This window comes from Rhipicephalus sanguineus, chromosome 6 (assembly GCF_013339695.2).
Source record: "Rhipicephalus sanguineus isolate Rsan-2018 chromosome 6, BIME_Rsan_1.4, whole genome shotgun sequence".
NCBI lineage: Eukaryota > Metazoa > Arthropoda > Arachnida > Ixodida > Ixodidae > Rhipicephalus > Rhipicephalus sanguineus.
In genome coordinates this window covers 86,153,313-86,297,491 of record NC_051181.1, presented here as the reverse complement: position 1 = coordinate 86,297,491, position 144,179 = coordinate 86,153,313, and the positions used below count along the sequence as shown (strand labels likewise).

At 47.7% G+C, this 144,179-nt stretch overlaps 1 protein-coding gene across 2 annotated transcripts; it reads left to right on the top strand.

The window, feature by feature from the left end:
• The first annotated feature begins 67,866 nt into the window (after positions 1 to 67,866).
• On the top strand, positions 67,867 to 126,834 carry LOC119395979 (uncharacterized). 2 transcript variants are annotated; one of them, XM_037663010.2, is made up of 5 exons: positions 67,867 to 68,024; positions 90,189 to 90,358; positions 99,204 to 99,283; positions 115,399 to 115,485; positions 126,645 to 126,834. In XM_037663010.2, exons 1-5 carry the CDS (start codon positions 67,983 to 67,985, stop codon positions 126,815 to 126,817), a joined length of 552 nt encoding a protein of 183 aa, XP_037518938.1. In that variant the 5' UTR covers positions 67,867 to 67,982; the 3' UTR covers positions 126,818 to 126,834. The 2 variants fall into 2 exon arrangements, with proteins under 2 accessions (XP_037518938.1, XP_037518937.2); XM_037663009.2 differs by lacking the exon at positions 67,867 to 68,024 and adding an exon at positions 68,816 to 68,920.
• The last annotated feature ends 17,345 nt before the right edge of the window (positions 126,835 to 144,179 follow it).

Genomic DNA, 144,179 nt, shown 5'->3' with positions numbered 1-144,179 from the left:
ACGTGGAGCGCGCTGCTGAAGCAGAAAGAATGCACGGCACGAACGTACATACACAGTATGAGCGCGAACTAACAACATTAACAGCTGGACACTTAAAGCGCGCTTCTCAAGCACAAGACAAATATACATATAATCAGCGTGAACTGTCACAGTTGTCACTTATTCGTGTGTTAGCATCGCGCTCCTCTCCCAAAACCGGCCGCTGCAGTGAGCGAAGTGACTATCGCGCTCTCTGTAACTTCAACGCAAACTTGCAGTGAGAGCACAAGACGTACAAACCACAGCCATGACGAGACAAAGGTACGAACACAGTGGCGGCGCGGTACTCTCCTGCGCGCCGCTCACTGCTCGCTCAACGCCGCTTTTCTCTTCTCCCGCAGAGCGTCGAAGTTTTCCTCCCGCGGACACAATCGCTCCGAGACCTATATTCGCTGCTGCCGCCGGCTGCTGAGCAAGCAAATCACCAATCAGCGCCTGCTTTTACTCCTCTTCCTTCTCATACGGTCTGTCGTCATAGCAACCAGATATTCTCCTCACCCGCGTCACCCCTCTCTGTGTTTCGGAGAGCAATCGCGAGCCGGCAGCGAGCCGGCGGGCGCGCGCAAATCGATATGTCCACTCTTGTCTCGGGACTCGCGCTGGCAATGTGGACCGCGTGCCGTTGTTTACAGTGCGGAAGCGGAATGCTTTCCGCCAGTGTGTACGTACCTTAAGCACACGCGCACGAGCGACCACGCCCTGTAGAGCCGCGTGCTCATCGCAACGCGTGGGGCGACGACCTTTAAAGCGCACCCTTCGAGCTCTTCGCGCCATCTGGCTAGTGATAACGAAAACACGCTGAAGTGCCACCGATCTCTGAATGCTGCCACCACCAAATGGTGTATATTAGCCCCGAGAACGAACACTGGCGGCGCGGCAGTCGCGGCGATGTGACGTCACGGAAAGGACTCGCTTGCTCCGCGGCCGAGGATCGCCTTTTTCCGCGCCCGCCGCGTACCCGCTCTTTCACGATACGGTGGTGATTACCGCTCAATCTTGCGATGGAAATCTCCCAAGGGAGAAGGATGAAGTTTACGCTACTAGCGAAAGTTTAGTAAGCTGTAGAAAGTTTGGATAATATGGCTTATAATGGGCGAATGCCCGTCCGAACGGAAGCTTCGCCGTGACAATGGTGACGCACGAGAGCAAGACATTTGTTGTTTTCACCGTTTACTACACGACATCGTTGCTAAAAAATTACGCTAATGGTTCTAACTTCATTACAGCTTGTCGTAGGCTCCACGGTTAGAACACACGTCCCGCAGATCACAAATTAAACTAGGAAGTTTTCAATTCACTTAATAGATTGTACAAGTTAACGTCTGCCTTTGCAGATTATCTAGGTGATATGACAGAATTGCGCCTTCTAGTACAGAAGACTTCAGATTAATCTGTCTATTGTAACGAATCACTTAAAGGAGCACTGACACAAAAATTTTGCACCTTGTTTTTTTTTGTTGCAATAGATAGCTTATGATCCACTTATCACGGCTGCAAACCTCGTTTGCGCGAGTGCGCGACGGTTATTTATTTAGAGACGTTTTTAGAGCGCCCAGTCGCAGTTTCGGTTTCAAAGCACCGAGCTCGGCAGCACTACTTCCGGAGGACGGGTAGCCACCGCTGGCCACGTGAACACGCAAAATTGTAACGTAGGCTATGAGCGAGCGTGAGTGCGGTGGGCGCCGAACCAGGTGAAGTGGCGCCAGCTATGGAGGATTAGAAACAACTAACAAACGCGTAATCTATGTCCTCCGAGCATTCGGAAGCGCCCATCTCGACTCGCTAAGCTTACAGCATCTATTATTTGACTATGGCTCTCAAAAACGGCGCCGAATCGGGACGAATACATTGCTGTCGAAGCTTAAGGACATGAATCTAAAGCAAATGGAAGCATCAGTTCGGAACTTACACGTTACAGAGCGCACGGCGGCCACTTGATAGATTCGAAGTGGACGACAACCGCTTTTGGCAGTGCTGCCATGTTTTTCGGAGGCGCGAATGCCTCGCCGGCGAAGCTTGCCGTGCAAGTTGGACAGCTCTTGCGCGTGCGGCGACGGCCGACGTTCTGCGGCACCGTGCCGTTGCGGCAGGCTTGCCGCTAGCGTGAGCGGGCCATAACATCTGCCAACGGGCACGACGAGCGAACAGCGGAAGAGAACACAACTAGAACACGCCAAGCCGCAGGCACGGAGGAAGAAATGGCAGGTAGCACGGCACAAGCGCAAGGGCACAACCAGCCACCAGCCAACACAAACTCGTGACGTAGGTTTGTTTACACACCCCCCGCGTTGATGTCGGCGTCGCGAAGCGCTCGCATCTCGCTCAGTCGCGTGGCATGCACTTTAAAATTGATTGTAAATATCTTCTGGGCTATATTGGCCCTTGATATTTCGTAGACGTTCTGTACGACTCCGCATACATCTATTTAACTCATTATCTCGCCTTCGAAATTTTGTGTCAGTGCTCCTTTAATACATCCGGGAAATTAAACAAAATAATACTGCCACGCACACAATGGTTTCGGGAAATTCTGAGGTGTTAGTATACTTGGATTATGTAAACATTTCTTCTCAACTCTCGTCTGGGATTATGTGGCCATATACCCCGATTTGCATGAACTGCTGGTCCGATCAACTGCCGGGTCACGAGCGGTAATGTTAAATTCTCGTGGGCGCACTGTTGATAACAATCGTCTGGAAAACAAACGCCTGAAAGTCGAAATGAGCGTTTTGAACTGTTTCACTCTCAGTGACGTGGCCCACGTATTAATTGAACGTCCTTCGCCCTAATCAGTCAATCAATGGTCTCGCACGTCATGTCCACATAAAGGTTCATGATGCTCAGGGCTATATCAAATGCAAGAAAAAAAATAGTTTATGAGCTGGCTATCTAAACTAGTACTTATACAAATGTACAGCGCCGTTGCTACGATGCTGCATAAAGACACAATCTGACACCATTAAGGAGTTTCTGCAATTAACCTCAACTTTTTTATGTTGTAAAATGAAGCCCCGAAATTATTGCGAGAAAAACGTGAAACTAAACAACACGACGAGTTCGCTTAGCGAGTACGCAAGAAAAACAAGCGCAACAACTGCGGCAGTATTCTCGGGCGAGCGCTTTCGAGATATTTTGCGAAGCTCAATACTGCATGCGCTTTCGTAATCGTGCGCGGAGCTTGGCACACTGGCAAGAACGCTGTCCGCCGATCGCGGATGCGTCCGATGCATATAACACTTGTGGAGGCGAAGCCATAATATTTTTAAAGGAATCGCCCGTGAACAACACAACCTAATAATATGAATAAAGTGTCTTGCGTGTCAAGACCACGACATGGTTGTGAGACACGCTGCAGATTAATTTTTACCGCCTCGAATTCTTTAACGTGCCCCTGTCTCTAAGTAGAGGAATGTTGCTTTTCACACCCGTCGAAATGCGGCTGCTGTGGTCGAGAATCAGACTCATCCCCGAAGTCAGCAGCGCGACACAACAAACCTGATCACCCCTTTCAAAGTGTGCACGACGGCGCGCGGGCACCGTTGGGGACTGTGAAGAAAAGATGCATATAACTTTTTGTCGTTTTACTAGGAACATTATAGATGCTGTTTCCGTCATTCATCTGAAGCTTGAGACAGGCAAAAAGTGAAACGTAAACAGCGGAGCAGCGCACGAAGCAAGCGCGTGATATGCCGGCGCGTCACGGCGGGCGTCGAAGAGTCCTTGCCGTGACGTCATCCGCGCCTCCCGCCAGGCGGCGCCACCCCAACTTCTCGGGGCTAATAAATAGCTCGCGGTTACTATGATGAAGCACGTGCCCCCTACGGCCGAGTCGTTTCGCGCCGCGCGCTGCGGAGCGAGGGGCGCGAAACGACTCGGCCGTAGGCGGCACGTGTTTTTTACGAGAATCACGTAAATATTTACGTGACGCTTACTCCTACATTTTTTTCCTCTATGGCTTGGGCTTATGTCACCACTTCGCGGTGTGTTAAGCCGCTGATAAAATGGCACTTCTATTTGAAGCGCGCCGAATAGCATCGATGCATGGAGGAAAATTACGAGGGAGCGTCACCTGAAAATTTATTAACGTTTATTTATTTTTGAACGATATGAGATCAGTAAAGTCGAAATTGGAGTAAGTTAAAGAGGAGAAAAATCGTTGTGCGTATATAACGGCACGTGCAGAGAAGATGACCGTAGGTGAAAAGCCGACAAAAAGAATGTTGGGTCTCGAAAAACGAAATGCTCTGTGGAATGCTGTACATCAGATTGAATACAGAGGTAATATTACTGGGGAACAGAAATCTATAGAGAACCTTTTCAATGAGTACTACAGCCAGCGATTCGATAAGAGTGAATTAAATGTAGATGGTTTCAAAAATAATTCCTAAATAGAATGCCGAAGGTTCAAGACTGCACGACAAATAATTTAAAACTTCCTTTTTCTGAAGGAGAAGTCGCAAAAGCAATCACTGGCCTTCATTTGGGAAAATGCCCATGCCCTGACGGGTTAACGGCTGTCTTTTCTAAACAGTTGAAACACGAAATAGCCTCATGTCTTGCAGTGGTATATAACGAAGCATTAGACATAAAAAGTACTGTCGCTATATTACTATAATTATATATACTATATTAATTCCCAAACATAGCCAGGAAACGGTGACCTAGGTCACCATTTTTCACACCACGTGGCGTACGGACCTTTAACGTTCAGAATTCGGGCGAATACGCTTGCCATAATCGCGCGAATTGAGAAAACCACGATACATAAAAGAAAGCACGACGTCTATACCCCCTACAACCAGCGAGCGCGAACCGGAGTGCCGAGTGATAACCGCAACGCATGCAACGAGCGGCTGGTTGGGCTGCTCGAGTGTGAATCAGCAGTTCTTTTGCACTAAAAGGGCGCATAGAAGTCGCTTGGCTGTGTTTGATAACGACGAACTCTCGAAAGAGCATGCTGCCCTTGTTCGCATCCTCTGTCTCTTTAATATAATTCGTCCGGATATACTGTTATTGGCTCTAACAGGTTTCTTCAAGCAAGAACGTCATTTAGCGCTGCTGTTTTTGTCTCTCCAGGGCGTAGACTAATGTGGTCTCCTTAGCGTCGGCTAAAGCGATTAATTTTATTCCTGCGCCGGTGACATAATGTGTACCCGCCGTGAGAGCAATTGGCAGATAAAGTGTGGCGCTGCTAAGCGCGATGTGGAAGGTTTGATTCCCTGCCACGGTGGCCGTATTCTAGTGGGGACGAAATGCAACAACACCCGCTTACGTAGATGTAAAGGCCCAACCGCATGCACGCGATTTTCGAGCGACGGAGAAGAGCGACATGATTTGCTAGAGTCACTGGTAAAATTTCAGAGTATTGCATCTGTTTTCCGCGCGCCGCCGCCGCCGCCGCGATTGACTTACTCGCATCACGCGACCTCTCGCCGCCATATCCCTTCCAAGCGCTTTGGATGCAGGCGTGTTCAGTGCAGAGCGTAGCCGGACATTTAGCAGTACCAGGGTCTCCAGAGATACTTCGTCGCTTTTTTAAACGCGTCATGCAGACAGGGGCGTAAGCAGACATTTTTTTTCGGGAGGGGGGTAACCTCCGTGATCTGAAGTGGGGGCCTGGCAGGCAGATGTGGTCGAGTGTTCTTTCGTGCTATGTATGCCACGGGAAAAAAATCGAGGGAGGGAGGGCACGGGCCCGGTCTGCCAGCCCCTGGCTACGCCACTGCATGCAGATGCCAGAAGAGAGTAGCTCACCAGCAGTCGAAAGTTACTGGTCAGCTACTCTGGGAATCTCGTTTATTTCTGCATGCCGTGTGGAAAAAATTAATATCAAAGAGCGCCGTTCTACGTGGCTGCATAGTTGGCCTGAATGAATTCGCCCCCCTGGAATAACACTCCTTCCTGCAGTGAACTGCACTAACTTTGCTGGAAAAGATCTTATGCGACAGGATACTTCACCTTTTCGGTTCGCTATGGTCAGCGATATTGAAAATTACATACCTTTCTATTTGCTCGGCTGTTTATATCTCGATCTGTTGAACAGATTACGCATTATACCTGTTACAAGCGTGTCACGCACGAGAGCGAAATAGAAGATTTATTAAAATAATAACTGTTTACTGGTATACCTTGAAGGCAATTGTGGCATGATCATTTGCCATTGCACAAAACAGAACCGTGGAACTCCGTTGATAAACTTGGTATATGGCAACGTTATCAAGCGTAAATTTAAATTTGCTGCAAGAAATGCTGCTAATGCTGCATTGCGCCTAGCGTGTCCTTAAAATACTGCATAGTGGGTGAGAAATGGTCACAGCAAAAAACAAAATGGCAGATCCCACGCATTGATGAAGTCGATTTTATGCACCGTGCCGAGGAAGTTTTAATAAGAGTGCATTATCAAAAAAAAGTTCAGCAGTGCAGAAACCGAACCCCAGCTGTTTACGCGCTGGCAACGCCAAAAAAGAAACTGTTTGTCGGAACACAGCAAAGTATTTGCAAATTCATTGCAACGTTGGGAATTATTAAGGAGACAAGAAATAGGAAATGAAACAATTAAGTAGTGATGTCAATCATTTTTGATGACCTATTTTCTACGTATCGCAAGATAAGATGCACTTTACCTACCGCACGCCGATTCGCCCGTGCGTTCGGCTGCTGGCGTTCCGAATCAAGACGTCGCGCACAACATCCAATTACCGTACACACACAACTTCTATTACACATATGAACCAATTGAACAGCAACCATGGTGCGCAAGCAAGCTATGCGTCAGCGATCAGTCTAAGGACGCAATGTTGAATGTTCTCGATGTTGTTCGATAACGTTCTCGAGTGCAGTGAACCTGAACACCGACTGCAAAGCTAGCGCAAACAGTAAAGATTCACCTAATGTCGAAGCAAATGGCATCTCGCACGATGTCACTGGTCTAATGCAACTATGTTTACAGCTCCGGACCTAGCAAACACACCCGGGTGTGACACGAAAACACCGATGAAGCCATGTAGAGAGTTCGCGAGCATATGGCTACACTCGCCGTACGTTTCATTAGTCACACCGCTAACCGCGCAGTCGATCCATACCTGTCGATGACTCGAAATCACTTCTAATATCCTCTTGAAGAAACGCACACATAATGCCGTTCCACCGAGCGTAACACGGCACCGAGGCTAAAAAATCGGTCACTTCTCAACACACGCTAGCGACGCGCCGGTCGGTCTCGAAGGGAAATGGCCGCCGCCGCCCAATGTTGCCCGCGTGCAGCCTACCTTTGCAGCACTCTGATTTTCCAGCGACTCTATGATTTGCTGTCGCGGAGCGCCATCTATCGCTGTCGCTTGTCGCGCGATAGGTTTCTGAAAACCAGAAAAAACTCGCTTGTCGCTCGGAAGTGAGCGTGACGATATCCGGCAACGTGGCAGCATCCCGGACCCTCGCTTCGGTTGCAATTTGCTCTTGATGCTTCTAATCAGCGGGTACTTAAAGGTATGCAAGTTACAGACTACCTTTTTTACGGCCCCATCTCACGTGGAGAGCGAGGCAGCGGCTGTATTTTGTCGTCAACTTTGATCGACGATTCGTTTTGATGTTTAGGTGGTAGCTTGCTGCAATGTCAACATCGCCGTCGTGTAACGTGGCCCTTTTCCTTGCGAGGCAGCGATGTGAGGCACTGCTGGTTTTCTTAAACGTTGCGCGACACCGAGAGGAAACGTTGTAGAGATGCACGTCGTGGACTAACCCTAACATAACGCAGTTTGCAAATTGCGACGTATTAGCCTAGGAAGCATACGTTTCCGCGCGCCCCCTCGAGATCACAGCAGATACTACTGTCGCGGTTAAACATAAGATTGCGAAAAAAGAGTCACGAAACACTTTTATGGCTTCCTTATCTCACACAGGACCATAATAAATTTGCCATGCTGTCATTCATCTACTATGTAATTCTTTTTCGCAATTTGCCTGCGTGCACGCAATAGTTTTCAATCGAGCAACCGTGACACTTTACCGCGAACATGTGGGTGCTCCCGTCGCGACGCGACAGCGCCATGGAGCCCGTTTGTCGCTGTAGCTCGTCGCCGTCGCTCGAAAGTCGAGTGCATGCGGTTGGGCCTTAAGTGCCCATTCTAGAACCCCAGATGTTCAAACCTGTTACAGAATCCCCCACTGCGGCTTGCCCGATAACGACAATATGGTTATGGCACGTAAAATCCCTTAAATATTATTTACGCTGGCCGCCATGGGGAAACGAAAATGATAGGTGAAATATAACTCCATACACAAGCTTCATCGATAACGCGGGAGTGTCACGCACCGAGTTTTGTGTAGATTAATGTGATGCATGTTCTATCACAAGCATCCGCTTATCAATAATTCGGAAGTATCCTCGTGAATGTGCATGTGGACACTTCGCAATTACGGATGCTCTTGGCGAAGGATAAGAAAGATGAATATATAAAGGGAAAAGGTTAGGATGTTCCCCTAGTTTTGCTTACTTTGCTCTCTAGGCCGTGTTCTGAGCCGAAAAGCTACAGCGCAGTGTGTCTGTGCTTTCGCTGGGTGCAAGTCAAGAAATGGCTTCTCCTGGTCTCTGTATTTTTTTCCAGTCATATTTCAAGTCGAGAAATCCACAACAAGACTATGGTCGAGTACAACTTTAGAAGTCAGCAGAATTTCCTCTTCAAAGGCGGATGCACACAAGCCTGCACCAATGGGCGCGCATTCCAGACTGACGTCATGAGCCGGACAAGTGGTGAGCCCGCCTTCGGAGAACATTGCCGAGGGCATGAGCGGGACTATTTATTTAGTCGCGGAAGCTATCGGCTTCTGTCGTCTGGGCGGGGCCTCTCCCGACTTCTAAAGTTGTATCCGACTATAGACGGTTAAGACGAGTGTGGTTGAAACCAAAGTACTACGGAGAAAACATTCAACCAGGTTGAATATAAATGCTTCGAGCTTTCATTTATAGTAATTCAATTTACAATAATAATAATAATAATAATCAATCAATCAATCAATCAATCAATCAATCAATGATTTATTTAACGTGCCCAGGAACAACCGTAAGGCCTTTGTGCTGGCGCACGCAAAAAAAACAATAAAAATAAACAATACAATACAGACAGTTTGCAGAAATAAAAAGAGCAAAAACACGTAGACAAAGAGAAATGAACACAAAAGGGGAGGAGTAAAATAAGACAACACGAGAAATATTGACGGGGCATAAAAAATTAGATTGTATATATACAACTATGTGGAAAGACTGAGAAGGGAAGACTTTGTACATTGTGCCACACTATGCCAAAACAGTGCAAAGCTCGGATAAAAACAATGATTGTGGGCTATGAAAAACGTCAAGATCAAGAAAATTAACATTATAGAGACTTTGTATTCTGTGAACGGTAGAGTGTTGGAAGAAGCAGACAGGTACATGAAACGGTCTGTTCTCTCTGGTCAACTTACGCGGAATTCGAAAATTTACACAATTGAGAAGTACAGGGCAGGATATGATACCGTGGACTAGCTTGTAAAGAAATAAGAGATCAGAGCGATTTCGTCGGCAGTGAAGTGATGGCAGTGATAATAATTCAGCAGTACTTGAACGAGATCCAGAGTCATTTTTAGCAAAGCGATGGTTATATATGCTGAGGAATTTTTTCTGGACTCGTTCAATGGTGTTACCGGTGGATTGAGCAATGCCATTCCATATCACGGACGCATACTCAAGTTGCGGAAGACATATTGCCGTGTACAATTTGTGTAGGGCCATGGGAGACCTGAATTCTCGAGATATTCTACAAACACATCCGAGAGAACGAAGGCCCCGCATAGCAGCACGCTTAACGTGAGAAGAAAAGTTTAACGCGCTGTCAACAACAACACCAAGATCACTGATTTCATAAACCTTGCATAACGGCACAGAATTGACAGAGTATTGAAATGACACGCTAGATGTTTTGCGAGTGATAGACATGAATTTTGTCTTCGAGGTATTCAGAGAAAGGTTATTACCGTCGCACCATTCGGAAAAAGAGCGCAAGTCTGACTGCAGCAAGCGACAGTCGTTAACTGAATGAATTTCCTTAAAAATCTTGATGTCATCGGCATACAAGAGGAAAGAAGAATTACGAATGGCAAAAGAAACATCATTAACGTAAATTAAAAATAGGAGTGGGCCTAATACCGACCCTTGAGGGACCCCACTAGTCACTTTATACAAAGAAGACGTTTGGCCATTTACGGCAACATAACAATATGTATTGAGCAGATAGCTGTGCAGGAGATTCACAACTGACAAGTCAACATCAAAGTGCGCAAGTTTAACCATAATCAGCGTGTGGCTGACTACGTCAAAAGCCTTGCTCAGGTCACAGTAAATTCCGTCAACCTGTCCTCTCTGAGAAATAGGTGTGGAGATCTGCGTCATGAAACTAGCAAGATTTGTGGTAGTTGAGCGGCCAGCGAGAAAACCATGTTGATTAGGAATCAATGAGTTTTTCACACTAAAAGACAATATGTCGTGAAGAGCCAGCTCGAAGATCTTTGATGTGGCACATAGTAGAGAAATCGGGCGATAATTAGAAGCATCTGTTTTAGAGCCCGACTTAAATACTGGAAAAACACGAGCAGTTTTCCACATGCTTGGAAATGTGGAAGTGTCCAGGCAGTTATTAAATGTCGTAGTTAGTACTGGGACAAATATACTACCATAAGCTTTTAGTATGGCGGAGGGGATGCCATCTGGCCCACATGATAAGGATGGTTTTAAGCGCTTAATGCATTCGCAGATAAGATTTTCATCCAGCGACAAAGCACTGGATGAGTTAACCGCCTTGGGCTGTTGTCTGATATCAGTGCTAGAGTCTGAGGCCTTATAAACGGATGAGAAATGCGTGGCAAAACAGTCAGCGACGGCATGCACTTCTACCCCATTTGAGTCCAGTAGTCTGAAGGACTCTCCGCTTTTGCTGGACCGTTTACGTACATACTTCCAAAACTCAGCCGGCCTGTCAGAGGCGCTTTTTTCTAAGAATTCAATATACGAACTATGATCCCGTTTATATAGGCGTTTAGAGAGAGTTCGAAGGAAGCTGAACTCTTCCTTCCACTCGCTGGATGGAGAACATTTAGATTTCCTGTGTGCGTGATCTTTATGCTTCAGTGCACTGATAAGTTCAGATGAGAACCAGTGGGGATATTTACGTTGTTTAGGTGTATATTGGGGAATAATAATAATAATAATAATAATAATAATAATAATAATAATAATAATAATAATAATATTTGGGGTTTAACATCCGAAAACCACGATATGATCATGCGGGACGCCTTAGCGGAGGGCTCCGGAATTAATCACCGCCTGGGTGCTTTAACGTGCACCTAAATATAAGATTTATTCCAGTATTTTTATATATGGTTTGTCGACGCTCTTATTCCGTAGCGCTTCATGACTGCTGATATCTCGACCGAATTAAATGCCTTCTCGTAATTTATCAAGGCTCTATGTAGGGGTTGGTTATATTCCGCGCATCTCTCTATCATCAGATTGATAGTGCAAATATGGTCTATTGTTGAGTAGCCTGTAGGAAATCCTGCTTGGTCCTTTGGTTAGTTGAATACTAATGTTGTCCTAATTCCATTACCTATTATTTTTGTAAATAGCTTGTAGACAACGTACAGTAAGCTGATCGGCCTGTCATTCTTGAAGTCCTTGACGTCCCCTTTCTTTTGGATTATGATGATGTTAGCAATCTTCCAAGATTTCGGTACGCTCACCGCCAAGAGACACTTCGTATACAGCGTAGCCAGTTTGTCTAACACTTTTTTCTACTGTCTTTGAACAGATCTGATGTTACCTGATCCTCAGCAGCGGCTATCCCTCTTTTCCCTCCAAGGCTTTCTTTACTTCCGCTGTCGTTACTGGTGGGATGTCGATTCCTCTGGGCTACTACTATATACGTTATCGTCCTGGTTGTCCTGGCTACTGTATAGATATCTGCAAAACTCCTCAGCTACTCTAACTATCCTATCTATATTATTAGTGGCTTTGCCTTCCTTGTTAGCTGTTTCGCACTAGTGATGACAGCTCAGATTTATTTCTGATTCGCGGTACGTTGTCTTAGATGCGGGGCTGAAGCCTGACGGAAGGTGGGCATAATGGTTTGCAATCGTCGCACAGTACAATGGCCGTGGTCTTTCTGAAGGCAATGTTGCAAGGTCGTGGCAATGGGCCCGGGAAAAATGCCAGATATGAGCTCTCAAGGCTTCGACCGCAATGTGCGTTTGCATAGTTGGTCGCGTACGACGGAAATAGTCGCTTCCGTCGACGTCCGCTTTTGTAAGCGAAGGCAAACCCTGAAAGTCTGAGCTTGCACAGTCTTGCACAGAGTGCGAATATTTGTCTTGCATGTATAAGACAGTACCGGCAGGATACTTCTAAAAAAAAAAAAAACACGAGTAACGGTGATCTGTACAGTTTCAGCATTGCGTGTACCGACATACCCCAGGTTTTTCCACCCAGGAACTTGAACAGCTGGGAGACTGCTGGACCCTTTCTTGTCCCTTTGCATACATCTGGTTTTTGCCTGTGCCCAGTTTGCGCTTCAGAGCTTTGAGGCTTCGTCCGTTCTAGGTATGTGTAATAAAATGAAGGGACAAATACAGTGACGTGCGAACCGGGCCGCGTGCTTGAGACCCCTGCACCACAGTGTAAATTAAATTAAACAATAAAACTCGCCTTCCTGATGAAGTGCAGGAGCGGTCTAGGCAATTCGCGGATGCATTTGGAATCAACGTCCAGGACACTGTCGAAGAGCGCAAGCTGAGGCTCTGATAATTAAAGAGTACTCGAGAGAGTATATTCGGCGTTTACTAAAATTAAGCATACACAGATTAGACCAGGTGCTTGTCGCTCACACCATATATGTAACAAACCATAAGCTTATATCGCACTTTGTTGATACTAACTGCAGTTGATGCATTTTAGAGACACTAGTTCGGCTTGCGCGTGTTGGCTCGCCGGTGAATGTACACCTTAGATGTGTATAGTCGTGAGTAAGATGAACTGGAACATGGAAATTGCCTTTTAAATAGGCCGTAGCGGCTAAACGCAGCGAGCAAGCGCAAAAGTGTTCTTGGCACCAAATGCTCAGGCGGAAAGGTGTTTATGCCGATTAATTACGCCCCATTCACATTAGTACATTACAAGCATATTCATATACTAAACATTAATTCGGTGTTCCTCTCATATTGATCACAACAGAACGTCTTGACGCACCGGCCCGCGATAACGCACATACCGTTTAGCTGCTACGTCCGATATACATACATACGCCCGCGTATACCTTCAGTGACAGCGTTATTCCTTTCACATTTCATGTGCAGAGACACCGGCAGATGAGTTCGGATGTGTGTGGTGTTTTATGATGTAAGTATATTCAACAAGCCGCAACGTGTTCTTTTAATTTAGTGCTCCCACGGCGCAAACGAGCAGCTGTCGACCGAACGGCCGGGTCACTTTATGTACACACTTTTCACATAGTGCTCCACGCTCCCGCGTGGCGTTATGGGATTGCCTAATAAAAGGTTTCTTAGCAAGAATCTTCCACTGCTTTTACCCTCTCTTAAGCTATCATCTGATGCTTTCCAATCATATCCCTCAATTAATTTTTATTATATATATATGCACTAAATTATTAAATGCATATAACTACCATGTGCAATACATCACTCATTAAAATTTATGTAGGGTGCCTTGAGGGTCAGTTGGTACCGGTTACTGCGTCGAAAACAGCGCGAAAACGGGACGAAGGCTAAGCAACGAAGACAAGCGTTGTTCCTTGGTTTGTTAGCCTTCGTGCCGTTGTCGCGCTGTTTTCCACCCAGTAAACATGTAGCAACTGTCCCTTGAAGACACCCTTCTGCAATTTGTTTCTCTTCGGTCAGGCTCTTTCGCACCCAGTGTTTTGCATAACTCATCAATGTACCATCGCCTGCGTTGTTTTTTTTCCTTAAACTTCGTCCAGTTTTCACGCTGTTTTCAACGCAGTACTCTCTTAAATCGTGATATATCGTAATCGTTTCCTGTGGCACATGCCGGTGATAAATGGAATCTATAGTAAACAAATAATTGACATTGATTACAGTTTAACGACATTTATCGCTGCTAGTAATTATTGATATTCAACTATTTCCCGCCACCGTACTATAACTGCATAGATTGAGATACTATCTATCTTACTGATATCCTGCACGGACAGCTTCCCCCTCTAAATTTAAAATATGTTGAATTCCTCGTCGCCATTCATTCGCAATGCAGTGTATGACAAGGTGCGAATGTAGATCAACATTTTAGCAAGTTATTCTTACTCTGAATTCTACTTGGCTAACCTAATTTTAAAACTTTTCGCAGCTTGAACTCAGCCGCGCAAAGCTGGGCTATGTGAGTGCTGGTCGGCTCTTGGCTGGACCTGGTTTGACTAGACATACGTGCATTCACTTCGCCGATGCAAGAAGTGTTCACGGGATCGCATTGTAAATCACGAGTATAGACTAGGTGCTGGTCGGGTTCAATTAGGCATCGTTTGGCAATCAGACCATTAATTAGGTTAATTAGCTTAATTACAAGTATTAGTATAATTAGCTTACTAAGTCTAAGTGGCACATTCGACACCTGGTGTCGATTGGCTTCATCCTAAGTCAGACTAGCGTTAATTATAACCTAATTAGATCAATTATGTTAATTACCTTAATTACCACAATTCTTACATTCAAGGCTTGGTCTCGACTAGCTTTAATACAAAGTCAGTGTGAGACCAGTGAGCTAATTATCCTAATTATTGCTAACTTAATCATTATTTATCCTCATTGGGAATTGTGCGGCACGTCTTGTCAAGCGCAATATGACTACGTACAGGAGAATCTTAACTCGACCTCATTATGGCTAATGAACATGTTAGTTAATTATACAGGGCTAATTAGGTATTGCCCTGTTCAACTAGGCTTAATTAGGATCGGCTATGATTAACTTCGCTTAACAAGACACAGCTATGCAGAGCGCGCCGGTAGGATGATGATTGTTTCTTGTCTACATCGCGAGTCGGACAAAGGCTGGGCATATCGGTTCTGCTGTACAAATAAATATTTTAATTAGGCTGCAAATTCCTTAATTGCCAATTAGAAACACATTCTAAATGTATTCAACCTCTCCCTCTATGCTTTTATTTCATGCATTACAATGATATCGTCCTATTAATTTATTGACCATCTACCCACACTTAATAACTGCCTTCAAAGATCACTAATAAACCATTACCGTTATCTCTTGCATAAACTTTCATTTGACACTTTTTACCGAAAATCATCCCTGATTGCTAAATATCGATAACTACCACTAAATATAATTGCATGTTATTATCTATCTCGAGTATTAATCTGATGCACTCAATATCATATATTTCATGTACAGGGGTGGTCAAAAGTTCCAAGGCCGCAACGCCCGGCCGCGGAGCAGCGGCTCGCTGTTATCGGGGCGCTGTGATCGCAATCACGCCTTGGCACACGCTGGCGTCGAGCGTGTGCGTGGGGTGAGGGGGGGAGGCATCTCTCTCTCCTCTCCTCGCTCTCCTCGATAAGAAACCGACGTATAAACTTGGTGCGTCATGTTCTTTCACCCATGGCTCTTCGATGTTTTACTACCGTGCAGCGTGTAGCGAGGCGGCAGTCTTCCGGAAAACTGACGCGTCATGACTGCGGCCACATTTAGCTAGACACCATATATATTACCGTGGTTTTGGGCTTCTTGGAAAATAATATCGTGCGTTTAACTTTCTATATTCACTGCGGTGGCTCTCTCAGCCGTCTGTGCAGGCCAATTCGCTGCATACGAACACGGTCGGAGCCTTATCAAGGAGAGCAACAAAGAGAGAGGGATACCCCCCCCCCCCCTCGCACACGCTGGACACCAGCGTGCGCCAAGGCGTGATTGTGATGACAGCTCCCCGATAGCAGCGAGCCGCTGCTCCGCGGCCGGGCGTTGCGGCCTGGGAATGTTTGACTGCCCCTGTACATATCCTTCTATAGTGAAAGCTCTCTCTTATGAGCTGAAAATTGGCGTATTCATTATAACGAGTGAGTACTTATATCGTCAGGGTGCAAATGTGCATAATGTTGCTGAGTAAATATCAGTCATTGTGAATTCTTGGGACTAATTGTCTATTTTGGTAATTATCCATACTAATTAGGATAAAAGACCCTCAATCACTAATTAGAAACATAAGACTCATATTTTTGATCGTCTTCGTCTTCGCATGTGATGCACTGTAACGCGATACTCCGATTAGTTGATTCTTATTTAGCCCTTTCCTATTTAACTCTAAGTGCCAGTATTAAAAATTGCAGAGTACAACTACCATATATTTTATACCACTTATTACTAATTAGCTACAACAGTATCTACTGCTAGTTACATGCCATACCCATCTAGTATCAATTGTGTGCATTGCAATACTATCTATAAATATATATTTCTACATGGCGTTCTATACTGACCGCTTTCACCATTAAGTTTTAAACAAATTCTTAAAGTCATTAGTATATTTGACTACTTATAACCAATAGAGGAAGTTTCGCATGCGTATCAATGTTTCTTGTTAATTCTTACTAACTCTAAATTACGAGGAGCTCTTCTCATTTTTGATGCGCTCTAATTACCCTAACATTTCTCGTTGCTAATTATCAACTCACGACCTCCGCAGTATTCATATCCTGCTGGTCTTGACCACCTTCAACAAAAAAAAACTTATCTAAAAACACTGACATTTTTCACGTGTTTTGCGGCAACCGAAAGCATTATGACCCGCATGCACGCCTATAAGGTGGTTTCGCTGCAATACAATTTTTTACAACGGTTCCCGTCGAACCTCAGGAACTTCGCCAACATGAGCCAAACTTCACAGGTACAAAGACTGAATCGTCGAGATTGAGTCACTTCAGTGAACTAAGCAGGTGAAGGCGCATTGTTCTTATTTAAATTTTAAATGATCTCCTGCGGAGTTTCACATGCACACAAAAGGGATTCTCGAACCCAGGAGGTTTATGGGAATAAAGCCAAACTTTTTGCACTGTGAGGTAACGACACCCCAATTATATGGACGAAGTGATTTAAGCGTGTATTGAGACTTTGCGCTACAATAAATGTTTAAAGGTCGTTTCCCATTCAGTGACGCTGCCACTCAGCAGCCAACGCAACAGATGGCGCTAGTTGTCGATGTCGCGGATTCCTGTACATTACTGAGGACGCAGTTAAATTGCGTAAAGTAAACTCATACATGCGAATCAGTATATCGAATAATGTCTAAAAGATGTTGATGAAAGTCCTAGCAAGGAGGCTTCAGACAGTTGTTCATGATATAGGCGACCACCGGGCATGCAGAATTCAAGGGCGTACTATATTTACATACATTCATAAGGCACGAAGTGTTCTGGAATGCTGTGATGCCATAAATGACCACACTGAAATGATCCAGATTGATTTAGAAAAAGCGTTTGTCCGAGCACCCCATGACATTCTACTTATCTTGTTGGACTATGTTAATGTTGGTAGCATGATTCGAGATGGAGTCGGAATGACATATACTGGATGCAAAGCGCGACTCATCATCAACAATGTTAACGGGAAACGAATCAATGTAGAACGTTCTGTGCGGCAAGGCTGTCCCTTGTCTTTTCTTCTATTTTCAATTTATATTGAGTAATTTTGCCGGAAAGTCTTGGAAAGTAGTAACATAAAAGGATACAAACTAGAAGAGGCTCAACCACAGTTCCTGGCTTACGCCGATGACATAGCTGTATTTTGTAAAGATTACGAAAGCGTCACTGAAACCGCTAAATTTGTGAACCTTTAGTGCAATACAAGTGGAAGTCTGGTGAACCGGAGCAAGTGCGTGGGTTACTGGCACGGTGAATGGCCTGTGACTCCCGACTTCTTTGCCGGTATTTCCTGGACTAGTACTCCTGCTCGGTACTTAGGTGTTCCACTGGAATATCATTGTGACAGTGAACCGTACTGGTGGCACCAGGCCGTTGAACGACGAAAAAAACTCAGCAATTGAAAGGTTTTCATATCTCAATTTTCATCAGAGCATTCTTTTGTAACATATTTTTGGTTAGTAAACTCTGGTACATGCTTCAAGTACTGCATTGTTCGCGTGTGAATGTACAGAAGCTTCACAGAATGTATGCTGTTTTCTTGTGGGGTTCTTCAAAGCGAACACGTAGAACTAACCTTTTCAGACGGGTTGACTGTGGTGGGCTTGGTCTGTGTCATTTGTTTCTGCGTCAGTTAGTTAATCGGTCCATGTTCTTCCGAAAAAATCGAGACGCTTACTCCTACTCACGCCTACTCATGTCTAGTGCCGATAATATAACAAAAAAGGGGGATGTTAATCTTCGCCTTTAAGAGCTGAACGCGACAGCAATATACAGCCCTGTCCTCATGATGCTCTGTTTTGCTTGTCATTATGTTCTATCGCTCAGACTGCCCCCCCCCACGCGCACATACACACAAACACACGTGTAAACACACATGTGGTTTTGAAAGGGGGGTCAGCGAAGCCATTTCTGGGGATCCGCGAAACACGTCATCGAAAGAAAAACAAAATACACCTTTCTTCAAGAAACAATATGTCCGATGACAGCGGCCCCTTCCGAGTTTTTTCTACGTTTCACCGCATAACGGTTTTGCGTTGCGGCGGAGCTGACTTATGCTTTCCCTTCTCCATGAGATGGCTGTACATCTTTTACTGCAACTTTCTACGGCATCTGCTTTTCCAGGCTTGCCTATTTGAGGAGAAAGCATAGCAAGAAATAGGTGTAATGTGGCGGCAGACAGGGCACCTATTTCACGCTGCATGTTGTGCTAATTTATAACCCCTTCTCCCCCTTATCTCTCACTTCAAGGGGTCCCTCATCACTTCCACCAGTCCACGAGGGGTCCCCGAAACATCCATGGCTGAGAACCACTGACCAATACGTTAGAGCCTAAACTATTTCTTTTACATCTACAATAATTTTTTTTATTTGAATGCATTAAAAATTCTTAAACTTCAAATGATGCAATAAATGATGGTTGTAGTACTTCATTGCAATAAAAAGAATAGTATCCACAATGTCAGCGTAAAAATATAGATTTATACAGATAAATATACAATATACAGAACCTATGCTCAATATTGAACAGATGAAACAACATACGCAAGGCAACCTGAGCACTAATTCACAGCAGCAAAATAATATGACAGTATAGTAAAAAACTCATCACAAAGCACGACACATACACTTCGCAGTGCCGTTATGCAAGTACAATCCAAAGAGATGGCACGCACAGCAGTGGCGTAGCCAGGGGGGCACACCGGGTCAGTGCCTCTCCCCCTCCCCCCCCCCCCGAATTGTTTTTGCTATGGCATACAGAGCCTAAAATGACACTTGACCATATCTGCCTGCGTGGCCCCCACTTCAAATCGAAGTGCCCCCCCCCCCCCCGAAAGAGATTTCTGCCGATGCCCCTGATGCACAGTTGTCTGCTTGGTGCCTGCTTACACATGAAGGCAACTCGATAAGCCAATAAAGACTTGCAACACTTTTGAGAAATGTGACAATCGGCATGTTGGTGTACCATTTTTTTTATATTGCATTAGTTTGCCCTCAGGCATGAAAACTTGTTACACATAATTGTGCAGTTCACTTTTTTTATAAAGACCTGTGGTGTCGACCATAGGTCCACCTGCCAAGGTTTGTAAACAAAGTCGCCTTTATTTACATATTTTTAGGAAATAATGAAAATTTATAAAGTTAAGTTTGGGACGTGGCATTATTTCACAACCCTATTCACCCATATAATTATGCATAAGTAGTAGGCCAATGGTTACAATATATATATGCCGCTAGTGCCATCAAATGCGACTGTAACATTGGTTCCGCTGCTGTGGCAGCCGACGGTGCCCCTGCTGCTCAGACACCAGCGCAATACCTGATGCCTCCGCTCGGTGACCCGAGAAAATTTATTGGCACTGAAAAGGTCGATGTCGAAAAGTGGCTGGCGCGGTCCCATCGCATCGCCAACAATAACAGGCGGGATTCAACACTTAAGATGACGTACGTGATATTTTAATGGGGGAAACCGCGAAAGCTTGATTTCAGACGCACGAATCCGTGCTCAAAAGTTCGGACATCTGCAAAGAGAAGCTACGCGATCTTTTGAGGATACCAATCAGGCACCAAGAAGAAGCCCAGTAAGAGCTCGAGTCCCGTGCTCAGACATCCATCGAATCGTACATCGCCTACATTCAGGACGTTCTGCCACTTTGTGGAAAAGCGGACGAAAGCATGCCAGAGGCAGAAAAGTTCCGACACATCTGGAAACGCATCCCAGATTACCCAGTCAACTTCACTTCTTGCTTTGCTGGGACTGCACAACGGTTGGTTTCCTCATTAAAGAGTACTGTAACTTTCAGCAAGCAAAAAGCAAGCGCATCGTGCAACGCTTCGAGCGGTTCCTAATACGGCTCCGACCACTTCCCGTAATGAACCTGCGCCGTTGCATCACCAGCATTCCAAATTTTTACGCTGGTCATACGTCGACAAACTTCGGCTCTGGCTCCAAGCTCTCGTGAACCCCATACGCATGACAACTTGACCATCTCGCTCATTCAAGCTGTTGTTCGCCAGGAAATTGCGAATATAGACATCGTAACCACCGTTAGCTCCCGTCCCACCCCTACAGCTTCGATCATTGCCTCTGCTGTATCGGGAAAATATTTTGCGAATTGGTACCGGGATCCATCGAGTGGCGAACACCGGACGACAGACGAATTTGTTTCGTGTGCTCCCAGATTGGCCATAACTTGCCACTGCCATAACCACTGGAATTACTCGCCTCCATCATACGCAGGCCGCCGTTACGAACGCGACTCTCGTCCTCTGTCACATGAAGCTGAGCCGTCCAATACGGCCCCTGTCGCTCATCGATTCACCACTAGCCGCTTGACCTCCCCTCAGCACCGTCAGTCCCGTTCATCTACACCTCGGCGTCCATCGTCCCCATCCTACTCAGGCCGCTTCACGGGGAACTAACCATAGGAGCCCCCGTAATTGAGGCTGCGTTGACTGACTGCAAAACGTCTGTTGATCCTTGCTCCTACACAAAACCTCACCGAAGTTTTTGCCGACCATGTACCCGTTAAAGCTCTTAACGACACTTGAGCTCAGGTATCGGCCATGCGCTCCGATCTTCGTAGCCATCTCCGAAAAGTGCGTACGCCCACCAAGACACCTGCCCTTCGAGTCGCCAATGGCAGCACATCAGCCATGATGGGAACGTGTACCGCCCGTGCTGCCATCGACGACCGCTCAACTTTAGTTCTATTCGCTGTTACCAGAGAGCGCGTACTGTAGACGGAGACAAAGAGAGAACAACACGACACAAGCGCTCACTTTCGGTTAAAGTTTAATAAAGCGAAACGGGATAGCATACAGAGTACCAAGCATTTATCACTGCGCAGAACGCTTAACTCAACGACATGCGTCACACATCGCTTAAAAATTAGCCTGACAACAAGACCAGGTGTTAAAACATATGTGTCGAAACCTGCAAGGCGCTAGGCCGTGTGGTCCCGAAAATATACCTCTATCTATTAGGGCAAGTGACGCCTGGCTCACACACCTGCGATCAGCCTTTTTGATATGGAACGCCTCGCAAACTTTCCTTGTAATCTTGTGCGGTTGACGGAACAAAACTGCGGTGCCCGTGAAATCTGCGGAGCATCTGAAGTGCCTGCAATGCATGCTTAATTGTGCAGACAAAGCAGGACGTTTGATTGCGTTCCTCTGTTCAATGAGGCGCACATTCAGACATCTACCCGTCTGGCCAATGTAAACGTAACGCCTTCCAGGTTTCGATAAACATGTTTTAATACCTCCTCTTGTGAAAAGCCTAATTTTTAAGGAATATTTATCTTAGGTCGTTGAGCTATGTTTTCTGAGTAGTGACGTACGCTTGTTCTCCACATGTTGTTCGCTTCCGTTTACCTTCATCAAACTTTAGCTGAAAGTAAGCGGTTGTGTCGTGTTGGTCGCTCTATGTCTCCGTCGCCAGTGCGCGCTTTACGATAACGATAGACACATACCAACTCGCCCAGTTTCCTGCTTTGTTATTCGCTGTATTTGCGACGTGCTCTAACGAGGTGATTCTCGGAATGAACTTTCTAACTGTTCATTCTTCGCTTATTGTGTGCTCATACGGCTTGAGATGTCTGCGTGCTGTACCGACAACGCCGCAGACGTCCTGTTCGTATTTCACTATACTGAATTTGTTGCGCTTCAACGTGATGCTGCGGCCTATGTCCTCATATCGACTTGCCCACCACATCGCAATGGTCATTATGCGGTATCCCAACCTTACGACGTCCTGTTCGCGCGCCAGATTGCTCTACCAAGCTCCATCGTCGCGCTGACCAATTATCATGCGTGGCTTTCTGTCCTGAACTTTCGTTCGCCTCTACACGTTCTGCCTGAAAATGTATCTCTCGCTGTGTTTTTACTTTCGAAGACACCGAAGTCTCTGCTCTACCCTTTGAACATTGATTCCCACAATGCGTGGGAGCTGCCAGACTTTCTTTTTTTTTTCGCATTTCGTTTTTCCACTAATGAGCACGGGATCGATGCAATACTGTCGATCAGGATGTGAAGCAATATCAGCATGGTCCACCGCCATCATAAACTGGCAGCTACTGTGGAAAATCTGCAAGGTCAATAGATCAAACACTACCCAATCGTCATTTCAAAATGTGAGTTGTTGTGTGCAGTGGGCGTCTAGGGACAAGTCCTTTTTTGAGTGTGCGTTGAAGCACGTCGCCATCCCTACTCTGCTAAACGCCCAAGTTTGGAGAAGGTGAAAAAAACCTAAATCATGGTGATGTCGACGACGGAATAACACCAAGACGCTGAAGAATGCACAAAAGAAAATGATAAACAAGTGCCGATGCCGCTCGACAACAACGTTCCAGAAAACGTCGAAAGGCATAACAACCAGAAGAATATGTATTTTCGAGAACAGCTTTCAGGCTGCGGCCGTTAATGCGTTGTAAGCTAAAATCATTACGACTATGAACCTGTTGAAGATTTGATACCATCAGTCATGAATAGCACTTACGTATTGTTTCATATCACCTTTCAGAAATTCTATTTTGTAATGCACACAATTTGATTGTATGGTATATCAGACAGCTTCAAATTCAACACTCAAGCTGGCGGACTCTCTATAATACTTCGGCGTCCGCCTAGCAATTGTTGCCTTCTGTATAGGTCCTATCCAAATCATTTACGTAGTCCGACCAGTGGCCACTGGACTAAGGCATACCCATGTAGGAGTCTCTTACTAAATTAGAATCAAGTTCTAAAGCGGCACTATAGACGCTTTGCAGTGATGTGCCCAAAATGAGAGAAACCAGCTTTCACTCGTCCCGTCCTTCCATTTCGCAATAAAATTGGTTGCGTAAGATGTTTAAAGTCCTCTCACAGAGGTAGATGACAATAACTATGCTGTGGCCATTTTGCTGTGGGAGCAGCGCCTGGCCGCCTGTGAGTGGCCCTTTATTACACTATGAAAACATGTCCGAGTGTGCTGTTTTGGTAGCGTTTCACGGCCCTTGGCCACAACAATTTTTAGACAGCTTTTTTGCTAATGATTTGATGTCTACCACATATGTATGATGTGCAACAGATTGCCTCAGCTTCTCCAGCACATATACCTTGCGGCACCTAGCAACACCTTAAGGCACCTTAAGGCACCACAGCAGCACCTTAACGGTGGAAGGTTATGAAGCTCTGCTTAATACTAGGGTCCTTCTACACAAGGTACGGTGGACAAGAAGGATGCTGCGGGATTTGGAGAGAAAAAGAGCGAAAGGAACAAGATGAAAAGAAGGGAGGTTAATCATGCAGGGAGGTTTCCTACCCTACACTGGGCGCAAGGAAGCAGACTAGAAATATAAAGAAGAGAAGGGGGGCACTGCACGTGCAGAATGTTACAAGCGGTCGCTTAAGCACTGAATTTGTCCGACATACGCGAAGTCAGCGCTTTGGAATTTAACAAAGGAAGTCGCGGCCTTTCTGACTTCAGAACAAAAAAACGCCAGGCCTGCGCTGAAACCGCAGCACAGTCACAGCGAAAGCTAGAAGAGCGGCGTTTCAAGAGCCCATTGTAAGCTCTCTTGGGGCTACAATACAAGTACACTAGAAAGGTACCCACTACGCCATAAATCAAATTTTCGTGAAGTTGGGAAGCGCCTACTAAGCCATTATTCGTCATTCTGCGGAGAAGCGAGGCACCAGCTACACGTCTGTAAGGGATTATGTGCACTTTTGTTGACGCGACGACTGATGACGATGAAGAATTACGGCTCAGCCCTTTGTAATGGGTTGGAAGCTTTAAACGGCCCACCAGTTATGTAATTTGCACTGGGTGACGCCCGGTCGCTATTTCCCTCTGCCGTCATGCTGCATAACATACGCTGACGTGGGAGAGAGACGGGGGAGGGGTGCGAAGAACTTTACTGAGACCCCGAGGAAATGGATCATGCGCTTATGGGCTTCCTTGGCAACCAATACAAGTGCACTTGCGAGGAACCCACTACGCTATAAATCATTGTAATTTTTGAGAAGTAGGGCAGCAGGCACTGTGCCATTTTTCGTCATTCTACGGAGAGCCGTGCTATCTGCTAAGCGCATGCAAGGCATTATGCGCACTTTGTTGATGCTGTGCCTGATGACGACGAAGAATTATGGCAGAGACCTTTGTAATGGGTTGGAAGCAATCAACAACCTACTCGTTGCGCAATTCGCATTGTGTGACGCCTGGTTATAGAATTCGCGTTGTGCGACGCTTGGTGCTTATTTTACTCTTCTACCACGCTATATTGCATATGCTAATGTGGTTCGTTCCCGAGACGAAGCCTGTATAGGACCTTTTTGCAAAGCAGTTTCAACCACAGGCATGGCTCAGAGGTTGAATACTGGGCTCACACGCAGAGGGCCCAGGTTCGAACCTCGTTCCATCCTGGAATTTTTTCTTATTTCGTTTTTTTTTTCCTTATTTCGAGCGATACTGGTTACGGACGCCGGCGGCGGCGGCGGCGGCGGCAGCGGCGGCGGCGGCAGCGGCGGCGGCGGCGGCGGACAACTACGGCGCCAAAAACGGCCGGTGAAATGATCTCATAACAGCTTTCGCTGTAAAATAGGGCCGTGGGCAAGCCACGGTAAATACTCAAGAGCTGAAAGTATTCGATGAAAAACATCCACCACTTGCATTCTGCTCGAGCTACCTCGGTATTCAGCTTATTCAAAAGCATGCGTATGTGGTCCATAAGAGACCAAAGCATCGCCACAATATTGTGATCTTCCTCGGACAAGTCGTGAAAAACTTGTGCTATGGTTGACTCAGCCAATGTCTCCTGCGTTCCTTGTAGTAGCTGTGGGATTTGAAAGGGCAGTAGCATGCGCTCATCTGGGAAACATTCGCTTTGTGAACTGTGGCATTGTCATGCAGAATGCGGATGCCTTGTGTCGTGGTGACTAAAAGAATATCGTGGTGCCTCAACACGCATTCAATAAATTTCTAACATCGTTTCTGTCAAAAGCCGCTTTCGATTTTCATATCGAGAAGGCGTTATCACAGTGACGTGAAAAGACAGCGTTACGTAGGTCTACGTCACGTGGGGACACCTACTCTTGATGGGCTAACAGCGTTCTGCAGCTCGCTCTGAGTTGTAAGCATTGCACGCATACAAATTGGTGAGAATTGCAGTCCAGCAGCTTCGACAGCACTTTCGGCCTTAACAAGAGCGCATAGTTTGCAAGTCTAGCGTACTGTGTTGACTCCTCCTGATTGTGTCCATTGTGGTGGAGTTGGGTTGCAGATGCTGCGCGATGAGCAAGTTATAATCCAACTAAAATATTTTATTGGTGTATTCATGGGGGAGTTTGCGGCGAAGTACAGCACCAGGGTGGGCAATCCTTGTTTGGTCTAGCGCTGGAAGTCGTAAAGCAATACGTCTATATAGAACAGAGCGCAGGTCCGCAACATTAAACTGAAGGAACTATAGAATGATTAGAATGGGGTGAAGGGTATTTGGCAGGCATTCTCAAATCTTTAAAGGTAGTTTACCACTAACCTTCAAGATAAAGGTATATAAGAGCTGCATCTTACCAGTGCTTACCTATGGAGCAGAAACCTTGAGCCTTACGAAGTGGGTACAACTTCAATTCGGGACGACGCAGCGAGCCATGGAAAGGAAACTGATAGGTTTATTCCTAAGGGACACGAAGAGAGCAGAGTGGGTCAGGGAACAAAGAGGTGTTAAATAGACCTTATTCGAAATCAAAACGAAGGAATGGGCATGAGCAGGTGATTTAGCGCCAGGGTTGCCAGTGGTGGCTACTTTTCGCCAAATTGGCGAATTTGAGAGGCCCGTGGCGACCTAAAATTATGAATGGCGACATGGCGAATTTTTGGCGATTTTCAGCTTAGGTCTCCACTGAGTTATGCATCCTAAGCTCAGTGCCTTCCCAACGAATGAGCGGCACTATTCTCTGTATTTTTCTGGGTTTTGAGGTGCACATTGCGCGCCGTTCTGTATGTCCGTCCTGCAACTCGTGTGTATCTCCTCAATTCATCTAGATTCATCTAGATGCTTCAGAGCTTCGCTAAAGTTTCGCTTCTGAAGGGGCTAGATGACGGGTTGGTCGTGTGTTCCGGCCATTTGTTCCGCCAAAGCTCCAACTATTCTGAATAGCTTGGCGACCTATTCACTGCTGCAGTATCCCCTAATCGAGCTCGTATAGCGAAGATGGGCGGATACGCAGGTGTTCGTGCAATAAAAAAATATTTATTCAGGCATTTTCTACTGTTCTCGGTGGATGTGTGCAATGAAAACAATTGCTATATAATATTTTACAATGTCTACCTGTTCAATTATAACGCACTGGATTGACGCGGGTAGATATAAGTGATTATATATGAAAGGGACAGTGGCGTCCGGTATCATATTAGTTCACACTGAAAGGCATAAGACTCACTAATGAACGATACCTGTAAGAATTCTGTCTTACTACTTTCAATAAACCTGTTAATCCTTTTTTTTTTCATATGAGGGGATGTAAAGCTGTCGACAAACAACGCCTTCGCGGCTTTCGCCTAAGGTTTACCACACTTTTACCTTTGTAACGAGCGGACAGGGATGGAAGGATATCATGAGCGTTTTATCCTTTCATACTTGCGCCTCCGCGCACATCTTGCGGCTAGTCGGAGAACCAGGTGCACCAAGCACTCCCATGGTGAAGGGGCGATGCGCCTGGCATTGAAAAATGTCAAGATACTTTAAGGGCTTTGAATGGCATTGTATTCTACGGGGCTATACATCAGTGGAAGTTCTTATTACTAGGATATGCCGCACATATCTAGAATGGCGACTTTTTTGGCGAAATTTGTAAAAAAATGGCGACTTTTGGCGACTTTCTGCTCATCGTTTGGCGACATTTACTCGAAAGTCAGTGGCAACCCTGTTTAGCGCGAAGGCAAAAGGAAAATAAGGTTAAGTGTAATGGAACTATATTCGGCGACTGCCGAATATAGTTCCATTGTACATAACCTTATTTTCAGGAAATCACTGAACAAAAGCTCCTTAACCAGAGACCGGAAAACAGGCAAGGTGGTTGCACTTCACAAATCCGGTGACACGCACAACCCTCATAACTATAGACCGATTTCCTTGACATCAATACCTTGTAAAATATTTGAACACGTTATTTTCTCACATGTAGTAAATTTTTTGGAATCAAATAGGTTTTTTCATAACAGTCAGCATGGGTTCCGTAAGTCCTTCTCACGCGAAACGCAATTACTAACATTTTGCAATGATCTTCACGCATTTTTAGACGCCGGCTTTATAGTGGACTATATATTTTTAGATTTTGCAAAGGCATTTGACAGAGCTAACCACCACTTACTCTTACTAAAACTCAGCGAACTAAATATTGATCCCTTGGTCTTTAATTGGATTCGAGAGTTTCTTTCTAACCAAATGCAATATTTGACCACTAATGATACTGACTGTCCTGAAGTACCGGTAAGCTCAGGCGTACCCCAAGGCTCTGTTTTAGCACCCTTACTTTTTTTAATTTACATCAATGGCCTTCCTAACCAAATCTCAAGTACTATTTGTCTGTTTGCCAACGACTGTCATATATCGCGCGATTGAAAGCTCTAGCGATACGTTAAAACTTCAGCTTGATCTAAATAACACTTCAACATGGTGTAAGCTCTGGCTAATGGAACTTAACACGTCTAAATGGAAAACAATGAGAATTTCACGTAATCAGTCAGCCTGCGCTACATACTTACTTAACAACGCTCCCCTTGATCAAGTACTATGCTATAAATACCTCGGTGTCCATATAACTAACAATCTTTCATGGAAAAAGCACGTCGAACAAATAACGTCGAAAGCTAACCGCATGCTTGGTTATCTTAAACGAAACTTTTCTTTAGCTCCACCGAAACTAAAACAACAACTTTACATCACTTATGTTAGATCTAACCTTGAATATGCATGCTCGATATGGGACCCTGGCCATGCTACTCTGAAAAACATAATCAAAAATGTGCAAAATCGACGGTCCGTTTCATCCATAACAATTACCATCGAACTGCTAGCGTCACTATTATGAAACTAACACATGGCCTTCCTCTCTCTTCTTCTCCTAGGAAGTTAGCTCGTCTTCCCCTCTTGCAGAAGATCTACTATCATAACCATGAGCTCAAGTCCCAATAAATTACACCAGCATCTTATATCTCCCCACGTGTCGATCATCCTTGCAAAGTCCATGTACCTTCACAGCGCACAGTCACCTACTCACATTCATTCTTGCCGAAAACATGTCACGAGTGGAATCGCCTGCCTGCGTCACCTGTCGCTATCAGAGACACAGATCATTTCCGGAAAGCACTAACAAACGCTTTATCAGCCTGCACCAAGCTGCTTCACTACTGCATTTGCGATTTATTGTTTGATTGCCACTTACCTTTTTATACTACGTCTTTTTTTTGTTGTTAGTCAATATTGAATTGTGTTCTGCTTTGTTATTTGTACTCAATTTTTTGTCATTCTTTTAACCCGGTATGTTTTCGTTCCTCTTCCTGTATCATCTTTTTTGTATCTATATTTATCCACTGAAGTACATAATTCGATTCTTGTGTTTTAGTATCCACTGCCATTCTCCGTTTATCACTGTTTTTTTCTATCTTGCGTCGCATTTTCGTTAAGTGATGTATAAATATATTTTCCTTTGTTACCATTTGTGCTCTTTTAGCTACACTCTTATATTTTCCTTCCGCTACAGTATAGTTTTCTTGCTTTATATTTCGTTGTATTATACATATTTTTTGCATGTATCGATGTACCTTAGCCGCTCCCTTCTATAATGCTTCTTGTAAGCCCTGAGGGTATAAACAAATAAATGAATAAATAAATAAATAAATAAATAAATAAATAAATAAATAAATAAATAAATAAATAAATAAACCGTTGCTCATTAAGAGTACCAGACTGCATTCCAAGAAAAGGCAAGCGCGTGAGAGGATAGACGTGAAGCTTCTCGAACAATGCTTCGCGGACAGCGTCGAGCGTTGATAACCGTCCCTGCCGGTCAAACCCGAATACATCAAAACAAGACAAGAAGTGGGCGTGGCAATATTAATGAACTTGCGGGGATAACATGGCCGCAGCAAGCACAGGACCGGGTGGTTGGCGAAACATGGCAAAGGCCTTTGCCTTGCAGTGGTCAAGCGGATGATGATGGTGAAAATATTGTGCGTGTTTCCTGTCTCCAGTATGTAGATGGCGTTCACAGCGCATACAATGTGTGTCGCGTTTGCAATGCCTCAAATTGTCAGTACTTCGTTAACTGTGACTTTTTGGAGCCTGCCACTTCCCAATGACGTCTTCACAATGACGTTAGCGAAGCCTTCGGGCGATGGTCCCGTCTGCAGGTCACAAAGCACGTCAAGGCGTTGTAGTCCTGTCTTTAGCTCTTTTTTTTCCTTTTCTGGTCCTCACGCAAATAATCAGTCTTCATGCTCACCCCACAAGCTTGCCATACTCAATAAAGTTGTTCTTGTCTCTCACGTCATTATAATTGTTATTCTTTGTCGTAAACCATGAAAATATCATAAAGTGGTTGACGTGCTCTGCGGGATGTAAAAGCTCTCTACATGCATTTTTACAATGCCTTGTACTACGTTGATTGAAACGTTCGTGGAAATAACCATAAAGCAAGGTGCTCTGGATTCAGAAATGAGATGTATATCACATCTCCGCTATGCCGAGTACTGTTCAGCTAATTATATTTCTTAGTACTCGGTTTTTAAAAGCGCTTCTATTCTGGTATAAGCTAAGCTAATGTATTAAAAAATCTCGCGTTATAGAAAGCATTGTGACAGCAGATCATTCCAACAGATAGATCTTGTAGAACACCTGCTAAAGCAACAGAAAGCGATACAAAATAAATTCATCCAAACCCGTACTTATGTAGCGAAAATTACGAAGACGGAAGCAAAGTAACTACCACGTTCCTTCAGTTACGTTCTGCTGCTCACGCTATTGATATTATAAAAGTGATGAAGCAGACGACGTGGAAACAGCCCTGAGCTTACTGGAACTGGGGCAGTGCGTGTCATTTGGTTCGTCCATAACTTGTGCGTCTTCGAGGGGTTCCATACTGCCGAGGCATTCCCTCGCACTAACGTAACCCTGTACGGGGATGGGTTGATAACCAAAATTGACGTGCTGACCTGAGTGACTTGCAGGGTGGCGAAATGCACCAGCAAGCTTTCCCTCTTGCAAACACGGTCAGATGGCGAGAGGAGTGCAACGGTGTCGTAGAGACTGGCGCAGTAGACTGACACCGCTGTTGATGAGTTTGCAGGCACTTTGGTGTCGTCTTTGACGAGTACGTTGCTCGCAGCAGATGGACTGTCTGCCGGCGTCAAATTAGAGAATGGTGAGAGCTCTATTTCGGCTGGTGCGCAATGAATTAGAGCGTCGTGGCGGGAGAGAAAATCCCATCCGAGGATGACGACGTGAGAGCATGCAGGAATTATGATCAATTCGACGGCGTACAGAACATCCTTAATCAGAACAGTATAATCAGAACATCCTCCCTACAGCGGTGTGTGCACACCGCTCTAGGGAGAATACCTTGGGCGCTGGCTGTACGGAGGGAGAGCCCGGAAAGTGGCGTAGTCACTTTTCGCAGTATTCGACTAAGCTTTGCGTCCATAACGGATACGGCGGCTCCAGTGTCGATGAGGGCAGATGCGCGAACACCATCCACAAACACGTCTATCACTTTCGATGGGCTTCCCTGAGAGCTTTCGCAGTTTGATAGTGTCGCAGCCCTTGCCTCGTGGACTGCGACGACAAGTTTTCCTGGTCGCGTAGGACCAGACGTGGCCGCATCGGGGACAGTGAGTGGCGTCGTGGTGACGGTGAACGGTGGGTAGAGGGAGCTGGGCGAGGCGTCGGTGATATAGGCGGCTGTGAATATAGCGCGGCGTAAAGGAGGCAGCAGTGTGGTCGACGGCTGTTCAACATACTGCGACTGAGGGAAGGCCAAGAGAGAAAACTGGCGGGCAATTTTCTCGCGCACAAATGACTTGATTTGGGCGAGCAAAGCCGAGTGATCAGAAATGGCCGACAAGCCAGCGAGATTGGCGTCGCGTGATGGAGGTCGACGGCTAAGCAACCGCTGCCGGCGCAGCTCCTCGTAGCTTTGACATAGCGTGATCACCTCTGTCACAGTACGACGGTTCTTGGCGAGCAGCATGGTGAAGGCATCGTCGTCGATGCCTTTCAGAACGTTGCGGATCTTGTCAGACTCAGACATGGTTACGTCGGCCTTCTTGCACAAGTTGAGGACACCTTCGATGTCGCTCGTAAAAGACTCGCCGGTCTGCTGCGCTCGTTCACGTAAACGCTGTTCGGCTTGCAGTTTACGAACGGCTGTGCGGCCAAACACGTTGATGATGGCGGTCTTGAAATCAGACCACGTGAGGAAATCAGTTGCGTGGATGTTGTACCCCAGGCTTGCCACACCCGCGAGGTAGAAAACCAGGTTGCTCAGCTTTTCTGCCTCATCCCATTTGTTGGGTACGCTCACGCGCTCGTATATCGCGAGCCAGTCGTCCACGTCAGTGGCATCCGCGCCGGTGAAGACGGGGGGCACCAGGGCATGGTGTCGGTACAGGGGGATGCATCTGCTGGGCAGCGTCTTGAGGCATGGTAGAGGACATGCTACGGGATCGAAGCACCAGGGGCATCGAACGGGAACCGAAGCTGGTTGGACGGCGCAGCACTCTCCACCAAACTATAATGGCGTTTATTGACGGCAATAGTCGATGAAGCACAACGGCGACAGTCAAGACAGAGCGCGGACTCTGAGCACGAGGGGCGTGCTCTCCGAGAAGAGCTGAAGAGGGCGACCCGCAAGAAGGCGCTCGAGAGGACAACCCATTACAGACTTCCAATGCTTCGCTACAATGTATTCAATTTATTGTACTTTGATGTTTTTCTTTTCTTCTGTCGTTTGAGCACGACTAATTACATTGTGATATCTGAACTATATTGTACATTCAAGACTTCTATCTCACACAGCGGAAACACTGCGTTTCTGCAATACGGCCTTCTTTGATACAGAGATGCTTGTGTTTTTCAGGCCAGTACCGATTTAGCACAGTAGAGATATAGTAATTCATGGTATTTAAATCATGTCTTCTTCTTGGTTTGAAATCGGCTTCGAGATCAAGAGCAAGAAGCGTGCGATTCGGTTTGAGAAGAAGTCTATATGGTTGCCCTCCTGATAGCTACCGTGTGCCGACTCTTGTAAAGTCCTTTAGAAATGGGCTTTGACAGAAGAAACAATATGATTAACACGGCGCGAAACTTGACGGTCTTCCCAGATGTCATATAAAGGGAGAAGTGGTAAAGACGGTACTCACGAAGTAGCGTGCTGAAATGTCTGAAGGAAACTTAGAAAGGCGACTGCACTTCTCTCGGGATTCATGTGTGCAGCGGAGTCAGCCATGACTCAAGAAAGCTGCGCTTCACGCCCCAGCATACTGGGTATTGAGCACCTTGCTGCTTGTATACATGGAAATATTATCTATGACGGAATCAGATATCGCCGCAGATTCAAGTGCCTCATGGGATAGACCTTGTGCAGCTTGTTGAGTGGGAGACAGCTGTTCACTTCGAGAAGTACGCACGCGTCATACAAACTATTGCCGATACAGTAAAACTTGCTGCTGGGAGAGTTGGTTCATACTTGCAATAAAAAATGGATGAGCAGAAACTATAGACAAGGACGCAGAAGACACGGACAAGCGCAAACTTTCAACTAACTTTATTTTTCGTCGTTCATATATTGACTGCGACGACGAAAAATAAAGTTAGTTGAAAGTTTGCGCTCGTCCGTGTCTTCTGTGTACTTGTGTATCGTTTGTACGCGTCGATTTTTTTCTTCCAAATATTGCCGGTACCGGTCATGTTATAATGCGCTGAAGAGAAGGCGCCTGAGCTGTGGGCACTGGCAGAGGTGTATAGGAGGAGGCAAAAAACGGAAGGACAGAAAGGTTAGCCAGTTCTCAGACCGGCTGGCTACCCTGTGCTGGTGAAATGAGTAAGGGGTCTAAAAGATGAGAGAAAAGAGATGTTACAAAAAAGAAAAAAAAGAACAATAATACGATAAACAACACTGCTTAAACTCTGTCGCTGACACTATTTGCCCGCAAGAAGCGCAACAACGCTCTCAAAGCTTTCCGTGCCGAGGACGGCTTCGGCCAGTGTCCTAAAACATCTTCCGCCGACAATGGGCGATTGTCAAGTCTGTCTGAATTACCATGGTGGCTAAGATAGGTATGTATGTTTGCAAATACGTTCGGCGCTTAGTACAAACTGCAAAATTAAATATGAAGCTTATTTGCTGATGACAGCTCGTATGAGTTTAGAATTGGAAGCGACAGTCTTTTCAAGTAAGCTGTTAGCTTCAATTTCTCTATGGTCAGCCACGGTGGTCTAGTGATTATAGCATTTGACTGCTGACCCTAAGCTCGCGGGATCGAATCCCGGCCGCGCCGACTGCATTCTTGATGGAGGAGAGAATGTTTGAGGCCCGTGTACTTATATTTAGGTGCACGTTAAAGAATACCAGGTGGCCAAAATTTCCGGGGCCCTCCACTAAGGCACTACGGCGTTTCTCGTAATAATATCGTGCTTTTGCGACGTTAAACCCCATATATTATTATAAATTTCTATATGCGTGTGACAAGCGTCGCGTTCTGACGTATTTAATCATTGTGATTTTATAGGATTTCGAGAAATTATTGAATGCGAGCTCTTGCTGCGTTACGACATGTGTGCGATTATTGCATAAAACACCGATGCATTGTTTTAAGCCAAATAAAGTCTTTGCATTTATTTTTGTTGTATAACTCTAGTTGTTGTAACTAAAAAGAACAGGCCGATTTCAATGATAGGCCAGGCTAAATAAATAAATAGATAATTATGTGTGAATGTAAACATCACGAAGAATAACCAAGCCATATTTAATAATATCTGGGGTTTAAGGTCCAAGAACCACGATATGATTACGAGAGACGCCGTAGTGGAGGGCTCCGGAAATTAAGACCACCTGGTGTTCCTTAACGTGCACTGAAATCTAAGTGCACGGGTATCAAACATTTTGGCCTCCAACCAAGTCGTATTTACGACAAACACGTCGATGCTGACGCAACAAGAGGAAGTGTACGAATGGCATCTTAGACTTTAAAAAGTTTACGTACCTTATTTTCAAAATAATCGAAATAATTTTGGTATCGGCCAGTCTGTTATATATTTGCTAAGAAAATAGCAGCATGGATTTAATCAATACGTTACATGCGTAAATTTTGGGCGTGGCAAAGACACGGACCGAACTCATAAAATATGTAGAAAGCCACAGATGTCAGACGCCATATTCACGTATCTAGAAATGTACATCAGGTATAGTACTTGATACTGTAAAATCGCTTGTAAATAATTTCAAATTATAGTTGAAATGCCGAGGAGCCCTACGTTATGTTTGGTGACTTTATTTGTTGTGTAAAATGCTTTTAAATGCATTCTTATTTTGAGCTACGGTGTTACATATGACCTCCACTTATTCTTGCGAGTGTGCGCGTGTGGGTGTAGCTCAAACGCGTGCACGAGAGCCACCGTGCGGCTCTTGAAAACGTGCGGCTCTTGAATCACGAGGTTAGGCAATTAACAGAAGTTCGAAACGTTAAAGTCCAGTTCGAGAGGAGGTAGGACAAACAATGCGATTTACAATGCAGGAGGTACACTAGCGAAGGAGGGAGAGAGAAACAAACCTAACGAGAGTGAGCTACGTAAATGGGTTACGTCATAGGTGTACCTCTTTTTAGTGCGTCAGCGCCGACGTGAACATCGTAAATATGACTTCGTTATTTTTCGTGATATTTATAGTGACATATAATAAAATATTTATTCGTTCTGCCTGACCTATCATTGAATTCGGCCTGTCTTCTAAATACTTGAAGCAGAAAAATCAGTCCGCGTCTAGGGATGTTGCCATTTAGCTGTATTCCACAATTCCTTTCGCGTTATCGGCGATGTACGTACTTGCTCGATGAGATACACAGAAATGTTTCTACTAAGGAACCCCGACAACAGGTATAAGTGAAATAAAATCGTTATTGGAGAGAGGCAAAATGAGCTTGAACAAAACAAAGGTTCTCTCATTCTGTTTCGTTGAGTGTATGTGTGGTACTTAATGCTCATGCTGCACATACGTACAATATATGCAATTAGGGAGTTAGGATAGCTGAGTATCTAGCATCAGATTATCAAACAAAGCACGGCGCCTTGCACTGCATCTTTTGAAATTTTATTGGTAGGATTTTTTACACAGGGCTGCATGCAGGCAGTTTCATGGTGTGGGCTTTGCCAGAAGGGACGCCAATATTCCAAGAAAAAAAAACAATATTTTTGACCTGAGCATTCTGCAGCGTGCTAAATGTTTTTAAGAGCATCAGGCTATATCCGGTGCCACCCAACCGCGCCAAGCTTTCCGCTCATTGAAGTCTGTGCCGGCCATACAACAGTGCGGCTGCGTATGTTTCTCACGAAGGCAGAGCTCAAAAACCAGCAAGAAAAAAAAAAGCTTGAGGACGCTTGAAAACTAGAGGACCGTCAAAAGTTGTACACAAGGTGTTTGCCACGAGAAAAGGAAGATATCTGCGCGTACATTGGCCGTTTTAAACTCTCCTCGAATGCGTGCCTACTGAAACTGCAGTAGTATAGGCCTACAGCGCCATAATTTACCACACAGCTAATATCGAAATATTCCCTACGGCAATAGTCCCTACGGCAATAGCTGTCGCTGGACACTTAGTTATAATATTTGTGGTGCTGACGATGATTAATTCTACCCGAGTGCTTCGTCATTGGTGAGCGTTTAAACTACGTACTGGCTGCGCAATTCAGTGCGTGCAATTTACGCCTGATGCAATGCTACCCTTCTGCCACGCACGCTGCCAGATGGGTTAACGGAAATTCGGGCACTACATGACGCCTGTATAGTTCTTTTTCTTTTTTTGCAAAGCAGTTTCATCCACTGGCGTGGCTCTGTGGCAAAGCACCTGAATGCCACGCGGAAAACCTGGGTTCAAGTGCCCAGTAGAATCAAAAGGTTTTATTATTTATTCGTTTGCATATATCTCGATTCTTCTTTTCACGACCGACGACGCCGACGACAATACCGACACCAGAATTGCTACTACGGGGGCTATTTACCATTAAATCGCTGAATTAATTTGCACAAAAAAATAAAAGGAAGCTTCGCATTGTGGTGCCAATCCTAAAGAGCGGAGTTGGACGGCCTTCCTTCTTTCTCTTTCTTCTTTTCTTTCTTACCTTTTCTCTCTTTCTTTCTGTCTTTGTTTTTGTCTTTTTGTCGCCCTTTCGTTCCATTTCTTTCGTTTTCTCGATCTTTCTATCTTTATTTCTCTTTCTTTCTCATCTCTCGCTTTCTCTTTCTCTCTCCCTGTTTCTTTTTCCTTTTTTCTTTGTTCCTCTCTATTTCTCTCTTGCTCACTCTCACTTGCTCTCCGTTTTTATTTCTCTTTTTGTGTCTGTTTCCTTCTATCTCTTTTTCTTTCCTTTATTTGTCTCTCTTTCTTTCTATTTATTTGTGTCTCTCCTTCTCTCGTTGTTTCTCTATCCCTCTACTCGTTCTCTGGCCCATTCGAGTTATTCCATCTCACGTCGAACAAATCGGCGTACGTGTTCTGGGAGCGAAGCCGAATATGAAGAGGACAAAGAGAGTGCCCGCTAGCCGAGGTATTGCGCTCACGGTGATGATTGTTTTTGTACACGACCAACGGAGTTTCTCCTCGTGCAGAAATTTCATTTCGTTTTATGTATTTCGTTTCCTCGTGCTCTCCGCTCGCCACCTCCACTCCTTTTCCGTTCCGTCCTCTTGTACACTTCGGCGAGCAAAGCTTTCGTTTACCACTCACCTTCCTCCTCCTTCGCGGCTCCTTGCCTCAATAGTCCTCGTATTACTAGGCTTTGCTCTCTGCAAGTCCATGCACCAGCGGCATTCCCCACCGCTCTCCATCACTATCCTTCGTCCCGCTCTCTCCCTCAGTTCTCCTCGCTTTCCCTCGCACCTGCTGTACTCGGTAGCTGGGCTTGCTCAATTCCTGGGGCACATACCCGCCTGAGGTTTTTGTCCACGACGGACGCAGTAACGCTAAGCTTAAAGGGACACTGAATCACTTTTATTAAGATAGCAATTATATGGACGTCGCCGTCATGTCCTCCACACACACACACATATATATATATATATATATATATATATATATATATATATATATATATATATATATATATATATATATATATATATTGCAATTGCACCATCTGTCATTCGTGATCCAGCGTACTAATGGCTGTATAGAAACGCACGGGACGCGACACGTGGCGAAGGCAGGAAGGAAGGAACACTGTATTGCGTGAGTGAGTTTTGGCCCTTTACGGGCCCTGGACCACCGCACGGCCATCGCATTGCGCCTATGTGTCCAGACCACGCGGGGCCAGGGCACTGGCACCTCGGTTCACATAGGAAAGCTGTGCGTCCAGATCCTGCGACGCAAGGAGGGCATCCCATTCCTCCCATGTACTAATGGCGGGCTGCCCCTGCAGTCCTCCGCAGGGCGAGCCTGCCAGGGTAGACAAAAATAATGCGGCAGGGCAGCCAGAGAATCAGCAGGGCAGCCACAAAGAATGCGGTTTAAGGTGGCAGGCGACTCTCCACAGAAAGTGCGCTCCGGAGAAATGGCGCGGAAGTGGGATAGAACTAGAGGGGTGGGAAGAGTTCGGGTCTGGTGTCACGCCAGATAATTTGTGGCGAGTGTGTGAAATTAAAATTATGCGCCATGCGGACCATGCTTAATCGTTAGGCCGCGCTGCGTTTGCGTCGTATCGCTGGCGACCCGCCCTAGCTTTCTATTTTCGGGTTGTAATGCCGCGCCACTTGTGACCAGTCGGCCAGGGAAAGAAGAGCGCCCCATGGCTAGTGGTGGCGCGAGCTAGTGGGAACGCTTTGGCTCTTGGAGGCTTATGCCACAGGAACAAAGTAACGAGAGTCCTGAATCAGAATCACAGTATATATATCCTACACAATGACCTGCATCCTGAAGCTAAAATTACAGCGAAAACGCAGACATCCACGAAGCAATGAAACTTGCGACACAGCGCTGGCTAACTGCTTTATTCTTACATACGCCAATGGATAGGCCCGAGGCAACCTTACCTCACATGCGCACACAACAATAGCTATAAACCAAGACGTTTAACAATGATGATATTGTATTATATACGCGAAGGTATGAAATCATACTCACGTGAGTGCAGGGTCAATGAAGTAAATAGCAAGTAAGATGGACAAAGGAGTGCGGTTGTGCTGTAATTTTAGCTTCACGAATATGTTTTATTTTACTGACCAGAATCGACGCCGGGTGGGAGCGCGAGCCGTGGCTTTACGTTCCACTGCCAAGCGCCGTCTTTATGTTCTTCACTCGAGGTCGCGCGCTTTCGTGTTGTGTTCGCCGCCAGAGGAGGACGCTGCTGTGTCTTGGGACATAGGGTACCTTGATGCGCGTTTTTTGCACGCATCGAGGCACACTATTGGGACAAGGCGAGTGCAAGAGTCCGAGAGCGGCTTGCGTTCTGCGCATGCGTGATCGTGGCTTGCAAGTTTTTGGGTCCTCAATTCTAAACTCTCTAGTGCTTCGCCGGAGTTGGGATGTGCGCCTCAGACTTCTACTTTGGCCACAGGGCGTCGTCGACCATGCTCCGCAATTATCTCTTCAGGGGGAGCTTTGTGCTTCTTGTGTTTTTGCCGTAAAGTTCGCGTTGAAGCTATAAGGTCTCTTCGATTTGGCTTGTGCTGCCTGCACTAGTTCTGGAAAGAGCCGTAGCAATGCCAAGCTGTGCTATGAGCGCGCAGCGCCGGTTCAGTAAGTGCCGGTGCAGCCGCGATTGCCGCGGCACTGCCACGCGGCGGCTACTGCCAAAACGAATATGCAAGTGCAGGCCCTATTGGTCGAACAGCCGACGCGGCGTGTATCACTGGTGTAGTTTACCAAGACAGTGCCGCGGTATTCGTAGCTGCCGTATGGAACTGCTCGACTCTACAGTGACGACGAATCCGACAACGGCGACACTCACAGTGACTCCGAGGAGGAGTTTGACGGTGTATATGTATTGGTCGCCTGCGTGTTGATACGTGAAGATGTATCTCGTGTTTCCGGGTACCACAATGTCGTCGGCACGTTCCATGAGTGTGATTTCAAGAGACTGTGCAGACTATCTACGGAGACGTTTTACTGGTTCAATAGAAAATTCCGCTGGTCTCGGCCTTCTATGAAAGTGCTAACGAGGCCATACAACAAGAAAAAAACGAAAATATCTGGGGTCATTTGACTGACGATAAGACGACTTATCGCGAAAGTTCATTTGTCCAGGAAAGTGCATGCTCGCAAACTTTTGTTCAGAGGGTTTTACTGACGTCACCACTTTTTCACACTAGACTAGAGCACGAGTGTGAAAATTCTTGGAAACCATTAAGACACATACCCACGCTCGCAGGATCAAAACATTTTAAAACTCAACAGTTTTTCTTGAAGTTTTTCTGTCGCCTCGGATTCACGATTTCGCAAAGGAGAACTGAGAGCGCAGCTCGTGAGTCGCGCCACATCTTTATGACTTTTTTATTGCGATAGCAATTATATTGACAGTCTCGGATGGATTTTGCCGTCGCCGCCGTCATGCACCGTATATGTATAAGTTTGTATATATATATATATATATATATATATATATATATATATATATATATAAAAGACCCAAAGAACAATAATTCAGAAAAATGCTTCCGAAGCGCGGACTCGAACCAGGGACTTTTTGCTCCGCAGCGAGTGGCGCTAACCACTACGCCATGAAACGCAGATCCTCCACGTAGCCAACGGCGAGCGTTATATACACACCCTTTACCGCTGGACGGACTCAGAGGCAGCAGGCGCTTATCAGCGTTTCTTCATTACCAGCGAGATGGCGCTAGGCGCACGACGGGCGTAGTGTGCCTCGATGTGTGCGCCCCCCTTAGGGTGTTGCCATTTTTGAAGGGGCTGATGCCGCCACGACGCCATTTTTTGCCCCGCGTCTCGTGCCTCTCAGCGCAGCTGCCGTAGAGGGGTGAGACGCCGGTAAGAAGCCGTGGGCTAAAATATGGCAGCCGCGCCGCAGTAGACGCCGCAGATGTCCTCACCCTGGACAAAACGCGCAACAAAACGCGCATCAAGGCACCCTAGACAGGCGCATTTAAAAGTCGTCGGCTCGCTCGCTCGCTTCTTATATTTCGCAGGGAGAACCTTGCCCTTCCGCTGTCTGTTCGCGCGGTTTTCTCGTGGTTAGGGGAAGAGGGATGTTTCAAGCTTTCACCGTGATGTCTGCGCTCATGTTACTTAGCGTACGATAGTCACTCGAGCTCAAGGGACGCCGCTAAAGGAACAAACCGAAGATGAGCGCGAACTATCAAGTCTCACAGCTCGACACTTGAAGCACGCTAGTATCCTTCGCTGCTTCGGCCGCCTTTGCAACAGGAGCGCTGTTCAAACTGAGAGTATCCATTGGCGAGCCCCACTTCGTATAGCATTACTTTCTTGCTATCGCATTCATTGCTTCGCCTTTGCGGCGAAACTGTGACGTTTTTCGTACCATTCGTATTGCCCTCAACTACGGTTAATTTTTCTGCTCACGAGAAATGTAAACAGATCCGCCTTAATAGATGCCGAAAAGACGTGGCTAAAATTACCCGTCGGGGTCAGCACTTTAACTTGCTTTTGCACGCCCGGAACAACAACACGCAGCGTCGTCTGCTCTAAAAACTTGGCAGGAGGAAGGGGCGCACGTCATGCTGCACTTTTTTGCACCTCCTCTTGAGCGAGTGCAGGCCGGCAAAGAACTCGTGCAGAACTGCGCTTGCACCTTGACAAAGCGGGGGAACCGGCGCAGAGGGCGCGCGCGGCACCAGCAAAACGAGGAGGACGATGCTGCACCCGTTCAACTGGTGTTGCCTGTGCAGGCAAATCGAAGAGACCTATAGACCGCTGCATCGGGCGAGGAGGACCGGACTGGCAACCACCGCTTTCCACCTTTCTGGCTTGTGCGCGACCGCGCGGAGTGTTCGTGCTGGTGCTTGGATGAGTGGTGTTTTCGAACAATTGTTGCGCGTTTTAGGTGGACCTGCGGATTTTATTGCGATAGCAGTGATATGGACAGTCTCGGCTGGTTTTTGTCCGTCCCCGTCGCCGCCGTCATGCGCTGTATATGTATAAGTATGCTCATATATATATATATATATATATATATATATATATATATATATATATATATATATATATATATATATATGACCCAAATAAAAATTATTCAGAAAAATTCTTTCGAAGCGCGGAATGAAACCACGGACCTCTCGCTCCGCAGCCCGTGGCGCTAACCACTACGCTACGCAACGCAGATCCCCCGGGTAGCTAACGGCGAGCCTTATATACACGCCCTTTACCGCTAGGTGGACTCAGAGACGGCAGGCGCTTATAAGCGTTTCTTCATTACCAGCGAGATGGCGCGAGGAGCGCAACAGGTGTGGGGGGTTGTATGCCTTGTGCTTTCCCCGCGATGTCCGCGCTGAAGTCACAGAGCGTACCAAGCGCACTTCGCTCGCTGCAGCGGCCGCGCTTGCGAAAGGAGTGCGCTGTTTGAGCAGAAATAAGTAACAACTGCGACATTTAGTTCGCGCTCGTCCTGTGCGTACCTGTTCGTTCGTTTCGTGTGCCCTGCTTTATGTTTCAGCAGTGTTCTTCAAGTATCGAGCTGTGACGCATGATAGTTCGCACTCGTCCTGTGTGCGTTCTTTTCGTGCGTCCTTCGGGCTCGAGCAACGCGCTGGCAATTTCGAGCTGCTTTCCGTTCTTCGCGTTCCATTCCAATTTGTTGCTATCACATTCATTGCTTCGCCGTTGCTTCGAAACAGTGACTTTTTTTCTCTTTTATTGCGACGTCAGCACGCGAAAGGTCAATGGGAAACAACTGTGCCGTTTTGGGTTGTTCTAACAACTACTGAAAAAAGGAAACTGCTGTCTGAATAAGTATGCGACGTGCATCAGGAAACGCGGAGTCTGTGCGGTGGCAAACTCTTGAAGGTAGTACATCGTTTGTGTTACATTACAGGTTCTAAATAGGAAAGTGCCGCAATATATCCGGAATTCCCATTGTTCCTCGCAGTCAAACGTCAATCGGATATGGCCAGATTTGCGAACAAACATAAGCGGTCCAGTATGGCCTTGTCCGACAAAGTGCAAGACAGCTAAGTACCACTCGAGTAGTCACCTGAGTTGTTTTCGCTTCGTTTTATTATTATATTCTAATATGATGTGTTCGGTCTAACAATTAGTTTCGTAGCTCGGCTCAGCACTGTGATCGCCGCAGTTGATGCATACCGGTACTAGCACGGACAAGAAATCCCTCACTTTGCAGCGTGGTAACCGGCATCATACATTTAATTTTTGCTCCGTACCAGCCTTGTAAAACCCGAACCTTCAGTGAAAACTTCATCAAAAGGACGTTGCGAGATCTTTGTCGGGAGGTTACAACGCCCGTTAGACCGCGGGGTGTATCGTATACGATGCGCGATATGAAAACAAAATACTTAAAAAAAAAGTCACAGTTTCGCCGCAACGGCGAATCAATGAATACGATTGAAATAAATTGGAATGTAACGCGAAGAACGGCAAGCAGCTCGAAATTGCCAGCGCGTCGCTCGAGCCCAAAGGACGCACGAAATAAACGCACACAGGACGAGCGCGAACTATCATGCGTCACAGCTCGACACTTGAAGCGCACTGCTCAAACATAAAGCAGGACGCACGAAACGAACGAACAGGTACACACAGGACGAGCGCGAACTAACTGTCACAGTTGTTACTTATTTCTGTTTGAACAGCGCGCTCCTTTCGCAAACGCGGCCGCTGCAGCGAGCGAAGCGACCTTCGTACTCTCTGTGACTTCAGCGCCGACATCGCGGGGAAAGCACAAGACATACAACCGCCTGTTCCACCCCTCTCCCCCAGGCCGCCCCCTTCTTTCCTCGAGAGAAGCGCACGAACGCGACCACGCCCTGTAGGGCGAAGAGCAACGGCGTTCGCAGGAGCGGGGCGACGACCTTTAAAGCGCGCAACGCGCGCACATTTCGCCATCTATGTGGTGACCTGGAAAGCATGCTGAAGGAAATGGTGTATATAAATAGCTCGCAGTTAGGAGGCTGAAAGACGGTACTGATGGTGTCGTAACCGTCTAACGCCGCGCGTTGGAAAGCGAGAGGTTGCCCGTTCGATTCCACGCGTCGGAAAGGTTGTCTGAATTATTTTCTTTGTGGCTTTTATATATATATATATATATATATATATATATATATATATATATATATATATATATATATATATATATATATATATATATATATATATATATATATATAGACATATACATATACGCTGCATGACGGCGGCGACGGTGACGGCAAAAATCAGCCGAGACTGTTCATATAATTGCTATCGCAATAAAAGAATTCTGTCGCCTCATGTCAGAACAACTTCATTTCCTTATGCACTGCTTAACGCGCGTCTATTGTTTGCATGTATGCGCGAAAAGATAAAAAAAAGGTGTCTGCATTTGAGTGGTCCTAGATAAATGAATTCCTGTTGTCTGCTGTCTGTCGGCTCTGCCCCTCAAGCCCAATGAGGCTCTGGCAGGCCAGTTTTGTATTGCATTGCTACTGTGCCAAATGTGAATAAAGTATTATTATTATTTGAACTACCTCAGGAAGACAAATTTTTACGTGGTCATGAACCGTGTCCGACAATTCGCGCAGTGATATACAACATATTTATTTCTCTTCTAAGCGCGATACAAAAGCTATGTTGTTAGGGTTGTCTGGTGTTTCTTGAACTGCCAATTTTGTTGCTTAGCTTTGCGAATGACAGCAAGCAGTTCGCAAGATCAGTACATATGGTATGCGAAGTTATAAAAAAACGCCAGGCTTGCGCTGAAAGCGCAGCACAGTCACAGCGAAAGCTCGTAGAGCGGCATTTCTAGAGCCCGTTATAAACTCTCATGTGGCTACTAATACAACTACACCAGCAACGTACCCACTACGCCACAAATCATAATTTTTGTGAAGTTGGGAAGCACCCACCACGATATTACTCGTCATTCTGCGGAGAAGCGAGGTACCATCTGTAAGGCATTATGTGCAGTTTCTTGATGCGACGGCTGGTGCCGATGAAGAATTATGACTGAGTCTTTCGTAATGGGTTGGAAGCTTTAAATGACCCACTAGTTACGTAATTCGCATTGTGTGACGCCCGGTCGTTATTTCACTCTCCCACCGCACTTTATAACATACGCTAACGTGGGAAAGGGATAGAAAGAGGGGAATTAACTTTATTGAGACCCTGAGGAAATGGATCATGGGAGCCTTATGGGCTTCCTTGGCAACCAATAGAGGTGCATTTGCGAGGAACCCACTACGCTATAAATCAGAATTTTCTTGAAGTAAGGAAGCAGCCACTACGCAATTTTTTGTCATTCTACGCAGAACAGTGGTACCTGCTAAATATCTGTAAGGTATTATGTGCACTTTGTTGATGCTGTGGCTAATTACGATGAAGAATTATGGCAGATCCCTTTGTAAAGGGTTGGAAGCATTCAACAACTCACTCGTTGCGCAATTCGCATTGTGTGGCGCCTCGTTACAGAATTCGCGTTGTGTGACACTTGGTTGTTCTTGTACTCTTCTACGACGCTACATTACATATGTTAATGTGGTTCCTTCCCGACATGAAGCCTGTATAGGGTCTTTTTGCAAAGCAATTTCAAGCACTGGCATGGCTCTGAAAAAAAAAACGGCATGGCTCTGAGGTAGGCTACTGGGCTCCGACGCAGAGGGCCCAGGTTCGAACCTCGTTCCATCCTGGAAATTTTTTCTTATTTCATTTTTTTTCTTATTTCGAGCGATAGTGGTTACGGGCACCGGCAGCGGCGGCGGACAACTACGGCGCCAAAAAGGGCCCTTGTTGTGATCTCATAACAGCTTTTGCTGTAAAAAAACGCCAATCGCTTCCGATGCCGATGAAAGGCTCGAGCCCAGGCGCGCTTCGTGCCTCACCGGCAGAAGAAACTCTAACTATCTTCATCTTATCGCCGCCGAAATCCAACCCAATATCACGAATCTTAAGAGAAAAAAAAGAAAAAGGAGCGCGCTGGCATGTCAACATCAGCATCGTTTTTATGTACCTGTAGTTCCCTGTAAACAGCTCTAACTTCGTCCACACCGATGGGCAATAAACTAGCGAGTAATAAGCGGTGACTTAAATGTTGAGAAACAAGATAGGCCCCTGTTTGTGAACAACAAACAGATGCTGCGCCATGAAATAGAGATAGCATGCTCACACATGACCGCATGTACGAGCGGTAGACGGTGCGTAGCACAAATAAACCGTCAATGAAAAAAAACTAAAATATTACAGTCCAAGAAAAGAATTCATTGTATACCCTAAGAGTGACGGAACTTGCTTGCCCTGCTTGCACGAGTTCAAGTATTTGAGGTGGTTTTCCAACAGACAGTGCCAAAAATATGTGACATTGACCACTTGCGACACGTTCGCGCGGCCGTGTATTAACATCATTGACCTTCAACGGATCAAACATTTTCAAGACGGCTCACAGACTCATTTCCTACATAGGCAGCATCTCTTCATACGAAATTCAGCGCGTCAGAACGAAAAAAAAACCGACTGCAACGGCAGCCGCAAGCATACCATCCATACAAATGCGGAGCTTCGCACATGTCAGTGGGTCACCACACCAGAGACGGAGCCGCCCGCTAAGCAATATGGCGGAGCCTGCAATAAAAAGGTCTACAGACCACACGAAGGTCACTTTGCTCGCTGCAGCTGCCGCGCTTGTGAAAGGAGTGAGCGGCTAGCTAGAAAAGCCAACGAAGGGGCTAGTTGAAGTGACAAGTGTGACAGCTGGCGCTCGTCCTCTGTATACCTGTGCGTTCTTTTCGTGCGTTTTTCGTTGTGCTTGAGCGGCACGTTGTAAGTGTCGAGGTGTGACAGTTCTAAGTTCACACTCGCCTTGTGTGCTTTCTCTTCCTGCGTCATGTGTGCTTGAACAGCGCGCAGCAAGTGTCTAGACGCTTGCCGTTCTTGCTGTGACATCCAATTTCTTGGTATCGCATTCCTTGCTTAGACCCATAGTCGAAACTGTGATATAAAAAAAAACACAAGGTTATGGTGTCATGTTAAAAAAATTCGTGCGTCAAACTCGAAAATCAACCTGAACATTTACATACACCACCGCAAATAACTATATTTTGCCGAAATCAGGCAACAGGTGCCTGGGGCGGCATTGCGAGTATCGCCGCCACGTCTGAATGGCAGAAGTTGAGTGAAACCATCGACGGTATCGTGAAGGCACCTGACGGCGCATGCCAGCAGGCGACGCCGTGTTGGCAGTGTTTTTTTTTTCTGTTTAAATCGGCGTCTAGTTGTTGTTATGGCGAACTCTCGCAGTCGCAACGAGTTCACTGTACTAACGCCGTAAAATGAAACGCGAACAGCGGAGCGCGTGGCCCAAGCATTAGCAGAGGGTTAGGGCGCGCCGTCCAGTCACTGCCAGGCGCGCACATCCGGTTTCGCAGCACTGTACGATCTCCTTATAGTGCGCTTTTAGATGCGAAAGCATCTTATGCTCGGGGCAGTGTCTGTTCTGCGGCGTCCGCACCCATACTGCGCATGCGCCAACTCTCCTCCCTCTCCTCGCGCGAGCGCGAGGATGTGGGAAGAGGTGGCGTGAAAGCTACCTCCGCTACCTCCCGTTTCTCTCTCTCCGCCACAGCTGTGCGCTCGTAATAATGTGGCGCGCGCTCGCTCACGTTGCACTCTCCTTCGCAACAGCGATATGGACGCTCGTGAAGCTGAACGTAAACGGCAACGCCGGCAAGCGAATCTCGAAGCAGCGAGGCTGCGAAAGCGCGTGTTCGTTGTGCTTCCGTCATTCTCTGTTCAACGGTGTGCGAAACTCATGAACAACGTCAACGTCGGCGCTAGTTGCATTTGCAGCGGCAGCGCCACCGCTGCGGAGCATAGGAAGGCTCGGGAAGCCGAACGTAGACGTCAGCGTCGGCAAGCGGTAATTCAAACGCCTCGACAACCACCCTGCGCACCCCCCGCAATTGTTTGGCATCCCATACTAGTTGCCCGTAGGGAGCGATTATGTGTAACTTTCTTCTGAGTCGCTGTATTGATTCTGCCCAGCAACCCTCCGAAAGCTTCGTGCACCTAGCGTGATTTTTCGCTTCTGTTGTAGGTATGATATGGTGATAAAGGCGGCCGGCGTGGGCATCCCTGGCGCTTTTGATCGTTTCACTTTTCTCTTCATTTATATCGTATTTTTTTTTCCTTTCAAATATCAGATTATAAGTATCAGCATTAAAAATATTTCACTACAGGAGAACCGCACAGTGCTGCCACACCGCATGTGCGCGCCTTTCAGTCGTGATGACTGGACGGCGTGCACTGTAGCGTCGTAATGCTTGTTGAACGCACTCCGCTGTTCGTGTAGTCGAGCGCTATACAAAGTTTACTGCGCGAGCGTCGACCGGCCTAGCATCCTAGAGGCCTAGCAATCGCCCCTACGATGAACTCTACACCCTTTCTCTCTCTTTTAAGCGTTCCATTTGTTGCGATCAGGTGTATTCTTCGTTGGCTCTTATCTCTACGGACGATAACAAGATTGCTGAAAGATTTGAACGGCTTGCTAAACTGAATAAAATATATCTACCTAGTGGTCATGAAAAAAAGAAATGAAGATGTGCCTTCCTCAGCTGGGAGTGATTGTATCTTAAGGAACAGCGAAATGAGTGAGTGAAGCTTGCCTGATACCTCCCTCTCCTCCAAACAGGATTCTGGGCCGTGGCGCTGTTCTAGTTATTGGTCGACGCTCGCGGGATAATCTTCATATCGCGCTCGACTGTAGATCCGTACATGTTCGAGCCGGCCGCCACTGGAAGAGCGATGACCGAACATGCTGGCAGCGTCAATTATGCGGCACAAGAAAGCGTGTCCCAACCGGCAACCTTCACCCGCGTCGGAAACATCGACTGGTACGTATAAGATTCATGTTAGTGCTTACTTTCACTGTAGTAAACTGATAGAAATTGTACGTTCAGCCGTGGATCTTATATACAATATGAAACAGCGGCATTGATAATCTCTTTAGCCGCGTATTGGCACGGTTCGCGCTGCACGCGAACTTCTTGCGACATCACCTATTCGTGAATTTCACTGCTCAAAGTGCAGCGCTGTTGACGCAACCAGTATCATAATCGCATTCCTTTTACAGCTGTTGAAAGGGAATGTTCTTTATGTAATGAAGCAGTGTTTTGCGGTATTTGTCATGTAGGAGGCAATCGCAACTTATTGTGACAATGAAGTGCATTGAGGCAAGGGACAGAGCTGGGACGGGTATTGACAGGAGATCACGCAGTGATGGATCTAATGGAGTTATTGCCCTGTTTTCGCCCAAAAGTTGGGCCTCCTTCCTACAGCATGTATTATTTATTCACGTAGAACAGAATAACAGATAAGTTAAGCAACGGAACACACATGCGAGAAGCTGCATGCACGTTTCTAGCTTCATGAGTAACATCGCGTAATCTGCACTAATCACAAGTTTCGAACAACCTGAGTCAATCCATCCTTACTGCAGCATGTGACACATCAAGCAAATAGCAAATTGTGGCAAGAGTTAGACAAATGTGTATTTTTGTGCCCTCACTCGCTATGGTTCTATCGCTGCCGACTGAACATACTCGCTGACTTATCTCAATATCTTCACGCACATTACGAAATGAGCTGCTCAGTGGTGATAGTGTTCTGGAACGGCCTTTTCTTTCTTTCGGGGAGGTGCACTAACAGATACTGTGATTGCTGCATCCAGGTTTTTTTCCCCGTAGCCTGCAATATTATTCAGGAACCCTTATTTCTGCAAAATATATTACAGAATGAAAACTTCCTATGTTTAGCTGGCTCCATTATGGGAAAGGCCACAGGCTCACCCCCAGTTGCTCTGGGGGAGTTTAGGCACCATCAAGGATTGCCATCCTTTGTACGTTCTTGTCACGCTGACTTTCCTTGTAATATTACAGCACAGCAAGTTGTGTACCGAAAAAATTGCATTTATTTGAGTGAACGCACATAGAAAAACAGCTTCTGATTTTTTAGTTTAAAACAATTGTTGTAGTTGTGAGCTGGTTAATTTTTAAGAAAATGCCTGAATATCCTCCTATTTCCTTTTAAGTCCCTTTGAAGTAACATCAAATGCCACTGTCTCACACCCGACAGTTCTGTAACACTCATTCCTTAGCCTACTCCTCAGTTACATGAACAACACATGTCGATATCTAACACTCCTGCATGATCATATTTTGAAGGTAGGTTGGACAATACAAAGGCATAGACGATACAATGCACTTACAGAAGGCAAGAAACTCCATGGTGTGTCTTCTTGCCTCCTGTAGGTGTTTTGTTGTCCCATGCAGCCCAACATTTCTCAACCTGTGTTCAACTTTTATCGGCCTAATGGGGTGCTTTACTGAATTGCTATTCTTTTGTACAAAACTCTGTAACGCACTGGGCATATTATATTCACATTGCTAGACACGTTTTGAGGCTTTCCCGCCATTCTTTTCAAATGCAATATTTTTTCTTAAAATGCACGAAGCTACAAGATAAAACAATCATCATACTACTTTATTGTCGATGTGGTGGAAAAATTCCCAGTTATAAAATCCTTTAGAAATAATTTCCTGATCAATCTCACCCAATGCTACAATTTCAAATTAATCATGGCTTAGAGTAATCTTTAGTAAACTATGCAAATTGTAGCGAATATTGCTAACCGTGTGGAAGTGATATAAAAGGCAGCCTGCAAGACTTGACTGTTCGTATCAAAGGAGAAAGCTTTTGCTACCCTGGACATAGAACAAGAAGAAGCACCACAGCTGCTTGAACTAAAGTAACAGCCAGCTGTTTACTGGTGTCACAAGTAGTGGGATTGCCATGCTGTGGCATCGATACTTTCCAATTTCTCACTCTAAACTGACAACTTGTCCAGGCAAAATTTACAGTGTATCAAAGTTGGCATAGTTAATATAAATGTAACACAAAAGTACGTACATTTACAATGGCTGTTCTTGTAACAAGACAAACGACAAAAACTTCGAAGCAGTTGGACTCTTCCCGATTCAAGAAGAGTGTCAGGAAAACAACAAAAGAATGCCGAAATGCTCCATCAGAGGAGCATCGCCTTCATACCAGCGTATGGGTAGTGGTATAGCTTGGGTGCAAAGTGAACTAGCAAGCTGTGAAACACCTCAAGTTCATACATCCGGTATTTTGTGGAAAGCATGTATTTAAGCAGGGTTCTCGCAGTTGCCAGCTCCTCATGTTTTTGCAGAGCCCCAGAGTCTGACTAAAGTTTTCAAAAGCAAGGCTTTGTCAGTGCGATAGCAAACTTCAATATGGTGATAAATATTGTGGTAAACTGGTGCTATCATGCGGCTAGACAGTCTGAATCTGACGACATCATACTGGACGAGTTGGCGCGCTGTCCTGCCTACCCGTGCTACACAGGGCTCCCTTACCTTGAGCTCGGTGAGCCCTTTAACGCCAGCGAGGTCTGGGAGGTTCTTCAAAACCTTAATGGGAGATCATCTCCGGAGGTGATGGAATCTCTAACAGAGCCCTCAAGAACCTCGAAGACGAATCCATCAAGGTCCTTACTGATGAGGTCAATCGAATATGAGAACAGGGTTCCGTTCTAGGTGCAGGGAAAATGGTGCTGGTCGTGTTAATTCCCCAAACCGGGGCGCCCACCGGGTCTAGCCAGTCTTAGGCCAATATCCCTCCCGTCCTGCGTCGGGAAGGGGGCGGAACACGCCATTCACAACCGCATCTCTAAGCACATCATGAAGAATGGTCTTCTCCCCTACAACATGGTTGGGTTTCATCCCTCCTTGTCGACACAGGACACGATGAAGATAATCAAGCATCAGGTCATAGACGTCAACACGAGGGATGCTTGAGGCATCCTAGGTGTTGACTTGGAAAAGACATTTGATAACATTTCTCACGCGTACATCCTAAACTCTTTTTCAGAGCTTTGGCTGGACGAAAGCTTTCACAGATACGTTAGCTCGTTTTCGAATCCAGGAAGGCCACGCTCTGTATTGGGGACCTCAGGTTCGCTCCTTTCGCACTGGGCTTCAAAGGCACGCCGCAAAGGGCGGTGATATCCGCGCTTTCCTTTAAAGGCACCCAGAAACGTTTTTGACGATTTTGTATAACGCATTGCGCTGCTAAAAAGTGTACTAAGAATTATTTGAAGACCTATTTAAGCTATCTGCACCAGCAGCGTAATTTATTACAAGACATTTAAACTGGTGGATCGCCGCAGATAGCAGCGGCTAAGCCGAACGAGTATGCAACTTCTCGCTCATTTTACGCGTAGAATTGTTCCAATACACGTAGCACCCAGCGACCGATCTGATTGGATATGCCCAGTCCACCTCACCGAACTTCCTGTAGGCAGCGATCGTCATCTCCCTGTGTTACAACGTGCTCCGTGTTGATGTGAGTTGAGCCACAGTGTTTATCTCCAGGTTTCTTTTCTTGGACACAATGAATTTCCCTAGCTGTCTTGTGTATCACATAGCTAGCAATTGGTGACTTGTAAAGCTGCGACATCGTGTAGTGCTGTGAGTCATCTGGCGAGCGGAATCGCTTTAGCTCGCCGCTGCAATGAGCGTGGCGTTCTGGCTATCCGGTGAACGCCACGATCCACGTGTGTGCGGCTGTAACTTCACCCCTGAAGACAACCACATTGCCCGAGTTTACGTGCAATGTGGTTGCCCAGCACCCGTAAACTCGGGCAACCACATTGCCCGAGTTTACGGGTGCTGGGCATCTCCGCGCGGACCAGCACTGAACGGCTCCACAACACCCTCAACACCCTCATTCGTTGAAGCCTAAGAAACTGCACAGCTGGTGCTACCGTCGTCTACGCCGGCTGGTAGGCTGATTCTCTACGTCGTAGGTCTCAGTCCTGCGCTCGTAGAGGAGCGCATTCTTGGGCTCCTCGATGAACAGCGTACTGGCTCATGTCTCTCCCTTCCCACGGGACGTGCATCCACAGAACAACGTAGGCAGACGCAGAGCTAGGGCAATCACGCTTCTGAAGAGCAACGGGAACGATTTTAGTTCGGTGTGTTTTGCCGACGCCGCTCAGCAGGGTCCCTCGGCTAGCTTTTTCTTTATTTCCGTCAATCACAAGCGTTCTACTATAAATGCTGCGTCGCTTAAAGACTCTACACCCTCGAGAGCCGAGCAGGTGGCTATAGCCCTTGCCCTTTTGAACGACAGAAGGTCGCAAATATTCACCGACTCTAGGTCGGCCGTCAGGGCTTTTGCTTCTGATTCAATCTCTGCCGAAGCATTCAAAATACTTAAAATAGGACACTTTCCCCACATACCGTTACCTGCTTTCCTGCAAATCTCGAACCCCGACTGGACTCCCTTGCAAAACTCAACGACACTGCTCTCTCCCGGGCGCGCACACTAACCCTCCGCGCTGGGGTGGACGTAGGTCCGCAGGTTGACTTTGGGGTGTTAAGGACGCTTTACTTACTTTCAATGAAGTCACTAAACACTACCAGTTGAGTAGGCGATCTTTTCCTCTCCGCACAGTAAGTTGTTTAGAGCTCAGACCATCACGTTTAGAATGCTACAGACTAGGTGTTATCCTTGTCCATCTTTCCTCAGCATCTTCTCTTCGGAGGCTACCTGCCCTGACTGCGGGAAGGTCAAAAACTTTGAACATATGTTCTTGTGGTGTCTCTCGTTGCGAGACTCAACTCGGCTCACAGAACAGGATTGTGAGTCTGCCTTACCAAGTTTAGAGTTTCTGAAACAACTAGGGGCTGTCCAGAGAGCCCATGATGCGGCGGTGAGGCTAGAGCTTCCCGTCCCCACGTTGGAGCGGCCCGCGGCATTCCGGTAAAAGAGAAGCGTTTGTCAGGACCCCAGTAAAGTTCTGCGTTTATCATATCTGGGTATTAAATCACCGCTGACGCGTCTAAAAATAGCCGATGTATATGCAGTTTTAATTGCCATGTAGTTCTTCCGTTATTGATTTGTAATCATTATACCAACTTTTTGCGTGTTCATTTTCTTTTTGTGATGTGCTAATGGGTTTATTAAATCAATCATCAATCAGTTACAGAGTACACCGTACTCTGTCTCTATCAAAAAAAAAAAACGTCATAATAGGCTATTGTTATAAACTAAGTCTTCCAGGCACATCTCGAAGTATGAATGTTATTCTAGCGATGTTTTAAGTACTGTTATCAAGAATTGTGTAAATGTAGCGGCTTGCTCGTTTCAAATCTTTTAACATGTATACATCACTGATCCTTGTGCGCTTCTTTCACTGGGCGAGTTACGGCACTTTTTCAGGCATTAAATTGCCTTTTTGCCAACCCTGCTCCTTATCTTACATGTGTGATCAATGTACAGTGCACTGTACTCCGTAACTGATTGATGATTGATTGAATAAACCTTGAATAAACCTAATGGGTTCTATAAATTGCAGTTTGTTTGAGTCACTGCACCATTTGATTAAAGATTAAATCCACCTATTAGGTATATACATACACTAGACTTCAGCTGCCCATGTTCCCACTTACATTAGGTATGCGCATGCATGTAACACCCATATTTGCTGCTTCTACTAACTGATTTTTGCATTAATAGTCAAATATGCACTTTAGTGTACTTATGTAGGACCGCTTTTTGAACAGTAACATATTAGCAGCGTCTCTGTGTGACAAAATACTCTCAATTTTAAAGAACTGGTGACACAAAAATTCGGACACAATTCCACTGTTGAATTACACTAATGGGTGCACATGGGTGCCATTTGTACAATATCAGCCACAAATACAGCCCAAAAGTAGTTTATTAAGTTTTGAAGTTCGTGAAAGTGCCGAATCGGAAATAGAAGCAAAAGACGATGAGGTCATCGAGCGGATACCACGTACGCCACGTGTTCTGTCCGGGTTACCGGAGGCGTTTACGAGACGGACAACGCTGGTAGCGACACCTGATGCTGCATAGCCTAACCACAGACCTACAATATAACATCGCAGTGACTTACCCGCTTACTGATTCTGTGTAAAGCATTAGCAGTGAGATAATTAGCAACTCATAGTATTCTGATTGCTTTTTTCCCGACAAGAACAGCAACGCGACGGAAAAAATATTAAAAAAATATTGTAGTTGGACAAAACGCCACAAGATGTCGCTACGGGCTCCGCAGTTGCTGCTACTGCTGCAGCCGTCAACAGCTCCGGTAACCAGGTACTCGCAAACGTTAGGAAGTCTACAGTCGAACTAAAGGTCTCTGCTGCCGGGATCATATTGCGTAGTGGAAAGATAGCTTTTTCGGCCCTCCGACGTGCGCACGTGGGATTGGTATGCCTTGAGAGCACGGCGTTGCCCGATATAAATACGAGTTAGTAAAGCGTACATCACGTCACTTGCATGTTACGAATAAACACTGTTACAGAGCGCCAATGTTGTAATTTCATTGCTTCCTTTGTCACTTCTCCTCCTGCTACTTTTACGAATGATCGGAGCGAAAATGTTTCAGCACGTCTAATGCTGTGGCCACTCCAAGCCCGTGGAAAACGTCGCCTCAGTTGGACGACAATGACAAGAACAAAATCGCAGCTACCAGCGAGATTCGCAAAGTTAATCGAGCTTTTCTTACTGATTTTTACACTCCTCCCAGCTCTTTCGTACACCGCCGCGCTAGATAAGCAACGTAGTTTGACGATCGAGTAAACAAGCACTCGCTACGCTGAACACCTGCTCAACACAGCAGACGAAACAGCAGCGCTGACAACATGGCAGAAGCTGGCCAGTGACGTCACTGTCTCTCGCGGTGACCTGATCGAGTAGGCCGGCTATGCCACGGGGCCACCGAGTGCTCCTCGAAATCGAAACTGACTCCGGTCGTAACATACGAGCATATAATTAATCATTCCTCTCGCGCTGGGGCAAATGTGTTTTGTTGCCGCTATTATCGAATCAGTAGACATTGATTAAGAGCAAAAACAGAGGTTCAAAATTTTTCCGTCACCACTCCTTTAAAGTTTGAATGTATAAGGCCCAACTATTGCTGCTCTATAATTGCGGTCCTTTTTTGATCCATTCTCTCGGCTCAATTTCGCCATACAGACATGAGTGAAACAGCTCATCGTCATGCTTATGAATGCCTTGAATGTTGTTCGGAAGGGACTTCCACTTTAGAACGATGAGTTCCTTGTTTCCTCCACTAGATGCTGCTGCCCAATACATATGGTTAGTAATCGCTTCTGTTCCATGGCAGGAGCTCCTTGCATTCAGTTTGTTTTGTTGCAGCCTGCAGCTTCTTGTTGACCCGAGAAACGCACATTTGAAACAAGCGATGTCACCATTGATTTTTCGAAAGTTACCACAAGTAAGCCTCTGTCGATCGTTTAAAACATTCAGTAAGATAACTCGGCCATATGCCGTACATCGCACTCGCGGTCTGTTTCTGCCTTGTGTTTTTGCTTGAAACATTTCACTTGAGCATACGGTCCTTGACTAGAACGGACACTTCAACATTGTTGTGGTCCAAGAAATGAAAGCCCTGCTGTAGCCCAACAATCTCCATGCGACAGCTGGTGCCAACCTCATTGGACTGGAAATTCAATAGGCACTTCTATAATAAACGTTTCAGAAAGCAAACAACGCGACCTTGTTCCTATGTCATAGTAAAGTCATAACACACCTGCACGACCTCAAAGTGCAGTACCTTGTTTCTGTCCGCATCCAACAAGAATATTCGCCGTATTTTGCACTATAACTGTGCGAATCTGCTCGCCCGTCCCCAGCAAGCTTCATTTTTTTTGCTTCTGAGCATCTAGAAGCAAAAGCCCTTGCTCATGTTGATAGACCTGGAAAATTTGAGCGCAATGAGTAGCTCTTCTAAAAACAAACACAAGAATATGCCTCAGCTGCCTTGCTTACTTTGCAAGTCGCAGGCCACAAGTCTATGCGCTGAATTTTGAAAAAATTCCGCTCACTCACAACTTGTACCCCCGTCCTCGAAAGTATTCTCATTGAAACTGTTGAGTTGTTGACCGAAAACTGCACTGCTGCACAAAGTTGCTGCACAAAGTTGGTTGAGCGTCGGGCGCTTACCGTCGCGGCCGCAGAGTCGTGGGCTCGATCCCTAGCGGTGGGTCTTTTTGTTGGTTTTTAGATGCGAAGTATCTTAAGGCGGAGCTCAATCCGGTGGTGGTGGTGTGCGGCGTGACCACCCTTACTGCGCATGCGCATACCCTCTCCACACTCCTCCTCTCCACTTTCCCTCTCCCCAACCCCTCTCCACTTTCCCTCTCCACTATCCCTCTCCCCTCCCCCTTTCCACTCTTCCTCTGAAACGCGGGCTAGACATGCCGAAATTCTCTCCTGCGCAACGCCGCGATGAGCTCGAGCGCATGCGCGTCCCCTCCCCTTCTCTCTCCTCTCCTACGCTGCCCCCCTCTCGCCCGCCTGTCGACCGCGTTCCCCGCTCGCCCCGTGAGAATTAACGGCCAGGCTAGATGGAAGATACGAAGCGCGTAGCGTCCCTCTTCGCGTTCCACGACGCGAGGTCGGTAGCACGCCCAACGAACGCCAACGGAACGCGATCGTGCAAGTGCCCCGGCTTCGCATCGCCTCATGGTCCCCTTTAGCGAGAGATGGTGTAATTTTTTTTTCTTTCTCACCGGTTAGAGTCCATTTCTTGAACGTCATATCCGGTAGCGGAAGTACTTGGTAGACCCCGGCATAAAACACTTTCGTGCTAAAAATATTTTGAAGTAGCTATGCAGAACGATTTAGTTTATATAATTTTCTACGGGACAGTTGGCTGGTACATACCTGCTGAATTATCAGATGAAGAGCTCTCATTTTAACTGGGGCCGGACATTTCTATATTGTCATTTTCACTACCCAGCCATCTGTAAGGACGCAATACACGCTCATTCTAGAGCTCAGTACACCAAGTCTAGACATGAGAAAGCTGTCATATAAGAACAGATACATACAAAGCAAGAGATGCCTGAAAATTCATGAAATTACAGTGATATTATTTTGCAGTCTCATACTTCTTTCTTTCTGTGCAGTCTGTTAAAATAGTATCACTTTAATTTCAATATACTGAGTGTATCATGTCTCCATTAATCAATCTCAGAACTGTTGCCTTGAGGAGCGCAATTGAGCACAGTCACTTTGGTTTGTTCCAGCCTGCAGCTTCATGTTGACCCATGAAATCCGCATTTAAAACAGGCGATGCCACTTTTGATTTTTCTAGTTACCACAAGTAAGACTCCGTCGATCGTTTAAAACATTCATTAAGGTACCTTTTGCCATATGCCACACATCACACTCGTGGGGCACCAGAACTATGCTGTACAAGCCGCTCTTCTGAAGAAGAGTGCTAGGGGCATGAACACTTTAGATTCCAGCGGCACACTGACTGACATCTGCTCTAAAAAATGTGAGTCCTAAAGTATGTCCTCTTATCACATTTGTCACGCAGGCAATGATCGAAATTGAGCAAGCCTTTATTTAGATCAAGCGCCGCTACGCGGACACCTTGGACTAGAAATTTGTGTGATCACATAGCATTCGATGATGAACGAACGTCCCGGTAGCGATTTTATTTTGTCGTCTGCATCAGTGTATGAGTGATTGTCGTAGAGTATAGCAGCGATGATTGTTGATTTTGATCGAAAAATATGATCGCAGTGGGAATGCAATGAATCCGGCCGTGTGACGTGCTCACATTAGTTGACAATCTAGCCCGGCTCTGATAAACATTATTTAAAAGGGCGATCGCGAGCTGCCGCTGGTACAGGGGGAACCGAGCCGACTGGGTCCCACATCGAGCAAAACTACTACGGCGTCTACGTGAAGACTCACGTTTCGCGCGTTCCATACAGATTCAAAGTGAGCGTCGCGGAAGCGAGGCAGCATTGTGAGCTGAGCACGGCTGCGGCAAGCGTGGCCTCGCCACAAACTCCGTGCTGCTATGGCACATAAGAAGTCTCACATCCTTACCTCTTTCTCTTTTCGCGAATGCAAGTAGTGGTGACAGCGAGGGCCCCCTCAGCTGCGGAAACACCGAAGGAACGGCGTCGCTGTTCAGTCGCGCAGACTTGATCGTTAATCCCAGCGACGGCATCAGAGACGGGCTTCGTACGTAGTCGCTGTCACGGAAGTGCTTGGAGCACAGCACACTTGCTCTCGTAGGTTCGAAGTCTTCTTTTAACTGAAGTGGGCCATTTTCTAGCCATATTCTCATCCCGAGTAAACTTATGAAAAGCTACCTCATCGCGACCTAAAGTGCTATAGCAGCCATATACCACGAAGTAATGCCGTATCGCGAGTCCGCTTCAACGCCGCGCAAACACAACCAGTGAATGTCGGACAGGAAAAATCTCTAATCGAACAAGTGAACAGTGCAGTGGCAAGAAATCCCTGCGAAGTGGCCCAACGGATGCTTCTGTAGGCAGCAAATCACAGCAGAAACAATAACAAGCCGAAGGAAACAGGCGCAGCTGTCCAGCTCGTTCCTGTCAATGCCGTCACCTCCTCACGTTTCTCTCTCTGCCGTAGGCTTCCCCTGCTGCACTCCGCACGCGCCGGGACGCGATCGCTCGGCCAAAGTTTGCTCGCTTATAGAGCCGTTGTTTAATCGAACATCGCGAAATAACCTTCGCAATCATGTTGTAAGAGTTCGCAGATACCGAATTTGCGATAAATACACGAATTCAAAACAGCTTCGCGTCCCTTCAGGCAGCTGCACTGTTAAGAATAAGTAGTGATAGAGATGCGATGCGACGACGGTGAAGTTATCTAGGAAACAGGCCTTGGTTTTACGCTTTGCATCATAATGCCACGCCCACTTCTTGTCTTGTTTTGATGTATTCGGGTTTGACCGGCAGGGACGGTTATCAACGCTCGACGCTGTCCGCGAAGTAGTGTTCTAGAAGCGTCGCGATTGTAGTAGATCGGTTTATTAAGATTGCGCCCCGCACGCGAATGTTCCAGCTTTGTCTAGAGATAACGCCGCCACCAGCGATATTGCTGGAAAGTTCGATAGCGCCTGTATAAAAGCCGACGCTCTTGATCGCATGTCAGTTGATCGACGGTCGACGTTCTGTCCGCCGCTATCAGTGTATTGCTGTAGTTTGACTATAAGTTTCTCGGCCACAAGTTCGGCCAAATAAACAGTTTCACCTCGGACCTGCTGACTGCTGTCTTCGTCGACGTCACGACTACGTGACAATATGAAACAGTCTACACGGAGCAGTCAAATACGGATGTTCTCGCAACTATTAAGCACGGAAGAAAGAAGGAGTGTTGCTAACGACAGCTAAATAGGTGTGAGGTAGACTACACATATATATAGTCGCAGTAGAACGCGAAAAAAGAGATGAACACGTTGCGTTAAAGTCACCATAGCTCGTTAAAGTCAGCTGAACAAAAAAAACGTATTCCTTTGTTTGAATATCTAATGTCCCACTACATTGAATCCGTCAAACTTCCCATCATCATTGTCGTATATGTATATACACGGGTCATTTGCCTCTAATTTAAAGAGCATCGCCGCGAGGCTAATTGGAACTACCGTTTTGAGGAAACAGCGCGCAGCGACGTGCCTCCTCACGTTTCATGCGTAATACGGTACATGCAAAATTTCAGCAAGGTGCTAGCGACACCTCGTATAACAGGGGCTATTGGGGAAGACCTCGTAGGTGACGTCACTCCATGGTTGCCGTTGAGTAGATTGGAAAAGGAGGCAAAACGCCGGAGAAATATCAGGTCTGTCTTACGAAATAAAGGGTATTCCAGAAGCTCTTCTTCAATATTGCTGTTTGTCGAGAATGGCTATCTCTTGCCTGAAGGACAGAAGGACTTCCCCCGCAGCCTTATGGAGAAAGCTTCGGGGCAGAAAAATATTTACAGAACCATAAGTAGACTTTGCCCAAGAACATTGGTGACAAAAACAGAAAAGAAACAGCGCCTTACTCTTTAATTTTTCTGATGTTCGAGCGCAGAACACTGTCTTTACATACGACCAACTGGGTCTTGCTGTTGGACAACAAATGGGCTAAGGCCTGGACTTGCCTTGCATTGTCATGCATCACACGGAATCTTACTGATCAATCAGTTCAGTGATTACAGCTTATACTGAATAGAGCGGTTCCTCTCAAGTATTTAATACACTTCCGTAAACAAAGCAAAAGTGTAGGTTAAACGTCGCGGTCCGCCTCGGTATTCCCCTTGACGATACGGTTAAAGCTCAACTTAAGCGACTTACTAGATTGTGCCTTACCTCGTTAGCAGAGTTGTCAACCTTACAGCAGCCCAGTTTATCAGTGCTCACTTAAATGCCGGACGTCCTATTTGTGATGCCGATGAGTGCACAGTACCCTGGATGCAGAGCGCTTTCGACTCCGGTTCACGTGCAATTGTGGTTTAAAGCCGCGTTCGGCAATGGGTGATCTGCAAAGACAGGCCCCATGCAACAGTTAGCGCTGAGTCCGGACCAGGCATCCAAAAGCATTGTTTTGTGTGCGCGAGGCCTGCTTGAGTGACAGGTTATACACGTGTAGTTTTCTTTTATATTTATGTCATGATCGACCATTGATCCTTACGCCTGCTTAGGCCACAGCACCATCCTTTTCATTCAAACTCATTAACCCCGTAATCACAATGGAAAATTCAATATTTGGAGCTGGAAGCATGCTATGGCTGCCATGTTTTGGCCCCATACACTCGAACACCAGCGGCTGCGACGTCACCAGATATTGATAATTTTGCTCAAATTGAGGGGACACGAAAGTAGCCAAGATGATTTTTCTGCCCGTACCGGCCTAAAAAATTAGCGAATTTGGCACAAAGTAGCCAAACCTGGCAACCCCGCCGTTACAGTGACCGTGCAGTGAGTGAGCTTAGCGAGTTTTTGTTTAAGTAGTGTGTCACGCTGTCGATGCTGCCCGTTTTACAGATCAGCAGCTTAAAGGGCCCCTCACCAGCCTCTTAAAAAAAACGAGCGCTTTATTCTCTTCTGTCGTGTTTCGCCTTTCTGGATCACTTCATGACGCAAGAACAGTGATTGACGTGAAGTCCTTATGGTACATACTCTCCATTGCTCTATATGCGCGAAATATCGGTTGTGAATTGGTATCTACACTGCTTTGCCATGCAGTCGCCCACCCGTTCTTTTGTCTACATTGACCATCGTCCGCGATCGACTGATTTTACTTCCTTTTGTGTGTTATCGAGTGTGCATTTGGAGATAACAGCGTGGCACAGAAAAACGCGAAATCCTGATAGGCTGAACACTTACTGCTGGCATTCTACACGTGCTTTTAAGAAATGAGAGGCCAGGAGGCGATGTCACCTAAAGTAAGGGTAGCGGAGGTGAGAAAGAAAGCCCTCCGTCGTGCTTGAACTCGGGGTGGTGAGGGGCCCTTTAACGTAGCGCGATGTTTCGTACGCTATCCGGCATTGAGCTGCGCCGTTGCGCATAGCAGAACAGCGGTGTTAGCCGAATGGTCCACTGTCTGTCTCGTGCCTTCTGTCAGCTTGTTCGGTCGTGCCTTCGGTCAGCTCGTGCCTTCGGTCAGGTAGACGCGCACCTCCACGTACTGAATAATAATATCTGATGGTATTTTACGTGCCAGAACAACGATATCATTACGAAAGACGCCCCATTATAGGTGTCCAGATAATTTCGATCGCCTAGGCTTCATTTGCACGCACAGTACTCGATCATCTAGGATTTCGCCTCCATCGAAACGTGCCTGCCGTGGGCGTAATCAAACCCGCGTGCTCTGGGTGAGCAGCCGAGCACTTTAACTAACGTACCACCACCGCGGCTCCATTACTGAATCGATGGTGCGATTGGATAAAGCGGCGCATACTTTTGCGGGGGGCATACTGTCTCGGCCTTGATAAGGTATTCTGTTGTCAGATACCTAGCCGCTGGCCGGTATCGTTGCGTTCGGGTTCCGCGTAGTTTCGTTGTTTCAGATGGGCGAAACCCGCAGCCTAAAACAACGTTAGCATATATTGTCTCCTCAATAACGGCAATGAAAGCATGTCTGGATATATAATAAACTGTCTATTAGCGTCTCATGTAGATACTGTTAATACCAGAGGCATGCAACATGCTCAGGGGTTTCTGCTTTGAGGACGTGATTGTATGATGCTATTATTTTTTTGTAGTATAGTGCCCCTTACGCTACATAACAAATGTCTACATCAGCTTTTTGAATCGAGCCTGGAGTTGAGCGCGGTATCACCTCGCCATTTTAGTTCATGTGGTGAAGCGCTTGAGAAGCAAGGCTATCTTCTTACCTGCCACCTATTCCCCATGTGACAGGTGCCGAAGAGAAGGACGACAGCAATCTAATACACAGGGTGGTAACGCGACGATACATGATAGAAACGAGGAACGAGTGTGAATTTAGAAAAAGTGCCTTGTAGCACCACTACCACTTATGTGCTGCTTAACGACCATTTCCTGTGCACTAATAGGCAATGTTGCAAATAATGAAGGTTGATATACTCGTTCACATGCTACTGAATATAATTAGTGGGCATTATATTTAGCAAGACCGGGCCACCGCGCGGGCTTACTGGTTGCGGTTCATGGCTGCTCACCCGGAAGACGCGGCAGCAGCGATTGCATTTCGATCGAGGCGAAATGGTAGAGGCTCGTGTACTGAGCGATATCAGTGCCCGTTAAAGAATCCCAGGAGGCAATATTATCTGGCGATCTTCCCTATGGTTCCTGTCATAGCCCGAATATCTTTGCAACATTAAACCCCATAAACCAACCAACCATACCATGGCTTACTATGTGAGAAAGTATTGAATTAATACCGCCTTAGTTACGCACAGTGCCGAGGAGAACCTGTTTTACGAGCATTTGGTAAAATGCGAGCGACCACAAGGAAGCGGAGGGTGTGTTCGCCTTAGCTTTTAGTTGACTGACGAACTTGAAGCACGAGTCTGTATCACTCCTTCTCGCGCATCTGTTACTATGTTACCCCATTTTATCCTTATATGAATATACAGCGTTATGATTTTCTTAACTCAAGATACAATATTATGAGAGATAGGAAATGTTAACATTCTTCTCGTACCAACTGCTTCGCTGTAAGGAGATCGTCCGCCATCTGGAAGTCGGTTTACTGCATATGGCTATTGGTGGTAGGTAATGAAACATATAAGCGAATTGGTATATCATGAAACACACGGAGCGAATAGCATTATACATCACAATTTCTATGCAAGGGTAGCATGTAGACATTCGATCATGTTAACAATATTGCTCGCTCCTCAGTTGGCTTATGAAAACAGTGAACGCCTATTCACGAATGTTAATTATATCAGCAGTTAGTGGAAACATGATTCAAACAACTAGCAACTATTACAATCTTACTCAAGCTTTAAAAAGACGGCATATTTTTTCGTATTCTACGTAGGCAGTGACAAACTAAGTTGTTCTCCTCCCATGCGCGTTTTTCTGCAGGCGCGTAAGACAATTTCACGTGGAATAATAGACGCATTAGGTCTTTTTAGCGACCATAATTGTAAGGTATGTCTTAGTCAAAGCACAGCAGAGTCAAGAAGATCAACAGTGTGCGTTGTGGGAACCGCGCGCACCACTAGACAATACTGACACGTTCTGCGCAATGGGCGTGCGCGCGGCCCACGTATGTGCTACAAAAGCGGCAGTGCACACGCTGCGGGGGGACTCGGCGATTGACTCGAAGGCTCTGTGGTGCGATCTTGTACGCGTTACAAAATAAACACGGAGGCGTGGCATGACAACCAGCCGCACGTGACCGCACGCGATTGGTCAATGCAGAGCCGTGACGTCTGTCGCGGTTCAAATGGGCCATTCGCGTGCGGCATGTGCGGTCACGTGCGGCTGGATGTAATGCCACGCCTCCGTGGTTATTTTGTAACGCGTACAAGATCGCACCACTGATATACTCCAGCGTAACGTCGTCGAGCGCGCGCGCGCGCAGCGGCGACGTTACGTCAGCAAAAAAAACAGCCCTCTATGGCCCGGCGTCGGCTGACCGCCGACGCGGCAGACGGCTGCTGGCGCTCGAGGGCGTCACTCGGCGCCGAATAGATCCTGCTGCATTTCGCGCCGGCCGCGCCGGACTCGCATGCAGAGTGTCGGAACGGAACGAAAACCGAAAACGAAAAACGAAAAAAACGATAGTTTTGACCGGAACGAAAACGTAACCGAAACGTTATTTATTATTTCGTTCCGGAGTGAAACCGAAATTTTTTCAATCGTTTTTCGGTTCACCAGAAAATTTCGCAATCTGGAACAACTGAGGGTACAGTATTAGCGGGGTATAGTATTAGCGCGTACCACAGACAGGAAATCCAAAGCAAAGATATGTTGAAATTGTGCGAAAAACGAGAACAGTGGCAACCAGAGATGTTCATATTAACGCAAGTGGACTTCTGCGCGCCTGTCAAACAGGCCAAAGTGGAGAGGGCACTGTCGGCGCTCAAGTTTGTTACAGCGAAAGCTGTTATGAGATCACAACAGCCGATTTCGGCTCCATAGTTGTCCGCAGCCGCCGGTGTACGTGACCGCTATCGCGTGGTATAAGAAAAAATTAAATGAGGAACAAATTTCTAGGATCCGCGCCCTCTGCGTGGCAGTCGGGTCTTCCACCACAGTGTCACGCTGGTGCTTATAACTCCATCACAAATATACTCTACACATGAGTCATGTCGGGCAAGGAATCGCGTTAACATATGTAATATAGGGGAGGCAGAAGAGTAAAATAACAACCAGTCATCACACAATGCTAATAGCGCAAAGAGTGTGTGGTTTAATGCTTCCCGCCAGTGTTGCGGAGTTACCACTCCGGAATTGGAATGACTCCGGAATCTTCAACATTTTCGCGACCCCGCATGGAATGGGGACAACGCTCGGAAGAATGGAATGGGAATGGAATTACGTCTTTTTCCGGAAATAGAGGACGTTTTCGTCTACGTGCTGTTTTTCAAGCTTCAAACTTTAGTAAGTCAGAGCCTCGCAAGTTAACACTAAAGCAGTATTTTTAAAATGGCTTAGCTGATTACATGCACGGTACATTTATAAGCAACGCGCCTACTACAAACGGAGGCATAAGCTAGTGTACAAACAAATGCATTATCCCAGCAGATACCGAAGGGAGAAACAAATTACCCCTGCGCGTTGGTCCCCATTGATACCCCCACACGAAAGTGGCGAATACTCTATGCACAGCCTGATCTTTATCTCACGAGCAGTTTAGTACCTGACACACGTAAATAACCTTTGCGACAAGGAAGACATTGCATACCTGCGCACAGGCGAACACAGAAAGTTCTCCTCACCCCATCCATGCTTGCGAGGTACGCTTGACAAGCGTGAGTGCTGACGGGCAGTGCGGCCCAGTGTTCCGTATTCGATGCAAAGGCGCTTTTGACAGCATAAAATTACGCTATGTCGTCATTTTAGCATTAACAGATTTAAGCTTAAACAATATTGAAACACCACCATTCGTTCAAACATGTTGACCACGCAAATACTATCGGTGGCGGGAGAACTGCCCCTATGGGAATTGGTAGGGTGGTTGTACTGCACGATATATGTCACCAAGCTACTATTCCTCGACCTTGGCAACATGTTTTGCGTACTTTTGCAGTTCTTAATGCATTTGATGACATCAGCTTTATGGGGCGTTCATTCTTAACTCGATAAATCTATCAAGATGCCTTCCCTACGTTGAGGAATTACAGGAATGGAACCGGACTGCCAGGCCATTCCCTGAGCGCCAATGGGCTCAGTTTTTTTCAATCCGAGGAATTGAAAGGAATGGAATTGCGGCAAGTTCTAATTCCCCGGAATGGAATTGGAATCGAATGGAGGCGCCCATTCCGCAACACTTCTTCCCACCCACTGCAAAGTGCTCAGCCATAATTCTTCATTATCAGCCACAGCACAAAGTGCAGATAATGCCTTACAGATGTGTAGCGGGTACCGCGATTCTCCGAAGAATGAAGAAAAATGGCATAGTGGGAACTTCGCTACTTCAGAAAAATTGCGACGATTTATGACGTAGTGGGTACGTTGCATGTTTACTTATATTAGTTGCCCCAAAAGATAACAACGGGCTCTACAAAGTCCGCTCTTCTAGCTTTTGCTGTGACTTGCGTGTTTCACGCAGGCCTGGCGATCTTTTTATCAGAACAGCGGTCTCGCACATCAGAGAGTACACTCAATGACGTGCTGCTTCTGAGATCGTGCTCACTCCCTTGACACAAAGAATTAAGCCAACAAAAAAAATTCGTATTTTTCTTGTGAGAAAATAAATACGATGACTTTGAAATGAATACTGGTTTGTGCTAGTTGGTAGGAATACGTGGTACAGTTACTTCCGCTCCTCTGAAGAACGTGTTTTACCCTTGTCCCACTTTAAGAGGAGAGCAAGTAACTACATCACAAATCCAATGTTTTTTTAATGATTGCTTTACCTTTTTCATGCTTTCTTTTTTTATACAAAGAAAAAAAAAACGTTACGAACCGTTACGGAACGTTTTTTTTTTCGTTCCGGAACAGAAACGAAACGAAACTTCTTGCGGTGAAACGAAACTAAAACCGAAACGAAAAACATTTCGTTCCGACACCCTGCTCGCATGTACAGGAACCTGCTTCACGGGCTGTTTCGTCGGTTCCCGACAGGTGGCGCGGGTGTTTTTGCTTTACTGCGCATGCGCTCCTCTAGATGCGCTCGCACCGGTGCGTTGGAGCCGGCTCGACTGTAGCGGAGACCGATTTGCGCCTGGCGTAGCGTCGCCGGCTCGGCGTGAGGAAACGCAACGTGCTAGCGGGCGCTCGCGTCGGACGTCGGAGTATAACAGAGCCTTCACATGCGGCATGTGCCTGGCGCGGCGACGGATGAGGACCACTGTGGTGGCCGTGAGTGTGTTGATTGAACTGTGCGCTTAACCGTTGCAAGTAGTTTGTCCTTCTAATAAGCGTTATTTTTGAGTTTCGGCATCAGCGGCTGCCTCCCGTCCTTCGCCAGACGCCACGAACCGCACACCGTTTTTGAGGCGGACATGCCTGTGACTGCGATTGGGATTACGAACATTATCCGTCACACTTTTCAAGGTGTTTTGTAAACACGTAAGTACTAGCGCAACTGCTCCTACTTTTCAAGCAGGACACTACTTTCATTGCCTTCAGATCTGCACAATTTGACATGAAACAAAGCATTCATGACACTTACATTTTAGTACAGACTTCTATCAGAACATGTTGTTTTACTGGGTGCAGCGTCCGACGAAAGTATCTGCTTTACTGCCGGCAATCATTGTCGTTTGAAGAGCGCCTAGCTTCTTGACGTTTCAGGCTCTCCTTTGCTGATGATGCTGGTTGTTGCAAATATATACTATCACAAGCTTTATAATTAAGTCAGATATACGAACACTCCCTTCATTTTTGTAGCAGGTGTCCTTTAATCCTCGGAAACGTCAACGTGATTCCGTGTACGCTGCATTTCCCAATGAAATTAGGAGCACGTTTTTCCTGACCTTCAAATGGTGAAATCTCTTTGGAACGTCATCTATATACATGCGACACTGTTTGTGACCCTCTCTAGAAACAGCTGTGCTGAAGAAAAGGGAAATATAATAGTTCTTCGAGCGATTCGTTGTATATATAGACCGCGCATTCTCCATAAGAAATGGAATGTAGCGTTCACCCGAGAAAACCACAACATGAATTCCGTCGTGATTGCCTTTATGCTTTGGGCCTCTGCAGTAACTGGTGCTAAAAACCGTACTAAGGCGACTCTACAGCAGCTCAGAGAAGTAATCCTTTTTTATTTATGTGATACCCGTCGAGATTACGTATGGGCAAAGGTATTCTGTCATCTGCCGAGAAGTCTGAGCCCTGCTTCTGTGCAGAAGCAGGCGCGATTCTGTGGAGGTGAAATGCATGCATGTTGATAAAATTGCGGTTGTATGTTAAGGCCGACGTCTTTACGGAGGCCTCCACTGTACCTATATGGCATCTCTCGTTATCAGACTGGTGCGTTCGTCCGTTAAATCTTCGTGACTCAACTTCTGATGACCCGCTCAATTTATATGGTGACTATCGCAGGTAAGGGACACGTTATTCTAACAGAGGCTCAGGAATAATAGAGTCTTATGTTTGCAAGCTTACGGAATTATGCGTTGTCTCTACCTTAAGTTGTGTGAACGAACTCTCCCAGTAAATGATAATAGCCATGGTATATTAGCGTTCATGGTTGGTTAAAGGAAACCTGAAATGGTTCTATTATTCGGCAAAGCCTCGTGGCTAACAATGACCGACGTTAATATATATAGTATACACGCTTTTATTTTTTGCGTGGTTGTTACGGCAGGAACTTCTGAATACACGACAGAAAGTTGGTCTTGCTACGCCCACGCTAGCGCGCAGATAATGCGGGTGTGAAACGACCCAACCGGAACTATGTCATCTTTGGTTCCATTGGCGTAGCCGCGCCGCACTCCGGCAGAAGGTTCCCGCCACTCACTGATTCGAACTTATTGCGAGCACATTTCTTTGCTTTCCACTGCCAACTTCTCTTTGCTTTTCTTCGCACGACAGGTGCCGAGTAGTAGTGGTTTGAGGAAATGAGACGCTTCCTTCTACAACGAACCAGAAAGTGCTAGGCAGCGTAGGGCGGCGTCGTCGGACGTAGGAGAAAGGGGGTGGGAAAATGTGATCTTTTTCTCTCTCAAGAGTGGTGCTAACTCTGCTGAGAATGTGCGCAGGCGCGTCCCAGGCCATGGCAACCTACGGAAAGCCGTTTGAACAGTCAGAGAAAGCATCGCTTTGAACAGTTATGGCCGATCCCACTAGTGTAATAATCGATGTCGAGGGATATGCTAAGCGTAGGGGGTGTTATTTCTAAGATGTAACTTTAGCAATTAAGATACACAGTGTAAACTAAAGGAGAATATAAAGAAGTACCCACTCAATGTTCGAAATTCCTCACCTTCACAATACGCATGTTATGCTGTAATTATTTGATAAAGTAGCGGGCATCCCTTCGTCCCCATTGATGGAAATTTCTGGATGTGATTCCCTGGAAGCATCAGTAAGCGACAATCGTGGCTGCACTGCGCAAATATTTCAAAATCCTGGAGTCGGACGTCATTTGATTACTGATACTCTGAAAGCTCTATGCATAGTACCAATAAAAAAGTCACAGTTTTGTATCAAGGACGAAGCAATGAGTGCGAAAGCAAATAATTGGAATGTCACACGAAGAACGACAAGTAGCTTGCTACTTGCAGCGCGCTGCTGAAGCACAATGAAAGACGCCCGAAAAGAACCCACAGGTATACACAGGACAAGCGTGAACTAACAATTATCACTGTTTCTACGTCTTTGTGCTTGAGCAACGTGCTGAAAGTGTCAATAATGGGTAATCAGGCGCTCTTAGATATATTCTCTTTTGCTTTGAAACTGCTGCGTGTGGAGTCACCCCGCTGCATCTCCTGCCCCACTTGGGCGTCTGACGCAAGGTGTACCCGGTGTGCTTTTTATTTCGTTTCATATGAGCAGTTGGTGAAGCGAGGGGCCAGTTTTAACAGAAAAGCTGTTTAGCAAATCATTTTTTTTCCGGCGAACCAAAAACTGTCGTCATCATAAACGGGTATATGCCACTAAAATTGGCCATGTCCAGCTCCTCACGACTGGTCCACTAAAAATGAAGAAGGCAACAGTTAGCCCAACAAATGGCTGCGAAGCGACGGCGGCGAGTCAAAGACCGCGAGTACGTACGGCGAGGAAAAGGCAACGGTGGCTGCCAGAGTACCCCTAAACGATCGAAGGCCTACGCCAAGGACGACGTGCCCGTAGATCTATGAGAGGTACGAACGGTTGGTTTCAGCGCGAGGTTCTGTCTATGCAGTTTTGACACCCTTGTCGTGTCTATCACTGTGTGCGGTTTAACTCGAACCTCTCTACGCTGAGAATAAACGTAGAAACAACCTAGCATCACCCAGCTAAATCCCAGCAACGACCTAGAAGCAACATAAAAAAGATGGTTCATCCCTCTGTCATAGGAATCTGTATAACACGAAAGTGAAACGTGTCGTCACAGATGTAGTTGGTTGTTTATAATGCATTGGCATATGAGAGCTTGTACAATGTCTACTGTTTGGCAGATATGGCACCGCTTAATGTGGACGCGCTTACGTTGACGCCTACACTCTAAGAAAAAAAAAGTCAAAAGAGGGTCACGGTCGCGTGACTCTCTTCGGGTGTCCCTTAGACCCCTTTTGGAAGGTAGATGAAGAGAAAGAGAGTTCGCATTTCCAGCTGGAGTCACGGGTCTCTCCTGAAGCGCGTTTCGATTGGCTTCCGTGATGAAGGCGACGTCGTATGCACTGTACGTATCGCGCGCTTGTCGTTCGGCGCCGTTCTGGCGCGTCTCGCTTCGCTCGCTCGCCGACGGAGGTAGCCAGGCTGGCGCCGCGCGTCGGCCTTCTCTCTCACCCCCGTATTCACAAACGCTCCTCGACTCGAATTTCGTCTCACTTGAACAAGTCGAGCACAGCGCCGCTGTTCGACCGAAAATGACGCCGCGTTTCTCAAAAATCGCTGCAGATAATCGCTGATATGCAGTGATTTGTTCCGCCTAGAAACGGCGCTCCCATCGACTTTCTCAAGTCAAGGTGGAGCGTTGAGTGAAGGGACGTTCTTGAAAAAAAATCACAGTTTCGCCGCAAGGGCGAAGCAATGAATGCGATAGCAAGAAACTAATGCTATACGAAGTGAGGCTCGCCAATGGATACTCTCAGTTTGAACAGCGCTCCTGTTACAAAGGTGGCCGAAGCAGCGAAGGAAACTAGCGTGCTTCAAGTGTCAAGCTGCGACACTTGATAGTTCGCGCTCATCTTCTGTTTGTTCGTTTAGCGGCGTCGTTTAGCGGCGCTCCGTAACATGAGCGCGGACATCACGGTTAAAGCTTGAAACATCCCTCTTGCCCTCACCACGAGAAAACCGCGCGAGCAGACAGCGGAAGGCCGAGGTTCTCCTTGCGCAAATATAAGAAGCGAGCGAGCTCGCCGACGACTTTTAAATGCGCTCGTCGCGCTCCTAGCGCCATCTCGCTGGTAATGAAGAAACGCTTATGAGCGCCGGCCATCTCCGAGTCCGTCCAGTGGAAAAGGGTGTGTATATAACGCTCGCCGTTAGCTATGCGGAGGACCTGCGTTCCGTGGCGTAGTGGCTAGCGCCACTCGCTGCGGAGCAAGAGGTCCCTGGTTCGAATCCGCGCTTCGGAAGCATTTTTCTGAATTATTTTTCTTTGGGGCTTTATATATATATACATACTTATACATATACGGTGCATGACGGCGACGGCGACGGCAAAATCCAGGCGAGACTGTCCATGTAATTGCTATCGCAATAATACGGGGGTTACCCCCGTATTCTAGAACGTCCCTTCAGTCAACGCTCCACCTTGACTTGAGAAAGTAGATGGGAGCGCCGTTTCTAGGCGGAACAAATCACTGCATATCAGCGATTATCTGCAGCGATTCTTGAGAAGCGCGGCGTCATTTTCGGTCGAACAGCGGCGTTGTGCTCGACTTGTTCAAGTGAAGGACGAAATTCGAGTCGAGGAGCGTTTGTGAATACGGGGGTTAGTCTGCTCGGTCTATTGAATTGCGTCGCGTTGGTTGCGCGGGCAGGCTAGTGAATGAAACCCACGTGACTGGTATGGCAAATTGAGGCGCCATCCATGAACTGGGATCAGAGTTAAAATCTGCGTTTCGTCTGTTTTCTCCCAACTCTCTTCAACCCCCTCTCTGGCGGGATCAACTCCCTCTCCTCCGGGAGGTGCGCTGGCGCGCTTTCCGCCGCCTTGCTGGCGCCGCCCACTTTGAAATCCGTTGGAAAGTTTCGTGTCTGGCGTTGGTAAGGCGTGCGTTAGCCGTCGTCGCTCGTCCGTTTCACGGTGCTCGCACGCTGTGTGCTTGTGCGACGCGATGTTTTACGACTCGAGCTGTTCATGCATAGTGCTTTGTTGCTCGAATACTTCCAGAACAAGTCCCGGAATATATGTGCCGGCCCCCAAAAGAACAACAGGTGAGCGTGCCCTTTGAGTCGCGGTTGTCATTGTTTCAGTTTGAATTCACGTCCATACCGAGTAGCTGTTCTCTACAGTGGGGCTACAGTTATTGTTTTAAAAAATGACTGCTTCGAAAAGGGCCCGATGCTGCGTTTAAACCGTTGTACGAACAAGCAGCGGACATGAAGCCCATGCGACGTAACTATACATACAGGTTTACAACTCTCACAGAACCGCGTGCTTGAATATGTGCTTTGCATTTGTCTCTGGTTAATTACTTGCCATCGCCTATAACCGCGTTTCTAAGGCGGTAGGTAAATGTATGAAAACTTGTGCTGCTCTGAGACGAACAAACGAATTCACTTTTGCACGAGTCGACGGCGATCTTTATCTGATTGGAACTTGTCCCTTTTCTTCAGGGCGGAAGTGTTCTTAATGTACTCCGGAATGCCACACAGCTTATCGGTGCGCCCAGAGAAAAGCTGAAGAATTGCAGAATCGGCGCATTTCAAGAGGAGATGCCATGAACCCTCCGATATCATCCGTTCATTTTCTCCACGTTTATCATCACTAGTTTTATGAAAATCAGCGTTTTCGAAAATGTAGTCAATCAAGTGTGGCCAATATTAGTTGTGTTATATGTGGAGTTCATTTTCACATCTTTAAAATGATCTTTACATTATTATTCTATTTTTACGTATTTAACTGCTTTCATTGTTTTTGCATTGCAGTGAATGTTCAATTTTTTCATGATAACTTTGTGCAATACCGTGCGCATATATCAGAAGCTCTTCTGCACTTTTGTCGGTATAAAAATTGTGTTTTTTATTATGTGCCCTAATGTTATGTTCTGTTTGTTTATTCCACTGTTCTTTAAGTTTTTAACTTTGCCGAGACCTTTTGTGTTGTTCAGTGGTCATGAACACGTGTATGTTAATCTCCTGTTCATCACTTCTCTTAATCACCTGACCCTCTATCGCACCACATTTGATGAAATGAAAAGCGTGACTCCGTGCTCGAAGTCACGCTTGGAGGGCGCATGGAGTCACGCATGGAGCTGCTGACACGGACAACGTGCGCCCGTTAACGGTGAGTGTACTGCTTTTGTAGGTACCAATTATACAGCTTTAGCTGGCTGTCTGCAGCAGCTCTGCGGAAGTTATCTGCCAGCCATTTTCAACAGCAGCCTGCGTCCGCGGGGCTGTTGCGGATGCCCAAGTAAAGCTGTCAGTTAACGGGTTGACACCGTTATGCGCGTTGCTGTACAAGCTCCCATAAAATGAGCCATGGAAACAATTATCGCGAGTCATTTTTTGCTGATCGCACATCGTGTCTGCACTGCTTAAGGGGCATGATGTCGTTTTGAGATGAGCTTTAGTCTACTTCCTAACATTTCCATCAACCTTGAGTGTGCAGCGTGCTTCCGCGCGTGGGAACGTGAAAAAAAACCCGTCTACAGAACGCTTAGATGCACCATATATTAAGGTTTTTCTTGGCTTAAAGATAGTAGCTTGAGGTGCAGATATAGTAGGATGCTTCCAGCACGTACGCGTTAGTCACTTAAGTTGAACACGCCTCGCCGGTAAGGTGAAAAAGCTAGAGACTTTCGACGGCGCGCGTTGTTGCGGCCGCCGCCGTACACTCTTTTCCTTCGTTTCTGTTTGCTGTTTTCGTGGTTTGCCAACATCTGCGATGACGCTATGACAGAATCAAGTGAGTGTACGTGATTGTGGGAGTTATGTGCGCTAATTCTAGCATATATGTCTGATCTCGACGTAGACGGCGTCCGCGCGCGCTGGGTGTCGTTCGGGGGCTCGTACTCGAATGTGTTTGCTGAGTATTAAAGAATGGGTTACGTTTATAAAACATGCGGTCAGTAACCACTCACGGCGTGCCCCTTACTGCCGGAGGATGTGCTTGGGTGCTGGAATATGCTGGCGCAAAACCGTGCTTATTCTGAAACCAAATTTTGAAGCGATTTCTCAGAAAAGAAGTGCTTTCATTCGTGCATAGCCAGTGCTTATTACGAAACGATGTTCCCGCTGCCTTTTACGTGAACATTTATTTTCGTTGGGAAATTATTTCGAACGAAACACTCGTGTCAGATGTGTGTGCGGTAACGGTGTGTTGAACAACTGGTGGTTTTAAATACGAATAAGCAGTGTGTGTGTTTTTGGGTTATTCCCAGAATCCCGGATCATTTCTCCCGCCTCTTCACTCCAGTTGACAGCCACACTCGGGGAAACGGTGTCGCTTGGTCTGGCGCCTCACCGCTCGTCATGGGAAAATCAACAGCGGCGTTCGCCCTGTGAACGGTACGAGGCAGTCGGTCCTAAATTTCCTTTGGTTGGACAAGACGACGTAGGAAAAGAGGTGAGTGGTACCCACGCAAAGGAGCTTAAACCAATTTCGTTTGTTGTTTAAAAGAGACTCACATGATGTAGCACTGCAAGTTTGTCGCCAAATGACGTGTTACAAAAGCTACTATTTGCAAGTTGTGTTTTACACGATAACGAAAAAAAAGCGCCTGGCCTGCGTTGAAACCGCAGCACAGTCACAGCGAACGCTGGAAGAGCGGCGTTTCTAGAGCACGTTGTAAGCTCTCTTGGGGCTACAATACAAGTACACTAGAAAGGTGCCCACTACGCCATAAATCACAATTTTTGCGAAGTTGGGAAGCACCTACTAAGCCATTATTCGTCATTCGACGGAGAGGCGAGGCACCAGCTACACGTCTGCAAGGCATTATGTGCACTTTGTTGACGCGACGACTGATGACAATGAAGGATTATGGCTCAGCCCTTTCTGATTGGTCGGAAGCTTAAACGGTCCACCAGTTATGTAATTTGCATTGGGTGACGCCCGGTCGCTATTTCCCTCTCCCATCATGCTGTATAACATACGGTGACGTGAGAGAGATACGGGGGGGGGGCGAAGAACTTTACTGAGACCCCGAGAAAATGGATCATGCGATCATGCGCTTATGGGCTTCCTTGGCAATCAATACAAGAGCACTTGCGAAGAACCCACTGCGCTATAAATCATTGTAATTTTACTGAGACCCCGAGGAAATGAATCATGCGCTTATGGGCTTCCTTGGCAACCAATACAAGTGTACTTGTGAGGAACCCACTACGCTATAAATCATTGTAGTTTTACTGAGACCCCGAGGAAATAGATCTTGCGCTTTGGGCTTCTTTGGCAACCAATACAAGTGCACTTGCAAGGAACCCACTACGCTATAAATCGTAAGTTTTGAGAAGTAGGGCAGCAGGCACTGTGCCTCATTCTACAGAGAGCCGTGGTACCTGCTAAACGCATGTAAGGCATTATGCGCACTTTGTTGATGCTGTGCCTGATGACGATGAAGAATTATGGCAGATCCCTTTGTAATGGGTTGAAAGCATTCAACAACCTACTCGTTGCGCAATTCGCATTGTTTGACGCCTGGTTACAGAATTCGCGTTGTGTGACGCGTGGTGCTTATTTTACTCTTCTACAATGCTATATTGCATATGCTAATGTGGTTCCTTCCCGACATGAAGCCTGTATAGGACCTTTTTGCAAAGCAGTTTCAAGCACCGGCATGGCTCAGAGGTTGAATAGTGGGCTCCCACGCAGAAGGCCCAGGTTCGAGCCTCATTCCATCCTGGAATTTTTTTCTTATTTCGTTTTTTTTCTTATTTCGAGCGATACTGGTTACGGACACCGGCGGCGGCGGCGGACAACTACGGCGCCAAAAACGGCCGGTGAAATGATCTGATAACAGCTTTCGCTGTAAAACTTGGTTCCTTACCATGCCTGTTTGCATTTATTGTTTTGCTATGAGCCTTCATTATGTCCGTGTGAACTACTTATTGTGTAGATTTTGCAAACTTTTACTGCAATTTCATTTTCTCATCATAATATCACCTTCTGTTTTTTAGATATCGTTTTTATGGTGCTCACGCTGAACAGGAGCGACAGCATAAGAAGTCACAAGTCTGATGCCTCCAGCCGTCACCACTTTTTGATTTATTCTTGATCATAAGGAATAAAGATTGAAACATGATGCCGATTTCTGCAGTTTATTTTGCACGATATGACACTATGCACATCAGTCACACATTTTAGTTGGCTATACTCATACAAGCAGGTAAATGAGGAATACCTCAACTTATTTGGAAATCCCAGACCATCTTTTCGCGCTTTCTATATTGCTTTGCGGCGAAAGGTGTGTTGTTTTGACGAGTTTCATTAAAATAATGCTAAAATTGAACGATTGTTTTTTTCAGTCGCTGGGTAGAACGGCAAGTATTATTGGACTTGCTTAAAATTAATACTTCACCATTTTCAAAAGTAGTCGCACAAAATTATAGTAAGGGTCAAATGAGTAGCTTAAAATAGTTGTGGGGTCGCTTGACACCCCGTAGGAGTGTTACCGGCAAGAGTCGTCTGACTCCCTATAAGTGGTAACGTGATCCTTCGGATAAGAGTCCTGCCACTCTGCCTAGAGGGTCAGGGAACTCTCCTAGAGCGCGCCGACACTGACCCACCAAGAGAGTCACCGTGACTCAAAGAGCGTCGTATACGTGGCAAGTCAGAACTCTCCGAAAAGGTTCACGTATACGCTTTTTTTTCTTGGAGTGTAGTGGCACATCTCCGGGCCGACGACTAACCCCCATGATCATGACTTAACATATACGTGGACACCGCACATGGTGAATCTCGTGCATCAACAAGCACGTAATAAACACCGATACTCGTTATGCACTCATTCAAAGCGTTGTGACACGCTTGTTGACACGCGTTATGCACTCATTCAAAGCGTTGTGACACGGCTAGAGGGTGTCACGTTGTGACACCCTCTAGCCTGGCCGTTGATTCTCACAGGGAGAGCGGGAAACGCGGTGCGACAACCAGGCGAACGTCGGAGAGCTATTTTTCGATACGGATGGATGCTCTGAGCGAGGTTTGGACTAAATCCACCACCTCGCGGTGTGTTAAAGCGTTGACGAAATTACCGTTTTATTGGAAACGCGCCGAATGGGACGGTCGCAGCAACGGCACGTTTTATATTTTCGAGCCTGGTGGCACACATGTTACCACCCCATTTTTATGGAGACGCTCAGAGCATCCATCCATCCATCCACCCATCCATCCGTCCATCCATCCATCCATCCATCCATCCGTCTGTCTGTCTGTCCGTCCGTCCGTCCATCGCGCGTTCATGTAGCCCCCGTTATGTGTTTGGCGGTAGCTCAGTGGGCTTAACGCCTGCCAGCTATCGTCGCGGGCCGATTCGCCGCGAGATCGACCTATAGCAGGCAGCACCGTCGCCGCGTTAGTGTGGAGAGGCGGTCGGCGGCGCGTACACAAATGCACACAGCGTCGCTTCGTTGTGAGCTGTTTGAGCCGATTGTCGGCGAATAAAATGCGTTGCTTGCAGCTTACTGGTAATATATACGCTCTTCATTGTTGAAACGATGCACGAAGATCATCCAACGTTACTATTACTAGTGAGAGAAGCGTAATCTGCCGATGAAAGGTATGCTCGCCCTGGGTGACAGTCTGCGCTTACGCACTATAGGACGTTTTTTGTTGTTTTCTCTGTAAGTGTTTACCTTGCGTTCTGTGTACGACGCACTGCTGTAGCACGCCTGAACTACTTAAGTGTTTACTTCTTCATTTGTATACCAGCCCATATTCCTGTGCAATGAGTTCAATAGCACTGTTCGTGCGAACACGCATACGCATGTAAGAGTGTTTAGCACAGAGTTTTCATCGATTGATTGCGTGCACGACAATGATGCAACAAAGGTCCTGTTATCTTATGGAATAAGTGTCTTTTTTTAAAACAAACAATGTCCGCGCTGCAGTCCATCAATTTATAACAACTCCACACAAACGCTCAAGATAATTAAAAACAGAGGTATTGCGTGACATTATACGACGAAAATGTAAGGCACGCTGTCGGGATTAATTTTAAACATCTGAGCTCATCATCATAATAATAATAATAATAATAATAATAATAATAATATGTGGGGTTTAACGTCCCAAAACCACGATATGATTATGAGAGACGCCGTAGTGGAGGGCTCCGGAAATTTCGATCACCTGGGGTTCTTTAACGTGCACCTAAATCTAAGTACACGGGCCTCAAACATCTTCGCCTCCATCGAAAATGCAGCCGCTGCGGCTGGGATTTGATCCCGCGACATTTGGATAAAACATCTGGGTTCTTCAAAGCGTACCTAAATCTAAGCACACGGGTGTTTCTTCATAAACTTCTTCCAAGTTAACATTGCGCGCGGGAACTTCGTCTTATGAATGACGTGTCATTCCATTGTCTTTTTTAGGAGACAGTTTGAGTATCGAAGTGTCGGACTTCACTTGATAGAAATATTTCGCTGTAGTGGGACCACGACCGTACAATAAAAGGACATCTTAATCACAACTAAAGCTCACCATGAACTAAAGTGCCGCAGTTATACACCTAACAACAACGCCAAAGTGCATGAGCCTCGCTTTTGTTTACTACCGTGTCGCTAAAACGCGGGATTCACACACTATTTAGTGCTCCTCATGTTTGGGACTAGGCCAAGCACACTTTACGACGTGCTTGAAGCAGAAAGCGGCACCTACACTGAAATGATTCTGGCGAACGAAGGGTACGACACGAATACACAGCCCCCTCGAAAGTCGCACTCCCTGATCTTATTAGAATGCGCATGCAGCCGAGCAAGCCCATTTGCTTCTGTACACCATGTTAGGTATACATACGAGCAGTTAAACTGGCGCTAACATAACAGAACAAACCGCCCTTTGAGAACGTGCAGGACGTACGCGCACATGCAAACACGACCTGGCTAGCAGACGACGCAGGAAGCAATCCACACTCATGGCGCGCCGCCGGCTAATCTCGGAGGCCATGCCACACTAGGCGCGCTTCAGCCAGTAGCCGCCAGGCGGCGACTCTGCTCGATCTCGCGGCCATAGGTGGCGGGTACGACTCCTGTCACGCAAAATTTTTCTTATTGTTTTGTTTTTTGCTATTTGATGGCGTTCATTTTGCTGATGCATTTTCGTAATAGAAATGCGTCATAAATGTATTGGTGGACGCCCGCATAAACCACTTTCATGTTAAAACAACCTGCATCACCTAGCAGCTGAGAGAAGACCCCAAAGCGATGGAAGCCCTGCGCCAACGACAACGTGCCCATAAATCTGTGAGAGGTACGAACACTTGGTTTCAGCGCGAGGTTTTTTCTCTGTAGTTTTGACATCCCTGTCGTGTCTATGACTGCATGCGGTTTTAACTCGAACCTCTCTGCGCTGCGAATCAACATAGAAGCAACCTAGCATCACCTGCCTTATGCCTAGGAACGACCTTGAAGCAACCTTGAAACAACCTACATCACCTTGCAGCTGCGAGAAGATCACAAGCCGATGAAAGGCGTACGCCGACAACGTACCCGTTAATTTATGAGAGGTGCGAACGCTTGCTTTCATCGCGAGGTTCTGCCTCTGCAGTTGGGCATCCGTGTCGTGTCTGTGACTGTCTGTGGTTGAATCGAACCTCTCTACGCGGAAATGAATGTAGAAACAATCTAGCATCCCCTAGCTGAAGCCTAGCAACGCCTTGAAGCAATCTCTAAGCAAACTGCATCACCTACCTGAGGTCTGGAAAAAACCTAGAAGCAACCAGATTAGTCTTCAGAATCGCCCATCTATGCTGGTTGAAGCCTTACGCGGCCTACTGCAAGCTTCGCCAATTTTTTATTCAGGTATTATAAAACGGAACACCTAAATATTCACAAGGTCCTGTTGAGACGCGTCGCTCGGCAGAGCTGCGCAAGTGGACAACTCGCGTCCCAAACAACAACTGAACTTTTATTATCACTCTTCCTCTCGAAGATAACTTTTTCGTGCGGGCGCATGCGCTCTCTGCACCGCGCACAGAAGCACTGCTTTGCGTCGCCACAGTACTCCCCCCTAGTGAGTGCGCGCGCAACGGCTGCACTCGGACGACCCACTGCGGTTCATAAGTTCATGCGCACCGGGGGTCTCGTACACCGTCCACTCCGCGTGAACCGTTTGAGGACTTGTTGGGGCTGCGCTACGTGGTCTGCCGGGGGTGCCTGCGAAGATGGAGCTCGAGGTGGTGCGGGTGCTTCGCTGTCGGAGTCCACGTGTGCTGATTTTACGCGGTCTAGAGAAACCACGTCGTGACGACCACCTCTGTCGATTGTGATGTGCTTGTGTGCCTGTCGCAGCACCTTGAAGGGGCCGTCGTACGGGGGCCGGAGTGGACGCTGTACGGCGTCGTGCCTCACAAACACGTGAGAGCAGGAGGAGAGTTCCCAGTCCACGTAGACTGACCGGGCTGCGGGAGGACGCGGAGGAACAGCGCGTAGCTTGTTCATGATGTCTCGTAGCCGCACGGCGTAGTCCGCGTTCGCGTACACGTTCTCGTCCTTACTGGTAGTGAAAAACTCCCCTGGGAGGCGAAGCGTTGTTTCGTACACCAGTTCAGCGGAGCAGCATCCAATATCTGCTTTCAGAGCCGTCCTTACGCGCAATAGAACAAACGGCAGTGCATCTACCCAACTGTGACTCGCAGTAGCCGTCAGGCTCGTCTTCAGATGGCGATGGAACCTTTCCACTACACTGTTGCTTATCGGATGGTAGGCAGTTGTTCTGATGCGGTAAGTACCCAAGAGCCGGGTGACACTTGCGAACAGGGCTGACTCAAACTGTGTTCCGCGATCCGTAGTCACGGTTGCCGGCACTCCGAAGCGGGCCACCCAGTGGAAGATAAATGCGCGGGCGACGGTATCAGCAGTCATGTCTGGAATGGGCACTGCCTCCGGCCATCGCGTGAAGCGATCGATGCAGGTTAGCAGGTAGCTTTGCCCCTGGCACAACGGCAGTGGTCCCACAGTGTCAACATGCACATGTGCAAACCGACCGTCCGGTAGAGGGAAGGATCCCAAGGGGGTCACAGTATGTCGCTGAACTTTGGAGCGCTGGCATGCGAGGCACTCTCGTGTCCAGTGTCGGACATCCCGGTTTATTCCTGGCCACACGAACCTCGCTGTGCATAGCCGTTGCGTGGCTCGAATCCCGGGATGCGCCAGGCTGTGCAGCAAGTCAAAAATGCTGCGACGGAGGTTCGAGGGGACGAACGGTCGGGCCCTGCCTGTAGACATGTCGCAGCATACGGATCCTGTGGGTTCTGCCAACCATTGCAGCTTCAAGGCGCTGGTTGGGGATGTCAGTAGGCGCTTCAATTATCCATCACTGCGTTGAGCCGTCGTAAGTGTGGTGAAGTCCACGCCGCTCGGCAGGCTGATGGCATTCACTGGACCGCGCGAAAGAGCGTCGGCAGCAGCATTATCCGTGCCACTAACATGGCGTATATCTGTCGTGAATTCTGCGATGTACGACATTTGGCGGAGCTCCCGTGCCACGTGCGCACCAGAATCAGAGTTCGCGCGCAATGCGTAGGTGAGTGGCTTGTGATCCGTGAGCACAAAAAATTCTTGTCCTTCCACATAATGTCGGAAATGCCGGATAGCCGCGTATATGGCCAGGAGTTCCCTACCGAAGGTGCTGTACCTTCGTTCGGACGGGCTCAGTTTTCTGGAGAAGAAGGAGATTGGTCGCCACACTCCGCTCACCCTCTGCTGCAACACGGCTCCAATCGCTGCATCGGAGGCGTCTACCATAACACACTGAGGAACACCCAGCTGCGGGTACGTGAGCATGGTAGCATTTGCGAGAGCTTCCTTAATCATCCGGAATGCTTGTGTGGATTGGTCGTTCCACTGAATGGCAGTTGCCTTAGATCCAGATGCCGCAAGTAGGCTGTGGAGAGGGTGAAGGATGTTGGCGCATTTCGGGATAAACCTACGATAGAAATTCACTAGTCCCAGGAACTCTCGAAGCTGGCGGAGGTTTCTCGGCTGTGGAAACTGCCGTACTGCTTCCACCTTGTCCTTCTGGGGCTGTACTCCGGCACTTGAAATGCTGTGGCCCAAAAATGATAGTGTCGGTACCCCAAACACGCACTTTGCCGTATTTATAACGATGCCGTTCTCTGTCAGTCGCTGGAGTACGTAGCGCAGATGCCGCTCGTGCTCTTCAGGAGTGCTGCTAGCAATCAGAAGATCATCGAGGTATACCTTGCAAAAGTCGAGGCCACGAACAACGCCATCCATAAACCGTTGAAAAGTTTGGCCGGCGTTGCGTAAGCCGAAAGGCATGCGTAGGAACTCGAACATTCCGAACGGCGTTGTTATTGCGGTCTTGGGAATATCCTCCGGTGCTACGGGTATCTGATGATATGCTCGCACTAGATCTATTTTAGAGAAAATGGTAGCACCATGCAGGAAGGAGGTCATGTCATGAATGTGCGGGACTGGGTAACGGTCTGGCACGGTCACCCGGTTCAGCGCTCGATAGTCCCCGCAAGGGCGCCAATCACCGTCTGTCGATTTTGGGACCATGTGAAGAGGTGACGCATATGGGCTGGATGAAGGACGTACTATCCTGAGTTCCATCATGTGGGCAAACGCCTGTCGAGCCAACCGCAGCTTCTCGGGTGACAGGCGCCGTGGTCGCGCATAGACCGGTGGGCCTGTGGTTTCGATGTGATGCAGGACGCCGTGCTTTACTTCTGGGAATGCCTGTGGCTGTCGCGTCAGCTCTGGGAACTCTTGTAGTATTGCGGTGAAGTACGCTTCTCCAGCCGGACTAAGCAAGGCCGGGCTGATAGGGGGGTGCCAACACGGCGTGCCCTGTACCGCTCCCCGAGAAACAGGGTCTTGAAGCCGTTTGTTGCGGACGTCGACCAACAGACCAAAGAACTGGAGAAAGTCTGCGCCTAGTATGGCGAATTTGACCTCAGCAGCTATGAACACCCAGCTAAACGTTCTGCCGAAACCGAAGTTCAGCGACAGTGAACGATGGCCATATGTTGTTATCACCGTGTTATTGACAGCTTGCAAGGGCGATGTACTAGGTTTCTTTCTTTCAGCTTGTGACGCCGGTATAACGCTCACCTCGGCGCCTGTGTCAACTAAGAAACGTATTCCGTTGTTGCGGTCGGTGATAAAGAATACTGAGGGACGACTTGGAGGCAACGTAGTAGCACTGGTCGCCCTCAGTGCCTGCCGCGGCTGTTCCCCGAGTGCGCGCACGGTGGGACACATTTACGCGCACTACTTCCGAACCTCCGATGATAACAGCAGATATGCTCGTGCTGCTTTTGCGGTAGCGGCGTGTTAGGCTCGGTTATCGTTTGCGCCCTCCTGCTTGTGTGCTAAGCTGATACTGTTTCGGCAAGTCGAGCAATCTCCTCACGCATCTCTTGAAGTTCGTTTAGAGGCTGTCGCGCTTGCACGGCAGCCATGGGTGTGGGCGGTGTCATTGCTACCAGTTTGTCAGCAAGTTCGGCGGCTGCGGTTAAATCCTTGTGCTCTGAGGCCGCGATGACCATGCGGACGCCTGAAGGCAACTTTTGCAAAAAAAGTTCTCGGAGCAATACTCCATCTATCGTGGTTGATGTCTCGCCGAGCAACTGTTGCATGTGCCGCAAAAGCTGACTAGGAGTGCGGTCGCCGAGTTCCGTGCCGCGAAGCAATTGCTGCAGTCGTTGTGGTTCGGAGGGCGTAACTCAGCGAACCAGGGTTTCTTTTAGTGTTGCATATGCGTTTTCGACAGGTGGTGCGAGCAACAGATCCCTGATTTCACTGGCTATGGCGGGCGGCAGACTGCTGACTACGTAGTGGTATTTCGTAAGGTCTGCGGTGATTCGTCTGGCTGCGAACTGAGATTCCACTTGTATGAACCAAAGTGCGGGGTCCTCAGTCCAAAAAGGGGGCAGCTTACCGTCGACTGCGGAGACTGTCGGAGTGGCGTCGGTCGTGGATGTTGAATCCATATTGCGGCTGGTTCGACACTCCGGTCGCTGCGTGTTCGGATCACGTCCGGGTCAGCAATGTTGAGACGCGTCGCTCGGCAGAGCTGCGCAAGTGAATAACTCGCGTCCCAAACAACAACTGAACTTTTATTATCACCCTTCCTCTCGAATATAACTTTTTCGTGCGGGCGCATGCGCTCTCTGCACCGCACACAGAAGCACCTCTTTGCGTCGCCACAGTCCATTATGCAGAAGGGATGATGAAGGCAGCGCTGCAAAGTTCACAAACACGGCATAGACGGACGACACAGACAAAGCGCGTTACGAAGCGCGCATGCGCGAACCACAACAGCAAGCGCGCATGCCTGGCTTTATTTCGGCTATCAGTATGGACTGCTTCGCTTTTATGGTGTTTTCATGAAAATCGTTGGTCACACAGTGACCTTCTAGAGCTCTTTCTGGTGCTTAGTAACTGCTTTCGTTGTTTGTAATATGGGGGCGCTCGGCGGCTGTGAGCGCGTAGAAGACAACGACGATCGCATGTGCGCTCGTGTCACGCGGCAGGCGCTGGCAGCGGGCAGTTCATAGAACAAAGAGATTTACACAATAAGCACAGTTCCATGCAAAGTTCAATAGTTAACCAAAATAGCAAGATTATTTTCTATATTAATTTATTTCTCATTAAAGACGATAGTCTTTCTTGGGGAACTTAAACGCAGAAATTTTGGTCTGTCTTTCTGTCTGTCTTTCTGTTTGTCGGCACGTCCCTCGTTTCAGCCACTCGGCCAAAGTTGAACCACTTGCCCAAGGGCCAGCCATCGTGAACGGCTGACTAGGTTCATACTTTTATACATTGTTGATCAAAAAGCAAACATTACGCATATCTGAGGCGCAACATCACTAGGTAAATATTAGGTGGTGCGTTCCTTTAATAGAAAATACTGTTACGGGGAGACGACAGAAGAAGGCTGTATTTACAGTGTTTACACAACCACAGAGGTAGGGGTGACAACCAAGATGGCGAAAGCAGCAACGATCACGTCCTCTTCCTCTTCGTCCTCTAGGTAAGCGGCACATAACATTACCCGCCGGCGGTGAAAGCACCGACTCGGTGCGCCCGGGCAAAGACGGTCGCGAGGATGGTCACTATACACACGCGTCGGTGGGTTCCGGTATGTGATAGGGCTACAAATGGACAACGTGAACAATGTCGGTGCGGGGCTGAGTCGACGAGGACGAAGACAATAGCTCGATTTCATACGTCACGTCGGTCACTTGGCGGCATACACGGTATGGTCCGGTGTACGGGAAGAGGAGCTTTTCAGAAAGCCCAACACGTCGTGCTGGAGACCAAAGGAGGACAAGAGATCCAGGAAGAAAGTGGGCGTTTCTGTGACGGCGATCGTAGCGAGATTGTTGGCCCGCTTGCGATTCGGTTAACCGAACGCGCGCAACTTGACGTGCATGGTCGGCGCGGGCAATAGCTTCTTGAGCGTACTCAGTGTGTGGGTACATGGAAGGCGGCATCATCGTGTCCATCGTATATATGTATAACAAAACATACATACGTAATTCTAGAGACCCTAGTTTCTTAAGCTGCGCTGAAAATGCGACTGCGCCGAAACTTGGCCTCCTCCGTGCCCTCTGCACGAGCTCATTGTTGTGTTTCGGTTTCGGTTAAGTATTGCACTGTACGAGTGCCATGGGGCGCCGCTCTGGCATTCCTGCTTTACCTAGGTGACGTGCATATAAAAGAGTGTGTGGAGAGTACTCGTTGAGTGCGGACGTTTCTTCTGCTTCGGCGCTTCGCGCCAAACCGCGTGTTCGGGCTGGCTGGCGTCCCCGCCGGTCGCGTTGGTCACCACTGGTCTTCGCCTGCTGCTGCGCCTGGACTACCAGCCCGCAACACAGCATTCACGTTTCCCGACGTATTGCCAGATGGCGTTCATATCTCACGCAGCGCCTCTTCTATCGTCTTTAGACGACATTTGCAGCGAAGCACGCAGATACGCGGCCAATTTTTTGATGAGAAATAATTGCACACACTTCTTTTTTCTCAATTATTATTCTCGCACAATTAACTTGTTACAAATTATTAAATGTTAAAAATGTTAAAATTAAATATTCTGATTTCTGGTTTTTAAGTACTTTTCCTAAGCTACCCGATTCTTGGCCAATCCTCCTGAGTGGGTGTGAACCAGCAGCACAAGATCTACATCTACATCTAGATCTACAGTTGCGGCCGAGGCTTGCACCAGTAAAGACGTGTCTCTTCGGGTCTCGGCATCATCCCTAAAGGGTTCAGGGCTGGCGGCAGCCGCAAAACTACATCTGGCGCGCAATGGGAAGGGCCCCGCCCCAACATGTTCTGGCCGATCAACGTACGCCGGATCCCACCAGCCCCTGACTTGGGCCCCCTGCACGGCGATATCGCCTTCGAGGAGCTATGGGCGCTGAAGCGGGCGTTCATGGATACGGCCGCCTACGGGGTCTACGAACTGGTCCTCCTACATCAGCCGGTCGAGACTCTCATGCGTCTCTGCGTTTCCGGGAGAATGACCTCCGACGAGCAGCGGCGTGCCATCATCGCCCTCGAGCACCTCGGTACTTACCTCAGCGTCCAGCTGCCCCAGCAGGCCATGGAGGCTCTGGCGCGCTCGTGCGGCGAGGCGGCACCTGGGGCCGACGACGAAGGCGGCGCCGATGCGTGTGCTGACGAGGTCGGCGTCGAGGCTCGTGCGGGCTCGTGCGGCTGGCCGGCACCGCGGGACGACCAGCGACGCGGTGGCGACGCATCGTCCGCCACCGAGGGTGCAGCGTCCAGGAACGGTGAGGCGAACACGACGTTGGACGACGCGATTTCTGGGGACAGGGCCGGTGACTGTGACGACCTTGAAGCAGAGGTCAGAAAGTCCCGGGATGACGACGTTGCGATAGCCGTGAAGAAAAGGAAGAAGACGAGGAATGCGAGGAGGAAACGGAGGATAACTGAACACAGGGACACGAGACTCACACTAGACGAATTGGAGTCTGGCATCGACGTGGTCCGCGCTCATGACCTTGAGAGGGACAAGGCGGCCCTTGAAGCTGAGGTAGATCTTCTCAAGCACGAGCACGACGTCTACAAAGCCAGGGCAACCACCGGAAATAACGCAAAGGGCCGCCACATTTCTGACCTGAAGGACAAGGTCTGTACTCTGGAGAAACAGCTCGAACAGCAGCTGGACAAGTCGCGGCAACATTTCGTCGAGGCCCAGACATCCTGGAGTGACAAAATCTACACCCTTGAAGCTCACATCTTCAACCTGAATCGAAAGGTGGCCGAGGACTCGCTGGAGTACAGTCGCATGGAGAGGCTGCTTGCAGATGATCAGCAGCAGCAGTGTGCCAAGTTCGAGGAGCAGTTGATGCAGAGGGACACTGAACTGGCAAACATGCGGCGCAGCCACGAAGAAGAGCTCCAGCGGCAGCCCGCACTCCAGGACTCTCAGCTGGATGCGCTATGGATGCAGGCGGCTGATCTCCGTGCGCAGCTCACCCAGGCCCAGCAGGACCGCGACCGAGAGGCTAGTCAAGTGCACACATTAATTGTGAAACTCAACCAGAAGGAGACAGAGTGCAAGAAGAACCAGGAGCAGATCCAGGGCCTCGAGCAGGGCCAGAGGACTTTGTTGGCAAAGGTCTCCGAGCTAGAGAAGCAGCTCAGTCTGGCGTCGGACTCTGAGACAATCCTCAAGCACGGTTTGAAGAGGAGTGAGGCTGAACTAGAGACCATGCAGGAAGAGCTTGCAAAGCTGAGCCATGTGCTGGCCTCAGCTGAGATCGAGAACAGGCGGCTGATGGATGAGCTTGAGGCAAGACACCAGCAAGCGGATAAACTATCCAGGCTGGAAGAGATGACGCAGGTGCAGGAATCCCTGGAGAGGGTGGCCGGACAGGTGGACCCGTTCGAGTATGAACCTGCCACCCGCATGAGCAACTGCACCAGCGTGTCTGACCTGCAGCGCAACCTCAGCGAGGGAGACGTGAGCGCCGGAGGCGTATGCAGTCGGAGCTTCGTTGGGGACGTCACACTTCCGTGGCTGCCGAGGTCACCTGCGTTCAATAACTCCTACCTGGAGGAGTGGCCGCCACCCGCACGTGAATGGTCTGGAGGACTACAAAGGCAACGACATACGACAACGACAATGGCTTATGACTCGCTGGGACCGGTGCTGCACCAGAAGCATCGGCGTTCCGCCATGCTCTCGACCGTGGTCATGCTGACGACCGTGGTCACCCTGAGCGAGTCCGGTGCCCCTCCATCTTCGGGCGGCGGCAGAGTTGCCTCTGCTGCTCGCGTCTGCAGTTCCCGCGTCCGGCAGCCCATGAAGTCCCACAGAGCGTTGTGGGCGGACAGCGCCGGCATGTGGTCGTGTGTGCCACGTGCAGTCCGCCGTGGCCAAGGATAGCCGGGACACTTGCGCGGACTACCCTTGTGAAGTTGCCCGCGTACTTCTCGCTCATTTTTTTTCCGAGGGGAGGGGCAGTATGGGGGCGCTCAGCGTCTGTGAGCGCGTAGAAGACAACGACGATCGCATGTGCGCTCGAGTCAAACGGCAGCCGCTGGCAGCGGGCAGTTGCGGCCGAGGCTTGCACCAGTTAAGACGTGTCTCTTCGGGTCTCGGCCTCATCCCTAAAGGGTTCAGGGATGGCGGCAGCCGCAAAACCCTACAGTATATATGCAGGGAAAACGTTTTGGCCATTTTTGAGAAACATAAATTTGGGAGCTCTACATTCGGGTCATTTCGCCATATCCAAGGGAGAAGGTGTGATTTGTTGGGAAGCACTTTTGTCTAAACTACACGTTTCACAGTTGCGATGTTATCATTAAGCTGTAGGTTTCCCTGGCCCGAGATCCACATTTGTATTCATAACGTACTTTTCAAGACAGAAAGTCGCTTCTGTGGTGGAGACTCTCGGGACATTTAAAAAAAATTAGCAGATATATCACTTTATGCAATCACATCTTCGTTCACAAAAAAGAATAATGACTTTCAAACTATTTTGACCAGCCAGGCATTAACATGTCTGTGCGTTTCTTTCCAATACTTTCCAGTTTTTGAACACAACTGAAACAATATATGTATATTCAACAACTGACCCTAGTTGCATATATGACTATGACAACGAGGAAGAGGGGAGGCCCTCATGTATGCAATATCGACCAAAAGTTGAAGGAGATGACAAATATGTTTTCAACATGTCGTATATATTGATCTCTACGTGGTAAGTGCCTCCTATTTTACATCCTGGACGAAAATTGTATGCAGTAATTTTTCTTCGCTGTGCCAACTAACAAAATTTGTTATTTTCGTTTCTCTGCATGAGCATCACTTATTCAAAGCTTGGTTGGTTGCAAAATCATTGGAGTGCCCACAGCTCTTTCAACACAATCAAAACAAGACTGTTGGACTTTGAGAAACGGAGAAAAAATTGTGCTTAGGATGAAAACATCCGTAAACAGGGGGTGGGTGCTCGAGTAGACGTTTCGACAAGTAGACTTGTCTTCTTCAAGGCTCGAACTGATTTCCTTAGATCTTGTGTGTATATGTTCGTGCCCTCTCCCCCACAAGGGACAGGGGGAGGGCAACTGCCAAATTGGGGCTGGGAGAGGGGGGAGAGGCAGCCATGAGGAAGTGGGTGAGTCAGAAGGTAGTGGAAAAAAAGAAGAAAAAACGGGGTGTTGGTGGAGAGGGGTATACGTTTCGCTGAATAGAGATTCTCAGTGGATGCACGTGGCCGTTAACAAGAGTAGTTTCGAAACTCCTAGAAGCGCTTAACTCTCTTTGGTTTTCGTTTTGTATGTACCTTAACGAATGGATTCAAGAGCCCTCTTAGAAACGTCAATACCAGCTGGCTGGAGTGTATTGAACTTGTGAATAAGGTATGACTCTGTATATTTTCTGTCTCTTGGGGACCGGAAGTTTGACTGAAGTATGTAAAGTTTTAGATCGTGTAAGGTGTGACCTGCTACAATAAAATTCTCTATCATTGCCTATGGTAACTTCTTCGCCGCTTCCCCGCGATGCCAGTTTAATCTCAGAATAACAGGCTGTCCCGTTTCGCCAATGTACTGTTTTGTTGCCATAGCAATTATACGCACACTCTTGGCTGGTTTTTGCCATCGCCGTCGCCGTCTGTCGACGCCGTCATGTCCCGGATAAATATGTGTATGTATATATAAATGAATGCCACAAAGAAAAATCACGAGAACAAAAATTTCCGAAGCGCCCCACCGAGATTCGAAACTTCGAACCCTCGCTCCGCAGCTTGCTGCCCTAAACAACTCGGCCACGCGCCTCCGGCTGTTTAGCATAACAACGGCGAGCTATTTGTATACACCTTTTAACGCTAACGCCACGCAGAGCTCGGAGGTGCTTCAGTATGTGTAGTATCACCTGCGAGATTGCCCGAAGGGCGCGTTTAAAGCAACGCTCCTACATTTTTCTTCAGACGCGCGCTGAAAGGTGGCCCCTTTCTGTAGCCACTGACGATGAGAAACGCCTAGAAAACGATGCGTCTAACGCCACCACGTGGCAGCAGGCACGGAGGGGTCACTTCACGTGCCGCAGTTTTAAAGAAACAGAAGTCTAAGGGCGTTGGATTGTAGAGCGCTGCTCAAACACGAAGTAACAACCGCCACAGTTAGTTCGCGCTCGTCCTGTGTGTACCTGTGCGTTCTTTTCGAGTGTCCCTCCTTGTATTTGAGCAGTGCGCTGCAAGTGTCGAGCTGTGACCGTTGTTAGTTCGCGGTCGTCATATGTGTGCTCTTTTCGCCACTCCTTTGCACTCGAGCCGTGCGTTGCAAGTACTGAGCTGCTTGCCGTTCTCCGTGTGACATTACAATTTGTTGCAATCGCATCGATTGCTTCGCCGTTGGGCGAAGCTGTAACTTTTTGGCAATATGAACATTCGATCATGTAGATACTGTTTGAACTAGTGCAGATAATACTAGGTTTTATATGATGGGTGTAATGACTTCCGGTGCTTTTAACTACAACTTCATCTTGAAGGTGTTTACAAGTCTTACATCTTGGACAAGAACAAAGATGTTATGTGGTCAGTAGAATAAGGGTTTAAGTTCGCATGCACTAACATGTCCTTGAGATTCTTAAGAATCGTATACACACGAGATCTAAGGAAATCAGTTCCAGCCTTGAAGAAGACAAGTCCACTTGTCGAAACGTCGGCTCGAGGACCCACCCCCTCTTTACGGATTTTTTCATCGCAAGCTTCTATCTTCCTCTTCCTGTTGCCTTTTCAAAGTACTCTGTACAGCACTCACGAAGACAAGTGCATTGAAGTTCCTGCCGCGAATGAGAAAAGCAACAATAATATCTTAAGAGAATTCATTGCAGGTAACTAATTGCGAACTGCATAGCGCAAATTAGGTACATGACAGAGAAAACCACACACAGCAAAGTATAGAGGAATTGTAGAAACATTTATCACAATAAATATAGTCGCGAGTTGGGGCTTGTCCTGTCTGTGTGTGTTGTCTCGGCTCCGCACGTAAATTGCGCTCTGCATTTTCCAAAACCAGTATAAGGGGGCGGACTTTTATTTCCGGCTTCCGATGTGTAAGTGAGTATGGATTTGAAACATTCCTCTAGGCCAAGTTTCTTTTTTAAGCAGCGTGAGGAACCCCGGAGGGGCGTCTGCTTCGGCAGGCATGGGGTGTGGAGCGACACCACGGACTCGAGCTAAAAGGGAGTTTAGAACACTCCCACGCCTCGCTGTAGGTGGCTTAGCTGTGTCCGGGGCAAAAAAATCCTGGGGGTTGAGCCTACGCCAGGTGATCGGACCTTTAGAACCCTGCGGTGGAGGCAACACACCCTTTTATCCCGGGCTTCAAGTAGACGACACCCCCTGGGCTTACCCACCCAGGCAAAATGCGCAGTCTCCTTTCCCGGTCCTCCACTCCTATCTTTTATTGCTCTCTTACCTCACATGTTTCATGTGTTCTCTCTTTGATTTATTGCGAAATGTCGTGGTTGCTACGTTGCTTGTTGGGAGTAGCCACCCTTCGATGCGCTATATTTGGTTATGGCCATAACGTGCAACTGGTGCTTGCAGTATCAGTTTTTACACTTCCTGCAACGTCCTCTCGTTGGGCTCTGTGGTAGGTGGTTGGCGTTACTTCAGAAACAAAAAAATATTCCATGGCTTACTCTTGCCCCAACTCCCGATCGCTCCCAGAAACGGCGGTGCCGCGAAGATGTACCTTACTCTGTCTGATACCAAAATGATATCATCATTTCTGGTCTCAAAATATCTATTAGAAACTTTTGGACGAGGCTGCAAAAAGTCAAGAATGGGCAATGGAGATCTCTTGGAACTGCAGGGTCACGAACAACATGAGAAACTTTCCAATGTAACAACATTTCGGGACGTCCCAGCGACAGTCACCCCGCACCTTGCGATGCACACATACCCTGGTGTTGTGTCAGATGATGACCTCATAAAACTAAAGCTGAACTTGTTGGATGCTGGAGTGACCAGAATGCCCTAAATGAGAAGACAATTGGCACGAGGCGCGATTGAAAGGAAGTACAAACAAAGCATCTGATTCTCACGTTTCGCTCAAATGTTCTGCCCGAAACTATCGAGGCAGTTTACATGAGACTCAATTAGGTGCTACCACAAAATCCCCTGCGCTGCTTCAAATGCCAGCGATTCAGCCACAGTTGCCGCGCCCGGTGTACTTGTGCAAAATACTGTGCAACTGAATCCGCGAAAACGCTGCCCATTGTGCGAATTGTGATAGGGACCACGTCAGATATGTTTTATCGTGTCCATCATGGTAGGCACTGCCTCGGACCAATCTACGATGTCATGTGATGACATCATCATTTGACGTTACGCCACGTGTGTCGCTGCGCCATCAAGATCGCGTCATATTGTCGACACAAATTCTGACGATCTGTGATGTCATTGTGACATCGTCACGTGATGATTATTTTTTGCATCACTCGTATGGACGCCGCCGATGGGAGAAGCCGACACGGGACGCCGGCCAATTTTTACGTTTGATACCGCCCCTAAGGTTTTCGCCTGGAAAGTCCCACCACAGTCAGGTTAGAGGGAAATGCGACGGGCGTCCTGTCTCTCCTCCAGCTTGACGGCTATTGCTCACACGCCGAGCGTAAGCGGGGAACGCGGTGTTACGGCCAGGCGAGCCAGGCGAGCGTCACATAAGTATTTCTAATATGAATGGATGCTATCAGCGATGCTTTGGCCAGCAGCCGTGCTTTGGCTAAGGTTCCCACCTTACGGTGTGCTAAGGCTTGTAACAATATTATGCCACGGCCGGACTGGACAAGTGTGTGGATGTTTCTCCGCGCGCCTCTCCAGTGCGGCCGCGATTACGCTTCTCCTCTTCGAAACGCGCCGAATAGGATGGCCCAGGGACGGCCTCGAATCAACGGTACCAACTGAGGAGCGAGTGCTTGCACTGGCACGGCCGCTACATAAAAAAGAAGGTGCGGTCCGTTGCGTCGCGTCGCCGTCAATGGGTGAGCGCGGCTCGGCTGAATTGACAGTTGCGGCCGCTGCTTTGGGTGAGGGCGCCATTACTCCAGTACACAAAGCAGACGCCGGTTCGTGCTACAATGTGGTCGCCACAGGATTTCTGCGTGTCCGTGTGCTTTTTAGCGTGCTTTCTCGTGCATTTCTTGTGTGTAGGCAGCTTGCCTCATGTTTCCTGTTGCTTGAGTAGGCTTCTTTGGTGCGCGCGTGTGTGGCAGACGACGAGAGACGACGGAAGGTAGGACGGTATGGTGAAGTCGGCGAAGAAGTTGTGTCGTTCGTGTGAGTCGTGTAGTGCGGTTAGACGATCTTGAAGAATTGAGTGATGTCGCCGTATGAGAACTGTTTTGAAGAGTCGCCGAACGACGGTGATCCGGACTGGAGTTCATTTGAGTGTTTCCTGGAAGAGAAACATTCGAGAAACGTTCGAAGAATTGTGGGCTGCACACGTTTGGTGAATATTCAAGGCCTTTAAGTGTTCTTGGATAGTTTCTAATGGATGAGAGTACATTTGTAGCATGGTAAGTTTGTTCCCATTGTTTTAACCACCATCTAAGTGATGATGCGAGTTGTAATTCATACCCGCCGAGTGTGCAAGTTTGGCTGATGCTTGTACTGTCTTAACTGAGAATACGCTTTGTGTTGTCAACTCTTGGCTCTAACTCGGTCTTTAGACCACAACCGGTGTTAGTTAGCACACTAAAAGGACCTACATTGAAATTGTGTGTGCTTTCGTGGTGCGTTTCGGTGGGCCGATAAGTCAGCCCTTGGAATCTGCCCGGCGACTGCCTGGCCATTACGGGATCAGTGATTGAGTGACACTTTTCATTTCAGGTGAGTCAAACGGGCAGCATTCATGGAGAGTATTGAGGACCACTCTACAAAACATTGGTACTCCTAGGGCAAACTGTTCACATATGTGGGGTAATCGGCACTTCTAATAACGACTTCAACATTCAGCCTGTAATGTGCAATTATAAAACGCGTTTTCTGCGGCCTGATTGAAGTGTCGCGCGTACAAATGCGACTGTCGTAGCGCTTCTCCGTGAACGGCGGTACCGGAGTGGTGGTGCCAGAGCGGGCGCAAGGAGAACCAGGCCCCAAAGGCGGTTTCGGCGCCATGCAGCAGGCCGCACCTGTTTTTTAAAGACGATAGCTTTCTTGGGGAACTTAAACGCCGAAATTTTGGTCTGTCTTTCTGTCTTCGTTTGTCGGCACGTCCCTCGATTCAGCCACTCGGCCAAAGTTGAACCACTTGCCCAAGGGCCAGCCATCGTGAACGGCTGACTAGGTTCATACTTGTGTACATTGTTGATCAAAAAGCGAATATTACGCATATCTTTGGCGCAACATCACTAGGTAAGTATTAGGTGGTGTGTTTCTTTAATATAAAATACATAGATACGTAATTCTAGAGACCCTAGTTTCTTAAGCTGCGCTGAAAATACGACTGCGCCGAAACTTGGCTTCCTCCCTGCCCTCTGCACAAGCTCATTGTTGTGTTTCGGTTTCGGTTCAGTATTGCACTGTACGAATGCCATGGGCCGCCGCTCTGGCATTCCTGCTTTACCCAGGCGACGTGAATATAAAAGAGGGTGTGGAGAGTACTCGTTGAGTGCGGACGTTTCTTCTGCTTCGGCGCTTCGGGCCAAACCGCGTGTTCGGGCTGGCTGGCGTCCCCACCGGTCGCGTTGGTCACCGCCGGTCTTCGCCTGCTGCTGCGCCGGGACTACCAGCCCGCAACACAGCATTCACGTTTCCCGACGTATTGCCAGATGGCGTTCATATCTCACGCAGCGCCTCTTCTATCGTCTTTAGACGACATTTGCAGCGAAGCACGCAGAAACGCGGCCAATTTTTTATGTAGTGGCCGTCGCACTGGCATAGAGAAAAATAAAGGAGGCGTTGTACAAGCAACGTAACGTTGCTTGTCCGATCTGAACTGTACTGAAGCAAATGAATGCGTTCTACAGACGATGCCCAAACCATTTGGGAAGCAGCACACTTGCTCTGGGTCCCTGATGCAATATTTCGTGTTGGCGGACTAAAAGTGACCTACTGAACAACGCGTAAGTTCAATATAAGAAATGACACATTTCAGGAAAATTCCCACTACGTCAAAATTGAATTCCCAAAACGCGTTTCTGTGTTCGCGTGCTGGTCCCTACGTTGGGCGGTTCTACAGGCTGACGAACGCTAGAAAGAATGTGACAGACGCCCCACGAAAACGGTGTTCCGGAAACGGCCGCTACCTATAAATACAGAAAGAAAGAAAGAACGAAAGAAAGAAAGGGAGGAAAAAAGAAAGAAAGAACGAAAGGAAGAAAGAAGGAAAGAAAGAAAAAAGAAGGAACGAAAGGAAGAAAGGAAGAACGAAAGAAAGAAGGAGAGAAAGAAAGAACGAAAGAAAGAGAGAAAGAAAGAAGGAAAGAAGGAACGGAAGAAGGAAGGAAGGAAAGAACAAAAGAAAGAAAGAAAGGAAGAAAGAAGGAAAGAAAGAAAGAACGAAAGAGAGAACGAAAGCAAGGAAGAAAGGAAGAAAGAACGAAATGAAAGAGAGAAAGAAAGGAAAGAAGAAAGAAAGAAAGAAGGAAAGAAAGAAGGAAAGAAAGAAAAAATGAAAGATATGTTATCTTATTTAAAAGCTTATTAGGACCATAAATATGCGGTTGTTAAACTCTGGTACTGTAACTGCAAAGTTTGAGAGCACCATAAGCATATTCACGCTAAAATTACCTGACTAGCTGCTGTTGCGTAGTTAACGATTCTAATTTTAAAAAATTCCACTATTTCCCGCTAAAGGGGACCATGAGGCGATGCGAAGCCGGAGCACTTGCACGATCGCGTTCCGGTGGCGTTCTTTGAACATGCTACCGACCTCGCGTCGTGGAACGCGAAGAGGAATGCTACGCGCGTCTTGTCTTCCCTCTAGCCTGGCCGTTAATTCTTACAGGGCGAGCGGGGAACGCAGTCGGTAGGTGTGCGAGAGGGGGCAGCGTAGGAGTGGAGCGAGAGGGGGAGGGGACGCGCATGCGCTGATGCTTATCGCGGCGTTGCGCGGGAGAGAATTCCGGCATGTCTAGCCCGCGTTTCAGAGGAAGAGCGGAGGGAGAGGGGAAGTGAAGAGGGAAGGTTGAGAGGAGGAAGTGGGAGAGGGGAATGTGGAGAGGGGGGAGAGGCTATGCGCATGCGCAGTAAGGGTGGTCACGCCGCACACCACCACCACTACCGGATTGAACTCCGCCATAAGATACTTCGCATCTAAAATGCATTGTTGGCCCTGCGTCATATAGGAATCGGTATAACACGAAAGTGAACGGTGCCTTCACAAAACGAAATGCTTATCTATTTTACACTCATATATGAGAGCTTGCATAATGACTATTGGTGTTTCACAGCTATAGCGCCGTTTGACGTGGAGGACATACGTTGACGCCTAGTGGCACATCTCTATTAGCAATTACATAATAAACACTGGTACTTAGCATGCATTCATTCAAAACGCTGTCATTTGAGGAGAGAAACGCCGAGGCGTGCGCTCCCTAGTAAGAGGGTAACCTACGCATGTCCGCATGAATTATCACAAAACGCTTTAGGCACGCAAGAGGTAGTGTTGGAGGGCGTGCCGCTTCCCGATTACATGTCTCTCGATGCACTAAAGCCCTAACGGAGCGACAATCGCCGATCGACGTCGTTGCTTTTCTGTGCCGCTTACTGCATTTGTTTTATAGTCGGTGCTATGGCACTTGCATCAGTAGGCGACGTCGAAACACCTGTGGTGCATATGGAAGATGCACTACTTCGGCGACGAAGCGTCACAGGTCAGTACGACGCGAGAGGCAAAGTGCGTAATGGATACTGCACAGAACCGAATCAGCTAGTACCCCACATTGCACCGACCGTCGTTTCGTATAATATTGCACCGAAACCCTCCATTGCGCTGAAACTGCCGGAGTGCTGCCTGTCGGCTCTCGTAAGTGTCGTGATGCAGTACTTCTCTTCACATCTCCTAGACGATGACACCGTTCCTGCCAACCAAGATCCCTGTGGGAAGAAGAAGGTGTGAGAAGTATAAGGCGCATTTGTGAAGCGCCGTGCTGTGAGTCTGTGCCGCAGTGGTTACAGCGCCCGGCACCTATCGTTTCGGACAGAGAGTTCCTGGGTTCGACTCCTAGATCATCCGAAGCAACGAAACTTTTCCACTTTTTTTGTTCGTGTGCATGTTGCGTGCCTCACGTTAGTGACAAGAATAACGTTAGTGAAGTCTTGGTGGGTGCCGGCATAAAAGAGTTGCGTATTAAAATAGCACACGGTAGTATTTGATAAGAAAACATGGGTTGTTTTTTTAGAAATACGCGTACGCAGTTATTTCATTTTTGCTGTAGGCTTTGCAGTAAAAAGCATGTGCTGTGTTGCACGGAATGATTTCTCTTGTAGTCAATTTGTTTTTGCTATTGCTAGTGGGATCCTAGACGAGGGCCGCCACCCAGAGCAACCAGGGAGATTTATGATGAATAAAGTTGTATCTCTCTCTCTACTGCAGGCACACCAAAATATTTTGCGTAGAACTGGGAGAGACAAGAGTTCTCGGGACGCCCTATATGATGGGAGAGTGGCAGGAAGGTAAAGCATGCAGTACCATGATATTCCGCTTTTGCACAAGCTGTCTACCATTGGCTGATGCACTAACAATACTTTATTCAGAAGTGTGATAGTAATTTTGTTTCAGTAAAGACTGTTATTGTAAATTATGAATACTAAATGGAATAGCAACATCAGTAGAACAACGATGTATGATCAGACAAGTAATTTTCGAGAGCCTCTGAGGAGAACAGCGGTTTCCCATAGAGAGCAATACACTCGGAGTGGTAAGAGTATATATGTCGCCAGGGCATGTACAACCGCAGATTCTAAGGTAACCAGACTAAGGTAACCTGAAGAATATTGATGTGACGAAGTCTATTTCACAGTTCTCAGATTGTGAACGGCAGTTTAGAAGTAGCCCTGAAGAGAAAAGCTGTGCCTTACCAATGGGGTAGAAACGTGCAGACTTAAGGAAATGGTTAAAGTTAAATTGAGGACAACGCAGCGAGCCATGGAAAGAAAAATGATAGATGTAACCTCAAGAGACGGAGAGAGAGCAGAGTAGGCTAGGGAGCAAACACATGTTATTGGCGTCTCACTCAAAATTCAGAAGAACAGTTGAGTAAGCGGAGGACATGTACCGAGTGGCGAAGATAGCCTCTGGTCGTCAAGAGAAAGAGACTAGATTCGAACAGAAGTCAAGTATGTCAAGATGAGGGAGAAAGTTAGATCGATAGACGAGATCAAGAAGTAAAGATCAAGAAGCACAGGATCGGAACAGTTTGAGATATATGGAAGAGGCCTTCGCCCTTCGCTGGATTTTGAACAAATCATACTTCATACCGACTGCGAAGAGATTCCGTTTGTGTTACAACGATTTCGCAATACATAAAATAATAACGTCTGCACAGTGGAAGCCTGAATACCCGCTGTTGTTAAGTACTATTGGGTCGCTGTTGAGTCACGCTAATACCATGAGTATTTGAGTGCAAAACAGCAAAATGTGCTCTATTTAAAGGTTTGTACAAAGAGTGCCGAAATTTTTGCCTCTGGCCTCGAGAACTCCGTCTATCTGCTACCGAATGAATATTGCTGAGAGGAATTTTTTAAGAAAAAAAAACTGTCATTTATTCTCGCAATGCTGAAAATAGATTTAAATGCAGGAAGACGATCGCAGTGAAGCAGAAAGTTCCAACAAGATATGAATGTCAGCCAGTGTAGCCATCACGTGTATTTAAGCCTCTGGCCCCTATCGGAATATACAAGGGCATAATTAGGCACTGACTCCGAAGAAATTTACTGAGGGCTTAAAAATCGGGCAATCATATTGTGCCCCGTGCCAGGCTTTCTGTGTGGACAGCTAAAATATTCCTATGCACATATTTTCAATCGCTAAAAAGGTCATTTGGTATAACAGCACTCTGAATCCTCTTCGAACGACACTTAGTCTCGATTGTAATGTGGTAGCTTGTGTTTGTCCGCTCTGTAGTGCTTTTTTAAAAGCAAAGCATTTCTTAGGGAACCTCTGCTATTTTCAGCGTTTCTATCTACGTATCTATCTATCTACTGTGGGGTTTGTGGCGTCTGTCCAAGGACGGGAGGCAGCCGCTGATGCCGAAACACAAAAATAACGTTTATTAGAACGACGAACTTTCTGAAACGGTTAAGCGCACAGTTCAGTAAACACACTCACGGCCACCACACTGGGCCTCATCGGTCGCCGCGCCGGGCGCATACCGCACACACGTACACTCCCCGAGAGTCAACCGCCGAGTCCCCCCCGCAGCATGTTCGCTGCCACTTTATAGTCCATATGTTGACCGCGCGCACACCGAATGCGCAGCATGTGTCAGTATCGTTTAGTAGTGCGCGCGATTCTCACACATCCCCCTCTGAGAAAAAGAGTCGCGCATCGTTCTTGTTCCCACCGTTGTCAGGCTCGCCGCCTTGCTGCCGCGGTTTGTTGTTGCTCTCTCTACCTTTTCATTGCAATTATATGGACAGTCTCGGCTGGTTTTGCCGTCGCCGCCTTCATGCGCCGTATATGTATATATATATATATATATATATATATAATATATAAGTCCCAAAGCAAAACAATTCAGAAAAATGATTCTGAAGCGCGGAATCAAACGAGCGACCTCTCGCATCGCAGCGCATGGCGCTAACCATCATCATCATCATCCTGTCTACGCCCACTGCCGGGCAAAGGCCTTTCTCATGTTCCGCCAATCAACCCGGTCCTGTGCTTTCTGCTGCCACGTTATACCTACAAACTTCTTAATCTCATCTACCCACCTAATTTTCTGTCTTCCCCTCACGCGTTTGCCATCTCTTGGAATCCAGTCAGTTACTCTTAATGACCACCGGTTATCCTGCCGACGTGCTACGTGCCCGGCCCATCTCCATTTCATCTTCTTGATTTCAACTATGATATCCTTAACCCCCATTTGTTCCCTGGCCCACTCTGCTCTCTTCCTGTCTCTTAAGGTTACACCTATCATTTTCCTTTCCATCGCTCGCTGCGTCGTCCTCAATTTAAGTTGAACCCTCTTTGTAAGTCTCCAGGTTTCTGCTCCGTAGGTAAGTACCGGTAAGATGGAGCTGTTATATACCTTCCTCTTGAGGGATAGTGGTAGACTACCATTCATGATTTGATAATGCTTGCCGAATGAGCCCCATCCCACCCTTATTCTTCTAGTTATTTCACTCTCATGGTTCGGCTCCGCGGTTACTACCTGTCCTAAGTAGACGTACTCCTTTACAACTTCCAGTGTCTTGCCACCTATCGCAAAGCGCAGTTATCTGCCAAGATTGTTCCACATTACTTTAGTTTTATGCATATTAATTTTCAGACGTACTCTTCTACTTTCCGTATCCATCCAGTTCAGTAATCATGAGCTGTAATTCGTCTCCCGCGTTACTCATCAATGCAATGTCATCAGCAAATCGCAGGTTACTGAGATACTCTCCATTAACTCTTATCCCTAATTCTTCCCAATCTAGGGACCTGAAAACCTCCTGTAAACACGCGGTGAATAGCATTGGAGAGATCGTGTCTCCTTGCCGTAGGCCCTTCTTTATTGGGATTCTGTCGCTTTCTTTATGAAGGACTATAGTGGCTGTGGATGCGCTGTAGATTTCTTCCATTATGTTTATATAGCCTTCGTCGGTGCCCTGATTCCGCAGTGCCTGCATGACTGCTGGTGTCTCCACCGAATCAAATGCCTTCTCGTAATCTATGAACTCTATGTATAGGGGTTGGTTGTATTCCGCGCATTTCTCTATCACCTGATTGATAGTATGAGTATGGTCTAATGTTGAGAAGCCTGTACGAACTCCTGCCTGGTCCCTTGGTTGATTGAACTCTAATGCCGTATTAATTCTGTTAGGAAATATTTTTGTGAATAGCTTGTAGACAACGGACAGTAAGCTGATGGGCCTGTAAGTTTTCAGGTACTTGACGTCCCCTTTCTTATGGATCAAGATGATGTTGGCATTCTTCCAAGATTCTGGTATCCTCCCCGTCGAGAGACACTTCGTATACAGGGTGGCCAGTTTTTCTAACATAATCTCTCCACCGTCTTTCAACAGGTCTGATGTTACCTGATCTTCACCAGCGGCTTTGCCTCTTTGCATTCCCTTTAGGGTTTTCTTTACTTCTCCTGTCAATACTGGTGGGATGTCAGAATCCTCTGGGATATTACTGCTTATTACGTTATCATTCTGTACAGATCTCTGTAGAACTCTTCCGCTACCTCAACTATTCTATCCATATTGGTTGTGACCTTGCCTTCCTTGTCCTTTAATGCATACATCTGATTTTTGCCTATGCACAGTTTTGTCTTCGTAGCTTTGGGGTTTCTTCCGTTCTTTAGAGCATGCTCAATTCTCTCCATATTATGCTTTCTTATGTCGGGTACTTTACGCCTATTGATGAACTTTGAAAGCTCCGCCAGCTCTATTTTGTCTGTTGCATTTGAGGCTTTCATGGCTTGACGTTTCTTAATGAGGTTTTTCGTCTCTTGGGATAGCTTACCAGTGTCCAGTCTAACGACTGTACCCCCGACTTCCACTGCACACTTCTTAATGATACTAGTCAGATTATAATTCATTGCGTCAACGCTCAGGTCGGTTTCCTCGGTTAAAGCCGCGTACTTATTCTGGAGTGCAACTCTGAATTCCTGTACTTTCTCTCGCATAGCTAGTTCATTAATCGGCTTCTTGCGTATCAGTTTCTGCCGTTTTTTCCTCACGTCTAGTTGAATTCTAGATCTTACCATTCTATGGTCAGTGCATCGGATCTTGTTAACTACTTCCACGTCCTGTACAATGCCCGGGTGGTCGCACATTATGAAGTCTATTTTATTTTAACTTTCGCCATTAGGACTCATCCACGTCCACTTACGAGTATTCCGTTTTCTGTAGAAGGTATTCAAGATCCGTAAATTATTGCGTTCTGCGAACTCTACTAGTAACTCCTCTCTGGCATTTCTAGAGCCGATGCCATGTTCCCCAACTGCGTGATGTCCAGCCTGCTTCTTGCCTACGTTTGCATTGAAGTCGCCCATCCGGACAGGCCGCCATTGGAATCTGAACTTGGCTACTTATAACGCTAGAACTTTATCTAGTGAGGCGAGTCTAGCTGTACTATTGAGGAATTAGAGGGTGTTAAATCGGATGTAATAGGGCTCAGTGAGGTTAGGAGGCAACAGGAGGCTTGTACAGTGCTGAAGAACGAACACGTCCTATGCTATCGTGGCTTAGCTGAGAGTAGAGAACTAGGGGTGGGGTTCCTTATTCATAAAAATATGGCTGGCAATATAGAGGAATACTATAGCATTAATGAGAGGGTGATATGTATCGTAATTAAGTTTAATAAGCGGTACAAGATGAAGGTGGTACAGGCCTACGCGCCTACATCCAGCCATGATGATCAACTGGTTGGCGCTTCTGCGAAAACGTAGAATCAGCAATGGCGCTACCCACTCCGCCACAAAGCGCAGATCCTTGAGGTATCTAACGGCGAGCGTTATATGCACACCCTTGACAGAGACGGCAGGCGCTTATAAGCGTTTCCTCATTACCAGCGAGATGGCGCGAGGAGCGCAACGGGCGCATTTAAATGTCGTCGGCCAGCTCGCTCGCTTCTAATATTAACGCAGGGAGAACCTTGCCCATCCGCTGTCTGCTCGCGCGGTAGTTGCTGCCGGGGAACGGATATGTTTCTGCAGCGTACCAGCGCGTCCATCACGGGCCGTTTTTCTTGCTATCGCCTTCATTGCTTCGCCCTTGCGGCGAAACTGTGACTTTTGTTGGACGTTGGTTCCTCCTCCTCCTCGTGGACGGCGTAGCCTTTTTCGGAATCTGGTTGCCGAGCTTTAACAGCATCCTCTTATTTGCTGGTCTCGTCCTCGCTATCCTTGGAGGCAGCTGCCTTGATGGCACCGCGCGCCGGCTTAGCAGGGGTCTTCCGTGCAGGCTCAGCCCGCCTCCGACGCTGACGCCGTATGGGGGAAGCAGCCGGACTGCCCCGCGTCTCTGAGCCTGGGTGTTCGCAGCTGCTCTCTAGGTCGCTGCTGCCCATGTGGTCGAGTTCCTTGAGAGGAGCCTCACTGGTCTGGGCGGCCTTGAGAGGAGCCTCACACGTAGCCCAACCGCTGACTTGTAACACATGGGGTGCGTGCTGGTCAGCTCAACTTTCGCCTTCTCCGCTGCTTCCGCTGCAGCCCCTCTCGTAGCCATTGTTCTTGCACCGGCACTGACGGCAGGTCTCGGCGCCACCGCAGTGGCCCGCTTCTTGGCGGTGGCCTGGCCCTCCTCTTATGCGTGGGCGTCCACGTCGTCCTCGCCGAGAATCACGATCAGGGCCAGCTCAGCCTCGCGACCGGCGTCCGCATGCTGTCCAGCGGCCGAATCTTCCTCGGCGTCTGTTTCGTCGGCTCCAACTGCGTGGCCGGCAGCTTCGCCGTTGCCTTCGTGTCCGGCTTCTTCCTTGATCAAGTCCTCCTGGCTGCACTCAGCCAAGCGCTCTTCCTTGCCGTTGACCTTGGCCTTGCGAAACCGGAGCCGCCGGCCATCGTCCGCAGTCCAATACTGGGACCAGCACGCCCCTCGCCGCGCAGTAGGCTGCAGATTTCGCGTATCCCCACGCCGCGCAGTATGCTGCACTTGTGATGTCAATGCGCTCCACTGCCTCGAGAAGGCGGTTCAGTGCCGCCTCCATCCTTGCTGGCAACAGCCGGGGCCGATTCCTCGTTGGGCGCCAGCTGTGGGGTTCGTGGCATCTGGCCAAGGACGGGAGGCAGCCGCTGACGCCGAAGCTCAAAAATAACGTTTATTAGAACGGCAAACTATTTGAAACGGCTAAGCGCACAGTTCAATGAGCACACTCACGGCGACCACACTGGCCCTCATCCGTCGCCGCGCCGGGCGCATGCCGCACGCACGCACACTGCCAGAGAGTCAATCGCCGAGTCCCCTCGCAGCAAATTCGCTGCCGCTTTTGTAGCCCACTTGTGGACCACGCGCACACCCACTGCCCAGCACGTGTCAGTATCGTCTAGTGGTGTGCGGGATCCCCACACTACCTAGCCGCCCACGTCTGGGTGCTCTCATGATCGCCTTCTTAACTTGGTATAGACCAAAATTGGCATCGGAGGGTAAAATGATTTCACGAATATGACTGTCGGGTCATGACATGATTGACGTGAAAATCCTGTCGCGTGCGTAGTCAAACCCTTTCTTCCAGACACGTGTGGCCCATACCCGCTTATCACAGACTGCGGTATACGGGTATGCGCCACAGGTGATTGACTCTTTATATGTACTCAGGAATGGCGAGCACAGACATTGGTAACTTAAATGCGAGAGCGTGATGAAAAAATTACACGATCTCCCGCTAAAGGGGACCATGAGGCGATGCGAAGCCGGGCACTTGCACGATCGCGTTCCGTTGGCGATCGTTGGGCATGCTACCGACCTCGCGTCGTGGAACGCGAAGAGGAACGCTAGGCGCGTCGTGTCTTCCTTCAAGCCTGGCCGTTAATTCTCACAGGGCGAGCAAGGAACGCGGTCGACAGGCGCTCGAGAGGGGGGCAGCGTTGGAGAGGAGAGAGAGGGGGAGGGATGCGCATGCGCTGGCGCTCATCGTGGCTTTGCGCAGGAGAGAATTTCGGCATGTCGAGCCCGGTTTCAGAGGAGGAGTGGAGAGGGGAGGGGGAGTGGAGAGGGCTTGCGCATGCGCAGTAAGGGTGGTCACACCGCACACCACCACCACCGGTTTGAACTCCGTCATAAGGTGCTTCGCATCTAAACCGCATCTTCCCGAAGGGAACCCTGAGGTGATGCGAAGCATCGGGGGGGACTGACGGGACTGTTCCTTCCATCACACTTCATCGGAAGCATAAACGGAGTCAAGCGGAGTCAGCCGAAGCAAGCGCTGCACTGAGAGAGTGGTTCGTGAAAGAAATGAAAAGGGGCGCTATTTTCTGCCTCCCGTCGTGGGGGCACGGCTCAGCGCCCTTAGGAATGGGGAAGGGGAAGTAAAGGTGATAGAGGAAAGGAAGATAGAAGGAGTGATTAGCGTGGCAAGAGTGTCTTGTCAACGAAGGCGGGTGCACGAAGCCAAAGGGCTCGTCTATAAGGTGGCGAGGTCCGCAGAAGCCGCAAACTCGAGGAAGGCTCGCAGGGCTTGTAGCTTTGACCGTGCGGGAAAGAGAAAGTCCTCCACCGTTGCGGCAGGGAGACCGAGCAGGCGATAGCGGCGCGCCATCAAGCGTCGCTCAGCGGCCAGGGCAGGGCAGGCGCAAATTATATGTTCCAAAGTTTCGTCGTCACCGCATCTGCGGCACGCAGGCGATGAGCAGCGACCCTTGGAAAACATGCGTGCCGCAGGCCAAGCGCTGCCGGTCCGCAGGCGAAGCAGTAGCCACCGCTCGCGTCTCTCCAGGCCGGTCTCTGGTAGGGGTGGCGGTGGTTTGCCGCTTGCCACCCACGTGTCAGGGTGGGCCGCTGGAAGCAGCTGCCGCAGTCGTTGCCGGGAGTAGTCCGACAGGGCTACCGCCTTGGTGACTGGGGTGTCGCTGTGGTGTGCTGCCTTAGCGGCGGCGTCGGCCTCCTCGTTACCGGCTATCCCAACGTGCGAGGGAAGCCAGTGAAGGGACAGACGCACACTGCTAGTTTCGATGGCGGTTAGCTTCGCGTGCAGTAACGCCACGGTAATGCCGGCTTGGTCTGGCTTCAGCAGCGCTTGTAGGGCTGGCCGGGAGTCGCACAGGATCGCCACGGGCAGCTGGGGTGCACTGAACGCGCGCAGCGCTCTACCCGCTTTATATGCACACTTGAAGGATTGGAGACTAGAGGAGGAGAGTAGCGCATGCGCCGCGAGAGCAGAAGTGAGAACGCAGGAGAAGCGCAAGCAGGTGGTAGAAGAGAAGTGGAGATAGTAAAGCGCAGCAGTTGGAGCGAGGGAAGGAAGAGAGCTGCGCATCCATAGTGTGAGTGCGGACGCCAACGCCGACGCCGCGGGACATGCCGCCGCTATAAGACGCTTCGCATCTTAAACGGACATCGGCAGCGTTGACCCGACGATTGGAAAGAATAAAATTAAGATCCTAGCAGGAATTGGACCCAAGCATTCTGCGTGGCAATAGGGTATTCAACCACAGAGCCACGCCAGGTCTGTAAACGGGTTTGGAAAAACAGCCTATGAAGGCGTAATGTCGGTGAAACGTCGATTGTGGTTGTGGTGCTGGCCATTTAATTTTACAAGAAAGCTATAAACGCTACAAATATACTCCCTGCGATACAGGCTTCATGTCAGATTAACGTCTGTGGTTCCCGTGTTGGCTCCGTTTTCATAGCGCTCTAACATTACATTTGTGTTCCTATGATTCAGCAAGCTATAGTGAAACAATGCTCGACCCTGGAGGAATATATTAACAAAAGTTGCGTATGATATAGACATGATTGCATCATAAAATACACTTAGTTCGCTGTGCAGTCGCCGTCTCACACTGCGCTGGGGCCGCTTGATAGCGCCTCAGACTGGCGTTCGCAGGTGGGTAACGCCATGGAGAAGGAGAGCGCAAATGCTGCTCGACGGCGCAGAATAGCCGAGAAGCTTATCTCATCGGATCCCGAAGTAGTTGCCTGGCTATTAGCGGTTCACCGTACGAAGAATGAACAGTAGAAGGCTAATAATGCTAGCTAATCTGGAAAGCTAAGAATAATCAGCTGAACCGTTGCTAACGGTACGTATATCCTGGCATAGCCGAGCTAAGCCACTGCAAATGTGTTTTGTTTCGTTTCATGTGTGTATGCGATATTTTCTATGTTTTCTGTTATTTTCTTGTGGTTATCTTGTGGTTATTTTCTTGTGGTTAGTTTTGCGAATATTTATTTCTTGTTCGATGGTGCCTTTTTAACTGTTTTAAATGCGAAGCATTTATTAGCGATCCTCAGGTCCTTTGGCCGCTTAATCTATCTATCTATCTATCTATCTATCTATCTATCTATCTATCTATCTATCTATCTATCTATCTATCTATCTATCTATCTATCTATCTATCTATCTATCTATCTATCTATCTATCTATCTATCTATCTATCTATCTATCTATCTATCTATCCGAAAAACTGTGCAAAATAAACAGGGACAGGGAAGACACACGCACAAGCGCAGACTAGCCACTGGAAGTTTACTGAAGGAAACACAAATATAAATACCAACAAAAACCACGTCAACGATTAGAGGTTGGCGGTCTAATGGATCACAGGGCTTTGCCGAAGGCTCAGCCAAAGAATCGTATGAAGCGTCGAAAGTATGAACACAGTCCTACGAAACTGCACAGTTCTTTACTAAACAGAGGTTTGAGAAATTTGGCCACGGCCTGAAACTTGGCCGCAAAGGGAAGCATTCCGTCATGGACACGACATAGCCTGGGATTGTCAGCTGCCATTCTGCAACTCGGCACTTTGTCAGATTCACTTGGAAGCCGGCGTTGTTCAAACGCATCAAAAGATGCCGCAGGCTTTGGAGATGTATAAAGTCCGGAGCGAAAACGACGACGTCGTCCAGGTAATGCAAGCACGTGTGGCATTTCAAGTTGCGCAGAACGGTGCGCAGAACGCTCGAAGGTCGCTGGCGCATTACACAGACCAATGGGACGGACGTTAAACTCGTGCAAGCCGTCAGGCGTGACAAAGGCTGTCTTCAGTTGAGCGTCATCAGGCATGTGTACTTGCCAGTACGCCGAGCGCACATCAAGTGATCAAAAGAATTCTGCTTGTTGGAGGCTGTCAATCGCGTTGTCGATTCGCGGCAGTGGATAAAGTTTCTTGCGTGTGATCTTGTTGAGCTGTCGATTGCCCACACAAAACCGCACAGAACCGTCCTTCTTCGCAACGAGAACAACAGGAGATGCCCATAGGCCGACCGAGGGTCGAATAACATCACGTCGAATCATATCGTCGAATTGCTCATTAATTACTCGACGTTCTGCAGGAGACGCGCGATATGGACGTTTTCGCAGTGGTGGTTGGGCGCGAGTGTCGGTGCGATGCGTAACAGCGGACGTGCGGCCCAGAGAAGTTTGCCTAACATTGAAAGAACAAAATTCTTCCGGTCCAAATTCTTACGCTGGACCGACGGAAGAATTTTGTTCTTCCGTCGGTCCAGCGTTCCCAGCAGAAGCTGGGAAGGCTGCACCGACGTAAGGCTGTCAGCAATGGAGTGACCAAATACATCAGCGGGTGATGAAGCAGGCCTCGAAACACCACCGATGCTACCGGAAGTGGTACAGTGCAAGTCATCGGGTGCGTCCACAACTTGCGGGTCTTCGAGGGGTTCCACTCTGCCGAGACATTCCCCTTGCACCAACGTAACAATGTACGGGGATGGGTTGGTAACAAAAAGATCGGTGCTTGCACCGATATTTTTGCAAGTGACTTGCAGAACTCGTGACTACGTTGATTTTCGCGAGTTACTTGCAGTAACTTGCGACCGTGCACGTGACACGGTGGCGAAAGGTACCAGCAGCCCTTTCCCTGTGCAAACGCGGTCGGATGGCGAAAGGAGTGCAATAACGTCGGAGAGATGGGCGCATTAGACTGACACAGCCGTTGACGAGTTTGGAGGAACTTTGCTATCGTCTTTGACGAGGGTCTTGCTCATTACCAATGGACTTCCTGCCGGCGTCAAATGTGAGAACGGTGAGAGTTCGATTTCGGCCTGTGCGAAATGAATTACGGCTTCGTGGTGGGAGAAAAAATCCCATCCCAGAATGACGTAATGGGAGCGTGCAGAAATTATGATGAACTCAACGTCGTAGAGAACATCCTGAATGATGACGTGAGCAGTACATACTGCTGTAGAACGAATACTCTGGGAGCTGGCGGTAAGGACGGCCATCCCTGAAAGTGGTGCCCCCACTTTTCGGAGTAAGCGGCTAAGTTTTGTATCCATAACGGATAGGGCTGCGTCTGTGTCGATAAAAGCAGATGCGCGAAAACCGTCCACAAACACGTCTATTACATTCGATGGACTTCGCTGAGGCCTTTCACAGTTCGATAGTGTCGCTGCCCTTTCCTCGTGGACTGCGAGGACTTGTTTTCCTGCTTTAGAGCGACCGAACGTGGCCGCATGGGTGAAAATGAGTGACGTCGTGGAGACGGAGAGCGGCGAGTAGATGAGCTGGGCGTGATGCCGGTGACATGGGCGGAGGTGGGTCACAGAACGCACGGCTGGACTGACTAGTGACGGGTGACGCGACTCGAGGCTACTGCACACAATGGCAGTAACGTGTCATGTGGCCGGCCTAACCGCATGCAAAGCCGATGGGCCGGTTGTCGAGTGTGCACCATCGGTTCGCCGGGGCAGGTGCCACTCATGTCGCAGGACGCGAGTGACGGGGTGGCTGCTCAAATGACTGCATGGTGGGCTGCAGTCGTGGCCTAGGGATAACTTCAGCATACGTAGCCGGCACGCCCGCTTCAGAGGACGGAGGTCTAGCGGCGGCTTCGGCGTAACTCAGTGGGTCAGTCGTAGAGATTGCTTGGGGCGTCTTGGCGACAACCTGAGCGTAAGGCAGTGGCGCAGGAGCCGGAGGTTGTTCGTGGTACTCAGGCATGACCTCGGCAATTTTCTGCTCAATCGCTCGGCGGAGGGAAGGAAGAAGGGTGGTCGACGACTGGTGAACGTGCGGCGGGTGGGCAAAGGCCAGAAGAGAGATCTGGCGCGCAATTTCCTCGCACACGAATCACTTTACTTCTGCCAGCAACGCGGCCTGGTCAGTTACGGCGGCCAAGACAGCAAGCTCTGCCCCCGCCACGGTGGTCTAGTGGTTATGGCGCTCGACTGCTGACCCGAAGGTCGCGGGATCGAATCCCGGCCGCGGCGGCTGCATTTTCGATGGAGGCGAAAATGTTCGAGGCCCGTGTACTTAGATTTAGGTGCACGTTAAAGAACCCCAGGTGGTCGAAATTTCCGGAGCCCTCCACTACGGCGTCTCTCATAATCATATCGTGGTTTTGGGACGTTAAACCCCAGATATTATTAAGACAGCAAGCTCTGCGTCATGCGATGGAGAGCGACGGCTCATCGAATGCCGCCGGCGCAGCTCCTCCTAGCTCTGGCACAGCGTTATGACCTCGGATACCTTGCAGGGGTTTTTGGCGAGCAGCACGGTAAAGGCATCGTCGTCAATGCCTTCCAGAACGTTCCGGATCTTGTCAGACTCAGACATGGTGCCGTTGGCTTTCTTGCACAAGTCAAGGACATCTTCGATATAACTTGTGAAAGATTCACCGGCCTGCGGAGCTCGTTCGCGTAAGCGCTGTCCTGCTTACAGCTTATGAACTACATGGCGGTCAAAAACGTTTATGACGGCGGTCTCGAAATCGGACCAAGTCGAAAAATCGGACGCGTGCTTGTTGTACCAAAGGCTTGCCACTCCCGCGAGGTAGAATGCCAAGTTGATCAACTTGCCTGCTTCATTCCATTTATTGGGCACGATCACGCTCTCCTATATTGCTAGCCAGTCCTCCACGTCGGTGCTTTCGGCGCCAGTGAAGCTAGGTGGATCGCGGATGCGAGGGACACCGGGACGTGTGGTCGGTGTGGGAGGGGGCGTTTGCTGGTTGGCGTTTTGAGGCATGGTAGATGACAGGATACAGGATCGAAGCTCCAGGGGCATCGAATCTCTCCACCAATTTGTTAAGGTGTTTATTGGACGGCATTCAGCGACACTACGCAGTGGCGACAGTCAAGGCAAAGCGCTGACTCTCACAGCGAGCGGCGTTCTTTCAAGAGAAGCCAAAGAGGACGACCCACTAGAAGGCACTGGAAAGCGCAACCCATTACGCAGCTCCAGGGCTTCGCTACCGCATGAATAGTTGTCCGCTTTCCTTTCCCATTCCTAATTGTTTCTTCGATTAATTTGGTCGTGTATAACAAAGAAACGAGATTCTCGAATAAATTGCCCTCGTCTCTTCATTACGTTTGTACACGAGGCTCACTGAAAGGCAACTCATCTGTGTGAGGCACGTTATGAATAGGTAGCAACAGCAATTACATACATACGAAAACTGCAAACACAATTGTTTTGAAGTAGAACACCAGTTATATAGAAATTATCGTTGGTAGATAGTAGTGTCAGTTCGATTAAGCTTGTTAAGCGAGTGCACGCTCAGCTTGTTGCCGTAGAAGCGGGAGAAAAATTGGGACAAATATTGGTCCTGCCACTCCTTAGGTTGTTTGTTTGATGAAGCATACACGTTCTCTCCACTAAAAATTTTCTTGAGAGTGAAGTAACCCCATTGCATAGTGTGCAAAAATGGGTCGGCATTGATTTTTTAACGCATTGTCTATCGTAAATGTGTTCGTATACTTTTGTACCTTTTTCTGAATAAAGCTTAAAGGGGCCCTGCGACACTTATGCGACTGCCTTATTTAGCACCGCAAATGCGTGTAGTTATGAATGCCGAGACGAATGCAAAAAGAATTATGGAAATTGGTGCACGAAAAGTGAAGTTATTAGTACTCAAAGTTCAAAACTCAAGCAGACGACGATGAGAAACGTTTTTTTTTTTTTCGGATTTCACTCTCCCGCTGACGTCAAAGACCGGTTCCAATCACCGCGCGCGTCTTATAAAGACGTACCGGAAATGTCACCTCATGGTGGCCTTCAAACAGTACATTGCTACCCCTCTTTTTGACGGCGTTGTTACCAAGCTTACGACAAACCACGTGCGTCAGGTAGCAGACGCTCCCATGATTTGTCGTGTAGTGCACAAAATGAATCTGGAAGACCTAACAGACCTCGAGCGCGAGCTCTTGCGGCGCAGTGATTGCTTGCATTGTCGTGCACGCCATTGCAAATTGAAAGTCCGTCGCTGAGCCCCGCGCACGCCCCGCGCAACGCGAGGATGGCTCCATGGGCCCAGACGAAACGCTAACGCCCGATGACGCGGAAGGCGTCGGCCGGTAAGCGTTTTGAATTTTTTTTTTCGTTGACAGCATCGTGCCGAACTGAGCGTTGCGTGTTTCGCAGGTGCCGGTGTGGCCGGTGTCGCTCGACGCCGCAAAAGACAAAACGCGGAAGAGTATCGTTGATTACCATTCCACAACGCACCTAGCGTCGTGTTCGTTGTTTTGAAAATATATCAGTTAGAAACAGGAATCATTTGTTTCTGAGAAAGCATAAAAATGGGTTTTGCTCCTCTTAGACCTCCGTAGTATGGCCTAGCTACCACCATATGAATATTGCACGTCACGTGTCGCGTCAAGCCAATCAAAAACGAAGGGTCTTTGTCGTCACTGTCACATGGCATCACGTCATTTCCTGTAACAGAAATAGCCGATGTGTGTCGCCATAGTGCGAAATCAAGCTAGTTTATCCCGTGAAATAAAATTATAACCGCTTCAATTTCGGCGTTGCCACTTGCGCAACAATATCGGTGCATTCCACAGTGCCAGAAGAACCGATGAAAAAGACATGCTCAAATTGTGTCGCAGGGCCCCTTTAAATTTAAGTCAGGGCTTGTGCTCGTCATTCTGTCCTGTGGGCTTCGCCTCGTTTTTTTCTTCGATGGTTATTGGGACACAGTCTGTACATTACCTATAGACTGGTCTACAGGGACTGTCTCTAGGCAATCTGTATACCATAATCTACAAAACGTATGAGGCCGTAAGTCCCTAGACAATTTATTTGCTGGGTGATAGGAATAGTCTATAAATGGTCTTCAGGCCTTCGCCTTTTGATATTTTATATACAAATGTGAACCCAACTAAATGTATATAAAACTATAAACGTTTTTCTATAGACAATCTGAAGGCGTTAGTCTACAAGAATGGCTTTAAATCTACAGATCTTCTTTAGCCCATCTATAGACTTTGATTTTTTGTATACTAGATTGAAAAGACAAGGCTGGCCTTAAAACCATAAACACTGTATGGACTATTCTAAAGAAACTGTCATTAAACGTGAATTGCCTTTATACACAAATGTCAGAAAATTTATGTGGACTACGTAGAAGAAAATTAAGGGCAGCGCGCGATTATGATACTTCTGATGGGTGAAAGAACGACTACAGGCAGAGAAAAAATTCCTGACTTGGCAGGATTCGAACCTGCGTACCCACCATCTAGGGGAGCATCGTAACCACTCGGCTATGCTAGCAGAGGGTGAAACAGCCTTTTATAGTATTGTATAGCAAGGGGTGGGAAAGAGAAGTAAGGGTGAATAGGAGATATTTGTACGGGAGAAGGAAGGAAAGAAGGAGGTAAGAAGGTAAATTGAAGTCGCATCGCACGGGGTGTTCCTTTTTCTTCTTTGTAGTCACAAGTTCGTCCATAAAGTGTTTCATTTTAGGTAATAGAGTTCTGCTTGCTTCACCGGCACCACCACGTGATAGTGTAACAGAAATTTGTCGTCTAACTTGAGGTACTGTGATGAGTTAGTTGCACTTATAAAAAATTTTCTTTCTTTACAGACACGTAGAACTTCGGGAGGCTGAGGAAGATCTCTATTAAAGGGAAATGGCGTTTTATAGAAGTTAACATACAAATAATGAGATTGTACGATTCAGAGCTTGTGATTCGGCAGTGTGCACTTTCCTAAAATTTCTTTTTGTTCTTTGTCTCTTAATCTAAGGTGAACTAAAAGAACTTCGTTTGGACGTCTATGACAAGAAATTTGGATGCGCTCTCTTCTTTTACATACAGTCTAACGGGAAAATATGTGAGTTGTAACTTGTTTTTTAAACGTGAGTCATTTGTTGACCAGTTTATCTATCTATCTATCTATCTATCTATCTATCTATCTATCTATCTATCTATCTATCTATCTATCTATCTATCTATCTATCTATCTATCTATCTATCTATCTATCTATCTATCTATCTATCTATCTATCTATCTATCTATCTATCTATCTATCTATCTATCTATCTATCTATCTATCTGGGTCTGTCTGTATGTCCTCTAACATGTAATACCGACGCGGTTGCTTGATTTACTGCTTCACTGATCGAGCACACACGAGAATGTAGAGCCGTGAGCTAGCTTAATGTGAATACGGGAACGCACGCATACTATCTCCGACGCTTGCCGGTACTAACACGCATCTCTGCATATGTGCTGTTCAATTACGGCGTGGTTGTCTGCCTGTCGCACGCCTCGTGTTATCAATGAGCGCTTTCGATAAATAGATGCCAAGGTTAATCAATGGGAAGACTCGCCACTGATGAACTTCGCATGTGCTATGCGTTGCGTTCGAGACGTAAGCGTCACTGAGCCCGGGGTGGCACACGCTCCCATGTCCACATAAATGCACTGACCAGGTTAGACGACATTACTGTCGTCATACTCATCGTCATCATAAGTACAAGCTATCGCTCGCAGTTTTGCTACTCATTTCGGATCTGTTTAAAAAGCTCGGGCACGAGCACTTGTATGAGTTCCCATTCCAAGACAGGCATTGTATCCACTATGCATTAGTAGGTGACAATCTCATCTTCAGATGAGATTTTCACCTAGCATTTGAATCCGTCTCTATTGTGTAACCCGGATGACATCCTTTAGCCACACTGAAACCATGTGGAAGTATATTTATCCCAATACTGACTACAATATCTAATAACTGTCCCGGCACTTTCACACTCCCTATCATGTTAAGTGCTCATATTAAAGACGATAGTCTTTCTTGGGGAACTTAAACGCAGAAATTTTGGTCTGTCTTTCTGTTTGTCGGCACTTCACTCGATTCAGCCACCCGGCCAAAGTTGAACCATTTTCCCAAGGGCCGGTCATCTTGAACGGCTTACTAGGTTCATACTTGTGTACATTTTTGATCAAAAGCAAACATTACGCATATGTGAGGCGCAACATCACTAGGTAAGTATTAGGTGGTGTGTTCCTTTAATAGAAAATACATAGATACGTAATTCTAGAGACCCTAGTTTCTTAAGCTGCGCTGAAAATGCGACTGCGCTGAAACTTGCCTTCCTCCGTGCCCTCTGCACGAGCTCGTTGTTGTGTTTCGGTTTCGGTTCAGTATTGCACTGTACGAATGCCATGGGGCGTCGCTCTGGTATTCCTGTTTTACCCAGGCGACGTGTAAATAAAAGTGTGTGGAGAGTACTCGTTGAGTGCAGACGTTTCTTCTGCTTCGGCGCTTCGCGCCAAACCGCGTGTCTGGGCTGGCTGGCGTCCCTGCCGGTCGCGTTGGTCACCGCCGGTCTTCGCCTGCCGCTGCGCCGGGACTACCAGCCCGGAACACACCACTCATGCTTCCCGACGTATTGCCAGATGGCGTCCATATCTCACGCAGCGCCTCTGCTATCGTCTTTAGACGACATTTGCAGCGAAGCACGCAGATACGCGACCAATTTTTATCCTCTTAATGTTCCTGTAAATCTGATGTCTGGAATAATCGCCCGTGCGCTGCGCTGTTTCATGATGACACACAATCATGCGTTTAAAACCGTCGCCCTCAACTTCTAGGGTCAACGTTATCTGTGACATCAGGTGTTACTTTTGCGCTTTGTTGAATATGAGGGTGTGTGTTGGCACCGCTGAGTCGACACAGACCAAGTAGGGTTTGTAGTGATGTCTTGTGTTCAAAGTAATGATACTTTTTTTCTTTGGTGCAATAGCACGGGAAAACTACAAAAGTCGAAAGGCAAAAACGACAAGCGCTAACTTTCGACTTTTCTTTTTTTACGTTTCACAGCAAGGCATGTAGCTTTCCCGTGAAATGAAGCGAGGTACATACAGACTGTTACTTTAATGAAGGAGAACAAAATCAGCAAACACGTGCAAAAATAGAAGCGAAATTAAAACCAAACCAAATAGAAGCGTACTAAGCAAAATTATTAAAATTAATTAGCGTAGAGAGCGCAGTACAAACGCACGTGCTTCCTAATTCTGTTTTCTTTAGTGACTGTGAACACTGTCTGTATACAAGGTGTCCCAGCTATCACGCAGCACGATTTAAAAAACGAGGAACTGCGTTACGGGAAGCAAACCTACTGCATATTGTTCCTAGTACACTAGAGTAACTGCTGCTATTTGTTCTTATTGAGGTTTAAATAATTATTCATAATTATATTTGTAACTCGACAAGACCTCTCTTAATTGTCTAGTCTTTGGCTTTCGGGGTTGAAAGCGATCGAGCGAGCCAAAAGCGAGCCTGCGGGGGAGGTGTCGCAACCGACTGGCAATGATATACGATAAACCAACCACAACGCAACGCCAAGTGCTGTGGAACAACATACCGATAGCCTTATAACGGGTTTGGTTTATTTGAAGCAGTGTTGTAGGCGTTACTGAAAAAAAGTAACTAAATACATTACTCGTTACACTATAAAAAAAGGAACGCGTTACCGCCCTACGTTACCTACAAAAAAATGTAACGCGTTACCGTTACCGTTACCGCAAAAAAGTAACGGACGTTACCTCTGCCGTTACTCCGCAATCATAAATTTTAATCAACGTGTCTTTGCTGAAGGAACCCACAATAAGAGTTTTCTAAACCTCAAATTTGTGTTTCACATAAATCTTCTAACCGAAACAACAATTACACCCAAAATGCTGATTTAGGGAGAGAGAGAGAGAGAATAAACATATTTAATTCGGTAATATTTAAGTGTCGTCTTGGGCGTGGTCTTCCCCTTCCAGGAAACCATAGGCTTTCGCCGCTTCGACAGCCCTCGCTATCAGCTGGCGCTGGTCTTCGAGGGTGGGACTGGCTAAGGCTCGCTCCCAAAGCTCAGGCGTGTAGTATGGGTTGGATTATTTCCACAAATGTACCACACCTTAGGAATGTTATAGGTGCTTAAAGTTACATGTAGAGTTACGTGTGATGGCTTCTGATTCTGGCACATGGTGAAGCCATTTTTCTTAATGAGAGATTATACACAATATGAGATTTAATCATCAACGCTATCCGCAAAGAAATGATGACTGAACTCTCAAGAAATTTGCAGTAATTCTAACGGCGTGCTTCTAGTAGCAAAGTAGATGCGCATATTTTGTAGTAGTAAATAAATGCTTCAATGGCCTAGTCACGGAAAAAAATATCTCTGCATAATCATTTTTAGTTCACTTTAACCTGTTTAATTACCGCAAAAATTGCGAGCGTTTATGTGAGGGTGTCCAAGATCAGTCTCGCTCGCGAAACTTAGCTGCAGTTGCGGATAGAAAGAAGCAAAACTTATTTTGAAAAAGTTGATAAAGCTTAACTTTGTAGCAGCTATAATAAAATTTCGCATATCTAGACATTTAAATAAAATAGCTTCCTTCGTTCTACAAGTTTCAAACAGCGTTACTTTACTCTTTGTTGCGCACACATTTCATACACAAAATTACTTGTTCTTAACGGCAATATTTGTGTTTTACATCGCCGTGAACTTTCGAGAACGACAGGTAATGAAAGTGGTCCCTCCATATGTTCGACATTTTCTCCCTCGTAAATTATGCAGTTAATAAGAAAACTAAGTTCCTTTCCTGGCTGTTAGGTGGTGTGTGCACAAGATGCAAAATACCCAATCAAATCTAAAATATCCATTTGCGGATCCGTGTCGATCTCTCGTGGAATCACTCGTTTGCGATAACCACGGTTAGGAGTCTAACTGCGGTTATGTCTGCCGTGTAGCTACCTGTAAGCGTGGTCAGCCCGTAACCGTAGTTTGCTTAACCGCGGTTAAGGCTGTTCGTGTGACAGCGGTATTATTGGGCTTTAGTTGAAACAGAGGCACGCCAACCAAGGTAAGGGGTAAAAAGTTTTTTTTTTTGCGTAACAAGAAAAATCCGACGTTTCGCGTCCCACTCGCATTCTTTTTTTCAGGGTTTTCTTCCTGCCGTGCGGTCACGCCTATTCTCCATGATGTGAAGGATTCCGTTGAGGCAGACTCTCGATCGACAGCGCACCTGTAGACCAGCTGACGTTACCGGCTATCACCTGGATGGGCCAGGATTCCACAAAAAGCCGCTTATAGTAATTGGGCTCTAAGTCGACGATGCGGAAGTTGTCAAATTCGATGCGGTGTTCGTTCACCACGCTCTGCTCGGCGAGTGTACTCTGTCACTCGAACTTGCGGACGTCGTTTTTATGTTGTCGCAGCCTCTCGGGGAAAGTCTTTGTTTCCCCCACGTACGAAGCGTCACGATCAGCACATGGTATGGACTAAACCAGCCCTTCCGCTTTCTCTTCGGGTGGCCTGTCTTTTGGGCAAGAAAAGGCGCAGGTGCCAGTAAGCAATCCACCTGCTACAATCCACTTCCACGAAAAGCATGTCCGTGCAGTTTCTCATGGCGGATTCCGTGGCTTTCTTCAAGCTCTGTGTGGCTACAAGCGATTCCGCCCGGGCTTTCTTTGTCAATGCCTGGCAGGCCGAACGCAGTCCGACGCTGCGACAGAAGAATTTGTCGGGGCGAGCTCTAGGAAAATGGCACCTACAGGATGAAAAAGTAACGATTAACGTGACACCACACGTTACCGAAAAATGTTAACGTAAGTACGTTGCCCTTTACAGTTCTTAAGTTGTAACGGGTACGTTACTAAGTTACCGAAAAAAGTAACGCGTTACCGGTAACGCCGTTACTTGAAACGCGTTACCGCCAACACTGATTTGAAGGCACAATACGTGTTCATACACAACTCAGCCTAGAAAAGAAAAACAAGTCACATTCTCGGCGGTAAAAGCATTGAACTGATGGTAAGTGGGAGCGCAATTACTGCGAGATGCATCGCTATCCTCTGCAGTGTTACACCTGATGTATGAAACGGCGTATAGTGTGGAGTAACCAATGGCTAGCACTGCCTAAAAGTTATAAGGTAACACTGGCAAGTGTAAACCTATGAGTTAATATTGCAAGTGCTTGCTGATGTTGGCTAGGAGTGCGATTCTGGACACTATTATGCCGCCATAATGTCGAATTACGCAATGACGACATATTAAGCCAATCATCGAGACCGTAGCAGCCTTCTGGGCCGGTAGAGGGCTGTCATATGACAAATTTGAGAACGTGGTGGATTTCCACAGTGGCGAGATTGCCCCGCAGTTGTGTTGCTAACTGCGAGCGAATGGTTACTAAATGTTGGCTGGCGCTTGACAATGCTCATTGTGTTCTCTTCGTGACTAGTGCTCATTGTGTTCTCTTCGTGACTAGTGGATAAAAGAGGACAAAGCTGGCTAAATATACATTAGCATTGGCTATTGCTGTCTAACGCAGTCTAGCGTTGATACTGTTGGGTAAATGGTAGCTAGGGTGCGATGACAGCTAGCAGTTCCTAATGTTGCCTAGTTCTGGCTATTTGTTGGATAATGCCGACACAACTTCTACAAATGTTGGCCATCACTAGCCAACTGTCGGTTACTTTGAGTTTGTGCTTGCTAGTGTTGGATAGCAGCTGCGCTGCATCAGATGGCACTGCCTAACTAACACCTTCTCTAATTATGTGCCTGGGACGCTGCTCTCTTTCCTATTGAAAGCGCCCTTCTAGTAGAAAGGGCCTTTCCCATAGAAAGTACCCGCGGCGCCTTGTTGCGACAAGGCGCTGCGGGAGGGTGCTTGATGCGGTGCTACTTTAAACCCCTGAAGCTTCGTAAAATAGCGGCGCTCTCCTCCTCCGCTCCCGTTCCTCCTCGGTCTCCTCTAATTCGCACTCTCTCTTTGAACGTGGCGCCACCTACATTGCTCCGGCGGAGCAGACGCCCTTTCGCAGAATGAGTGCGCGCTTGAGGCCGCGCACTAAGAGCATTCGCAGTAGCCGCCTAGCTCTTGGTAGCTTTGTTTTGTTTTAATTATATGTTGTTTAGGAGACGTTAGCACGTTTATATGGCACCGGCTACTCCTTTTCGCGAATAGAATTCCTGAAAAGCACAGAAATAAAAAACTTTACATAAAAGAGCACAAATGTAGAGTTTGTGTATCTTCTTGTAGTGCACAGAATTTCTCTCCGGTGGCTTATGCAAATTAATAAATTGCGCTTCTTCCTCTGTTGATAACTAATCCTAAATTAACTTAAATAACGTAATGCTGGCCCATCAGAGCCCGGTGTATTGCCGCATAGGTTATACAATATTGCCACGTCGATTCAGAGGTTGCGACAAGGTTTATTCTACGTAGAGCAACAGGGCTCTTTCCAAACGCGTCATTTGGGCTTGCTCCGAAAGGATTTGCGCGCGCACTTCTTTCTTTCGTGGCCAGTGCCGCTGGCCTTCTATATCATCCACTACTACAATTGGCATTATTCGCTCCTCCGCGAAAAATAGCTTCGCATTGATGCTGCAAGGCAGTGGTAAAAAACTGCAAAAGAGAAAACGTATCGCACATTACACAACGCGAAAGGACAAGAATCGTGAACTGTTACGTGCGCGCAGTCAATGAACGATGAAGCGATGTCACAAGCACAAATTAAAGATAAAGAACAAACAAACCAACAGTGGAGAAATTGTGAACGCGCGAAATGAAGCTTCATGCGCACGACATGAACAGTGTCATAGCTCGCTTGTCTTCCTTGTGTTCGTGTTGATGATGCATTTTCCGGAACCACTTCATGGTTTCCGTCACTCGCCCGGCGTAAGACTTGATAAAGACCAAAGTACCTGCTTAGCAACATTTCGGAGAGGCCCACGGGGATGACCAAGGGCCCGCACACAAAACATGGTCTCCTGGACTGTAGGATACGTCTCCGAGGCGGATGTTGTAGCGTCGTGCATCTGCCTGTTGCTGCAGACCGATGCGCAGCCGCGCAAGCTGGTCAGCTTTCTCGGCAGGCTCTGCAAGCTCTTCGGTGTTAGTTAATTGATCATCGTCTTGGCAAGGAAACATAGCGTTCATGATAAACAGAAGGGCGCGATATTACGGCACACAAAGAAAGGACATGGTACGACGAAACAACTGAAAGATTTTTATTCAGGAAACACGTATTTCCACCACGATGTAATCACATCAAACCCAACGAGTCGACAAAAAACTAAAACCTTGCGCTCAGCATGCCTACGTCAAGTGACGTTCTAGAAAGGCGACCTCCCCCTCTTGAAAACTGATAGAGGGGTGACTGATGCAATCCAGCGCCTCTCTCTGGATAACGAAGTCCCCTACAATCTGCATCATGCCCTGCCTGCACGCGCTCATCCTTTGTATTAAACGTGCCGTCTGAATCACCGACACGTTGAGGAGGTCTAGTGTTATGTTGTTGTGGTCTCTCTACGCTGAGGCCAAGCATTTTGATGTACTCCGCGTGATGTATGCACTTGCTGTTGACCAACACGCTGACGCTCGGTAGTGGTTTTTTGGTTCCGCGGCGGTCTGGATGTTGGAGCATTAGAAGCTCCGACTTGCTCTATCAACATTCGATGCCTGAGTCACTCACGTGTTGGACGAAAACGTAAGCGGTTGCCTGGAGGGTGTCCTCGACTCGCCCGCCTTTCGTCCAGAGCGTGATGTCGTCCGCCTAGAGAATATGAAACAGGCCTAGTATGGCGTCCTGTTTGAGATGTAGTGACCTCAATATTAAAGAGAAACGGAGGGAGTATGACGCCCTAGGGGTTCCGCAGTCGCCAAGGTTCAACGGCTTGGAATAGAGACTGCCGACAGAGGGCTCAACCGTTCGATGAAAGCACAAATTTAAGTACGCTGTTCGGTTGCAGCTCGGCCAGACTGCTAACGACGGTAGAATGCTGAACATTCTCGAAAGATTTGTGACGATCAAGGCCTAATAATGCTTTGCTATTCTTACCACTCTCTCGTCTAAGTCGTGGCGCAGCTGGACGAGAGCATCCTGTAGGGAGGTGGGCTCGAAAGCCCAGCATAGTGGGTGGAAGTAAAATGAGCACAACGTGCTCTAAAATAAGTTTAGCCGTGGAACTGTAGGGGCTTCTGCAAGAAGATGAGCCACCCGCAGCAAATCAACAACACATGCTCACCGATCCCCAACGGAAAAGTGAATCTCCTGACGTCATAGCACTTCAGGAGACGAACTGCCACGCCAAGCTCCCCGCCAAGCTCTCCCAAGCAGCTGGGAGCCATCCTGCACGGCAATCCTCATTCACCGAACTAGAGATAAAACATTCATTCGGAGTTCGTAGTGTTTGTTAACACTGTCACTGAAGCTGCAACTTCTTGTACGACAACATCTTGCTTGTAATTTACAATGGCAACATCCCTAAGGCAGACTAAGCGCCATACGCTTGCTGTTTCGAACGCCATTGTGAAGCTTCCGCTCTTTTGAACGCAAACCGTTGACCGCGCGGCCAGAGGTACTCTTGTAGGCAGTGGATTCGTGGCAGGAGTTGGCGCCTTCTTCGAGAGATGACGCTACGCTGCGTGCGGCGAGCCAGCCCGCGTCGACCAGCCTATAACTCCTCCTTTCCCACTTACAATAGTTTCCAATAAAGTTTATGCTCCCTATCCCTGCTGCCACGTCGCGACCAAATTGGCCGCATACGCTAGGCAGAGCCCATGATTTTTGCCTCGCGCATTGACGGCGAGGAGTGGCATCCACACAGATGAATGCAGTACGGTGTGGTGTTGTTTGGTGGGGTTTGTCCTTTCGAACATGCACAAGATTATGGCTAATATAACCTCAAGCTGCTTTGCCGGTGGGCATTTCATGCTTCCATCTACTCTCGATTACAGAAGCTCAAGTCATTTTTTGATGGCGATATCAAAATATATGGATGCTCTCGGCTGTATTTTGCCGTTGGCGACACCGTCACCGTCATGTGCCGTATATGTACATGGATATATAAAAGCCACAAAAATAATTCAGAAAAAGCCTTTCCGAAACGCGGAATCGAATGGGCGACCACTCGCTCCGCGGCGCGCAGCGTTAGACGGCTCGGCCCTACCCGTAAGTCCCTGAGTATACTAACGGCAAGCTATTTATATACACCATGTGTGTTTTCTTTGTCACCAGCGAGGGGCGCGAGGGGCGCGCTTTAAACGTCGTCGCCCCACTCGTTGCGATGCGCCCGCGCCTCCAGTCCCACCAGCTGCACTTTGTCCTATACGACGTGGTCGCCTGTGCACGCGCTTATCTCACGAGGGGCGTGGCCTGTATGTCTTGTGCTTTTACCGTGATGTCCGCGCTGAATACAGAGTGTACGAAGTCACTTCGCTCACTGCAGCGGCCGCGTTTGCGAAAGGAGCGCGCTGTTAAAACGAAATGAATTAACAACTGTCACAGTGCGCGCTCTTCCTGTGTATACCTGTGCGTTCGTTTCGTGCGTCCTTTTTTATGTTTGAGCAGCACGCTTTAAGTGTCGAGCTGTGGCACTTGAGAGTTCGCGCTTGTCCTGTGTGTGTTCTTTTCCTACGTCCTTTGTGCGGAGCGACGCGCTGGAAGTTTTGGGATGCTTTCCGTTCTTCGCGTTACATTCCAATTTGTTGCTATCGTATTCATTGCTTCGCCGTTGCGGCGAAACTGACTTTTTCTCCGTCGTGTTTCCTTAGCAGCATCTGGACGAAGTTTCACATTGCAGAGGTGGTATTGGTACGTGTGTAACCACCCATCGGCGCTAGCAATGCAAAATATTCGTGATTGTTAGAGGTTTCTGATCAGACTGTACAGACAACGCAAGTACTCTTGTTTATTCTGGAACTCACGCGGTCACCAACGATAATTTTGGAATCTTCGAAGCTGCGCGTACTAAAGGCAACGCGTTTCACAAACGATCGGATTGGTCGACGCCCGACGTGCGCCCTCGCCCTTAGCATTTTAGGGCGAGTATTGCTTGTAGTTTGATTTTATGTTTTAGCTGGCACAAGTTAGCCCAATAAAGAGTTCTAATCTGTACCAGCTTCTGTTGTGCTTACAACACCGTAACAACCATGTGAGAATATGGTGACTTCCTCATTTGTGTTTATATTTTCTTCACTCGTGTTGATGCCATCGCCACCAGAGGTCAATTTTGGTGTTTGATGAAGCATCTAGACTTCCGCCATGATGAATAAGTGAAAGAAACTCCTTTGTTTGAGCGGGAACCGAGCGGAGGTCTTACGCGGGACAGTGAGATATAATACTGCATAGCCACGGCAGTGCTTGAAAATTCTTCGGAAAAACCCTATACCGGCCTCATGCATTGCGAGTAGTCCCTTTAACAAATGTGATACTGCATGGCACAAGAATAAGAGTTGCACCAGGTGTCGCAATATGTGAAATCCGAAACGAGTCGCTGGCTATAAGTCTCACTCAGTACAATACGCACATGCATAATTATTCATCATCATCATCAGAAAAAGCATGAACAGTGTACAGCGGAGCGTATTGCTTTACGAACACGTATTGGATACTTCTCTGATTCGGAGTATGATGAAATATCGCGCAGTGGGCACTTCGCGACAGCGCTTGTAGTAGGCACGTATTGCAGGATAATTTGAAACTGTCAGGGTTGCGGGTACAGACATTCCTCTCCCCGCGGCACGGTCCGGCGCCCAATGAAAAGCGAAGTCTGGCAAGAAAATAAGACGACAGTGCGAGCAAGACCCTCTTTAAGGCGAAGCTCAAGTGTCCTGCAAATGTTTTCCGCATATAACACCCCTTCAGTGCTGCTTTCGGTGAACAAGCTGTCTTGGTAATTTTGTGAACAGTGCTAACATCTCTACCTATTGAAAACGTAGTACTTTTTATAGAAGCGTCGAGCCATTATGTTTATTAGTCTCATATTTATATCAGTAGAGGAAGAACATCTATTATCATATTCCTGACAACTGGCACGGCGCTCCAACAGAGGCAAAGCGCATGTGTGCCTTGGTTTTGTGGCTGTCAGCTGTACCAATATAATTTATTGTCACGAAATTGAGCTTGTTTATCCTGCAGGGCTGTTGCTGTAGAAATGGGGAGCTCACGCTTTTGCATGCCCATTAATGAAAGCTTTGTTTTCCTTCAGCACATAAATATTGTGAAATACATGTGCAAGATGCTGAAGTGGAATCATACCACAACAAAACAGATGACATCTGCAGACAGCGGGCAAAGAGAATCTGCAAGGACCAGCTGCTTTATACCATCTACTCAGTGAACTGCAACCCCATTGTTACAGTGGCAGCAGTCATCATTTGAAATAAAGCTGTAGACAATTTCAATGAAAAGACATTCTAATAGATATTTATTAATTTCTGCTAGCATCTGATTTTAAATATTGACATCTTCGGGCGCAGTGTGGAAACAGCTCCTTGAGGCGAAACGTTCACATACGGGGGCACTACTTGTTCTTGCCAGTTTTCTGGTCTGGTGGTCAAGAAAGAGCAAGATTGCGCGTAAGATATGGTGAACCATCTGTATAATAACTGCTTCTTTCTTTAGCGTGATTGTACTGCGTATGACTGCTGCTGGCCACTGTGGTAAAGACAATACGATGTTCGACGAGTCGCTTGATGTACCGCGTAACGGTGACGCCTAACAATACTAAAGTAAACAGCCTAAGGTTTCACTCTTCTCATGTAAAAATAGAACATGACTTAGTGCAAAAAATAAATAAAAAATTACGTGGTAATAAGCACTCCTAAATCACGCACAAAACAGCATATTACTTCATTTTCTTTCTTGGAATGTAGTAAGGAGTACCTAAGAATATGGTGTACGAATATGACACATTTTGAGACTTTCGATCATAATTCGCAATTGAACGGAATAGACTAAAGCTTGGTGAATGTGGACGTTTGTTACTGCCCCAGAGAGTAGAAAGGATCGGTACTACTATAATTTATTTTCCCAATGTCTTACGACTATTACTAACAAACATGATTTTTGTGAATACTATATACCTCCTTCAAGCGCCCTGGCCTGAATAATATCTTAACAGCGAAGCTGTTTAACCTGGCCGTCATTGGACCGCAGTCAACAGGAAGCTGCTGAGGGGTGCGTCGTGGCGCGTGCTCTCGTCGTCCTCCGATTCATCTACTGCTTTGCTCCCAGAACGCGTGCGCCGCGTTTTCGGCGAGGGGTGCATTAACTTAGATGAGCTAGATAGAGTAGAGAGAGCGAGAAAGATAAACAAAGACAGAGAAACAGCGAAATTCTGGGGAAGGAATTTCTTCAGGATGTGAGATTCGAACCCACCAACCCACTATCCAAAAGTGAGCGTCTCAGCCACTCGGCTATCCGGGCACACTAGCAGATGGTAGCATAACCTTGTATAATGGATTATAGCAAAGGGGTGGGAAAGGGAAGTGAAGGTGAAGAGGACAGATGTGAGGGTGAGGAGAAGAAGAAGGGAGAGAGTAAAGCATAGCGTCACGGGGTCGTGACAGGCGGCCTGTCCAAGAAGAAACTTTTTATTTGGCTTAACTTGTGGCCGGGAAACGGAAAGTCAAACTACAGCGATACACACTGTACACTGATAGCGGCGTCGGTCGTCGAAAAAGTGACAAGCGGTGAAGCGCGTCGGCATTTATACATGTGCCGTCGAATATTCCAGCCTTATCGCTGGTTGTCAAGCAAGCTCTAGAATAAGCTCGAGTGTTCGCGTCTTGTGCGCTGTCTTAACAAAACCATCTACAATAATCGCAAAGCTTCTCGAACAATGAGGCGTGGTTTGCGCTGAGCGTTGCTGACAGTCTTTCTGGGCGAAAACCATATACAGCAAAAGTGATAGTAAGAAACGCACGTGTCAATGCCCCCCTCTGAAAAAGCATCGTCCCGATGCTTAAAACAGAACACGAGGGGGGGGGGGGATGGCCAATGCATGCAACAATATATAACAACAATAAAACAAAAAGTACAATAAACGGTAAGCACAAGCAAGATAATACGATAATAAAGCAAAAGTACAGTCCTCAGATTCACTAACGCGCACACTATGGCTTGAGGCGCACGACGTTTGTCAGTCGTCGACGGTTGTCGTCGTATGCTGGTTCTTTATCCGTAGGCGGGCGAGCTGTCGTGCTTCTTCGGCGCTCCGTAGGTAGGCGGTCACGTAGATGTTTTCATCGTCGGTCACGTTTGTCAATATGGCGTCGAACGTCGTTGCCGGGCTCCGTCCGTAGACCAACTTGTATGGCGTCATCTGCGTTGTTTCTTGTACGGTAGTGTTTACGCGAAGGTCACGTACGGAAGGATGGCGTCCCACGTCTTGTGTTCGACGTCGACGTACATGGCCAGCATGTCGGCGATGGTCTTATTTAGACGCTCGGTTAGGCCGTTGGTCTGTGGGTGGTACGCGGTGGTCCAGCGGTAGCTTGTGTGACTGTATTCCAAGATCGCCTGAGTTAGGGCAGCCGTAAACGCCGTACTTCTGTCGGTGATGAGAACCTCTGGGTCGCCGTGTCGAAGGACGATGCTCTCAACGAAGAACTTGGCTACCTCAGCTGCACTGCCTTTGGGCAGGGCTTTTGTTTTGGCGTAGCGGGTGAGGTAGTCGGCAGCCACGAAGATCCATTTATTTCCACAAGTCGACGTTAGGAACGGCCCCAGGAGATCCATCCCGATCTGCTGGAATGATCGCTGAGGAGGCGTGATCGGCTGAAGGAAGCCAGCTGGTCTTGCAGGCGGTGTCTTCAGTCGCTTACAGTCCCGGCACTTCCTTACGTAGGGAGTGACGTCTGCGGCAAAGCGAGGTGAGTAGTACTTTTCCTGTACTCGTGCGAGCGTGCGAGAAAGTCCGAGCTGCCCAGCCGTCGGGCCGTCGTGCAGGGCATCCAGAATTTCTGGTCGCAGTCCCGAAGGTACAACAATAAGGTAGCTGGCTCAGGACGGAGGGAAGTTCTTTACCAGGACGTTGTTGTTCAAGGAAAATGATGCCAATGTTTGCCTGAATACTTTAGACACAGCGATGGTCCTGCCTTGCAGGTATTCCACTAGACCCTTCAGTTCCGGGTCGGCTCGCTGTCGGTCGGCGAAGTCGTCGGCACTTATGGCTCCCAAGAAGCTGTCCTCATCCTGGTCGTCGGGCGGTGGTGGGTCGGCGGGGGCGCGAGACAAGCAGTCGGCGTCCCAGTGTTTCCTTCCAGACTTGTACACGACGGTAATGTCGAATTCTTGAATTCCTAGGCTCCACCGTGCAAGGCGACCTGAAAGGTCCTTCAAGTTAGCTAGCCAACACAAGGCGTGATGGTCGCTCACAACTTTGAAGGGCCTGCCGTAGAGGTACGGGCGAAACTTTGACGTAGCCCAGATGATGGCGAGGCACTCATTTTCTGTTGTGGAATAGTTGGCCTCTTCCTTAGACAGTGACCGGCTAGCATAACTGATAACCCTTTCCAGTCCGTCTGTCCGCTGCACAAGGACGGCGCCGAGTCCGACGCTGCTTGCATCGGTGTGAATCTCCGTATCGGCGTATTCGCCGAAATGCGCAAGTATCCGAGGCGCTTGCAGGCGTCGTTTCAGTTCATGAAATGCTTCGACTTGCGCTGTTTCCCACTTGAATTTGGCATTGGTATTCGTGATCTACGTTAGTGGCTCGGCGATCCGCCAAATGTCTTTGACAAAGTGTCTGTAATAGGAGCACAAGCCGAGAAATTGGCGCACGGCCTTCTTGTCGGTAGGTGGCGGGAAAGTGTCAATGACAGCTGTTCTCTGTGGGTCTGGGCGCACTCCAGTCTTCCTCATCACGTGACCCAAAAACAAGAGCTCCTTGTACGCGAAGCGGCACTTTTCTGGCTTCAGGGTGAGCCCGGAGTTCTTGATTCCTTGAAGTACGGATTCAAGGCGCTAGAGGTGTTCGTCGAAATTTGAGGAAAACACAACGACGTCGTCCAAGTACACAAGTCAAGCTTGCTACTTCAAGCGAGCTAATACTGTATCCATGACTCGTTGGAAAGTCGCAGGTGCCGAGCAATGACCGAAGGGCGTGACCTTGAACTCGAACAGGCCGTACGGTGTTATGAAGGCAGTCCTTTCTCGGTCTCTCTTATCGACTTCGATTTGCCAGTACCCGGTCTTGAGGTCCATCGAAAAAAAATGTACTTCGCTTTGTGGAGTCGATCTAGGGCGTCGTCTATGCGTTGGAAATGGTACACGTCTTTTATCGCGGTTTTATTCAGGCGACGATAATCGAAGCAGAAACGCAGGCTCCCATCCTTCTTCATTAACACCATGGGCGACGCCCACGGACTCTTCGAAGGCTGGAAGATGTCGTCGAGTAGCATTTCGTCGACTTGGTTCTTTATGGCCTCGCGTTCTCGCGTCGAAACTCTGTACGGGCTTTGACGAAGTGGCCTGGTACTTTCTTCTGTTAAGGTGCGATGTTTCGCGAGTGGGGTCTGTCGAATTCTTGACGACGACGAGAAGCGGTCCTTGTACTGCAGGAGCAGGATTTTGAGCTGTTCTTGCTTGACCTTCGGAAGGCTCGAGTTGACGTCGAAATCTGGTTCGGGACGCCGATTCTTCGAAGCAGGTTCGCCAGCATCGAAGAGGGCGAAAGCATTGCTGGCGGCCACACATTCGTCGATGTAGGCGACCATCGTACCAATGTTGAGGTGCCTATATTCGCGGCTGAAGTTTGTCAGCACTATCTTTGCTTTACCGTCACGCAGCTCGACTATACCTCTTGCGACGCAAATTTGACCATTCAGAAGTGGTTGCTGATCACCCTCGATGACACCTTCAAGGTTCGCAAGGTTTTTTGGTGCGGACGAAAATAATGACGCTGGAGCGCGGCGGAACGGTCACCTGCTCTTCTATCACATTCAATGCATGGTTCCCTGGCGTCGTGTGGGGCGGGAGCGCTTTGTCTGAGGTTAGTGTTATCGACTCAGACTTCAGGTCGATGACGGCGCCGTGGTCACTGAGGATGTCCATTCCAAGTATCACATCCCTGGAGCAGTTTTGTAGGAATACAAATGTCGCAGGATAAGTCCTGTTATTGATGGTGGCTCTCGTCGTGCACACACCAATCGGCGTTATCAGGTGGCCTCCAGCTGTCCGGCTTTCGGATCCACTCCAAGTGGTGTTTACTTTCTTCAGCTTGGTGGCGAATGGCCCACTGACGACAGAATAGTCGGCCCCAGTGTCGACAAGAGCGGCAACGTTGTGGCCGTCGATGAGAACGTCGAGGTCGCTAGTTCGTCGTCTTGCGTTTCGGTTGGGTCGCGGCGTCGGGTCACAGTTGCGTCGGTTTGTTGCGCTGCTTCCATGTTGCGTCGTCGGGTCTTTTTCGGTCCGCGAGGTTTCGTCGGCAGGGCTTCGTCTGCTTCGCGTAGTGTTCTGCAGGTCTCGTCGCGTTGTCGTCGTCGGCGGCCGCGGATGATTTTCAGCATTTCGTCGTACAGCAACCGCACCTCCTTCGGTTGCTGCCCTTAGTTTCCCGGATACGGGCTAGGCGACCGACCCCGGTTTAGACCAGTGTAATGCCGGCGGTGTGGTAACGTGTAGCGGCCGGGCGACGGCGAGCGGGAAGGTCGTCGTTCTTGCCACTGTGTTCCGGTGAGGTAGTCGTCGATGTCGAGAGGCCGTTCGCCTGGCTGCGAGCACGGCGCGTTGACGGCGAATCCGCGTAGCCCCCCATCTGTCCGTACTGGACGCGGGGATACGTGTGGCCGGCCTCCCCACAGTGGTAGCAGAGCGGGCGGTTGTCAGGGGTGCGCCCAACGTCGGTCTTCCTTGGGGTGTAGCACTGGCCGATAGGCGGGCGGTATGGCGTCGGTGGTGGCGCCGGTGGCGCCTGGCAGTGGAACTGCTGCGGCGGCGCGGCATCTTAACGTGGGCGAGGGGGGGGGGCGTAGCGTCAGGCAGCATCAGCATAGCTCACTGGTTGCAGCTGCGGTGGTGCTGGCTGAGGAACACCCAATGACTGTTGGATTTCCTCGCGTTAAGCGTCAGCAATTATGTCACTTCGGGCTGTGCAAAAGGTGCGAGCTTTCGCAGCTCTTCTCGCACGATGGCTCCGATCGTTTCGCGCAAGTTGTCGGAGCCGAGGGCATGAACAGCTGCGCTGTCTTGAAATTCGCGGCGATTGTACTGCCGGGTGCGCACCTCGAGTGTCGTCTTGATGGCTGTTGCCTCCGACAGGAATTCCTGGGCGGTTTTGGGTGGGTTCCGCATCAGCCCAACGAAGAGCTCTTGCTTGACTCCACGCATGAGGAAATGGGCTTTCTTCTCCTCGGGCATGTCGCGGTCAGCGTGGCGGAACAGTCGAGTCATTTCTTCCGCGAAGATGTTCACGTTCTCGTTCGGCAGTTGTGCCCGTGTCTCCAGCAAGGTCGCGGCCCTTTCCTTTCGGACGACGCTCGCGAACGTCTCCAAGAAAGTGCTGCGAAAGAGGTCCCAGGTTCGAAGTGTCGATTGCCGATTCTCGAGCCATGTCCTTGCTGCCTCTTTCAGGTAAAAGTATACGTGGCGCAGCTGGTCCTCGGAGTTCCAATTTAAATGTTGAGACCCTTTCGAAGGTCTCGAGCCAAGTCTCGGGGTCTTCATATGGCGAACCGCGTAAGTTCGGCGGCTCCCTGGGAGCCTGCATCACCATCGCTGTAGGGGACACTGCGGCAGTCATCGTTCCTGTTGTCTTCGTTGCCGTGACTTTTGGCTTGTCCGGTAGGGATCTAAACTCGGGTTGTAGTCCTAGATGCCTGCGGCTAGCTCGACGATCCGGGGTGTCTTTCGGGTCTTCTTGCTGACGACGTGTACTTGGATCACGGTCTTGCAGGGACGTCGGAACATGGACGAAGCAGCACCTCCACTAGATGTCACGGGGTCGTGGCGGGGACGAAGCCAGCAGGCGGCGTGTCCAAGAAGAAAGTCTTTATTTGGCCAAACGTGTGGCCGGGAAACGGAAAGTCAACTACAGCGATACACACTGCATCCTGATAGTGGCGTCGGTCGTCGAAAAACTGACAAGCAGTGAAACCCGCAGTCTTAACAAAACAATCCACAATAACCGCGAAGCTTCTCGAACAATGAGGCGCGGTTTGCGCTGAGCTTTGCTGACAGTCTTTGTGGGCGAAAACCGAATACAGCAAAAGTGATGGTAAGAAATGCACGTGGCAATTGGTGGAGGTTCTGGGTGGAGAGGCACGTGGCAATAACATGAAAGAAAGGGAAAGGGAGAAATAAAGAGAACGAAATGGAACACGAAAATGAAGGAGAGGAAGAGAGAGAATGAAAGAACGAGAGAGAAAGAATTAGAGATCGAGAGCAAGACATAGAAAGAACATGAAGTGAGAAATAGAGAGCAGGAGAATGAAAGGCAACAAAAAGAAAGAATGACAGAGAAAGAGAAAGGAAGAATTAGAAATAAACATAGACAAATAAGACACACCAGAGACAGAGAGAAGGTAGAAAAAGGGAGAGGAAAGTCCCCATTAGCTCCTCTGTCTCTTTATCTTTGCGCGTCCACTGCAGGCTACTCTTTTTCTTTTTAATTTTTAATGGAGGAGATGCACCAATGGGCAAGCGCCCAAGGAAGGTGACGACAAAGACCGGTGCTGCGATTGCGCGAGAATCTGAGCCCTTCTACAAGGTAGCTCTTAGCGACACGCAATCAGCAAAGACAGTTTTAGAAAATATTTTAAGCGCATTCATCCTGTGAACAATTTGCGTCAGTGCTCTATCATAAGTATGTTGAACTGCCTAAACGTGAATAAAGTGATTCGATAGGCGGCGCTACCTTTATCTTAAGGCACCTTGTTATCCTTGGCGGGTAAGTTTTAAAAAGATTAGTCGATGAAGTGCCTGTAGCTATTATCTGCAAAGAAGAAAACGGAGATGACACGAGCATGGTTATTCCGCGTCCCTGAGCATTGCAGTATGGATGCAAGGTTCTGATGTCATTAATGACAGAAACAGAACACGACGAAAGAGAAAATGGTGAGGGCTCCAAATCTTAGGAAAGGTTAAAGTAGAAAATAACGAAAATGAGGCATTGGAGAAAAAACAAAGAAATTTAAAAGAAAGAAGAAAAGAATATGGCTGACAAATCTGTCATAGGAATCGGTATAACACTAAAGTGAAACGTATGTTCACAGACGTAGCTGAGCGTTTGCTGTGCATTGTTTCACAACAAGGGCGAAGGAATGAATGCGACAGCAACAACTTGTAAGGTGACGCGAAGAATGCCAAGCAGCTCGAAATTTGGAACGCGCTGCTGAAGGAGAAAGGACACACGGAACGAACTTAGACAGTATGAGAGCGAACTAACAACTTTAACAGCTCGACAGTTAAAGCGCGCTCCTCAAACACAAACTAACAGAATAAATAGCTCGCGGTTAGTATTGATCATTGTTCCATAAAGTCATTCACTGTGACGAATTATCACTACCCTGGATTATTGCTGTTAGTATTGGTCATTGTTCCATAAGTCATTCACTCTGACGAATTATAACTACCCTGTTTGAATCATCAAGTCTATACATCGCGAAGATTGCACAACACACTCAGTTACGCGCGCCTAAAAGGTGCGACGCAATCGTTTAATTCTTCTCCACTTCCCCGCGCTATCCGTCTCGTGAACAGCTTACCAGACAACATTGCTTCACTTAAAGATCATGACGCTTCTTGTCTTCAGTTGAACAAACATTTTTCCACACACTTCGCTTAGTATCCTTAATTTTTATTTGAATAACTTCTTTTTTGATAAGCTATTGCAAGGGTGCTTTTCAAACTGATGGCATCTGTCTTTTCATACGAGTGTCACACATTTTTTGTTTTTTATAATGACGCAATTGTATGGTGGCTGTTATATTGTGTATTGTGGCTGTAATTCGTATTATATTAGACCTACGCAATACTTACTATGTCGCGCACAAATAATTTTTTCCTCTTCCTCGTTTGCACGTATAGTTATCTGTTAATCTCTTTTCTACATGTTATTTGATTCTACTGCCCTGTAATTTGTACTCTGTGAAAATCTTCATATACAATGTATTGCATTGTACTGAATGCCCCCTTTCCCTATGCCTCTTAGGGGGCCTGTGAGGTATTCTCAAATAAATAAATAAATAAATAAATAAATAAATAAATAAATAAAGTACGTGCCGCCAACGGCCGAGTCATTTCGCGCCGCGCGCTGCGGAGCGAGGGTTCGTAAGTTTAACTGACGGTGATAGAACTTTTCTTCTGTTTTTTGCTTTGCCCTTTGTAAGTCTATATATTTTACGACGTCATATCCGTGATGGAAATACGTCAGTGGAGCCTTGGTGGACCCTGGCATAAAACGCTTTTGTGTTAAAAAACATGGTTGATTCCTCCGCCATAGGAATCGGTATAACATGAAAGTAAACAGGTGCTTACAGAAGTAGTTGAATTTGCACGCTGGTCTTGAGCGGAGGAGCAAAGTATCGGTGCAGAAAATAATTTTAGGCATGCGAGGCGTCTCTCATCGCGGATGCATCACCAGCGCTTATGCTGTGGCGCCACCTGCTATGTTTACATTAAACCAATTTTACGGTTCGGCACGACCTTGCTAGTTCAGCAGCCCGTAAACAAAGGAGCGATCTAAATAATAGCAACAAAATATACCTGATGCCTTGCCCTCAGCGTTACATGAGACTAAACGATGACAGGTTATACCACTTATTTTTTGCTGCCTGGGTAGATAGCCAGTAAAAAAACACGAATTCGCATGAAAGCGGATGGTCTGGGCCGTACAGGGGCTGTCATGTCGCTGTACGTCATGGCGTTTAGGGAGGTTGATACGATTACCGGCTAGATATTCCTACAATAATTCAGAGTTTGCGCAGACATGCTTAACATACTTCGTATCGCTGTAACGCGTCATGGAAGAAGCACAGCGAAAGCCCTTGTATATTATTATTAATGAAACAGTTATGCTCCGAACTATAATACATGCTGCGCAAGAGTACTGTCTTTGTACTCATTCTAGCTTCAGCAGTGCTGCAAGGTAATTGTGAGATGGAGTATAGCGTCCTTAAGCCAACCTCCTCGGACAGTGCTCCCCACTCGTTCTCCATATAGTCGTCGCAATTCCCAGCATGCCTCCTGTTTCATTTTCGTGTGGCTGGGCTTCGAAATTTTTACGCGGTGCCTCCTCCGTTTTTTTTCCTCCATGCCTTGGGCTTGTGTCACCACCTCGCGGTGTGTTAAGGCGTTGACAAAATAGCGCTTCTATTCGAAACGCGCCGAATGGCATTGATGCATGGAGGAAAAAAATCAGGAGGGAGCGTCATGTGAAAACTTATGAATGTTTATTTATTTATGAGCGATATAAAGTAAGTAAAGTCGAAATTGGAGTAAATCGAAGAGGAAAAATATCGTGGTGCGCAGATAAGGGCACCGGCAGAGAAGATGACCGCAGGTGAAAAGCCGACCAAAAGAATGTTGGGTCTTGAAAATCGAAATGCTCAGTGGAATGCTATACATCAGATTGAATACCGACGTAATATTACAAGTGAGTAAAAATCTATAGAGAATGCTTTGAATGGGTACTACAGCCAGGTATTAGATGAGAGTGAAGTAAATGCATGCGGTTTCAAAAAACAATTCCTAAAGTTAATGCCGAAAGTTGAAGACTACAAGACAGATAACTTAGAACTTCCTTTTACAGCGAAAGCTGTTATGAGATCATTTCAACGGCCGTTTTTGGTGCCGTAGTTGTCCGCCGCCGCCGCTGCCGCCGCCGCCGCCGCCGCGCGTGTCCGTAACCACTATCGCACGAAATAAGAAAAAAAGGAAATAAGAAAAAATTTCCAGGACGGAACGAGTTTCGAAACTGGGCCCTGTGCGTGGGAGCCCACTGTCCTACCTCAGGGCCATGCCGGTGCTTGAAACTGCGTTGGCTTCATGTCGGGAAGGAACCACATTAACATATGTAATGTAGTGCAGTAGAAGAGTAAAATAACAACCAGGCGTCACACAAACGCGAATTCTGTAACCGGGCGTCACACAATGCGAATTCCGCAACGAGTGGGTTGTTGAATGCTTCCAACCCATTACAAAGGCCTCTGCGATAATTCTTCATCGTCATCAGCCACAGCATCAAGAAAGTGCACATATTGCCTTACCGGTGGTTAGCGAGTACCACGGTTCTCCGCAGAATGACGAAAAATTACATAGTGGCTGCTTCCCTACTTCACAAAAATTACAATGATTTACAGCGTAGTGGGTTCCTCGCAAGTGCACTTCTATTGGTTGCCAAGTAAGCCCATAAGGCTCTTATGATCCATTTCCTCAGGCTCTCAATAAATTTAATTTCCCCTCTCTCTCTTTCTCTCTCCGTTTCTCCGGTTAACGTATCTTATAAAGCGTGGTGGGACAGTTAAATAACGACCGGGCGTCACACAATATGAATTACGCAACTAGTGGGTCGTTTAAAGCTTCCAACTCATTACAAAGGACACAGCCATAATTCTTCATCGTCATCAACCATCGCATCAACAAAATGCACATAATGCCTTACAGGTGGTACCTCGCTTCTCCGCAGAATAACGAATAATGTTGTGGTGGGTGCTTACCAACTTTTCAAAAATTATGATTTGGGGTGTAGTGGGTACGTTGCTAATGTACTTATACTAGTAGCCACAAGAGAGTTTTAAACGGGCTCTAGAAATGCCGCTTTTCCAGCTTTCGCTGTGACTGTGCTGCGCTTTCCGCGCAGGCCTGGCGTTTTTTCAGAAGCAGACGTGGCAAAAGCAATCGCTGATTTTCATTTGGGAGAGTGCCCAGGTCTTGGCGGGTGAACGGGTGGCCTAGTATAAACAGTTGAAGAACGATATAGCCCCATATCTAGCAGCGGTATTTAACAAAGCATTAGACATAAAAAGTACTGCCGCCGTCTTTTCTGTTATCTCATGCTATATTAACTCCGAAAACTGAAGACGCAGTTAAATTGCGTATAGCAAACTCGTACAGGCTAATCAGTGTATCGAATATTGACTACAAGATTTTGATGAAAGTCCTACCAAGGAGGCTTGAGACAGTTGTTCTATAGAATGTAGGCGGCCACCGGACATGCGAATTATGGGCGTACTATATATACAAACATTCGTAAGGAACCAAGTGTGCTGGGGATGCTGTGATTCCACAAGTGACCACATTGCAATGATCCAGATGATTTCGAAAAAGCGTTTGACCGAGTACCCCATGACATTCTACTTGTCTTGTTGGACTATGTTAGTGTTGGTAACATGATTCGAGAGGGACTCCGATCTACATATACAGGATGTAAAACGCGGCTCATCAACAACAAGTACCGGGAAACGAATCCATGTACAACGTTCCGTGTGGCTGGCTTCCCTTGTCTTTCTTTTATTTTCAATTTATATTGAGTCATTTTGCCGGAAAGTCTTGGAAAGTAGTAACATAAAAGGGTACAAACTACAAGAAGCTGAAGCACGGTCACTGGCTTAAGCCGATGATATAGCTGTGTTTTGTAAAGATTACGAAAGCCTCACTGAAACCGCTAAATTTGTGAACCTTTATTGCAATACAAGTGGAAGTCTGGTCAACCGGAGCAAGTGCGTGGGTTACTGGCACGGTGACTCTTGACTTATTTGCCGGTATGTCCTGGACTACTACTCCTGCTCGGTACTTAAGTGTTCCACTGGAATAAAATTGCGACAGTGAACCGTAGTGGCGGCGCCAGGGCCATTTAATAGCGAAAAAAAAAACTCAGCAATTCAAAGATTTTCATCTATCAATTTTCACCAGAGCAACCTTTTGGTACATATTTTCGGTTAGTAAGCTCTGGTACATGCTTCAAGTACTGCGTTCTTCGCGTGATAACGTACAGAAGCTTCACCGAATATTTCCTGTTTTCTTGTGGGGTTCTTCTTGGGCGCGAACAAGTAGAACTAACCTTCTCAGACGGGTACGCTGTCGCAGGTTCGGTCCGTGTCATTTGTATCTGCGTCAGTTAGTTAATCTGTTCAATGTTCGTCCGAAAAAATCGAGACGCCTACTCTTACTCATGCCTACACATGTCGAGTGCCGATATTATAACAAAAAAGGGGAGCGTTATGCTTCGCCTTTAGGAATTGAACGCTACAGCAATACATAGCCATATCCTCATCGCGCTCTGTTTCGCTTGTCATTATGTTCTGTCGCCCAGCCAGACCCCCCCCCCACCACACACACACCGACGCACACATACACACAAGCACACATGTGGTTCTCAAGGGGGGGGGGGGGGTCAGCGAGCCATTTCTGGGGGTCCGCGAAACACATCATCGAGCAAAATCAAAATACGCCTTTCTTGGTGGAGCATATGTGCAATAACAGCACAATAACAGCTTCCGAGTCTATTGTACGTTTCACCGCATAACAGTTCTGCCTTGCGGCGGAGTTGACTTATTCTTTCCCTTGTCTATGAGATGCCTGTAAACCTTTTACTGCAATTTTCTAGGACATCTGCTTTTCCAGGCTTGCATATTTGAAGAGAAAACGTAACAAGAAACAGCTGAAATGTGGCGGCAGACCGCGCAACATATTGACAAGCTGTTGAGGTAGAATTGGAGTGACACTTTACTTTGACCCTTCTTTGCCACGGAGAAACACATGGCACCTATTTCCGCTGCATGTTGTGCTAATTTATAACCCCTTCCACCCGTATCTCTGACTGCGAGGGGTCCCTTATCACTTCCACCAGTCCACAAGGGGTCCCCGAAACATCCATGGCTGAGAACCACTGACTTATATGTCAGAGCCTGAACAATTTCTTTTACATGTACAAGGACTTTTTCATTTGAATGCATTACAATTCTTAAACCTTCGAATGATGTAATAAATGCTGGTTGTAGACCTTATTGGAGTCAAACAATAACGTCCACAATGTCAATGTAAAAATATACATTTTATCTACCACATAACCTATGTCAATTATTGAACAGACCAAACAACATACACAAGGCAACCTGAGCAATAATTCACAGCAGTAAAATATTATGAAAGTATAGTTCGAGAATTCATCACAAAGCACGACACATGCACTTCGCAGTGGCATTATGCAAGTACAATCCAAACAGATGGCACGTACTGCAGTGGCGTAGCCAGGGGAGGCACACCGAGCCTCCCCCCCCCCGCCGCCGCAATTTTTTTTCGCTATGACAATTTTTTTTCGCTATGAGCCGCAAAATGGCACTTGACCACATCTGCCTGCGCGGCCCCCACTTCAAATCGAGTTGCCCCCGCCCGCGGGAAAAAGATTTCTTCCTATGCCCCTGATGCACAGATAACTTGGCGTCTCCTTACAGATGAAGGCAACAAGATAAGTCAATAAAGGCTTGCAACGCTTTTGAGAAATGTGACAATCGGCATGTTGCTGTACCATTTTTCTTTATATTGCATTAGTTTGACCTGAGCATGAAAACATGTTACACATGATTGTGAAGTTCACTTTTTTCTATAAAGACCTGTGGTGTCGGCCATAGATCCACCTGGCAAGGTTTGTAACACAGTCGTCTTTATTCACATATTTTTCAGAAATAATGTAAATTTATAAAGTTAAACTGCGAACATGGCAATTATTTCACAACCCTATTCACCCCGTATTATTATGCATAAGTAGCAGACCAATGGTTACAATATTTACATGCCATGTAGTGCCATCAAATGCGACCATTAACATTCGTTCCACTGCTGTGGCTACCGACGGTGCCCCGGCTGCTCAGACAAGAGCTCAGTGCCTCAGCCTCCGCTCAGTGACCCGAGAATGTTCACCGGAACTGATAAGGTCGATGACGAAGAGTGACTGGCGTGGTCCCATCGCATCGCCAAGAATAACACGTGGGATCCAACACTTATGATGACGTGCGTGATATTTTAATGGGGGAAACCGCGAAAGCTTGGTTTCAGACGCACGAAACCGAGCTCACATGTTTGGACATTTGCAAAGAGAAGCTACGCGATCTTTCAGGATACCAATCAGGCGCCAAGAAGAAGCCCAGTAAGAGTTCGCGTCCGTGCTCAAACATCCTGTGAATCGTACATCGCCTACATTCAGGACGTTCTGGGCACTTTGTGGAAAAGCGGACGAAACCATGCCCGATGCAAAAAAGGTCAGACACATCTTGAAGCGCATCACCGACTACGCAAACCAACTTCTTGCTCTGCAGGAACTACACAACGGTTGATTTCCTCATTAAAGAGTACCAGCACTTCGAGGAAGCAAAAAGCAAGCGCAGCGTGCAACGTTTGACCTGCTCGCTAATACTGCTCCGACCTCTTCCCGTAATGAACCTGCGCCGTTGCATCAACCCGCATCACAAATTTTTGCACCGGTCATACGTCGACAAATTTGGGCTCTGGTTCCGTGCTCTCGTGAATTTCAATGCGCATGACAACTTGACCATCTCGCTCATTCAAGCTGTTGCTCGCCAGGAAATGGCAGATATGGACATCCCACCAACCGTTAGCTTCTGTCCCACCACTACAGCTTCGATCATTGCATCTGCTGCATCTAGACAATATTTCGCGAATCGGTACCGATACCCATCTGAGTGGCGAACACCGGACGACAGACGAATTTGTTTCGTGTGCTCCGAGATTGGCCATATCTCACGCCATTGCAGTAAGCACTGAATTGCTCGCCTCAATCATATGCAGACCACCGTTACGAACGTGACTCTCGTCCTTTATCACCTCAAGCTGAGCCGTCGAATACTAAGATAGCCGTTTGGGCTTGTTGGTTTGCCTGACCACAGGTTGAAAGCGCAAAAGACGAAGACAGAGAAGAGTGTGTGTCAAGGCCTCTTCTCTGTGTTCATTTGCGCTTTCAACCTGTGTCGTCCAATACTGCCCCTGGCCGCTCATCGATTCACAACTAGCCGGTTGCCCTCCCCTCATCACCGTCAGTGCCGTTCATCTACACCTCGGTGTCCATCGTCCCCATTCTACTCAGGCCACTTCACGGGAACTACACAATGCAGCCCCCTGAAGCGAGGCTGCGCTGACGATCTGACTGCAAAACCTCTGTTGACCCTTGCTCCTAGACGAAACTTCATCGAAGTTTTGTGGACCATGTACCCGGTTAAAGCCCTTAAGGACACTGGAGCACAGGTATCGGCCATGCGCTCCGATCTTCGTAGCCGTCTCCAAAAAGTACTAACGCTCCGCCGAGACACTTTCCCTTCGAGTCGCCAATGGCAGCACAACAGCCATGATGGGAATGTGTACCGCCCGTGTTCCGACCAGCTCAACGTTAGTTCTATTCGCTGTTACCTGAGAGCACGCACTGAAGACGGAGGCAAAGAGAGAAGAACATGACGCAAGCGTTCACTTTCGTTAAAGTTTAAAAGGGTACTGATACAAAATTTCGCGGCCGAGATAGCCTGCAGGATCGATTTCCGTGATATGTGCATATCATCTGCAAAATATCACAGCGATTATAGCTTGGAAGGTATTTTAATTGAATTTTGAAGTTTTCGTGAGCGATCGACACTTTCACTCTATTGACGCCCTCAAAGGTGACCCTCGGAGACCCCCTACTTCTCTCAAGTGACCACGCCGCAACAAGTTATGATGACGTCATAGCCTCCATTTCTTTGGCGTGTTGCTCCAGCAGCCTACTTCTCGTGACTGCTCGCGAACGACGCGGAAATTGCGTCACAGTTCCGTGTGCTGACGTGTCGAGCTGCACCCGCTAGGTGCTGATAGTTGCGCGCGGAGGCTTGTCACTTTTGAAACCCAACTTACACTCGTCGGTCATGAGGAGCCTGTAATTATTTCTCTGTCGCGCGGTCCCAGCAAACGATGTGCCATGTTATGAATAAGGGACGTCCCTCAACACACTGCAGCCAAAAAACCAAAAAACGCGTACTTGCGGCGTGCCCTGACGAGCTGATTCTCGGAATTGACTTTTAACTGTTCATTCTTCGGTTATTGACTGCTCACGATCCGCGGCTTGAAAATGTCTGCGTGCTGTACCGACACCGCCGTCGACGTCGGCTCCGACATCACCACCATACCGACTTTGTTCGGCTTCAACTGATGCTGCGACCTATGCCCTCATATCGCCTTGCCCCCACATCGCGATGGTCATTATGCGGTATCCCCACCTTACGACGGTCCTGCCAGCGCGCCAGATTGCTCCTACCAAGCTCCATCGTCACGCGTACCAATTATCGGCGTGGCGTCTCTCCTGAACTTTCGTTCGTCTCTACAAGTTCTGCCTGAATACGTATCTCTCGCTGTATTTACAGCGAAAGCTACGTGACCCTCGGAGACCCCCTACTTCTCTCAAGTGACCACGCCGCAACAAGTTATGATGACGTCATAGCCTCCATTTCTTTGGCGTGTTCGCTCCAGCAGCCTACTTCTCGGTGACTGCTCGCGAACGACGCGGAAATGCGTCACAGTTCCGTGTGCTGACGTGTCGAGCTGCACCCGCTAGGTGCTGATAGTTGCGCGCGGAGGCTTGTCACTTTTGAAACCCAAACTTACACTCGTCGGTCATGAGGAGCCTGTAATTATTTCTCTGTCGCGCGTCCCAGCAAACGATGTGCCATGTTATGAATAAGGGACGTCCCTCACACACTGCAGCCAAAAAACCAAAAAACGCGTACTTGCGGCGTGCCCTGACGAGCTGATTCTCGGAATT

Bases quoted from the DNA above. Each gene is read 5' to 3' on its own strand.
- LOC119395979 (XM_037663009.2), top strand. From the start codon at position 68,828: ATGAATTCCGTCGTGATTGCCTTTATGCTTTGGGCCTCTGCAGTAACT. The intron at 68,921-90,188 runs GTAATCCTTTTT...AATACTTTCCAG, and splicing joins CTCTACAGCAGCTCAGAGAA to TTTTTGAACACAACTGAAAC. The intron at 99,284-115,398 runs GTAAAGCATGCA...TCTTAATCTAAG, and splicing joins GATGGGAGAGTGGCAGGAAG to GTGAACTAAAAGAACTTCGT.